At 32.5% G+C, this 144179-nt stretch overlaps 1 protein-coding gene across 2 annotated transcripts; it reads right to left on the bottom strand.

Moving 5' to 3' along the window:
- Nucleotides 1-25388: 25388 nt before the first annotated feature.
- Nucleotides 25389-104581, bottom strand: LOC118192631 (5-hydroxytryptamine receptor-like). Of its 2 annotated transcripts, none has more exons than XM_035363622.2 (3): nucleotides 104410-104581; nucleotides 32835-32903; nucleotides 25389-26644 (listed from the first exon to the last, which is right to left on the bottom strand). In XM_035363622.2, exons 2-3 carry the CDS (start codon nucleotides 32879-32881, stop codon nucleotides 25489-25491), a joined length of 1203 nt encoding a protein of 400 aa, XP_035219513.1. In that variant the 5' UTR covers nucleotides 32882-32903; nucleotides 104410-104581; the 3' UTR covers nucleotides 25389-25488. The 2 variants fall into 2 exon arrangements, with proteins under 2 accessions (XP_035219513.1, XP_035219519.1); XM_035363628.2 differs by having other exon boundaries at nucleotides 104416-104581.
- Between the last annotated feature and the right edge of the window lie 39598 nt (nucleotides 104582-144179).

The raw sequence follows: 144179 nt of genomic DNA, 5'->3' as shown, positions 1-144179 counted from the left end.
TCCTGCGTTTCACCTACCGTAGTTGCAGACAGTAATTTGCAAGTGTCTGCCCATTTAGAAAAAAAAAGTTACAGCTAGTAATAAGAATCATGTCCACCATGTCATTTACAGAGCTAAAAATCCGTAAACTATGATCGGTAATTCCCAAAGAAGCTTCCCTTGACTCTCTCCCAAAGGTACTGAGGAAATGATATACGCATTTGTCAACTAACAGGACAAAAAGGCCAATATTGTGTACAGAAAATTCCTGAAATAACAACCAATTACTCGATACTCATACTTTGAGCTTATAACATACTATTCCGATTCCAAGTGGCAGGCCGAAATATGGTTATTTATTGGACTAACTATAAGGTCAGGAAAATACTGCCAGTCCTGAGGTCTTTAAAGTTTTGCACTCAAAAAGTTCAAGCAACAGTATTGGAGGACTATTATGTATTTACTATCGTGATATACTGGTGTTCTTCTCACTTATTTCTATCTACTTTGACTGTAACAATCGACTTCAAAATTTGTATCGGTATCTGTTTTTTAATAAATTTACAGCAGCAAATTAGTTCCATCTTTTCTCCTTATAAAATATTTAAAACTTCAGTCCTTAAATATAACTTAGCGTAATCTCATATGACATGAAAAACACCCTTATTACATTATCTGTAAAACTTTATCTGCCACCTGTAATAAAGACCACACTGTCACATTGTCCTTAAGTTTCACACTGAAAGCTATCCTTAAACTACACTTTTACATAGCCTTCAAGCTTTACCATTACTCTTGTCTATTGTAATACTATCATAAATTTTTTTAAATAGTTTTAAACATATTCTAAAACTGAAGGTAATAATAATAAAAGACAATTTGGCTGTTAAGTCTAAATATTAACTAATAAAATATTAAAATTACGTATACTAACTAAAACACTTTGGCTTTCACAGTTAGAGTTCAGTGTTAAACTATAGGAACTCGGCGTGATAAATGAAGAAGAGTTAAAATGTAAAATTATTTCATTGTATAAAAGTAGAAACAACACAGAATAAAAAAAATGGTTTTTCTATTAAATCGCCTCTGTAAAACCGATTGAATATTTCAGAATAATAATATGAATCAAAGTTACATTTCACCAATTATAAAGCTTCAAGTTTCCAACAAATCTTATTAACTAGCTAGATATTGATTAAGCTGAATTACTTTCGGAGAAATACAAAATCCGAAAGCTGAATTTGAAATTAGTATGTCATTCTGTCAATATCAGTCACTTTCATCAGGGAAAAACTAGTAATCGGTTTTCGTTAATTGAAATCTCGGTGTCAAATATATCAATGCTGTAAAAATCAGTGTTACGTTCAACTTACAATTTAAGCCGACGCTAGTTTTATTGTACAGCTTCTGCTTATCGTAAAGATTATTGCTTTCACTTCTGTTGAGCTTGATCAGTCGTAATTCGAAATGATTAGAAAATATGAAAGATATTTGGGTTTATAGAAATATTCAGTATTAAAATGAGAGTGAGATGAAATAAATAATAAAGTAAATAAGTCAGACTTTTGATAAAAAATAAAGGCTGCTAATCAGATAATGAATTTTCCTATCTAAGCAAAGCTATTATATGCTGTTATCAAAACCAGGGGTTATTCATTTAAACATTTTCAACTGTTAATGGTTAAATATAACACAACAGTTGCTGTTAGGAGAATTTGCGTCACTGAATGGATTATAGTATAGTTATGTGAAACGTAAAAGGAACTAAAATCATCACAACTGAGTTGCGTGTACACTTTACACACACAGATACACCATCACAAACAAAAGAACAGATGCGTATCTCCCGTTCTATTGGGCCGATTGACGAAATTTAATTTGCGGTTTTCATGTCTCGAAAGCGCAATTTAGGATATATATTATATTTCCATATAGCCTTGTTCTAACATAGATATTTTGATGCAAAATCGGGCTTTTTCGGAAATGACATACTGATTTTTTCTATATTTCGATTCTACCACACAAATTATACTACACAAATTATTGACGTTTGTAAAATTTGATAAAATCCTTACCGAGAAATTTAAAAAAAATTATCTCGGCTAATTTTTTCAGTTTGCACGAAGCACAATGCACTTGGAGAAATTCTTAATTTATGGTAACCTATTCTCTTTTACTGTGCATAAGCAGGAAAAAAGGTGCATCATTCATTCTTTCAAATAATTTTAACAAAATGCGTAAACCATATTTATATGAGTTAAGAATAAAAAAACTGCAATTTTTTGAAGGTATGCCTAGAAATACATCTATTTTTAAGGTGATGGTAAAAGTTTTATAGGTATACTTTAAGGTGATGGTAAAAAATTTATAAAAATTACTAAAAAATGCAAACTTTAAAAATAAATCGGAAAATACATTTGCAAATTTGGTTTGGTTTAAACCTGAATTTCGAAGGAATCAAGTACGTATAATAAAAAAAAAGAATATATTAATAAATATATACCAAATACACTTCACAATGAAGAGCTAAAATTTTGAAAGCTAATTTTTTAAAAACTACTCATGCGACTTTTACGGAACTTAGCACTTTGTCATAACTGGAGTCGTAGAATCGAAATATGGAAAAAACTCGGTATGTCAGAAAAAGTCGGATTTTGTGGCAAAATACCTATGTTAACACAATGCTGCATATATAGCTAATACGTATCATAAATAGGGCTTTCCGGACATTTAAAAAAAGAAAAAAAACGCAAGTTAAATTTCTTCAATCGGTCCACCACGATGGGAGATGTAGAACTATCCCCCCCCTTTATTTTTGTGCATAGTATATATGAAGAGCAAAACTATGCCCCTGCGTATCACAAGCATTTAAGAATGTGAATCTTTTAAGACTGTTTAGTTTCACTCTATTGGTCCAAAGAGAAAATTATCATTTTTACCTTCGTTTTTACGTACGAAAATATGCTTAGTCTTTCTTCTAGGTAATGCAGTGAATGCGTTTAATGCGAATCTTTTAAGATTATAAGGTTAAGCAAAACTGGCCCATTAGAAATTTCATGAGGAGGAAGAACGAAGAGTAGATACGTTATTACCTATAGATTTTAATTCATGAAGATCTGAAACCTCAAGAACAAAGGCAGAAAAGCTTTTGCAAAATTATCATATGCATAATATTTGTTGTGGGAAATTACAACAGATCATTTTAGGTATAACATCATCTTGAATGTCTTTCTTTGGTGAACTACTTCATATCTGCAAAAGCTCTAACCACTGGCTGTGGTTAAAGCAGCGAAAAACTAGCGTTCACCTTGGTCCTATTATTTATGGTTGAATGGCATAAACGTTGTATATTTTCTCATATTTAACTCGAATATGGGCCACGTTTCCTTAGACATTCCTTTATGAAGACATCTATCCTCATAAGCAGATGATCCTTATGTTCCTTGGCATACTTAAGCAATTCAATCGTATAATTATGTGCAGAAAATTCTGCCGAATCAATAATATAGCTGGCTGCTTTTCCCCACTGGAAATTGAATTTTGAAAAAAAAAAAAAAAAAAAAAAACAGGGCTCGTGCGTGTAACATAATAACAGTAGCTGGCAGAAAAATGAACTTTTAGAACGCAGAGGGGGGGGAGACTGAGCATAAATAGATATACACCTGTTAATATGTCCAAAGGTATGTGATAACGAATCAAAGTTGTCCATAAAGGGGCCCACCAGCGGCCGAGCGGTAAAGTCGCTGAACACTGGTAGTTCGAATCCCGCGAACGGGCCGGTTGCATGGGCGTTTTCGCGGTTTTCCCTATGTATATCGTGTATACGAGTCAGTTTCCCTTAGAAAGTCCTCCACGAAGGCATCCCTTCCCTTAGGCAGATAGCCCTAGTGTGCTTTGCCATAATTCAATAAACCAACCAAAACCTGTCCATAAAGGAGTGTGGACAAAAGTCAGATTTAGGAGGAGGAATGAGCGAAACGAAGTCTTGCTTTTGTTTCAGTTGACTGTTTTTGTTTGTTTAAATCGACTTCTGGGGCCCACCAGCGGCCGAGCGATAAAAGTTGCTGAACACTGGTAGTTCGGTCCGGGGTTCGAGCCCTGGCGAACGGGCTGGCTGCATGGGCGTCTTTGTGGTTTTCCCCATGTGCAACGGGGATACCAGCCAGTTTCCCTTAAAAAACCTCAACGGGCCATCCCTCCCTTTTTGCGTAGTGCCTAAGGGCGGGGCACGTAATAAGTAAAAATCGACTTCAAGAACAAACCAAGTATTTTTTTAGTTTAAATTGATTATATGATAATGGGCATTCATTTTTAAGTTCTTCTAACTGTTAACAGAACCCAAGTCAGAACTAATAGTGTTCAGCCGTAAAAAAGTTGAACTCTTTCTTTCCCTCACCTCTCAAGTATTCGCTCAGACTAAAGGTTATGCGAATCTAAGTCACGCGTAAAATCGTTAAATCTAGGTAAAGGTTAAGTGAAACATATACTGTTTTACAGCAAGAGCTTTCCACCCGTTGGTATTCGATCTCGGCATTTCCACCTAGTTTGATATAAAGAAACTCTGTTTGGCTTAGTCATGTACAAAGTTCATTACTATAATTTTATGTAACTACATTGCTTATTCATTTCTTTAATGTAACTCGTTTACTTATTTTTTCTATTTCGTATCTATCTGTTTATCTATTTATTGATTTCACTCATTCATGCATTTACTTATTTAATTCTGTTGTATTTGCTCATCCGGCCTTTCATCCATTACGTGATAGAAATTTGTTTCTGCCTTCGACAGTTGGAGTATACATGCATTCGGCAAAGACTCTTCTAAGTATGCGCATCCTAGGTATTGTGATACAGATAATTAACAAAATTGGGGCTTCCCGGCCGATATACGAAAACCCTGGTGGTTGGGCTACCCTTCTGTTGGAGAAAAGAAAAGTCATGTACAAAGTAAATTGGATAGGAACTTGATAAGAATTTAAATGTAACCATGCATCCGAATATAACATCACGCAACATGACACTTTACCGCATAGTGTTAATCTAAAGTCTTAATTCTAAAAAATCCGTTGCATTAACTAACTTCTATAGCATTATTATTATATATATATTATATATATATATTTGTTTATATATTATGTATCGTCTGTATATGTACCATGTATATAATGCTTATAAATCCAATGATTACTGCGTGCCTAATAATTGTGTATACGTGTTTTAGTATGTATATAACTGAATCCATGGCTCTGCGCATATCATCCTGTAGCATGGCACTGTACCACACAGCATCAAACTAGGATCTTACACTAAAACTAACAGCACCAATGAATTGTTCCAGCATTGTACTAATCTTATGTATTATGTACGTATATGCATAGTGCATCTAATAATTATGTATCCTATGTAATTATGCACCTAATATTTGCATATTTTTATATATATAGTATTAACAAGTAGAAATATTACTGTATTCATGCGTCAGTATTTAACACTGTGTAACATGAAGCCGTTTTGCATAGTGTTAAACTAGAATCTTACTATAAGATTAACTGCATTTATTACTTTCTATAGCACTGTATTATGAACCATCTGTTTATGTATATGTATATGTATACTATGTACCTAATGTCTGAGAATCTAGTGATTATTATGTGCCTAAAAGTTGTGTATATGTATATTAGTATATATATTAGTTTATCTAGCCAATCGCCTACAGCATCATGTTACATGTAAAAATAACAGCACCAATTACTTGCCCTAGCATTGTATTAAGAAACTAATATATGAATATGTATATGTATTATGCGCCTAATGTATATGTACCCAATGACAATTATGCACCTTATAATTGCGTATAAATGCATTATTTCTAAAATCCTATAAAATTAATTGCATCAATTATCCTCAACGGCACTCTACAATGTACCATCTGCTCATGTATATAAATATGCCATGTACCTATTGATTATGAAATCGAATGATATAAGCATTGTAAATAGGTATAGCATTGTAAATAGGAAAACAGTATAGTATTGTAAATAGGAAGCTGTACCCATGCACCCGCATACATTTCTACGTAACGTGACACAGTAAGGCAAAATATCAACCTAGTGTCCTATTATGAAATTAATAAGCACCTATTACTAGTTATAACATTATTTTATGGATCTAGAGTTTAAGTATATGAAGTAAGTACCAAATGTTTATATGTCACCAATGACTATTATGTACCAAATATAAGCGTATATACGCTTTTGTCTATATGTAATTGTGTATGTCCTTGTTTATATGTAATTGTACCCATGTATCTACTAGTGTTATCACATATCTTGGCACTGTATAGTTAATATACATCTATTACGCACTGAATAATCATGTACCTAATGTGTCTGTACACAAAATGTCTGTATATAAGTATATGAATTTATGTTCTGTATATATGATAATGTAACTATGCATCTGCACATTTTATCCTGTAACACGGCACCGTATCGCAAAGAACTAACTAGAGCCCCACTCTAAAATTAATTGCACCAATTATCTGTTCAGCATTGTATTCAGTACCTATTGTTAATGCATGTTAAAGTAGCACTTACCTAACGCTTGGGTATCCACTAATTACTGTGTACCTAATACGCGTGTTTTAACATCGTACACGTGTTTTGTACATCGGTTAATGTACTTAGGAAACAGTACAAATAATTCAGTAGCAAGACACTGTACCACACAAAACTAATCTAGGGTCTAACTTTTAATTCACTGTACTAATTACTTATTCCAGCATAACATTGCGCACTTAATATTTCAGTATGTACATGTCTTCTGTAATCTAATGATAATGCTTCAAAGGATCATAGTGTACTCAACATATGAGTACACACGTTATGTATATATGCTACCGTATCCATGCTTTTGCATACACCTTGTAACATGGCAATGTATTATCCAGTGTCTAACATTAATTAGCATTAACGCCACTGTATGAAGTACCAAATTTGTATGTATGTTTATATATTAGTATATTAGCACAATGAACACGTATGGTTATCTAGATAAAGGTGGACGTGGCGCTATACCGATTAACCGTATTGGTAGAGGGGTGGTGCCCACGTCCTCCGTCGCATGTCGCATGTCGCATAAGAATTTAAATGCCATTCAAAAGGCAGCTTTAGTTGACAATCCCAGTTTTTCCTCGGGAATTCCAAGAAAATAAAGCACCAGATCGCGTGCGATTTTTTACCTAAAAGCACCTGCAGCTTTTAAGTTGTTACGTTGCCTCTGCAAAAAAAAAGGGACATCTGGTGAAGGATGCGATGCTTCGGGTTTAGGTTTATGCGATTATGGCAAAGCCGCAAAGGCTATCTGCCTAAAGAAAGGGATGCTTTTATGTAGGACTTTATAAGGGAAACAGGCTCGTAAACACTTTACACATGGGGAAAATCATGAAAACGCCCATGTAGCCAGCCTGTTCGTGGGAGTCGAACCTCGGACCGAACTACCAGTATTCAGCGATTTTACCGCTCGGCCGCTGGTTGGCCGCGTGATCCTTCAAGATTCGACGTCTAAGTGAGGCAGAAAGAATTGTAACGGTATCAGAAAATATTTATCTTTTAGAATCATACCAGGCCTAAGAAAGTATTTACTTGTTGGTTTTCTGGTGCATTAGAGGTATACGTTACCGTTTAACGAAAGCATTTTGATTGGAATAATATCGCCTCTTGTTACACGGACTGTTCTCGAGACGATGCTAGCGATGGTTTCCGCAGCTTTCGCGGACGTCAGCTAGAAATCATCATGGACCTTATAAGACATAGACCAACCCAAATGGGTTTTCTCCCTTGTCCTGGCGCATTCCCGGCTGTCACCTTGACCACATCCGGAGGAGTAGGGACGACTTGCAGAAACTTAACAATGTTTGGCAGCGCGTATAATTTTCAAGAAAAAGCTGGTGACAGCGCCTCATTTCACAAATTAGAATGTTTAGATATTTTTATTTTTGAAACTGAGATTGATTTTTAGCATGTTTATTTATCAAGCATAATTAATGTTTTTTTAGCTATTCTTATGCTGTAAGGAAATTTGTATCTATTTCTTTTAAAAAATAATATTTTAAATCTGAACCAATAGAAAAATTCAAACAAACAATTTTCTCTTACAATTTTTATGCTTTTTATTGGTGTAAATAAGTTAAAAATACTAAAATCCAAAAAATGGATTTTTGACAGTTTTTGTTTAAAATTCTTAATTGTACTGCTTTTTTAAAATTATAGGCGAATATTATAGCATAATATTCTACAAAAGGATTTTACTTCAATAATATTTCATAATACATCATAGTGATAAACAATTTTAACACTTTAATAATTTTTATGCATTTATTCTAATGTTAAAAATTGTATTTAACTATAATAATTAATTGTGCTAGTATTTTATAGTGATTATTTTTTAAATTTATTTCTAGTTCTGCATAAGTTTTCTTATTTGTTGTGAATTTATTTTATTATCCCAAAGCGGCGGCAGCTCAGAAAAGCTATTAGTTTCGAAACAGCATTTTGCTTTGTTTCACTTTGCAAACTGTTACCACCAAATATTATCGCCCTGTATTATATTTAAAGAAATTATATAATGAAAAATCTGCATGAATGCATGTATGTTTCTCGCATTGTGAAAAAACGACGGAATTTAGAGCCATCAAATTTTGACTAACGCAATCCTCCATCCGAACATGGGCACCTGGACGGCCTAATTTCCAATTTTTGTAACTTTAACGAAGTTTTGATTAACAAACTCAACGAGTTCAAAGAGAACAAGGGCAACCCTGTACAGAAAATAACATTTTTATCTCCAGCGCAGAAATTCTAGAGATATGCCATTTTCAAATATTTTGTGATATTGCTCTTGAATTGAATTTTATGTCGTTTACTTCCCAAGAACATGATGTTTAATAAATAAAGGTAACACGCAAAACGCTACAAAAATGCTCCTTTGAGCGTAATATAAAATCAAATCTGAGTGCTTCCAGAGTTTATCTTTTTTTCCTCATTACAGTCAGAAAAGTTTATGCTCCGAATTTTATAAACTACTAAAGTAAATAATCATCTTGTAATATTAATAATTAATGATCATCTTGTTATGTTATAATAATTTAAAACCCACTGCCTGAAAATGCTCATAAAATCAAAGAAAATTATCAGATCTTGTTTAATTTTATCTTATTTGTTTCAAAGCATCATGTGCTATCAATATTATTTAATTTTACTCGTACTTTATTTGTACACAAAAATAAGTTCATAAGTTTTGCGTTTAGAATTTTTACCTTTTTACTAAAGTAAAGAAATTTATATGAGAATTACGCTTAAAAAATGCGCAAAATGCAGTAAAAAGTGCTTTAATGAGATATATTAAATCTTTTTTTGCAAAATCTGTGACTTTAATCACTTATACAACGTATCACATTTAATAATTAAAAACAGTTATGTGATATAAACGCCATAGGTTTCCGCGTTAAAGTAAGCCAGATCGTCCCTACTCCTTGCGGACATGTGGGTAACGCACGCTCCGCCCACTGGGTTAGTCTATCTCTTATAAGGTCCGTGGAAATCATTGAATGTTGTGGTGGATGGTCTTAGGTGTTGACTTAACGGAAGCACATTTCTGAACTGTTATAGTGTGAGACTGTGCATCTGTGCCGACGTAATGGAAGCATACTCAAAGGTCCTGAAATATATGTGAAATGTTTGCCTCAGAGGCCGATGCATCTCGCTTACAACAAGAAGCCACGAACTACAAGAATAAGAGAGTTATCATAAAGGTTTAAGAATCATCGAGTTCCAGTGATTCTGAGTCATATTTACTCTGAGGTACGTGGGCAGACGTTGGACTAATTTGTCCTAGGGTACGTAATTATGTTTATAATATTATGATCGTGTTTTACATGTAGAGAAATTATAAAAACTTAAAACTTAAATTTTCTGGTTAACTGAAATTTCTTCAACTGAATTTGGTAAATTGTTTAAATTGTGTATTATCGTCTCTTTCGAAATTTAAGAATCGAAATTTTTGCTTTTTCTGAAATATGACCACTCTGTCGGGAGATATTTATATTATAATTTATTTAGGTACTTTTTTATCATTGAATCTTTTGTAATGTGCACCTTAGATTCTGCTAAGTTTTAAAGAGACTTCCAGGATCCTTGAAATTTTAAGTATTTTCTGAGAAAAGGAAGCCATTTGTTTATTCGATTATGGCAAAGTACTCAAAGGTTGTATCCATAAGAAGAGGGATGTCTATCTAAGGGAAACTGGCTGGTATACACGTTACACATGGGGAAAACCATGAAAACACCCATGCAGCTAGTCCTTTCGCGGGATTCGAACCTCGGATAGAATTACCAGTGTTTAGCAACTTTACCGCTCTGCCGCTTGTGAACAAAAGGAAGCCATGATTGTAATGCTTATTATAATGTTGGTATTAAAATTGAATTGCGTGATTATGTCACGCTAAGACGATACTGGTGGTGGGTTGAGTTAATAATTAATGAAATTTTTGTAAAGGAAGAGTGCTCCGTTATCTAAAAATATGATTAATCCATATATATGTTTAATAAAGTTGTTGTGTGATAATTGTTGCGTTTCTCTTTTCTGACTCCAGTTCGTACGAGGTTCGTATGGATTTGGAGTGAATAACGACGACACTTGATGAAGTATCAAAACACACTTTATTATTTATCAATATTAATCAGGACAGCTCCGAAACACTTTTTCAAAGATCTATTTTTTTCGATCTCTGTCTTTAATCTCGTTAGATATTTCAGCCATCATTTCTGGATCTTTCTCAGACAGTTCATTAGCTACTTCCTTTATTTCTTCATCCTTTGATTCTTCAGATGCCACTTGTCTCATTTACACATCGTCTTTTATGCCTCCAATTTCTCCCGTAAGCTCCACTTTCACCTGTTGGATTTGCTCTCGTACCTTTTCTTGGCAGCCATTTATTTCTCGTCGAGCTTTCTTCTCTTCCAGTCCGGCTTTCAACTGTTTCAGTCCGTCTTTCATCTCAGCTGTCATCTCTTTATATCCAGCTTTTATCTCATTATATACGGCTTTTATCTCGGCTAAGAAGTCCATCAAAGTCTTCGTTTCCTTCGCCATGGCTTTAATCTGCAGGCGGGTCGCTGGCATTCACTCAAATCCCACTTCTGACACCAGTTGTTGCGTTTTTCTTTTCTGACACCAGTTCGTACGGGGTTCGTATGGATTTGGAGTGAATAACGACGACACTTGATGAAGTATCAAAATCCACTTTATTATTTACCAATATTAATCAGGACAGCTCCTAAACACTTTTACAGTCGTCAAAGATCTACAATAAATACGCTGGAACAATCAGCGCACAGCCTTCAGGTTATCAGGCTATAACGGTCAAGACAGCTTCACTGCAAAGCACCAGAGTATAGCTCCCAACTCTGCTCGGTCGTTCTCGGAAGTCCATGTATTCTCGAGACTCTCCACGCTACAACTCGCGGTGCACTCGACGATACACAAGAGTATAGCTCTCGACTCAGCATAGTATAAGACAAAACTCGACGATGCACTAATTCGCGATACACTAAAAGATTCTCTCGATGCACTCGACGACCAACTCGGTGCTAGACTTTGAGATATTCGCTCAATGACTAACTATAACTATCAGCTCGCTAGACGAGGCACACACTCGATACTAACTAACTCTCCGCGTACCAGCAGGGTTTATATAGCTTTTGGCTGGTGTTCGAGAACATTCTGTGCTAAACCGGTGAGAATTCGTTCCAGAAGGTTCTCCATCCGTCCATGGCATATCGCCAAGTGTGTCGCCAAACATCTCCAAATGGGCGATTTATCGCCAAATGTGGAAACCCTGCCCTATCTTGCCATTTTATGGCAACCCTAAAACTGCTTTGCGGGGAAGCTATCTCACCGTACCTGTACATTTCCTAAAAATACGTTTAATAAAGTCGTCGTTGTGTGATAAGCAGTATATTTGAGGTTTTGTGATCTATTAAAATTCGCCCATTATATAAACTTGGGTACTTACGTATTAGTGCACACCCCTTAGCACGATTTAGCGTTTTTTTATAGAAGAAAAAGGTGATTTGGTGAATTTTTGGATTGCAACTTACAATGGATATGGAATTGTTATGCGCATGGTTGCCATGTTTGGTGACTTCTGAAAGTTTGGCGATTTCTGCTAATGTGGTTCCGATAATACGTAAGTACCTAAACTGGTAGGCTTTTCGGAAAATATAGTATAATATACAGATGAGAGTATATTTAGTCTTTTCGTTTCAGATAGCAGTACTAAAGACCATTTCTTTAACCCTTTGTGGCACAGTGTGTCCGGTCTGGACACACCTAAAAATTTCCTTCTGTACGCACAGAAAAATTGAATGAAAAAGGATTTATAGGTTACTATAGTTTACTCTGAACATTCTTTATTTATAGTAGATGGTAGCTCAACACAAACCAGTCCATATATTTTAGCCATGTTTAGTTTTTTAAGACCCTCATTTTTCAAAGAAATCTTCCAGATTTTTCTAGGGTATAAAAGGAATTGTTTTAAAAGAAATTTCTATGTTATTTTTTTGGCTGTATGCTAATCTCCTTATTCTATATTAGTTTTAAATTTTTACCTTGAAATCTTGCCTAAAATCAAACGGCGAACCCTAGGTGTGCCCAGACAGGGCTCACCGATAATCTAGGACAACTGAGAGTCGGTATTATTTGCTTCTCCGCATCTCATCGGTCAGTTCATTGACAACAATGCTCGTTTCAGCACTCTTTTCGAAGCTCTATTCAATCAAAGTGCCCACTTTGGGCACACCCACAAAACTAAACGATAAGTGCTATCTTCACAAAATTTTACTTGTGTACTCCTCTAGGCCTAATTAGACTGCCTACCTTTTTTTTTTTTTTTTTTTTTTTAATCAAAACTCCAATTTTAAAAGGTAGCGTGCCGGAAAGGGTTAAAACCAATGACCGTTTTACTTACAGTTAATAAAACCAAAGACCGTTTTACTTACAGTTAAATACAGAGGAAGTCGTCTTATATTGCAAGGATGCCTCTTATTGCTCACATATATATAAGGCTTAATAGTCTTATGGCTTAACAGTTTTTTAAAGGAAAACTAATGCAAGGGAGTATAATTGCTATTTATTGAATAAATTAAAGTCCAGTGTCCGAAAGCTGGCAGTTCAAAACACTTTAATTTTGCTGTAAGATAGCCATCCTTAGTGTACTACTAGTAATTATACTTTTCTAATCTTCTGATATTAAGTTACCAAAATTTTCTGATATATTCTAGATTAAAGATAATAGATTTCAGTAAAGAAAGAGCTTTAAGCAATTTACTGCCGCTAATACATTCCGCATTTAAAACTAATAACTAGACAATTGAAAAACTTAAGTGTACAAAAATTTCCAATTCTCCTGAAATGTGGTTTATACCGAACGTGTAATCGAAACTAAATGGACCAGAACAGCAAATGAAACAACTTAGTATGTGAAGGAAAGACTTTTCATTGTCGGATCTATTATAAATATACACTCACTTCCAAAAGTTAAGCACGGAGAGGAAAATGCTGATTTCCGGAAGCCAATCATAATTGAAGAGAATGCTGCAGAGGTAGATAGAAGTATGCAAATATGTTAGGTAACAGCCAATCGCGCTTTCATGCCAAGAAATATGCAAAACGAGCAGTCTTATAAGAAGCCAGCTTTATGAAGGGTTACAGAAGTTGATTGTAAATGCTAATAGAATGTGTTTAAAACTTTCGTACAATTTGTTTTCAAAACATACGTGTTTCTATGACTTCCAGAAGACGAATGGAAGATTCTGAGCGCTGGCGTGCTGTGGGGCGCATTGAAGCGGGACAGTCGATCACAGATGTTGCTCTTTTCTTAGGCGTTCATTATTCTGTAATTTCAAGTTTATGGAAACAATTCCAAACCACACAGACAGTTGTCCGAAGGCCCGTAGCCGGTCGCCCAAGGGTTACAACCCCGGCGGAAGATCGATATATTACTATTGTAGTCAAGCGGAATCCCAGAGCAACCTCCACACGTGTGACATCTATGGTTACAGCGTCCATTGGTAAGGCGATACCTGCAGCTACTGTACGCCGAAGATTACATATGAGTGGACTGTACGCCCGGGTACCTCGAGTTTGTGTTCCTCTATCCGTCCAATCAAGAGGGGCACGATTACAGTGGTGCCGTTAACATGTCAATTGGAATGTGTCTGACTGGGGCAATGTCATGTTTACTGATGAGTCAAGATTTGCTCTGGAGCCAGATGATAAGCGTATAAGGATATGGCGTGAACAACGAACACGCAATCAGTCCCAAAACATCACCGAATATCACGCATTCCGAGGCGGAAGCATTTTGGTGTGGGCAGGGATTTCATTAGGATACCGCACCGACCTGCACATCTTTAAACGTGGTTCTTTGACGGCTGTCTGGTATCGAGATGAAGTCCTAGAACCCATTGTGAGATTGTACGCTGCAGCAATTGGCCCTACTTTTGTTTTAATGCACATCCCCATAGAGCTGACATCGTCGATGACTACCTGGAGAGTGAAGGGGTTGCGCGTATGGCGTGGCCAGCATATTCGCCCGACCTTAATCCCATTGAAAATCTTTGAGATCCTCTCTGCCGTGCTGTATCTTCACGTTTCCCACCTTCAGTCACTCTTATTGAGCTGGAAACTGCTCTACAAGAAGAATGGCGATTGCTTAATTCTACGGTGGTTGATAACCTAATTGCAAGCATGGTCACAAGGAACTTTGTATACAGATGAGGGGGGATGACATACCCTATTAATGTCCTTTTTTCATTTTATGCTGTTTATTTTCGCTTTATACATAATTCTGTTAAGTCTCCAGTATGTCATTATCTGATAATAACTTACAAAAATTTAATATTGTTTTCATTTCTGTATATAATTATTGATTTTGTTTTATGCATAAATATATATGCTACTTTTCTGCCGAATTTTGTGTAAATCAAAGCAGTATTTATTGATTTTTTCGCATTTTACATCTTCGTGCTTAACATTTGGAAGTGAGTGTATTATAAAAGTCAATGATTTGCGTACTAAATACTACAAATTTATGTAACCAATTGAAAATCCTAAATGTGCTTTTCAGTTTTCAATTCATATTTTCTGTCCTAAAATGTTATGTCTGTTGTTATTAAAATATTACTTCCCTTTTTATCAATAAATAATCTTATTAGGAAATTAAAGTTAAACTTTTGTTGAATTTTGTCCAAGTATTTCTTTCATCCCTGTACTTCTCTTTGTATATCAGAAGTTTGCTGTAAAAATGAAAAAAAAAAAAAAAAATAGTAAAGATCTATTTTCGAAAACATACAAAAAAGGAAGTTTTTTGATGATAAATTATGTTGAATTTGATAAGACAAAGAATGCAAGTAATTAGAATTTGATAAAATCTTAACTACAAGAATTCTCATCATTTAGATATTCTTATTGAAACTGGGTTCTTAGGTAATGTTTCCTTTTCAGTGGCATGAAACTGCATACTAAAACTATTAAATGTACCCAAACATCCCAATGTTTTGATTAATAACAGTTTTCATTTCTTTTCTATCTGCTGATCAAATATGAAAATAAAAATCCGATTAAGGCTGAAGCTTCAATTAAGCATATATTTTGAACCGATGGTAAATCAATTTAGATAGCTTGGGAAAAGAAATGATTGAGAACTTGTAAGATGTAGAAGCTCGAGGGAAATGTGCTGAAAGATGTTTAAGAAAACATTTTTATGTAAAATGTAAAGAAATATGAGATGCTATTTATAACGAAAGGTTGATGAGTTTATAATGACAAAGTTCCCCCTTCACAGTCAAAACAATCCCCGAAGTGTAAATCAAAACAGTAGCGAAATCACCAGAGAAAACTAGTGGCATGTAACCTGTCGGTAGGATTCAAAATTATTAAAGACCTTTCTAAACTTAAACATTAGTTCTCAGTAAATTTACTTGAATAACCTTGTTATTTGCTGCTGATGAAAATAATATTCTTAAAACTACATATCTCTTTTGATACAGATTTTGATAAATGTATCATACTTTGAATTCACCATTTGAGTTACTAGTTTTTTATATTAAACTTTCCCTTACGTTGTATTTTTCCTCAATCACTAACTGTTTCCATTTTTTAAACACTTATGTATTTTTTCTCCTCAATCCAAATGACTGCTTTTAACCTTAATTTTTTTTTCAGGCAAAGTAAGTAATTTAAATGAATTTAACCTTCAAGTATATTGAGGGCATATTAGATCTTAAAAGGTGACATACACGTTTCTTTTAACGTGAAAAACTGGAAGTACTTAGGCATCTAACAGAGCCACCATGTATGTTTCAAATTTTAACTTATAGGTTATCCACAAACTCTTTAAACAACTTTACCCTATTATTGTGAGCAACCTGTAAGAGGTAGTGCTGTAAACGTCTGTGGTATTATTACATGTATATCAAAGTTTTTTCCCAACAGTTTTTTTGATTTAATACACACATTATATGAGGATTTCAAGTTCCGAAAATCCTCATGTCACAATAAAGTTGAAGCGATACGGCCTTGCATTGAACCTTGCTTGTGAAACTGTAGTCAGCACCAAAGGTTTTAGATACTCCATTTCTAAGCAAAAAAGTTATTAATTAAATTTGTTTAGGGACTTTATGGATACCCCATAAATTACTTTTTTGTTCCACAATTCGCAAACAAAACCCAAGTACGATGTATTATGATCTTTGAATGGGAAACAATGAATCTTCCAAAATATATCAAATATATACGGAAAGAAATGAAATTTTAGTGACAAGTTCCCGTGCCTACTCATATTCTGATTATATCCAACTAATGGTAATGGAATCTAAAAATTCTGATTACAAACTTTTCTGTGCATTTTGTACGGGTTTATCCACTATTCTTTGCTTGTTTCCTTGAAATGTTCAAAACTATGTTGTTATTTCTTTCACATCTTTAATTGGATGGCAAAGATGATGTCAATGAATGTGAAAAGTATTTATATCTGCCTACAATTTCTGTATAATGAGAATGAGCAACAAATTCTGAAGTCAAACAGCGTGGATGACGAATTTGAAAACACGATTACAATTCAGGAAATTTTAAGTCTGTACTCGCTGTTAATTTCTAGGTAAAAATGTTTAGATCTGGGTCATTTTTTTTTCTCTGATGTGACAAATGTGCGGTAGTTTAGAATAAAAAAATTAAGATTTTAAGATTTCTTAAAATTAAGATTCAAATTTTCTTCATGTCATCCTAGAAAGTGTATTTATCGATTAAATTGATAATTAATTAATATACAAATCTGCAAACAAAATTTTGAGGTGGTTTATTAAATTTTTCTTAGAAAACAGTAATTAGAATTATTTTTAAATATTAAATATACTATAAATCTTAAAAAGATGTTTAACAGGAGTGAAGAGATAAGATGTCATTGTATTTTTCTGTGCCTGGTGTAATTAGTTAGCACGGAGAGCAAGCAACTGGAAGGTACATGGTTCGACGCCCGGCGAGGGCTTCCTTTGATTGATTTGCATTTTTCAAAAAATCAATGGTCTCTATCCAAGCTTGTATAGATATTAAAGAAACATCTTTTATAACATTCATAATTGATTTTTCCTGCACTGAGCTCATATTACTATACGCATTAAATGCGGGAGATAAATAATCACATTATAACGGTTTTATAACTGCAGTGTTTCCCATTTGTTATTCAACTAATACTGCAGTTGAAATTGGAAATCATGACATTTTAGTTTGATCTTATTATTGATGCTACTGATAATAGGCGTACATCGAGCATAATGCCAAACATTATGTATGCTGCTGCTTTGGTGTATTAAGAACTGCTTTGCTTGCAAAGGGTTGAATCAAACAATGCCTGCTTTCTTACCCAACTCTAACCCATTCTGCGTAATATAGAGAATTTTCATTTTAATGAATGACGCGGAAACATGACTGGAAGTTTGAGTCTTCCAAAAATGAAGTGGCTAACTTAATCTTTGGCTTTCTCTAACATTCAGTTCTTTTTATTAATATTTTCAGATGGATTGATTTTACTATGGTGGTATCTTCTTTCTTTCGAAATTAGATGAGATCCATATACAGGGTGATTCAGAATTCATCATCAATATATATTCAGAATTCATCATCAATATCATAGGAAAAGAAGGAGATTTCACATAGGAAAATATGGGCCCAGACAAACGCATGGTGGTGTAGAGGGCGCTGTGTATACACAACTTCTATACATAAGCACAGCTGTTTGACGTGTGCAGCCAGTCGTCATTCGACTAGGTGACTTTGCAGAAGTAACATGAATCGGTATACGTGGAATGAACTTGCAGATATGCATGCAAATGCCAGGCATATTCCAGAAGGTCCGGTTGTTTATGCAACGCCGTTGTGAGTCATGCATTCTAGCACATGGTCAGCAGTTCGAGCATCTCTTGTAAGTCCGTAAAAACCGATGCAAAGAAATGTTCCTTACTACTTCCTTTTTATGTGTTATTTCCATCATTGAACTGGGGTCATTTTGCCCTACTACATGGCATATGCGCCCATGCATTCCTATGTGAAATCTCTTTCTTTTCCCATTCCCTACCTTCCCACCAAATATTGATGAAAATCCTGAATCTCTAGATATATATGCATTTATATACCTTGCTTTAGGCATTTACCTTAGAGTCATAAACTTTCTAAAAAATAATTATATGCTTCTGTGTTTGTTTAAAAAATCTTTCCATGCAAAATTATATTGATTTCTACGATCAATAATTAGCTAAACAAGTGGTTGAGGGGGCTGAATCCAACTACATATTCATAGTTTTCTTATGGGTCTTCTTGGCTGCGCCGCTGAGCAGTTGTGAGAGTGTTTTCTCTTATTCTAGTAAAAGGTCATCAGTGGAAGATTATTGAACTCTAGTAGTTAGGTCCAAGTTCGAATACCGGCTGAATGCGTGGATGTTTTCATGAATTTCTGCAGACATAACATGAGTTTCGATTTGGAAGTCCTCCACGAAGGCAGGCAGATTTCCTTTAGCACACAGTCCTTGCGTGCTTTGCTGCAATTGACTACTCACAGCAAAATAATAGAAAAAACAAATTCCTCGCCTAATCAGTTTTGAAAATGAATTAACGGATATTTCGTCAAATAATGAATCCGATTGATGGAAACCAAAGATTTAACCATATATTACAAGAAGGAAAAAATAGGTATAATTATGGCGTAATATAAGACTAAAAATAATGTAACTTGCAATATGCCCAAAATAAATTTAGGCAGGTAAAAAATTTGCTGTATGTTTATTTCTGGGGAAGGGAGCTTCAAAAGGTGGTAGAAAGAAATTATCTTAAAAATAAATTTGAAAATAAATGACTAGTATTCATGTTACCTATGAGGATATCCATCAGACGTTCCCTACAGGCAATCTATTCATTGTGATTTGAACCCACTAGGAACTATATGTGGTCATCGGTTTTATTACTCGGCCTCCGAAAGTTTTGCAGTTTTAAAACTTATATTTCAATTTTTTTTCTAATTGAAACTGGTGTAAAATAGATTACTTCTACGATCATTACTTACTACATCTCCGTAGTCAGTGCAGGTATTATTACGTAAAGTGTGTATTGCATGTATTGAGCTAAAATAACGACATTATAAGACTTCTTTCAGCAGCAAAATGATTTCTAGAATTTCTTGTATTCTGACTTAAAATTTCAAAGAAAAAAATTTCATCACTTCTGTTTAACTTTTACGACGCCGTTCGTTTACAGCCAAAATATACGCTTATAATATTTTCATTCATTATTTTTTACTTTTGCTGCAAGAGTCGATCACTTCAGATTTCCAAAACTGAATTTTTTAAAATTTTAGATGTCGCCTAATAGCACTGTTTCGCCAAATCACGCTTTTTACAATATTTTAACTTTCTTCCTATAGAATATTAGCAAATAATTATTTTAATATGATGTACATCTAGATGAGCAGATTTATATATATATATATATTTCAGAGAAATTGAGAATTCAAGATTGGAAGACATTCCTTGTTAGAGCTAGAGGTGCCTTAGTGCATTAAGTAACCTAATCGCATATAGTGCTTTTTTATGCAATTAATGATTTAGTTTGCAAAATGTTTTGTATATTGTGGAATTGCCAGAACTCTCATGTCTTAACTCAGCAATAACAGAACCACGGATTTTTCACTTTAATCAATCATAAAAAATGGCTTTTAAACGTATGCTTACTAGTCTGTATCGTTTTAAATTGAAATGTATTACTTCCTGATATCGAAATTGTTAAGATTAGATAGCATTTGGGTAAATATTTGCTTAAATTTACAAAAGTATTCTTTTAAAATTTATTAGCCTCCAGTCATGTGATTTATAAAATATTTCTATTTATCATTTTTTAAATACTTTAGCGTAACACTTTTACTTCCCCATACTGACCATGCAAATTTTAAAAAAAGGATATTAGCGTTAAGGATAAAATAAAATATGATACGAGTAATTATAAAATTGTGAATAGAAATAAATCCATAATTGGTTTGACATCGCAAGTGGAGATTGCTACCTAGAAGAGATTTGCCTTCTTGGAGGACATTTTAGGATAACTGGTTTGTAATTTCTTTATATAAGCAAGAAACTGACTAAAATTACATGAACTAATTAGACAACATTCACACTTGAGTAGACTAATATAGTGGCTCAATGTGAAGTTTAATTTTATATCAAAGAAAGATAGCCATCGCTTTGTGGGAAAAAAAACTTAAAATTACTAAATAATGTACATTAGGCTTTTGTAAAACTTGAAAAAAAATTTTCTTAGACAGAAATCTTTTTTTTAGTTAAAAATTGCTGCACAGTCTAGAATTTTATGGAATAACATATTTTAAAAATGATTAGAAAAAGAAAATCCCAAGCCTTAGCTCAGAAAAATATAATAAATAAAGATAAGAGTAGTAAAAGTATTGGGAAAAGTTTTCTCCTTATGAATAAGAGGAGTGTATATTTAAGAAGCGTCAAACATTAAACAATATCGACCCATCACGTGTTTATGTTGCAAAACTAAGATCCGGTGAAGAAAAAGAAAAATAAGAGCTTCCCCTTATATGTGAGCAATAAGTAGATGGATTCTTAAGTGGGGGTTTGGATATCAGTCTTCAAAATATATAGTGTTATTTTTCTTTCGAGAGCAGCCACTGAGATGATGGAATCTTTCATGTTAAAGATTCAGTCCATAAATGGTAAATAAAATCGCGAAAAATGCATTTAAATTTGATGAGCAACAAACCAGCCCATTATGCGTGAGAGGCTTTAGGCCTTTAAAATATTTTCGTCAATGGCTTCCGGAAATGCATGAATATATTCAATACCTGTTAGAATAAATACGAAGTGGTTAACAAAAACATTTAAGAGTGAAACTGAATAAAAAATTATTTGTAAGGTTAAATGTGTTTTTCCATTATTAAGTAATTTAACACAGGGCTATAGAGTTTTTAATTAAATGTTCACTAAGTCTCTGAAAGAATATACCTTCTAACATTTTTAAAAAGTAAAATTATTAACTCCCTGTTTCTGGCACGAGTGATAGCAGAGTGCTAAAGTAATAAAACTTATATACTTCTCACGGGCTATTTGAACAGATTGCCTGTATGAGGTTTTCGGGGTTTTCGTCATATGTATCATAAATATAGAATAATTTCCTTATTAAATCCACAAATGCCACGAAAGCATCCTTTTTCACACACACAGTCTTAATCGGCATTATTATAATTAAATTTAGAGTATTCAACCCTGTTTTGCAACTGAAGGAAATAATTATATTTTGGTAATGCTGATTACTTTTATGCAGGTAGAGCCTATAAGCTAATTAAACTATTTAAATATAACTGCTGCATTATTTACTGAAAATATGTTATTTGCGATATTTTATCTAATAACATAAAAGTATCGTTTAACAAACCCATTCGTTTAAGGAGCAAGTTTTTCAATGCTTCTTTTGAATGTTATCGTGATAAGTTACGCCATATGAATCAGAATTTTAACGAAATGATTCTAAATTGATGAACAGTATAACACAAGATTAGAATGATTTCTCTAAAACTCCGATTGCTGTGATTACAGAAGGCACGTTTGAAAGGAACAAACGAATTCTCGAACAGAGATAAACAAATCGAAAGTTGCAGTTATCTCAATTTATCTCGGCAGAACAATGAACTTGTATTTGTGGTTACTATTTGGCTTCTTGACACATGATATTTGTTTTCTAATGATGGAACAATAAAGAAAAATTGCCTTGCAGTGAAATTTCTATTTTTATCGCTGTCTCATCTTCTCGAAAGTTTCTCACCATTGCAGTCTACATATGCCAGTTGCCTGTTCAGAAGAGATTCTTTATTATATTAAAATAACGAGTTTGTGTACAAATAGTTACTTTAAATTGCAGAATATTTACAAAGCTGTTTCGGCATAATTGGGAAATTTGTTCAGCATTTTGTAAAAAGTTAGGCAGTCAAAGTGAAAAGGCTTTAAACTAAGCCAATCAGCCAGTGTAGTGATTTTCTTTCAGGAAAAGCTACTGCACTAGGAAAAATTTGCCCAAATGGAGCAACTAAATCTATGAGCGTAAAACATCATCAAAAGAACACCTGAAAATTCTGAAAATATGAGCTTCCCTTTCACTAAACAATACGATAGGAATTACTTGGGCGTTCATTAAGGCAAAATATAAACGAATATGACCCGCGCACTTTAGAAACAAATTTTATAACACAAGTAATTGTAAAATAAACGAGAAATTTCTGTTATATTAAAAATTAGGAATTATTTCTAGATAATAAATTCGATCAGCAATTGCATCTTGTTAAAAAATTATGTAAGGATCTTTGCGAATAATTCTTGATAAGGCGCAAGACAGAGAACTATAAAAAACAATGAAAGATATTTTGACGCTATATGAAACCATAATATGCAAACAAGTCTTTGAAATTCCGCATACAATATACGAATTTTAAGGTATGACCGTTTATGACATTGTAAGCCCACCAAGTAAGGCCGAGAGGTAAAGTCGCTAAACGCTGGTAGCTAGATTCGGGGTTCGAATCCCAGCGAATGGGCTGGCAGCATGTGCGTTTTTGTGGTTTTCCCCACGTGTATGGTGTATACGAGCCAGTTTCTCTTAGAAAGTCCTTCAAGAGGGCATTTCTTCCCTTAGGTTCAAATGAACCCAGCAATTGTAAAATCATCTGCTTCGCGGTTCAGTAGTTTAGAATAATCTAAAATTTAAACGACAATATTAGGTTATATTCTGAAATTTAAGTAAATATAGGCTGTTCTTGGGAAATTATTTGTATTTTGTGTTTTGATTAACGATGTAGCACTAAAACATTAAGAATGCTATTTTATAATTTTTTAGTACACGTCAGAATATGGTAATATTACGTAACGTGGTAGCATTAAAACTAAATTTCTTGTCTCTAAATATTTTTTCTTGTACTTACGTATTTTCGCAACCACCTTGGCGCAGTTTGGCAAATTTTACAGAAAACAAAGAACAGTTACTTTTATTTAAAAAAATATATATTATATATATATGTATTATTACGTATATATTTTACGTTTCAGTTGTATATTTATTCTAAAAGGCAGTCAGTAAACCTAGTTACAACGAATTTTTTTTTTTTGGGGGGGGGGTTGTGGAAATTTCGTAGCGATCGCTTTGAGAAAGAATTCGAAGCATTTTTCTTTTAGCGATTTTGCAGCAAAATAATTTATTTTTGCAGAAATTTCACTCCTCTTACTTCTATTATAGGAAAATCCTATAAGCAAAAAATTTTAAAATCGAGTTTAAGACAAAAGTTAATCAAAATTTTTTACAAAAGCCCTTGGATTTTGGAATACAAGAAAACGTATACGGAAATGGTGACGTTTTGGAAACTGAATATTTGTCATACTCATGGGTTACCTGAATAATTGTTATGCGCTTGGTTATCGATGTAGTCTGAAGCTTCTACGATTTTTGCTAAGATGATTGCAATAATACATAAGTAGCTTTTTCCATTGTTATGAGCCATGGACGTATAGTGTGGAGCTCAATGTAATGTAGAAAAAAGGACAGGAATAACACAATTTGATAAAAATTATTATTAAATAATGCTAATTTCATAATATTTTATAATTATTATTATTAAATAAGTCATAGGAAGCTTTAAGAAATGCCTACTCCTTAATCATTAAATAAGGTGCAGGTTTCTTGCATTTGAAAATTAAGCAAAATTTTAAACTCCATTATCTCAATACTTCACTTTTCGAGCTGTTCCAGCATTACAACCCATGAGCGTTTTAGTTAAAAGAGGTACTCCTCTTTTCTAGATGTTTTTCATCTAAGCTGTAAATACAAATTTATGTGTACTCATATACTCTTAAATATGTGCCAAAAACAAGGTCCAATGCAAAATCGAAACATTTTCATTAGTTATTTGACTTCAGAAGCAAAATTATTAGTTATTCAGATACTTTTATTCATGTACCAAACAAAAAGTAATACTTATTCCTAGAGAAAGTTAAATTAGTAATTGTTTAGAAGTCAGCTTAATGATCTATGAGTGCCTTGATAGAGTAAAAAAAATTCTGGCAATTTTGCATCCAAATGAGTGGGAAGTTTACATTGAGACTCATTACAATATAAGAAATTCTTTGCAAAAATTATTACATACAGATAAATTACTTATATCTTCAACATAAAAATCCTAGTGTATGCTGCTTACTAGCGGCGTGATTTTCGCCCATGTGTAACATGTACACGAACAAGTCGACTTAAAAATTTCTCCACGACGGCAACAGTCCTTGAGCGCCTTGCTATAATAAAATAAACCAAATAAAACCTGGTCTATGTTGTTAATGTTTAATCTAAGAACCATTCTGAATGAAAGTATATGAAATTTGAATTTTTTTCCAGTATATGCTCATTAGTTGTGTTTGCATGCAAAAGGGCCGTTGGCGATAAACTGAAGTTCTTTATGAATATTACATATTTCTTTGTTTTAGCTAGTTAAAATATATTTTAATGTTACCCCCGAAAGTGGTAGGATTGATAAGTTCGTAATTTTACAGATAAAATGAACAAAATTTTATCATAGCCATAAACAAACAAACAAAAACAACTGCTCATAACAGCCCTCTCTTAAAATGTGCATGTTAAAAAATTACAAATGAAAGCTTGGTTGTGTTTTATTACATCGAGATTTTTTTAAACACATAAAATAGAAACAGTTACTGAGACTCAAAAAAAGACAAAAATAAATTTTCAGAGGCAGTGAGTTAAATGTGTTTATTTGATGACTTGGTGATTGTGCACACAACAAATTATATATTTGTACTTCAATCACAGTGAGGATAGGCCACGGGGTGCATTACATTAAAAGCGACAAGCGTGCCAGTATATTTGCTTGAAAGCCATTCGAAAGTCAGGACTGAAAACTGTGTAAATAACTGGGTTGAGCATTGAATTTGCGTAACCCAGCCAAAGTGCAAAACTGAAGAGCTCATTACTAGGTTGACATTCCTCACATAGTGGCATAAGTAACGCCATGGTAAAGAAAGGAAGCCAACAAATGACAAAGACACCTGTTATGACAGTTAGCGTTTTGGCTGCTTTTCTCTCTCTTTTGATCCTTAGATTGACCTTCCGACGCTTTCTCAGTACGTGCTCTTTCGTCGGATAAAGCAAGAAATCGTCAGAGCTTGGATGCGAAGAGGAGGTAGTAGTAGTAGTAGTGGAGATAACAGTCATCTCGGTGACTAAAGAAGCCAGAACTGTAGCTGAGACCAAACGTGACTCGGTACATGATCCGGGCTTGTGGCGAATCCGTTTCTGAGCCACTCGAAAAATTCTCCAGTAGAGCAGCAATATAACCACAAGAGGAACATAAAAGGTTGCACAAGTTGCGAAAAGCTGATATCCAGGATCTTGGCTAATTAAACAACGTTTTTCGCTAAGTAGCCGTTCCTCATGCATATCATCTTTCCACCCCACAAGAGGTGCAATTGATACTGAAAGGGCAACTAACCACACCAATACTATTGTAAGTCCGACATGCCAAGACTGTCTTTGGCGAACATAGTCAATATTAGTAACTGCCCAGTATCTGTCCGCAGCTATAGCTACCAAGTGCAGAATAGATGCGGTGCAACAAAGAACGTCACAAGATGTCCAGATATCACAGAGCTCAGGACCTAGATTCCACTCTCTATGAACTTCATATACAGCACCCAGCGGCATTACCAGGCATGCTACTAGGAGGTCTGCAACAGCAAGTGATAAAACTAAACAGTTTCCTTTTGTTTGAAGGTTCTTCTCACGCGTTACAGCAATTATCACAGATATGTTTCCTATGATTGTAAACAGAATGAGAAGGACAAGTACAGTAGAAAGAGCTGCTGCAGATGCATAATTCGATGGTTCATTCAAACTCCAGCTGTTGTTAGTACCATTTGACAATAGAACGGTTTCAAACGTTAAGTTGTCGTATAGCTCGCTAATATTCATTGTCAAAGCTTGTCCTTGAGAAACCCTTAAAGTAAAAAAGAATATTACAATTTTATAAACGAATTTCATCAAATAACTACTAGACTTAAAATTAGCATTTTACACAATTCTTATAATATAAAACTGAGTGGTTATTAAAACCTGTAAACTTAATTCTATTTACCTTAATTGCATAAAATAAAACAGTAATTCTCCAGGCTTTACAGTATTATAAAGTGACATGAATATTATTTGAAAACTTTCTAAGCCGAAAAGAAAACTCGTATTTTATAAGCAGTCTTTATCATTGTCATATTTTCAATGATTCCGATTCCTCATTTATTTTTAAGGAATATAAACGAGTTTAATTAGCACTCCCCTTTTTGTGTCAAAAGAAATATTTTAGGATTTTTTACTTGATTTCCAGTTAAATGCAAATGTATTAAGATTCCATTTATTTTTCTAATAGCTATGGATTTTGGATTGTTCATTTCCTTCAAGGCATATTGATAAGTATGCAAATTATATTTTTATAAAAGGAGGGATGGAGACTGCAAAATTTATGATTTGTTTTTACAAGAGCAACAAATACACTTCTCGACATTGAAAATGCAACCCCAAGAAGGAGTGGTCAGAAACGTATGCGAATTTTAGAGTAGACGCACGTCACTGAGTAATACGAATGATGTGAAATGCGCAGCTCTTCGACGCACGTGAAGTAAGATATAAGGGAAGAAACGTCGTGTTCTCAGAGGAGTCACGCTTCTGTTTATCCAGTGACAGTCGCCGCATATGTGTGTGTGTGGCGTCGACGTGAGACAGATCTAATCCGGCAGTAACAGTGAAACGCCCCACCGCGCGACAACGTGGCATAATGGTTTGGGGCGCTATTGTCTACGATTCCAGGTCACCTCTAGTTTGTATTCAGGGCACTATGACGGCCCAACGATACTTCGATAATGTACTGCGGCCGGTGGCGATTCCCTACCTTCAAGGGCTGCCTAATGCAAGTTTTCAGCAGGATAACGCCTGACCATACAGTGCTCGCATCTGCCAACATGCTCTGCGAGGTATACAGATGCTTCCCTGGTCACCGTACTCTCCTGACCTGTCACCAATCGAACATGTGTGGGATGTGATTGAACGCCGTTTGCTGACTCTGCCCCTGCCTCGTTCAGAAGACGAACTGTGGCAAATGTTTGAAAGAGAATGGAGAGCCATCCCTCAGGACACCATCCGCACTCTTATTGACTCTATGCCTAGACGTGTTTCTTCGTGCGTCGCTGTCCGCGGTGGTCCTACATCCTACAGAGCCGACGCCGCTCTAGCTCTGTATTCTGACTATCATTTTGAAATAAAGATCATTGATTGCTGCTTGCTGTCTCTTTTTTCTAAATCTCATCACTTTCTGACCACTCCTTCTTGGTGTTGCATTTTCAATGTGGAGCAGTGTAGTTACTAGAGTAGACAACTGCTACACATTGTTGAAGAAACATCTTCAGCTGAGATGCCTACGTTGATGTCTTAATTTGAGAATGTGAGTGCTTGAACATGTAGCGGAACTACTAAATTTTTGCTCTATAACTTTTAAGCTTTAGTAACTTTTAAGTTATAAATTTGAAGTAGGATTTTGGCTGGTAGACATTTTTTACCTAGAAACAAAGTTACTCTGTGCTTGCAAAAAGTTGCTACACTGTAAATGTTAGCAAAGTCTATAATTGAAATTAAATTGTATTTCTAGTGCATTTACACTCAAGTCCAGTAACAAAGAACTTCAGTTCTGCTTTCATATTTCTGTTTATAACTAACTACAAATGCTTTATTTTGCATTCAGTGATTTCCAAAACAAATTGCGTTTTGTAGGTAAAATCTCGATAACTATACACGTAATGTATTTTCCTTAGAAAAATTCTCCGTGAGGTAACCCTGGCGTTTTTTACCCAAAATCTACTAAATAAGAAAACTACAAGTCTATCTAACATGGCATACACTACTGGCGTATTCTGTGCAGATGGTTAGTCATAAGAACGACATCAGCATGGTAATTAAATTTTTACCGTTCTTACTCTGGCTTTTTCCTTTAGTGTTTTCGCAGCAATAAAACTGCAGCTTTTAAATCATGCAAGCTTTTGAAAAGATGGTACTGTTTCTAAAGTTCTTAGTTACGCAATATGTTTTACTCAATGTGTTTTCATCTACTGATAAAGGAAAATGTTACATGGCTTAAGATTCGGTGGTCTAGACAGCCAGTTATAGAGTATGTCATCGAATCCACTTGTCGAAAAAGTGCTTCGCAATAGAGGGGGGGGGAGTAAAATAGAAAACAAGGAAAAATTAGCCAAGAAAATGCAAATAATACTGTAAAACTTGAAGAACTCCTTCTTCGTTTAAAATGTATATCATTTACGTTACTTGTGAAATAAGTCTGCATAAACTGACTTCTGCTGTTAATTTTGTTTCTTTTAGGAAACTGTATCTTATTACTCTATTTAAATAATCTTACTAATATAAACATTTATCAACATTATCCAAAATTTCAGGTCATCAGTTCTTGAAGCTATTCATATTTTGTTTTCAAGTGGCCTTAAGTATCTTCAACTAAAAAAAATTTGTAATTTTTTTTATTAAATCAGGTCAAGGTTACAAAGAAAGATTTTATAGATGAAGCGAAAGAACTAAATGAGCTGAAAAATGAAATTTAATTTAAATAGAAAGTATAATTTTTGTATTCTCGTTACCCTAGTTTAGATACTAATTACTCAGTGTTTTAAATTGCTCATTAACTTTGTAGAAAACTTAAAAAGATGAAAAGAGGGTATTCAAGCCCCAAATGACCTTTTTTCCCCCTCACTTTATTAACTTTTGGAACGTTCATTGCTCCAAGACATAATTATAATTTTATATTGCTGAATGTTGACAAAAAATGTAACTTTTAAGTACTGCATATTTTTAAAAGCTATCAAAATTATTTTGTAGCTTCGCATTTAATTGCTGTTCAGCATGATGAGAAAATACTTATTTCGATATCGATCGCATTCTTAACTGAATCAAAATTCGTACGTAACAGATGCGTAAAGTAATCCCACGAATGCAGGCTTAAAGTTTTGCTTTGTTAATTAATTCATTAGACTGGGCTAGGACTACAGTTAGTAAGTTTCGTAAGAAATAAAAAATCAAATTAATTAAAACATTTAAGCACGTTTTGCAATGAAAAATTTATATGAAAAATGAAAATTTAGAGGATTATATGATATGTTTTGTTCACCACATGCTGCTACATCATCATGGAAATGTTTCAGCGTTAAGTCGATAACATTAGTTAAATTATTAAAATTTTCTTTTAATCATTAAATATCTTCATATAATATGAATGAATGGCTTACATGGATGTCAAAACTATGATTCTTCTTGTAGGAAATAATTTGATCTGAAAATAGAATTCTAGACTTTGAGATGAATTTTCTTTGAGCATAAGGTTTGTGTGGAACAAAAACTTTAATTTCTTGGAATTGGAACCTTCATTTCTTGGAATTTTCATCTACAACATATTACGATATTAACTTTTAAATATTGTGTCGCAAAGACGGTATAGTGGTTAGGGAAGCCTGACTGCGATACCGAAGGGCCTGGGTTCGAATTCCGGAGAAGGCATGGTTGTAACTGTCCTTGCCTTCCTAGGAGGCAATGGTGGCCCACCTATTAGGTGCCTCCATAATAAAGAGACCACCACATCTGGCCTTGTATAGATTAATGGACTGTGTTACACTGTAACTGTTCACAATCTGCCATTGGGGGGGAAACTTTTAAATATTGTATGTCTGTTTAGGAAATAAAAAAGTTGTTTGAAAAACAAACCTGAAATTGATTAATTTTCACCGCAAATTTAAGGAGGTTCACTACCGTGATTACTTTGTTTTCCTGCATTTTTGACAAAACAGAAAAATTCTTTCAATTACTTCGTTTTGCAATTTGATCACTAAAAGTTATAGAGTGCACAGATTTAAAAAATTGGGCTCGAATATGCTTCCTTTCCCTTGCATAATGTTTTATCTATTACTTTGAGAAACATGTTATAAAAGTATTATTATATTTTATACTTATTTATTTTTGAAGCAGCTTTAATTTCATGATACACGTATTTTCACAGAATTGAAATTTGTAACATTTTCTCAATTTTTTTTAATCTAACATTAAATAATTTAGACAGTTTCTCAACAGTGATATGCGAAGAAAATTCCTAGAAATTTGTCATTTTTCAGATATAAGGTGGTAAAATTTAAGTAAAACTAAAACAAGAGGATGTTATTCTACTTGAAATGCTGAATTCTAATTTCTAACTAAATTACTGCACGGTCTTGAAACAAACGAAACCAAAATTTCATCTCATTTGTATGTGATTAAACTCACGGTACGTGACAAGCCTTTCTGTCAAGCCGTGTCATTCCTTCGGACGTATTACGCATAAGATCCAAAAGCTTCACCGATTATATTCTTATTTTTTTATAATGAAGGAAGAAAGCAATTTTACTTGAAAATCCTGATAGGCGAATTGAACTAATAAACTGTAATTATCTGATATAAGACATGGAAGTTGTTATTAACAAGAACTAGTATTTACTGAAATGGATGAAAAATTACCATTGAAGCAAATTTTAAATTTATTTACTTAACACCATTATTTTGCAGAAGAAAATGATCTAATCCATGAAATGAATGAAGATATGAAACATTGAGAAGACTACGAGTCCGGTAAGTGAACCTCTTGAAATGTTTTCCATCATATGCGATATGCGACGGGGAACGTGGTTACCATCCCTTTACTATTGTGGTTAATAGGTGTAGCGCCACATCCACCTGTATCTTAAGTCGTACACACTGCAGAATTACAGAGTACATACGTGGAATAGTTGGTGTACATGATGTTCTATACAAAATATTAAATACAGATTGATAAATACAAATTCAGTACAGATTCAATACATAAGAAGAGATACTACTTATGAGCTAGGATAATTACATATTTGTGTTAACCAATCAATACTTGGAGGTTGCTCATTTCTAGGTAGGCTAGGATGGTAATACACATTTCATAATTATAGAATACTTACTTGCATAGGGCAGTTTGTATACATGAAGTACAATACAGCAGAATAAATATGGGAGAATAAATACAGAAGAATAGACAAATTTAGTACAAAATACAAATTCAATGCGGAAGAATAATTACTACTTATGTGGTAGAATAAATGCGTATTGTGAACACTTAATAATACTTGGAGGTTGCTCACTGTTAGGTAGGCGTGGATGGTGATGCACATTGCACAATTATAGAATACTTACAGAGGGCAGTTGGTATACGTGATGTTTAGTAAAATAGAATAAATATGGTAGAATTAAATATAGAAATACTAATTCCGTACAGGCTAGAAATTCAGTGCGGAAGAATAATTACTACTTAAGTGCTGGAATAAACACCTATTTATAAACACTTCATAATACTTTGTAGTTGCGCACTGCTAGGCAGGCTAGGATGGTCATACACACTGCACAGTTACGGAATACATAGACAGGACAGTTGGTATATACAGTGTTCAATATAGAATACTAAATACAGAAGAATAAATGCAAATTCAGTACTAATTACAGAATCTATACAGTAGATTAAATATTACTTATGTGAGGGAATAAGTACATGTGTTCACTAAATCGATACCGACGTGTTTGTGAACACCAGATAAGTACTTAGTGATCTTATATAGACTATTACTTGGTGTTCACTTGATGTTCACTTCTTGAATACATCTGATCTAGCAAAAGATTCAAAAACTCGAATCTTCGAGCTTTCTACCATCATTCGAATCTGAGTACAGCCGTTGATCATTTTAACTCAAAATTTTGAGAAGATTAATTTTATTAATATTCAATTGAAGCATTTCTTAAAAATGGCGGCGAGGTTTACAGTTTCAGTTTAACTTGTATCATGAAAATTAATGTTGCGTGTTAAAAAATACAAATTTTCATTTAAGGTTCCTGCTTTTCAAAATTTTTAAAAGTGTTCAGCTACACATGCAGTCACTTAAGAAAATTCTGGAAGAATGTAAAACACTTGACCTGTTGTTCAAGTGTTTTTTAAAATCAAATTATGGTAAAACATTGTTCATCAGATATTCCAAGATTTCAATTTGACATAAATGATGCTAATAAAATAAAAAAAGCTTTGTTATGAAGTTACATACCTGTCGTAAAAAGGAGCGATTTCAGCAACAAAATAGTCCATACTCATTGATTTTCTTCATGTTTACAAACTGAAATGATATTTAAAAAAAAAAAAAAAGACTATTTATATGTTTAGTAAAGCTACATATTGTAAATTATTTCTTTTATAAATTATAGTCATAAATGCTACATCCTAATGCAAATTTGGCTCTTTTGGAGAATCTAGGGGCCCTCACCCTAAATCGGTCACGCTACGTCTGAATACCTAACTTCCTGGCTTGTTATGCTAATCCCTGCGCTACAGGTAAAAATGGGATTAATGCCTTTAATTCGTTACATTTCCCTAAAGGTTTAGGCAGTTCGGATTTCCTTTACAGCTAAGACGCTTTAAGAAAATAGTCTAGAAACTTAATTTTAAGGAGCCAAGACTGTTTAAAATAGTTAAGCCAAAACACTGAGGTAGCTTTCCAACTATGAGAAAACTTTGTTAAGTTTCCCAGTAGGATTTAGATACATCATCAGTACAGCAAGAAAAGGAAATGTTAACTAAGAATAAAAATGAATATGCAAATGGAATCTCTTGCTTCAGTATTTGATAGTAGTTACGGAAATTCAGATTCTGAATCCCAGTGAGAGCAACTTAGCTTACAGAATTCATTCTTCAAGCCATCTTCTTTCAAAATCTAAGAGGATAAGCTACTAAAAAGAGTCTTAAAAGAACTGTTTGAAGTGAAAGCACCTCAAAGCAAAGTGCCACTTATTTAAGTTCTTTATCACGTAAAGAATAAGAAAGAAAAAACTCTTTCTGCGGCACTTTTAGCGCTATAAAATTTGTCCCCAATGAGTTTTTATCTTTTCAAATTTAAAATAACGCTGAGCGAACAAATATCGGAGAAGGTATAGGAAAGTTTTCGGATAAACTAAAGGTTAATTCCGGAGTCTGCGCACTGAAGTTTTTAGAGGATTAAAAGTGAGAAACTGCAGCGTATTAAAGTGAAAGAGGATTAGTTTAAAAATGTGCAGTTGTCGAGTAAAATTCACATGTTGTTATGTTTGGAATAAAGTTATTGTTTTTGCTGTTATTGAGGTAGAGTTTAATCTCAGTTGTGAAAAATGACCCGCAACTTATTTGGCTTAAAGACTGCAAGATGAGTAAGTCTGGTAGATTCCACGATTCAGTGAACTCCTTCGGTTGCCACTCCTAGTGCATTTGTTTCGGAAATTTCTCAGTTAACAGTTTTTAGTTTTGGTGAACGTCAGATTTGGTTTAGATAAATTTATGATAACATTTTGTAGAGACATTAGGGTTTTTTGGAAGCAGGCAAGATGAAAAATGAGCAATCGCCTTCGCCGGGAATCGAACCACGGCCCTCTGGAATACCGGCACAGCGTGCAGAACCACTACACCACGAAGGCATGCTAGGAAAGCGAGAGAAATACCTTATAATTTAATATATAATACCTTATAATTTATAATTAAATTTATATAAAATTTAATAATTAATGTTTAATTGCGTTATCTCAAAAAAGAGAAGAAGGATGCAGATTTAATTGACTGTAATTTATTAACATGTAACTTTACATAAACTCTAGTGAATACATGATTTTCACTAGAGTTTCTGTAACGCTTCTACTAAAGAGAACTAGCTCCAATTGAACAGTTCCGATTCAATTTCTTAGTTTGATTCAATGACCGAAAACTTGCTTTAAGGCATTTTTCGGGAATGGCCGAATTTATCCGCTATTTAGCAGTTTCTTATGGACAGCGTTGCTTAAGGTGAATTACAAGGAGTTACACCAGTACTCCACCAGCGAGAAGGAGTGTCCACCGAAAATATCGTTGCAACAACATCCCGGAAGAAAACGTCATGGAGAAAACAACGCAAGGCGAAAACGTCGTGGCGCAAAATATAGTGGAAGAAAAGAAAGCAAAGAGAAAACATCGCAGTTCTAAAACATCGTGGTCGAAAATAAAGCGGTTCAAAAATTTCGCAGTTTAAAAACACCGTCGTCGAAAATATCGTGGTGAAAAATAAAGTACCTACGAATCATCGCATGACGATAATATCGCACGCATGCGTTTTCAGATTTTAAAAGTTGTAAATGCATGTTCGCACAGTGATTCGGGAGCGTAAGAAGGAAAGACGGTTTCTTTTGCTTCTATATTTCATATTTTTGAATGAACTAATAAGTTTTTTTCTGAAAAAATAAGAAGGAAACTACTTTGTTAGTTTACATACTTAACTAACAAAGGTCACTAATAAATTAACATTTTTTATAAAGTTTTAATAATAATTTTTAATGAAAAATACAGTCTAAAATGCCTAGGAAAAGGAAGATAAATAACTGCATGAGGTTATCTCTACAAAAATTTCTTAGTTAATTATAAATTTATTTTCCTTCACATTTATTAATCTGATGTTGTTTTAGTGAAAATTATATTTTGTTTTGTTTCCATTTATTCTTTAAGTGTCGTTAACATTTTCATGTATAGTGTGCAATCAATTTTTTGAATGTTGATTTGTTAGCTATGACGAAAGTAAGTTACATAATATGTCAGTATGTAATTTTAAAAGCGCATGTGTGTGACATTATCGTCATACGCTGACTTGTAGGTACTTTATTTTTTACCATGATATTTTCACGACGATGTTTTTAAACTGCGAAGATTTTGACCCGCTTTATTTTCGACCACGATATTTTGTACCACGACTTTTTCTCTTTGTGCTTTTTCGCCCTCTCTCAGGATGTTTTGTACCACGACGTTTTAGCCTTTCGTTGTTTTCTCCTTGTCGTTTTCGTCCGCGATGTTTTTGCCGCGATGCTTTCGGCTGTAACTGAACCGCAAGAAGGATGTGGCATATAGCCAAGCCATAAGCGAATGTCAAAACACCTTTTTGTTTCAGGTTAACAATTAGCTTTCTCTAAACATTTTAGCGTTTAGGGTAGCATCGAATCAAATATTCGTAACAGAATCTATCTCATTTAAAAAAACTGATGACATGTTAATTGTTAATCAGAGTCAGTTTTCTTAAAAACACATCATGATCTATTTTGCAAATATTCTGCAAAAGAAATACTAAAAATGCATAGCTATAGATTGAATTAAGGCGAAAAGGGTACTGCTGGAAGATTGTTTTTACGTTCTTAAAATAAAGTTGTTTCTGTCCCCGTTTTCTGGATACGTTTCAGGTAATTCCTCGAATTTTTATTATAGCCTTTTTATAATCGATTGAAATAATAGACTGTTATGTACATGAATATATTTGTAAAGGATTTGAAAAGAAACCGCGGTGCCTTAAAACATAATGGTGTTAAATCGATGTTTTAGTAATGACTGTTATTTTATATGCAGTGAAAATACACCATGTTGCCTTAAAAATCATTTTGCGTGCTTTACAAAATTAATTTTAATACAATGATCCCAAATTACAAAGGATTACTTTGTTTCGCAAATGATTATAAAATATTTAGTCGAGTATTTACGACAATACTTTCCGTGATTTAACCCTAGCACAAACCGTAATTACGAAATTATATAGAAAATAGTATTTGTAATCAAAATTTGTAAATTTAGTTTTTTCTTTCCCGCATATATATTGACTTCTAAAGTGGAACCATTTTTACATTAAATAAATAAATGTAAATAGGCAGAATTGCTTAATTTACTATAATTTTTTATTTTTTCTCCGAGAGAATATGGACGATTAGAAAATTTCATTAGTAGTTTAAATATTTCAAATTGTTACCTAAGAGTTAAACCAGGCTAAATTTTACATAACGAACTATACAAATTACTTAAATGAAAGTCTGAAGAATCAGTGAAGCTGTATAAGAGTTAAATGCATTTATAGAAAACTTTAGATTAATTAAGCTTTAAAGCACTCGGGAAAGATACTAGTCTTTCGAAAGAATAGCGGAAGTATAAGTCTTTCCCAACGTTATATTTTTGCATCGTGATTCTAAAAAGCGAAACATTGCATTCCAAGAAAATACGATTTTCGTATTTCCTTTTGAATTCCGAGGAAAGAGGAAATGCACAATATGAAAATATTTATAAGTGTGCTCTCAGCTACAAAAATACATATGGATACATAAGTATTCATATACATATCTATATGTATCGATACATAGATACAGTAAATACACATATATGGGATGTTCTAGAAAGCCGGATACGCGCTTTGTATTCTTAAAAGTGAACTTAGACTTGAAATACAAAAGTTCTTAATATAAAATAAATAATTTTATAGAAATAGGTTTGAACATGGTGAATAGAAAAGTTCTGTAAAAACAAAATCTACCTTTTACATAATCTTCGCAGACTAGAAGTCTAACTGACTACAACAGGAGAATATTCATTATGTTTTTGAGTTCAAAAGGCTTCATAGCTTTATTGGCAAAATTCCTCGCATTGCTCGGGCACGAATTTACTGAATAAGGTCACTTTTTATGGACATGTCTGAGGCGAGTTTTGACTATCGAGTATAAAATTAAAAGAGTGGGTGTAAAACAAAAATGCTTCATTTTTTTGCTATTAATTTAACTTGAGAAAATGTTTATTTACCCTATCTTTCAAATACATCGATTAATATTCAGGTTCAAGAAATTAAAGAATGATTGGCATATATAGGATATAATGAAAGATGAATTCCTAAGCGTCAGTTACCTACTCGAAGTCCTTCTAATTTGGAACATGCATTCAACAAAAGTGGATGAATGTACTATAGAAACTGTTTGATATCTCATTTTTCAATACCGCACTGATATGTTTTGGTTATAAAAATTTACAGTAATCATTTACCTGTCTGGAGATAGCTTTTGTTTGATGTTTTCTTTTGCAAAATTTCATGAGACATCTACGTTAAGTTGGTAATACTATGTGTAAGTGTGTTTCCTACATGTTTTACCTTTGCGACCATCGTGATCTGATATTGTGATTTATCACGCCTCACATGCATGCGGTTACACTGAAAAAAGATGGAAAAAAAGGAATTCTAAAATAAAATAAAAGAATAATCGTATACTAATAAATGATTCTATGTATTTGCTAACAACTAATTACTAATTATAAATTAAGTAACAGTCTGCTAAGTTTCTAAAGGAAAGATTGAAGTTAAATTACCCTCAAAACTGAACAGGTAATAGTTTTAATACAAAACTAATATAATAAGTTTAAGCTCTTAGAAAAGCAGTTAATTATTTTACAATATTGTAGCACTTTGAATTTCTTTTTGCGTACCAATAAGGAAGTTTAATTAAAAATTATCATGGAAGTTATTCATGCTAGTAATGTTAGCGAAACAAAGACATTAATTAAAATTACACGCAGGAATCTATCCCAGCCGCCATAAAACAAAGTTCGCATTCCTTTGTCTGATTTCCAGACCAGAGCTAGATTGCTCGTAGCGCAACGGCCAGCGAAATTATGGGCCACTAAAATTCCAACCTCGAAATTCCTACATCTCTTTCCCCGACGCCTATCCTAGGGGTGTTAAAATCTGCCTAATCAGCTTCAACAGCATCTCCTTCCTCGCTGAGAACATAAAATAGAGAGAAGGAGCAATGTGCTCATGAGGGTCATTTATCTGAAAAGAACAAAAAAATCCTTCTTTTTTACGTGTTTGCTCTTAGCTCGCAGCCTTGTTACTCAGAGGAAGTTAATAACTCTGGTATTGTGAAGCTATAAAATGGATATCCGTTTCCCAGAAATCTCCGTCAGACTCTTGTCAAATTCTTATCTCTGTAACCTTTTTTTTTTTAAAGCGGGAGCGGAAGTAATCATCACTAGTTCATTTTCGTCCCCCTTCTTTTTTTTTTCCAAGGAGTTCAAGGGAGATAAAAAATTTATTCCGGGGGGGGGGACCCTGTTTTCGACGTTCCTTACTTATAGAAGTGAGAGAAAGAAGCCACAAAGGGGACTAATTGCTTTTGAGCAAAGCAGGAGTCAGTGACGTCATATAGTATAATAACCTTGGAAACTGCTACAGCCAAAAAAGAATTGAAAGTAAACCGACAGACATGTATGACTCTAAATTCCATAATACTGTGTGAAACCATGAAGTATATGCTACTGATATTGAATGAAAGGTTATTACAGAACCAGAAGCTGATGCAACAGCTGACAACTTGGTTTGGTTTGGTTTATTTAATTATGGCAAAGCACACGAGGGCTGTCTGTCTAAGGGGAGGGATGTCTTCTTGGAGGACTTTCTACGGAAAAGTGACTCGTATACACTTTACACATGGGGAAAACCACGAAAACGCCCATGCAGCCAGCCCGTTCGCGGGATTCGATCCTCGGACCGAACTACCAGTGTTCAGCGACTTTACTGCTCGGCCGCTGATGGGTCTTGCTGACAATTTTGTCCAAATGAGCTAGGTAGTATTTTTTAATAAAAATGAAAAATAGTTTAAAACTGAGATGGTAAAGCTTAGAGCTATATTAATGAGATATTTCTGTGTAACATATGCAGACTTCATATTTTCAGCTATATCATTAGAACAAGGTATGTTTTTTATTTAAACTGTAATATGCATTAAAAGAAGACTGCCTACTTTTAATTAATAGAGTGTTTACATTGCATTATAAGAATCAAGCTAAACTGACATTAGTGAAACATCTGCCAGTATACAAAAGTGTTATCCGTGATGTGTTGAGATAAAATGCTTAAATCTACAATGTTTTATATTGTATGTATAGCAGAAAACTTGTTGAAAATAATGAAATAATTCATACATAGTATAAAAACTAAAGGTTCCACCATTTGCAGAATGGTTAAGATAGCTGAATGCTAGTAATTCGTCTTGCGTTCCAATTCATGCGAACGGGCTTGCTGCATGGCTGATTTTATAGTTTATCACCATGAATAACGTAAATAAGAGTCTGTTCACCTTAGAAAGTCCTCCACGAAAGCAGATAGTCCTCATGACCTTTGCAATATTATAATTTAACTTAACCTATAAAAACAAATCTTAGTTTAATACAATTTTTATATGTTGCAGTTATTTGAATAAAAATATTGCTTTTCGTCGGGGGCGGGGTAACTAACAAAATTTACTTTTTCTTTTCTCTTTTAAAATTAAAAAAGAGTAACCATTTTGCTCAGCAGAAGAAATTCTGATAGAATTTTCCGTTCAGTATATACGTGGTATAAAGTAAAATGAAAGTAGAATTAGTAATAAAAATTGTTAAAATATCATAAGAGTTAAATATATAAATGTATAAAGCTTCAGAGAAGCTTTGCTTAAAAATTGTAGCTCAGAACATAGTTACAAAATTTTGCAACTTGAAATATGTTTAAGTTTCAGATTTTAATATGCAGTTAGGATCAGTCAAGAGCTAGTGGTTTCGGGATAACATTAGACTAATATAAAATCGTAGACATTTTTACATTAATATACACAACATTTTCTTTGTGTTCTCCTTTCTTATTAAAAGTTTCAAAACAAGAATTAAGGAGAATGAGATATATTTAGAGTAATATACTTTTCATGGATTTCTAACAAATTCAGATATTTTCTTAATGACTTTATAAATCAAAAAATATTTTTATTAACCATTACATTTATTATTCTAATTCTGCTTAACCATTTTTTTTATCATTTTTACAATTTTTGATCATATTCAAAATGTTTGCAGTTTTTGTTATTTATTCTTTCTTTTATAACTTTCCATTTAATTTATACTTTAAAGTCTCACAATAGTTCACATGTACTAAATTAAAAAATCATTACGTTGATTCATTGAAGAAATCCTTCAAAAGTGACAAGACTAAGTTTTATTAAATAAGTTCTCGATAATTCGAATTCAGATGTTTTTTTATTGGTCATTTTCGTTTTTAAATTCTTAAAATTAATAATTCGTTCGAAATATTTATTTGAATTGTTATTTTCAAATCTCATTGAGTAGCATTTTTTATATTTAACGACGGTCTCAAAATTAACTTTTTTTTTAATAAATTTTTGAGTACTTACATATTATCCCGTCGACCGTAAAAAGATCGCCAAGCAGCGCGATTTAGCGCTAATTATGAAGACGAGACGTACTAACACATTCATAACATTTGCACTTTCGTTTGATGCAACCTCGATTGATTATAGATACACAACCTTTTGCTTTTATGAACTATTATGTAAATTTACTATTATTGCTACACTTTTTTTTCTTGCATTTTGAAAAAAAAAAAAAAAAAAAAAAAAAATAGCATTTAGAGCTTCCCTTCTTCAGAACAAAAAGAAGTGAATTATTTTCAAAGTTATGATATCTTACCATAAAAAAAGTGTGTATTCATGGACACAATATGACGGCCGACAAAACAGAACATAGATTGGAAAAATTGCCTCGTAAAATTTTGTACTCATAGCGAAGCTTCCCGTAAAATCGGCGGGCCTGACAAAATAGCAGAAATCGATGACAGCCTTTTTACGAAGCCTAGATTATTTCCAATATTATGCATTTTACACCGATATGATTAAAAATAAATTATATCTCTTATAACACAACATACCCCACGTTTCTTTACACTATTTCGTAACACTTTCTTTTGAACAACGGTTATTTAAGTCCGCTTACAGTCCAACGTAAGTAAGAGAATTCTTCGAATTACCGTAATTTAGCAGTTCAGAGTAATTTTAAAAGTCTGCACTCCAATTACTCTCTTTCTAAACATGGAGTAACTTTATTGGACTGCTGGAAGATTTTTCATCTCTACTTAAAATCTTACGAAGCAAACTGATAACAACAAATGCATGAAAAACTCAAATTTTTATTCCTGCTTTAGATCCATAGTGCAACTGAGAGGATTTACAAAATTGAACTTTTGCTGCTTACAGTCAGAGAATGCACAGTACGTGCTCAAATTATTTACAAATCAAATAATAAAATATAAACAACCTGGTTATTAGGCTTATGCGCGTTGTTGTTGTGTTGTAAACTTATATCACTTGTCTGACAGTAACATCAGAACAAGCCCACGAAATTCAACGTGGCAAGGAGTGCAAGATTGCGCCTGTCGTTGACAAAAGCCTGGATACAGTTGACAGTACGACTTTGCTTAGTTGCATCCCCAATTTTGACTGAGAGCATCCCGGGGGGGGACGGGTACGAGGGTCTCCCACCTCTCTTCCTCTACCACCAATCTCTTCAGAGGACTTCCGGCTCGCCACATATCTAGAGTGCTTCTATGCCGCACAGGCACTATACCTTTATAAACATCCACGCCTTCTCCGGAATTCGAACCCTCGGTACGGCAGTCATCGTCGCTAACCACTATCCCGGTTGGGCGGCGGTGATGCGCCTGATGTTATTGCAAATGAAAAGCTGACCAACAAACAATACAGTATTCCAGCAGGAAGAACCAGAATCATCAGGCTATGGGCCTAAGTTGCTGAAGTGCTGTCTGTAAACATTGTAATATTTAAATAAATTTAATACTTGCTCAGTATTTAAACTCATTTAATTTGAATTTTCTGATAGAATAGATAAAGCAGTAAAATTGCAGGAAATACTTAACTTAAGAAATAACGTGTTTATTAAAATAAATTTTATAATGAAAGTTCTGAAATCTTCCTTTTATTATTAATAAATTTAATATTGTTTTCAAATCAGTAATTAAGAAAAGTATAAAATGTGTTGCTGTTTGAAATGACTGGATACCTGCATATTAATGCATTCTTTGGGAATGGCTAATAACCAGCTGTCATTTAGCAATCTCACATCGAAAACGTTATACAGGATGCATCACAGAGGTTACTGAATTACACCCGTGTGAGAAGGGAAGGTGAGGGATGTTATGTCTCAGTCTTGATAGAAAACACCCCAGAGGACGGATCTAAGAGTCTCCGACTCCTCCTCCTCTACCACCAAACCTCGCAATGGGACTCTCGCCTCGTCAGTATCTATGTACCCCATACCGCACAGATGTTATACACTAACAGCATCCAAGCTTTTTCCAGGATTTAAAGCGCGATCACCGATAAAGCAGTAGAATTGCTAACCTCTATGCTATGAAGACGGGAACTTAAATTGCTAAACTAGTCTAAATTAGAAATAAAATCGCGAAACGTCAACAATAGCTATAAAATTATAGTTGCGATTTCATTTTCTCGAAAGTCCCTAAACTACGAATAAACAAGAATGAATTTTAAGTTAATCTCCTTCCACCAGTAGTTGTACTGTTAAGGATTTCTGAATATTTAACTGTTCACCGAAATCCAGATGAATGGGCTAGATTAATGGTAGGTTTTGCGGTTTTTCCATTGTATGACGTGAGTATGAGCCAATTTTCCTTTTTAAGTTCTCCGCGAAGGCCTTCCTCGTTCTAAACAGGTAGCAATTTTGCGTATAGTCATAGTCATGTAGACAAACCCTTTAATTTAAACTTCAAGATGCCCCTTTCTCTAGTTTATTATAAAGATAACTTATTGTTTTCTCTATTGATAATTGCCATTAGTTTATAATTGCTATTGTTGTTGTTACATATTTCTGAACGTTCAAGAAATTGGCCATGAGTTGAACGCTGGCTTTTATAAAAGAAATATCTTTAATTTCTCTTTTGAAGCACTGGGTGTTATTGTTTTTCCCATTGAAAACGTTATAAATGATGCACCTCAGAAGCGACTGAATTACAAGCGTTGTAAGTTGTTTTCCTCATCGATAAGAATCGTGAGTAGATGCATAATAATCTATCAACTATTGCATTTTACTCATTAAGGCAATAAACCGAAAGAACGTTTGGTTTTAAAAAACAAATATCTCTAATTTAATTTTCAAAAAAACTGGATGATGTTATTAGCAAAATACTTTTCTCTGAGTGTTGCATTTACCTGCGGGAGAAAGAAAATGTACTTGGGATTTTAAAGAATGCTTTGGGCATTCTTTTGGCCTCATTTGTGCAGAAGAATTAATATACAAAATTAATTCAATTATAAAAAGCATAATATAGTGTATTTATTATAATGTACTTCAGTGAGTTAATCGAGTGAAATTTTGATGTTTACATATTTAGGTCATGTGGAATTCACAAAAACTTTTAATCAAATCAAGCGAAAGTGACAGCCAAAGTTTTAAACCCGAAAGACAAATAGTTACTGATAAATTGGAAATTTCCGTAAGCATTCTTTCGCTAAATATCTTTATTTGCAGTAACTGAAATTAAATTCTCGAGTTCGGGTTTTCTTTAAAAGTTCTTGATAAATATATTTAACAAATAGTTTTACTACACATTTCTAAGAAGTTATTTATCTTGTTGGTGGTCAACGTTTACAATTCTGAAAATCATTATTCATGGTGCTGAATTCTTCTTTTCAGGATCGTCAATCCGATCCCCCTCATTGATGATAAATGCGAAGCTTTCTTCGTGCAGATCAATTTTAGTGTGGTTCAAGAATGATGAGAAAAATATATTAAAGAACGCATTTTCTGATGGTCTTAGGTCTGCTCTTTGTTGTAAATTCTTTCTTCAACCACGATACAGTATGAGATTCTTTTCCATGCTTTCATAAAATATATTTCAGGGCTTATTTTCCTTCCCTTTCCACTCATATTTTTTACGTTTATCGATTTTGTGGCAAAACATTTTTCCTGAATATATTTGAAACGGCCCAAGCATCTCAATAAGGGATGAAAAATGTATTGGAAGAAATATTTAAGGTACATTAAAACTTAGTATTGATTTGCTATTATCTAGTAAAAATGCTTTTTTTAATCTATAATTTCTTTTACTCTGAGTAAACCCCAAATTGAACAATTCCTTTCCGAATGAACGAGGTTTCCTTACTAGAAGCGAATTGCATATCTGAAAAGATTTTTTATCAAACTTCTTTAGTTTCAATTGATCATATTAGATCCATTTTACAACGGTTGTCACAAAAGAAATATTGAGTTAGTTCCAATTAGTATGTGTTGTAAATGCTTCTCTAATCGGGAAATAGAAACGTTTATCATTAAGTAGAGGCATTTAGATGTAAGTGAAGCATATTCAATCAGTCTAATCCTCTTAAATGCAAGGTTTTATTCTTATTCATTAGAGATGGGAATTGCATTTTTAATTAAAATTTCACATTCACCATACTTTTAAACATACAATTATGGACAAATGTCAAACCTGTATTTTGAGTATCAATGAACTCTAAAATATTCTTCAGCTACTAACTTTTATTTTATTAATATAGATGTAGTTAGTACATATGACTTAATATATTGGCACTTATGCTCACTCAGGCTACATTTATCTTATTTGTAACCAGAGACTTTCCTTTGCAGCAATTTCTAAAGTTTCGCAATTAATTACATGAATGTATTTTAACAATTATTTATATATCGGCCAACTGCTAAGGTTTTGTCAAAATTTACTACTTGATAGGCAATTTTAATGATCGTCCCCCCCCAAAATTTTAATGCTCCAAAAAGCCAAATGATACGAACGTTTGAAAATGCATATGTTTCTCATTAGCGTCCGTCAGAATTTATCCTGAGGAAAATTCATTAATGTTTCAGGATTCTGGTATCAAAGTGCTAAGAGAGTTGAGCATTATCTATCATTTCTTATGAAGAGAGAAATTAGGATAATTTGGAAGGGGAATATGCTGAAGCGAAAAATTTTGGTTATAATGTAGCAAAGCCTAAATTTATGATTTTAGATAAGGGAGGATTCATACTCGCAACCACCAAACGCCTTATGGAAACAAACACATGGCGATTTTGGCTTCAAATCCACACAAGGAAAGTGAAATCTATGTATAAATCTATTCTATAAAAATATCTCTTCTGCGGAGCAAACTTAGGAATTATGTTTAAAATAGTAAGATAAGGTACCTTGATTCTTTTCAAATTATTTTCATGTTTAACAAAAATATAATTAATCTTCCCAAAAAGGGTGAGGAATCCTATGAACGGTGATTTAGGTGGTTGGCTAATTGAACGAGACAAATCATACGAAGACTATATGCCTAAATGCAGGGATGTCTTTCATGAAGGACTTTCTGTTTGTTTTGGGCAGGGATGCCTTCGTTGAGGACTTTCTAAGGGAAACTGGCTGTTATCCATGTTACACATGAGGAAAACTCCGATAATGCTTATGCAGCCAGCCCTTTCATCTTATATCGAACCCAGGTCGAACTAACAATGTTCAGTGACGTCACCACTCGACCGCTGGTGGGGCTAGGGGAATTTATGAGGATAGATGGCTGATATTCATATTACACATAGGGAAAAATCCTAGAAATGTGCATGCACTGAGCCTGTTTTCCGGGATATGAAACGCAGTCCAAATACCATGTTCAGAGATCTTAGCTCTCAAATATTGGTGGGTTGTAGTCAGCAGATAGTTGTTGACTTTAAATATTTGAATCATATTATAGAGATTTAAGTATTTAATTTGAAGAATATATTTTACTTGCCTAAGAATACTTGAAGAAAAAAATTTTAAGGTCAAGTTTAATATAATAACGGATTTAAACGAATAATTAAATGAATAGATAATAAGATAAAACGAATAAATAATACAATACGAATAAATAATAAGTCGAAAAATTAAAGCTCGATTATCCCGGTTGATAAGAACTTAATTGCCATCTGTAACATCTTTCCGTTCTATAGCGTAAAAAATTATTCTCGGACTATAGCAGCTTAATTAAATACTCAAATCTGGTACAAAATATTGCTGTATTGTCCATATTTTAAAAGAGAAATGTTAACACAATTTTATTAGAGTGATACGCATACAGAATAAAATATAGAATGCATCTTTCCAGTATAATACCTTTTATTTAAGAGAATAAACATTTAAAATAATTTAAATCGAAAAATGTATAGAAGTAATAACTCATGCAAATTGGAAAATGTGTTGTTCAGATAATTAACTGGAAATTAATTTTCTCCACCTTGAAATTGCGCTAAAAAATAATGTACGTGAAAGAATTATAGATGCTTAACGTTGCCAAATTGTTTAAATTTTCGAAACATTCCGAGCTGCCAAAACTAAAATATTTCTGGTTGATTAACATATTGTTTTAATCTGCACTGTAAGCAACGATTGATTTTTTAGCCATGTTTGCTTACCTTGCAGATTTAAAAGGTACGGTTGTTTACAGTGCATATTAAACAGTACAGATTAAAGCACTAAAATCAGTAGTCTAACTGTAAGTCTTAATCACACTTTTAGTTAAACTACGGATTTTAGTGACATAAATGGGAAACTAACACTGACTGAAAGTAAAACAAATATAAAATCCTAGGCGAATATATAAAACTAATATAAAGTTTTAAGAAAATTGAAGTTATTATTAGTCATATGATATTAGTCATTTGATATCTGCAATTATTCTGAATATTCAACTGTACGATAATTGACTGTCTAGTATAAATGACTGTAAAGCATAACTATTGGATTGCATAGGCTAATTCCCAGCACGGCTCAGTTCTATTTTCTTTCTTTCCTAAAATATGAAAAAAGAATGCATTAGAAGAAACACCAGCTGACCGTTATTTTCAAAATTATTGAATTAAACCTTACTAAAAGTCAAAATTATTATTAATGATTAATAATAAACTAATGCATTTTAAGGATTTAAAAAAATTATATAGAAAAGGGGAGAATTTGTCTTACTGCTAGCTTCAAAATATAGGTAATTCTTTTGAGAATGCATATTACGCCATTTTTGTGAGTATGTATTTTTCAATTAACGTCAGTAACGCATTTAAATGAGGGAATACATAATGAATAATGACTAGATTAATTCCTTAGCACTTTCTTTAAAATAATTTACATTTCGACAAACATTTTGGAATTTTATAACTTCCATAAAGTGAGTCTGGATCTCATTCGCTCTGTCTATAGAAACCAATCCATTTGCTCTGCTTTTAATACCTTTTTCAGGAATTGGTATGCGTCTCTTTATGTATTGATAATCCATTCCCATGAGCGCCAAAAAAGCAAAGGAATGACACAATACTGCAGCCATGTATCCAAAGATATTCTTTCTATTGGAACCCATATTTCACATTTTCCCGCTCCTTCTCTGCAGATAACAGAAGCAATCTGTAAGGATCACTTTGATGAGTTTTTTCAGTACAATAAAGAGGATGATGAAAACTTTTATGAGCAGCCTTCCTGTGGCGTGCAAACATTATAAGGATATAAGACAAGACGCTATGCAGATAGCTATAGACTCTATGCGGTTACCTTAGCAGTATTCGTCTATAGTACAGCTTCTCGAGCACTTCATAACGACAAAACTAATAATAATAAAGAAAATAACTGCGTAATTAGTTAATTTTAGTAATTAATTGGGAATAGTTCTATCAAAAAATTTGGAAGGATTGGTTAAAGTTTTGGAAGTAAAAATTGGCTTGAGATAGTAAACCATAAAACATTTATCTTTCATTACACCGATTCCTTGGGATGGATTCTGAACTATTATTATCAGTCACTGATCCGAAATACGCAATTTTTGAAGAAAAGGATTACGACTCGTTGGAATAACATATACCTAAACAGGACTTCAGCCTGATACTTCTTTATATAAGGCATTACATCGATAAATACTCGCACACGTGGTTTAATATGGGTTCAGAACCAACGTAAGTTGAGAAGTCAGCTAGGTGCTTCCGCGCTGTAATCAAGGACACAATAAAAGAAGCAAAATATCTATAGGTCAGGGGACAGAAAAAGTGAGTTTGATTCTAGCAGATAAAGAAGTGTGTTATAAGAGTGACTAGATAGATAATTACTTCAAATAGAACATACAGGGTATTTGAATAGACGTGGAATATTTTTAAGGGAATTGTCTTAAACAAATAGTAAGCTTGCCAAAACTGAGAAAATGACAGTGCACTAGCTCATTATGCAACTAGAAAGTTAACTCTAGTCGAAATCGCCAGCATCTAGTTGTTTTAGTTGCGTTATGTTTCCTTTCAAATTGTACAAAATCCCCCCATAGATAGTAAAGCTGTACACATTTCAAAAGTCACTGACATGAATTTCTTCTTCAAGAAGTAGCAGGCGGATTTCTGTATGTGTAACGTGAATACGAGCCAGTTTCCCAGTTCCAGTCCTCCACGAACGCATCCTTCGTTTAACACCGATAGCTCTTACGCGATTTGCCATAATCCAAATATTCCAAATCATTTCAGTCTTAGAAGCAGTAGACTGCATTACGTTTTAAACTGTTTCTTAAAATCAAATACGGAGGGACTTTTGTTGTCATCTGTGGAACAAATCTAAAGGTAAAGGACACAAGAGAGGTGGAGCTCAGAATAGAAAATTAACAGAATTCTCTAACACGACAGTTTCAGTATATATATATAAAACTAGTTGCAGTTACCAACAAATTTTATCTAGCTTTAAAACTTAAGCTGGAGCCCTTCTCTTACATCCCGTGATACTAGACAGGTTTGGAGGAGGCGGTACTTTACTGTCTGGATAGATGCTTTGCCGTACTAGACTTTTTAAATTTATATTGCTAAACTGCAACTGAATAACGTCGTACTAGGTGTAAAATAATAAATATAAGATAGGATGAACTGATTGAAAGATAACGAGAAGTCTGCAGCTATAAAATTGATATAAGATAGAAATTTCGGTTTAAACAAGTATTTCCTGTTACCATAAAAATGGTTTCTTTGAAACTTCATAGGAAATGTCAGAGGAATGTCTTTTATGGACTTCAAGATGGATCTGAATTTAAAGCTACTCTTATATCGACGGTTTCATTTATTCTATGAAATAAAAGTTATCGAGCAAAAGAAAAGAAAAACAAGGTCCTTTGAAAAAGAAAACTCTGACGCAAAATAAAATAACAGGCAATTTCTATGTCAATTCCAGAGAAAAAAGAAAACAGTCTTAAAAGAAATGAATATATTTCTTAAAGGTGAAAGTGGCGTTGTTCGAGTTTGTAAAAATTATCTTTGCCTTCAACATTGCAAAAAGACATAATCGCTTGTTCAAATGTACCAAAATATTATTTCAGTGTTTTGGGGAAAATGACACTTCTCTCCTTTCTTTATAATATTTCACAAAAGTTAGAAATATTTTCTTTTTGTAAGTTACTAGCTACCACTGCTGCATTACGAGGCTATGAAATTTCAGGTCCGTATACTACATTATTCAGAAAACTTCGTAAACAACATAATGACGCATCGTACGGAAAAGTACTTTATTTAGTTCTCTTCTTATGTCAACATTTTATCCACAAACAGGGAGTAAAAATGTAAAAATTGGATTTATGTACTTACTTACTCTATGCAACTTCTTTTCTCAGATATCAAACAAGAGAAAAATAAATATTTGAAGTACGCCGGAAATTTATTGCTGCTTTACATCCGTCTTTGCGACAAACAGCTCATTTACGTAACAAATAAAACAAATTGGCAAGCTCATTTAGTCTGCAGAGAAGGATTGGAACAAACGTTTACTAAATCAATAACGAAAGTAATTTAGTGTGTATTTTTTAATTATTACCTACCGAATTACCAGTTTTTATCAATGGTTGATCTTTTTTTCATTTATTTGGGGGTGAAGAAAATTTGGGTAGTTTTTTTTCTTCTGATTCTTTGCCGCGTATGTAAGTTAATTCTAAATAATCGTAACAGATTTCTTTTTAGTTGGTTGCATTATTTATTCTCAGTAAGCTGTTTAAAGCCTTGTGGTTTATTTTCTTTCTGTGGAAAAGAGGGTAAGAAAGTTTATTTGTTTTAAAAAAGCGGAGTAGAACAATTAAGCAAGTTTTGGAACTTCATTTATTCGTATTACTTGTTTCTGGCTAAGCATAAAAAAGATTGCCCTAAAGTTCATTTATGCAACGTCAGAAAGTATACCCAGTATATTTTTACTTTTAAACCGTTTCGTAACTTCGTAAGAGAAAATAATTTCCTTGTCAAAATTTTAATTTTTGCACAACTCGAACTATTCAGATTCTGGTGTAAACTTCTTTTTATGGATTTGTTTAAGAAAAAGGAAAAGTTTATATATAACTTTTTTTCATACGAGGATTGTTATTTTTGCATTTATTTAGTTAAATGACATAGAAACTATACGCTGTATGCTTTTATTTTTGATTTGTTTTTTAACTTCCTGTTACTTAATTTTCCTGAGAAAGACTAAGGTATATATACTTTTATTTTCCCCTAGTTTTGTAACTTAACTGTACGCTGTTTACTTTTATAATATCTGCATTAATTAAATTTTATTTCAATAGAAATACGTTATTCGTTTTATATAAATAAAAACACTGTTTAAATTTAGTATAGTTAAAATGGAAATAAGATTATGCCTTTAATTTTTGGTTTTATGTAAGTAAAAATTGATTTCATTGCTTTATTTTATTTGAAAGGAGCACTGTTTTCTGGCAAACAAAATATAATTATGTTCCTTAACTTTGTATAAAAACGTATGCCTTGTATTTTCTTTTGAGAAAAAATGCGTTTTTAACTGTGCTATATTCTCACTTAATTCTTTGCTTCATAATCTGTTGTTTTTATTATACACAGAAAAGAAAAGATTCTTATAAAGTAAGTCTTAAAGTACTATTAAATGATGTATGATTTAACTGCGATGGCGCCACAGTAACACTATTTTCCTTTAGCTATGCAGCTCCATCTTGTAGCGGTTGAAACAGCTATTTGTCTCAGTCATATTCGTGATGCGAAGGTAGTTTTATCAGATGACAAATTATTCACAACTAAGTTTGGCTTTAAAACCAATTAGTAAAGAAGGGAACACATACACAAAAAAAAAAAAAAAAAAAAAAAAAAAAAAAAAAAAAAACACCATTTGGACAAAATTAAAAATTTTAAGCCATTTTTTATATTAGTTATTGAAGTTTATTTTCATTAAATTCATATTTTTGAAAGTCATCTATAACTGTAACGGCAATAAAAACTAGTTAGATGTGTAGTTAAAATGAAATTATTTTAAGAATTGATTAAAATGGATATTGCATGTTACGCCCAATGCATTTTGAAAAGGATTTTTATTTTCGTTTAATCATAGTCGTATTCTTGTACGCTTTGTCATTCATTACACAGCTAAAATAAGAAATGATTGTTCGTCCCTTAACTGATAAAATCATTAACAACAGTTTTCTACCTAAGAACTAATTTGTAATAATGTTTCTAATTCTTGTGCCATAGGTCAGTTTCACAGGTTTCCAGTAAGCGATTGGCCGGTATACCATCTTCGTTCACTGTTATTTACTAATTGGTTTATTGATCATTGTAACAAGGATATCCTAGTAGCACACTCATGTACTTATCAAGGGTTTTTAATATAAAAATAGTAACTGCAAAATTCAAAAATAGCTTCAGCTTGATACTATAGGTGAAAATCATGTTCATAAAAGTTATAATTAGTATGCTCTAAATATGGTTTTTTTTTTAATTCTAGGTTTATTTTAAAATATTCTGCTAATCAGAAGCTTAGAAAATCTGTTATATTAGATTATTCATAACTTTAATATTTTATTTACGTATGGATCGGGTATTACAATTTTTACCATAATTTTTTATTGCATTATTTTTAATAGCTTTTAGATGATTATATCCCATACGATGTTTTTACCTTTAGCATTTTTATTTAATCCTGTACTTGTACTCACATTATAAAATTCTACACTCTCTAGCAGTTAGTAATAACAATCGAATTTCAATAACTGCCTTTCTGCGCGACAGATACTTTCAGTACTGTTTTGATGATTAAACGGTCCTTCCAGTGTTAATATAAACTGAATGACTTTAGTGCAATTATAATAATATGATCTCACCACTACAAAAGAGCGGCTGTTTAAAATTCCGTATTTCATAACTCACATTAATTAATGTTATTCAGAGATGGCTCTAGCAAATTTTCCACGTTCACCGATGTTAACAACGATACTCCATTATATGATAATTAACATGACACATACTCACTAGGGTAAATGTTAAGTATTATATTCAGTAGGACGTGACTGGCATACTCCTGCTTTGGCACGATTTGTCGTTTATTAAGTCGTATATCCAACGAGTTTGTATAGTTACTGTCATATGTAGTTAGTTATGTTAAGCATTCTTATTTGTGATTCTTCGGACTTAACAATAGCTGTGTTCAAAGAGTTGATTTAATAACTTCTCCTATAATCATACTAATATTCACACATTATTACCGGCTGCAGTATCGAATACAGAATTTAGTATTTCTGTATCATTAAGACTTTCCAAAACTTTGAACTTCATATTTATTTTAGTGAGATTTACTATGCAATCTCATCCCCTAGACTAATGTTCTATGTCTTCTGAATAACAGACTACGAAAATTTGACGTGATTATACGTATTGCTGTGCAACGTTTATATAAAAGATACGAAACCAGTACTGAAAGATTTTTAAAAAGAAAATTAAGGTTTTTATATATGTACGACTATTTTTACTCAGATCAGAGACACAGTTTCCAACTTATATTGCTATCTTAGTCGTAAATCTCAGACATTTATATAATAGGTTTCTAGCGGAAGCATAAAGCGGCTAAGAGGTAAAGTCGCTGAACACTTGTAGTTTGGTCCGGGGCTCGAATCTCGCGAGCGAGCTGGCTGCATGGCCGATTTCGTTGTTTTCTCCACGCGCAAAGTGGAAAAAAGATCAATTTCTCTTGGAAATCCATCCAAAAAAGCATCTCTTCCCTTAGGTAGATTTCTCTCGAGTGTTTTTGCCATAATCAAAATAAACCAAACATATCGGAAGATAACTAACTGCTCTAACAGCTTTATATTTTCATATTGTGTATGCCTTAAAAGGTGTTATCTAGAAATAGCCACTTTGTTGTAGATTTACGGAATATTATCAAGTTACGTAAAATATTGTGAAGATGATATGAACAAGTATATGGAAGCTTTGATAATGAATTAGTAAAACAGTACAACAAAATTAGATCAAAAGACAGTGGTTATTAGGAAGCTACTTTTTGCACATTCGCCTTATTCGATGAAATAAACTGATAACGATTTTCGTCATGATAGGCTGTATATTTTCCGTCTATACAATGTAATAGCTGCTGTTAAAAATTAAACCTATAATAACATACTAAAATATTCTTTATGATATATAACTGACTCTTAAGCTAAAATACAATGCTGATCTTCATAATTGTACTATTGTAACAACTAATGTACACTGGGGGGGGAAGGGCAGTTTTATATCTCCCGTTCTACTGGCCGATTGACGAAATTCAACTTGCGTTTTTCATGTCTCGAAAGCGCGACTTAGGATATGTATTAGATTTATATATAGCAGGGGTGGCCAAAGTGCGGCTCGCGAGCCTAATGCGGCTCTCACAGGCAATTAGTGCGGCTCATGCATATAAAACATATGTATGAAATGGTAACCTAAAACTTTTCAGTGTCCAAAAAGAAGTAATTAATTAGTTTAGTCTCATTTTACAAAGTCATCAGGGATTTTTTTTCTATTTAAAACCTCCTCCACTACTTATATAATGATGTAACTATGAACTTGTGCCTTTTAGAAAATCTAGATGCGGCTCTCGAACATTCCTGAATTCAAACGTGCGGCTCTTACTGACATGAAGTTTGGCCAACTCTGATATATAACATTGATTTAATATAGGTATTTTGACACAAAATCGGGACTTTTTCTGAAATGACATGCCAATTGTTTTCCATACTTCGATTCTACGACTCAAATTATGCCAAACTGCGAAGTTCTGTAAAAATCGCACAAGTACTTTACTAAAAATTAGCTCTCAAAATAATAGCTCCTCAACGTTAGTTGAATTTTATATATATTTATTAATATCTCTTTTTTTATTAAACTTACTTGATTAGTTACTTATTCGTTCGTAAGGTTAACATATTGTAATGCATAGTTACTTATTCGTTCGTAAGGTTAATATATTACAAAGTATTGCTACTATTGTATGACTAATGTACTGTTTTGTATCTCAAATGTATTGTATTATGTGATTAAAGAAATGTAGTTTATGGGCAATGTATTGTAAGACCAGAGTTAAGACACTCCCATGGACTGAGCCATTCAGGCTGATATGAACATAAACCTGTAGTGGACTAGTTGTCCCGTCAATAATTAAAGGTACGAAAGTTGATTTTTTACGTTTTTCACATTTTCGAAAAATCTGATAATCTCTACAAGATTTGCTCTTAGTCAGGTTTGTGGAATGATGACTAGGTGAATTTGTGTTGCTGCCCTCCACCACGTTATGGCTCATTCTGTAACACACATATTTATTTTTTTTATTTTTGAAACGCCTTTTTGAGCGGCGATAAATCTCAGATCAATGAAACCGCAGATATTAAATCAGCGGCGCGATAGTCCTAAGAATAATTCTTTTGTATCTCGTGTACATAAATGAATAAAGATAAGTTTTATATAAACTTCAAAGAGCATTGTGTTGAGGAACGAAGAGTCTCACCAACGGCCGAGTGGCTAAAACTGTTGGATACTAAGCATTTGAGCCGGGCTCGAGCCCAGACAAACGGGTTCTCTGCATGGTTTTCCCCATCTATAACGTGAATATGAGTCAGTTTTCTTGAGTTCTCCACGAAGGAATTTAGTCCCAAGAATTTAGTAATGTATTTGTATTATGCTGTGAAGCCCTGCCTATATCGATCGTATTTATGTTTATTTTTTTAGGAAAGTAACCTTAACATTTAACTTAAAAAAATTTCCCATAAACTGTTTTAGAGATTTTTATCTACAAAGAAAACTATGCGAAATGTTTTAGAATGTGACAAAATGTCTTCTGTTGTTTACAGTTTTAATGTTTTACTGTAATTTAAAATTTAGCGTTATTTGAAAACTTTGCTTGAACTTTCAGGATCGCTTACTTGCCATCGGAGTGGTTCATGATTTGATCTACCATTCAACCGATCCGATGAAGTTAAAAGGCTCGTAAACAATGAAGGAAGTAGCTATAGTGATTTGGTTACTAGGCCCTCTCTCTTTAAGTTTAAAGTTAAAATGTAATAGAGAAGTGATAAAAGTAATCGAAAGACATTCAGTTTTGACTGTTAGGATAAGAGAGGTTCTAGCGATTTTGTATTAATATGTTTCATAAATTTTGTAAACATTTTTAAGTATTGTTCTTTTTTGCTTTTTTAAGTGTGCGTTAAAAGCAATGTTCGATACGAAAACAAGGCATTCACATTATCCGAAATTTCTTCTTCAGTAAATAGGAGCCATTTTAAATACATATTTGCTTTATGTTCAAATTAATGCTTTATGTAAGATTTTAATTATGATCAGTTGGGAAAACTACTTGCTGGAATTCTTCACGTTAGTCTGCTTAAATGGATATCCAGTGTTCTTAAAATGATGTTTCCATGTACCCTAATTCCTTGATATGAGTTTTGGTGTAGGGAATGATGAACGAATAAAAATTATAGAGGAGTAATATCTGCAAACTGACAGGAGGATTATTTCAATGCCATTTCGGCAGAAGACTAAGTATGCATTAAAAGAAAGCGTAAATAGCAGTTATTTAAAGTGCGGAATACCAGAACAAGCCTCGGGGAAGCGCATATTTAGTTGAAAGAGCAAGGAAAAATATTTAACAGTTTAAATTTTATATGTTACAAGGGAACGTGACACAAACGTACCTTACGGCAAAAGTAACCAATCAAATTCAAAGTAAGTGCTCGTGTTCCAAATCCTTGAAGTGAAATGTTCTATACATTTTAAGAAACATATTTATATCTTAAGACCTTATGTGTTTTGTAAAGGAATGTTTTGTCATAATCGATAGAATATCAACGAATTTAACAGGATATATCAAATTTGCATTCCTAATATTAATTTTAAAGGCAAAGTGCATTGCATTATCGAAACGTAAGCAACAGTCTAAGGAAATTAAATGTATTCGTTTACTTCCAGAAAATTGTGAAGTTAAACTGTTATTTACATAGCAAGAAAATACAAACAGCAGAGAGCTTTTTATTAAAACAGGGTCACTTTACAAATGGTGTTTGAAATATTAAACGCCAAAGCATCTGAATTCTAAATTTGAAATTCTAAAGTGGTTTTTGCTCGTTTTTTCTTATAGCTCAGGATTAAACAGTTCAAAAACGAAAATACCTTTTATCTCGTAGTCTATTGACTCACTTTCCTACTATTATAATTTTCGTCAGATTGCACGCTTGCTAAAAAACATCCTTTATGGCGGAAGGAACGTATCATAACAATGTTATTGCGAAAGTACCGTATTTGCTTGAAATTAAGATGTCCTTACTTAAAAGATGACACTGCATTTCTGAAGGCATTTCTAAAGAAGCTTTTGAATGCGAGGCAGCCTCACATACACTGGTGTGCAAAAAATTAAGGACGAAGTCGAAAAATTAGCATATCAGCTGAACGAAGAGGCAGAGCGGACAGAAAGACCAATCAGGAGATTAAGTAAGGTGATGTACGGTAGCACATGCGCAGATATGCAGGTAGACGTAATGGAGGAGTGTCTGAGTAGTATAAAGCATGTTGTCGGTGTAAGATCAGTATTTCTGGAAAAGAAATTGCACGCCGTATAGCAGTTAAATCACACCGAGTTGCTGCCTCAGCGAGAAATGGCGAATAATCAATCTGTTAGACGACATCTGGATGCTTTTACCCGAGGTCGAATCATTGGGAAGTTGGAGGAAGGCCGCAGTGTGACAAGTGTGGCTGCAGAGTTCGGAATTGCTCACAGCATCGTTTCACGACTTTGGAGACAATTTCAAACTACAGGAACGGCTATCCGGGGGTTTAGTAGTGATCGTCCACGAGGAACCACACCCGCAGATGACCGGTATATTGCCTTACAGGCCAGAAGAAACAGGCGGCAGACAGCGGGAGAAATCGCTAGACACACGACACAGGCAACTGGACGACCGATATCGCGTTTTACCGTGGCCAGAAGACTGCACAGTGGTGATCTGTTTGCACGACGTCCTGTACGGTGTGTACCTCTAACGCCTGCCCATCGGAGAAGGCGTTCTCTGTGGTGCCGGAAACACCGGAATTGGAGAGACAATGAATGGGGACGAGTACTCTTTACAGATGAGAGCAGATTCAGTCTGAGTAGCGATTCTCATCGCATACTCATATGGAGAGAGCGGGGAAGCCGCAATCATCCCTCGAACATCATTGAAAGGGACAGATATGGAGGTGGCGGTGTTCTCGTTTGGGGAGGCATCATGCTTGGTAGTCGTACAGATCTTCACATCTTCGACGCAGGTTCAGCCAACGGGACCCGTTATTGTAACGAGATTCTTCTTCCATATGTGCGTCTTTTTAGAGGCGCTATGGGTCAGCAGTTCCTTTTCATGGACGACAATGCACCATGTCATCGCACAGTAGCTGCCGAACAGCTCTTAGAGATTGAGGATATTGAACGTATGGATTGGCCGGCACGATCTCCGGATCTCAATCCCATCGAGCATGTATGGGATTTTCTAGGCAGACGCTTGGCAAGCTCGTACCTTACCACCAGTAACGATTCCGGAGCTTCGATTGGCGCTGCAAGACGAATGGGCAGCAATACCTCAACAACTCATTGACACCCTCATTCTCAGCATGGGCAGACGCTGTAAAACCTGCCTAGCAGTCAGGGGAGATCATATCCCCTATTAAAGACCGGATGTTTCTTGCTGGACACCCATCACAGGGATGTTTCGGCCTTCAGTCGCATTGCGCTCCATGCTACTTCTTCAATAAAGCTTCTTTTTATCCCTCTCATTTCTCTTTTAGTAAGTGTTGCTTACATTACTCATGTCCTTACGTATTGGGGATCTTACGGTATTAAATGTGTTGATTTGGAAAGCTTTTGTACAAAGTTATATTGAAGAAACCGTCTCGTCCTTAATTTTTGCACACCAGTGTATATAAATTTGAATTTTTGAAGGTTCAAAGCTCATTTTAATTAATATGCTACTTCTTATGTTTAATCATTCCCGCACATCTGTGCTTCCATCTACTCCACCAGAAATGCAAATTGAGTTTAAATAACGAGCCAGAATTAAATTAAGAGAAAGAATATTGGTATTTTCAATAATCAGTTCTATAACTCTCAGTTGCTACCTGTCACAATGATGCGAGAATTCTTTGTGAGTTTTCGCTTTTCACTCTTATTGTAGTTACGGTAAGAGGCGCGTTAACGCAGCAGCTATGTTCTTTAGTGTAATACTTCTGTAAATTATTGAATTGCTGTTGTGTTATAATTCCGCAAGAAGTTGATGTTAAGTTTGAAGCAGGGAAAAAGAAAAATCAACTAAAAAACAAAACAAAACAAAACAACAACAACAAAAAAAAAAAAAAAAAAAAAAAAAAAAAAGCCCTTCCTAGGATTTTAACTTTGGATATTCCGATGTTAGTCGGATGTCATACCACTTGAGCACACTGTGAGAATGGATAAATTTGATATAAGTTTCTGCTAACATTTTAGTTTTTTAATTCATTAATTTCATTAAGTTTATTTTCGTTAATTTTAATTTAAGTCGAAATGCAAATAACTGTTTTAGTTGACTTAACAGTTCTCTGTTATTATCTTGTGTTATTGGTAGCTATGTGTAAGTCTGTGTACACAAACAGAGAATAGTTGGCTCAAACTTAATATGTGACTAGCCTAATAATGAGAATAACACAACGCCGAAGATATACTGCTCTAAAGAAATTCAGTTAGCAAACGTGGCCTTCAGCAAGCGAAACACTCTCTGATTCTACACTCTTAAACCTTCCCTTTAAATATTATCTCCTTTCTACCTCATTTGAATACGCGCGAACTAGAAATTAGCATTCTGACAGGAAAATGGAATGCGAGAAAGACAGTATAAAGGAAATTAACATAAAATAACTTGTTAGAAAAGTAAATACTTACAAAATTAAGCTTTTAATAGACCAAAACTATGATTCCAAAACTCCCAAATTTCACAAAGCTACTATAGGAAAGAGGTAGTTTTTCTTAATACCAAAATGCCTTTAGTAATTTTTACCTGGATTTGTTTTGAATATATTGTCCTAATTTCTTGATCAACTAAAACAACTATTTTAAGATGTACGCATATACTATTTGAATTTAAAGGCATTAAAAATTATTCTAGGACACAAATATACCACCTGATCGGCTGGATAGTTTTAAATGTAATTAAAGCGCAACCTTAGAAAGGCTCTCTACAAGAAGAGGTAACTGTGTGCTCTAAACACGTTAGTTTGAGCTAAAACCAAATATATATGTTTCTTTTAAAGTAAAATTTAGAAAATAAATGATAAAACACCGTAATGCATATTTTAAATGTTATGCTTAGCATAGGCGAGGCAGTGATTTTAAAAGTGGATTCCAGGAGAATAATATATCTCATAAAATGTGAAGTATAACATATCGTAAAAAATGCTCAGGTCTTTAAATTCTTCCATTGAACAAGAGGAAGTTCAACGTTTTCTCTGTTTATCGTTTTCATAGACGAAAGTAATCTTTCATAGAGCCTTAGAGTTCCGAAACGTAAGCATTTTAACTGGATATGGAAATGAACGTTATTATTTTAATAAAGATTTAACCTGTTACTCTCACCGAAACTTACATTCGAGTAGAAAGTTCTAGCATAATTTAATAAATCTTCAGAACTAATGCTATTTCTTTACAAAGTCTAGGGAGAATTATTTTCAAAAAAATGTGTTTTTTTTTTGCTCTGAATTACTTTCAGAATCTTGCTGCATTTATATTGAATTTATGTCTCTCCCTTATATACGAGCAGGTGTTACTTGAAAAAAAAAACTGTATAATCAGTACTTTAATGTGAAGGAAAAAAATACTCTTCCGTGGACGCAACAGAATTTTTTCGCTCATTTGAGACGAAGGTTTCATTCCGCTCAAATTGTCAATTTATCAAAATTCAAAACGAATGGAAGGGTAGAAAACGTATTTACAGGTATTAATGGTTAATACCAGTTTTTTCTATACTTGATAGTTTGATTAATAGCTTACTTTAGCTGAGCTCTCCGAAAAGAAAAGCATTTTGTGAATTTCCCTGCACCTTTCAAAACATATGTAAATCTTTTTTATTTTTATTAGCAATGTCGAGAGTGTGGAACTGACATTCATTGATACTTCTAAGTATCATGGTTTAAATTTTACGGCTAGCAGGAAAAGTAAGCGTATTTATCATAATTTTTTTCTGTGTGGGACATAATCGGTTATAAAGCTGAATTTCAGAAAGCATGTATGAGTTCCATTAAATCTCAGCGGAGCTAAAAGGAATCCTTTCTTTTGTGAAATGCTTGAAGAAAGTAATTTATTTAATTTTGGTTAGTGATTTATTTGTAATTAACAGTTATTATTTGTAATTATTGGTTATTTGTAATTAATGGTTGTAGTAATAGTAATTTATTTGATATTATTATTTTAATATTTTGATTTTTGTTTTAAAAAAACTATTTTCCACAAAAATAAAACGTATAAAATAAAACGTTTTGTAAGATTAATTTTAATTAACATGTTATTACTTATGATTATTCTGTTCTGCACTTCTAGAGTTTCGTCAACTCCACTAGAAAATTCAAACAAGAGAGTTTAAATAACGAGTGAAAAATTTAAGTTTACGCAGAGATTTTTGGCAACCCAGGCTTATTCTTCCAAGTTGCTTAAGTACTGTTCTTATTTGGGATTTCTCTAGTTACGTAAATAGTTGACGGGATACGAAGACACCTTCAATCTAGGAAGAGGTTAGGTGGTATTATTTCGCGTCTCCACTTACCTAGCAAAGGAGGTAACATCAAATAACATTGTTAGATATCGTAGCCGTTGTGGCTCAGGACATAATTACATAATTATTACATAATTTTAGATACTCAAAAATACTTTACAAACCCAACACTTTACAGACTTTACAGAAATTTAGAAACGTACATTGCACGAAATCCAAATACAGTAGTAAACAGGCATATTAACGCAGGAAACCAGATCCTTTGGCTTTAGTATTTGACTCGTAAATGTAATTTGTGTTACCAGGCTATTTACAGCCTGGTAATATATACAAATTGAGGTTTCTTAATCCCTCTACATATAGCTTCCAGTTATTCATTTCTTGTTATCAATTTTTGTTGTAGTGCTCTAAGTTAAGAAGGGATAAAAAGGCGCCTGTTGGTCTAGCAAAATTATTCAATCCATATTAAATGCAACTGGAATGCATCTTGTATCTTTTAGTTCATTTATTAATGCGATATATTGTATAGGAAAAAGTAAAAATCTTGCATAACATTCTCTGATCACGTATGTTAAAGGATTTGTTAATACTATTTTTAGGTGGCAGATTTAAAAATTGCTGATTAAGCGCTAAAGTTTATTTTAAGACCTAATTAATTTAAGTATTTGTTATATGTGTAAGACTATTTATATTAATTATTTATAATTAAGATACAGAAAAAGATGAGTTAATTAATGGAATTCAATGAACGTATCGCTAAAATCTACGAAGAGGATTTTTTTCTTCTTAAACTGATATTATAAATGCAACTGATACATGAATGTAGTTGTTTTTCTCACTTTTAAAATTATAACGCAATCATTGAATAATTGTCAATAGTTTTTCTGATCAATTTACTTATGAGTGTTAAACTGACCAGGAAAGTAGAGTAGTCTGAACCGTAGATAACAGTACCATAAAACTTAGCTAAATGTCGTAATAAGATGCCATGTAAACTATAACTGTTGTTGTTAAGAAACGCCTATTGAGGGCGCTGTACCCCGCCTGTTTCTTCAGTGTAAGTTTGGAATTTGTAATAATGAGATGTGCTTAACTATGAGTAAGAATGTTTGTAAGGGAGTCGCTGGCTCTAATAGTTAACAGCACAATTAATACTACACTTTATTTCAGTAATCATGTAAATAAATTAATTTGTTGTTGTGTTTTAAACTGAGCCTTTCATCGCCTATTACATATAAACTGAACCACCAAGATAGTTAAAAGTTTTGGATTAGTAAAAATGCCACAGTTGAATTGTAAATGTATCACTCTTGCGGAAAATCAATGTTTTTTTTTGGGAAACTGATAGCGACATGAAGAAAAGTTTTTTTCCTGCTATATTCCATCTAGAAAGTTCACATATCATTGACGATCTGCAAGAATGAAAGTTATCGCAATACATGGCAAATAAAAATTTATATTCAATCAATTTTTCGAAGTGGCATACCTGAAATTCTAAATGAAGAACTGTAAACTGTTTTGTCAGCTTTCTTGGAGCGAATTTAATTCAATTCAAACTATAGTAATACTAACCGTTTTAGAAAACTATTAAAAAATGGTAGAATTTTATACCAATACGATATTGGCTGCACTGCTAGAGAACTGTTCTTGATATCCATTGAAACTGGGCTTGACGAATTATTCATTCATTTTCACAGGCAGAATTTTTATATCCAGAATATATGTCATAATTTTATAGGCAGAATTTTCATTATGGCTATAAATTCATGTGTTAATTGCTTTGGATATTAAACAATGGCCTAGTTTTGAAAATATTCCATAGATTTTAAAATTATTCCATAGGTAAAGGTGTTAACTTTTATGCAGTAATTCAAACATTGCTTACACATGAGATTTTTGCTGCCCAACCGGTATAGTGGTTGGCATTGCTGACTACCGTGCCGAAGGGCCCGGTTTCGAATCCCGGAGAAGGCATGAATGTTTCTAAATGTGTCCGCAACATGGGGGCCTTCTAAATACACAGCAAGTCTCATGAGGTTAATTGTAGGGGAAGAGGGGTGGGAGACCTTCAGATCCGTCCCCCCAGAGTGCTCACCTTCAAAATTGAGGGAGGAACTGAGCTAAATCGCACTGTCACCTGTAAGGTGCTCAAGGCTGTTGCCAACAACAGTCGTAAAGCTGAGTATAGGTCAGATAAGCGAGATTAGCAGCAACAACATGAGTTTTTTACGTTAATAATTAAACTTTTGTTTTCTTAATTTTTTTTAATTGTATAAATACAAGCAATTCGTATCATTTCGTTCATCTTATCATTTCGTGTGATATACATAAATAAGTAAAGCATATAAAATGGATTTTGATAAATAATTAGACATGAGCACAAACTTGTATAACTGTTAAAGAAATAAACGTAGTAGTTTTCGTTTTGGAAAGCCTTTAAATTGATAGTATCGAATGATGGTATGAGGATTGGTAAAATCATACGATAAAATTTTGTTGCGCAAAATTTGCACTAAAGTTTCAAATTATTTGCTGAATCCTTTCAAGAGCTGTAAGACTACTAGGATTTTGCTACCAGATACAAATTTTAGTTACTTTCTTTTCTATCCATCTTTTACTTCAAAGACTTTTGTTTATTCCTTAAGTACGCAAATTAGGGGATAGTAAAAAGAGGGAAGAACATAAAAGAGCAGTATTGTTTTGCTACTGAGAGTGACATTTAGATCTTTAAAGGCGGTTTATCATTTTAATCTGGCCTAGCTGTATGTATGATTATTGTAGTTGCTGACATTTTACAAAAATAAGTTAATGCATATTATAGGGAAGATGTTGCTTGCTAAGCGTATCTCATTGTGAACGCGTGCAGAGCTCAAAACCAGTTTTTAATTTGTATTTAGTTCAGTTATAAATTGGTTCTGTTATAACAGAGAGTAAATAAATCAGTTTGTGATTTTCTACATTCTTGTGCTTATTTTGAAGTTTTAAAATTTTTGAGCAGCATGACCGGTAAAAATAAGAAAGGAAATCTTTGAATCCTTATCCTTCAGAGTGGTGAAACTCTGCTTGAATTTGGTAAAAGTTTTGTCTTTTTCCAGCGTTCTTGTAAATGTTCATTAAGCTTAATCTAAAATTAAACAGATATCGGAATTCTTCAATAAGGAAAAGGACAAAACTCAGAAAATACTTAAAGAATTACATCCCGAAGAAGTTTGCAATTCACGTTGGATAAAACAGATAGTCGGATTATTCTCCGAGGATCAGCTGTAATAGTCTAGATAAGAAATTGCGGCAAGCGTTAACAAATAAGTGCATTTGTGATTAAACACTTAAATACGCTATTTTTCGGCAGTTGTTCTTCCCACTCAGTCAGAAGTGAAGCTGTTTCAAAAAAGTGTTCATTAATCCAGGACCAGTCCCTTGTGACTTTAGAGAATTCCACATTTTAATTATTCTCTTGAATTATATAATGCCATCGGATGATTAAATGCCTTCGATCCTACATTCATCGTCAAGTTAGAAGTGGGCGCTCATTTGGTGAAGAGCTCATTAATCCAGTTCTGATCTCAAGTGTCTCCAGAAGATTATAATTTAAAAAATAAAATTCCGGTATTTAATCTCGGGGAGAGCGTGTCCAAAAAGAAGAACGTGATAAACCAGAAGAAAAACGGACTGGAAGATTATCTTTTTTCTGCTTAATTCCGTTATGATATGAACTGATATTTATTCCGACGTGATCTAAGCAGGGTTTTGCAATCTCTGAACTTCTGGAGAACTTTTTTCGCGGACATTCATCCATCACTGCGTCACCAGCCCACGTGCAATCCTTTTCCGAAAACGAACTGGGATTTTATTTTTAAGTGCCTCCGATGGTATTGAATTTCATTTCAACAAAATGGACGCAGAACAAATAAATGTATGTGAAGATGGTTTTTTTTCAGACGATAGAACTTTAAAATACTCTTTTTCCCCTTTTCCCCACCAGATATGAAGGAAAAAGACTGAAATATGCTTTGGGTAAAATCTACTAATCTTATAATCCCAGGCTGAGAGCGACACAAAGGAGACAGACTGAAACTTAAGAAATATGTTCGTTTTAATCTTTAAATTTTGCAGACATGATCCCTTGTATTCTCTTGCTCGTGGAGAAGCGTATAAGAATTCAAAGCATTTAAAACTATTTTCTCAAATACTGGATCTAATTTTTATCAACGGTGAGCTTAACTTGCGCAACAATTAGGAAGGATATTGAGCTTTGAATGCGGTGCTTAATCTGACAATACTATTCTCTAGAAAAACATCTAGAAATTCTTATTTTTGGTATAAGAGGAGTTTCCAAGCAATGAAGAAATTTCTTTCTACTTCAGAAGTTTAATTTTGAAGTAAAATCATAATATAAGGTTTCTGTATGGCTTCTGTCAGGAAAATTAGTAACCGACAATAAAAACTTGAGAACAGTTTGCTATGAAATATGAAAGCCTATTGTCAAGACTTTGATCTGGCGTTGGATGGTTTCCTTCAAACTTTGCAGAATGAACCTTTGAAAAGTTAACTTTTAAGTTTTATATCTCCGACAGCATCCCACTCTCAGATTCGAAACCTTTTCAGTAAAATTCTCTAACTTTAAGAAACTTTGTAATGAAAGGGATTTGACAAGTTTGGATGTTTAAAGAAATAGGCTTACTGAAATAAGCTGTTTAATACCCAATTCCTCCAGTGCTAAAATAATTATTAAATCTTGAGATAATGTTATCGCTAAAAAAATAAAGTATAATTAATGAAAGATCCAAAACTAAAGCAGAAAGATCAAAACAAAGACAATAGTTTTGTCTGGAGAGAGAATAAATTAATTTCACGTGGTTGACGAATTCTATCATAAATTGCTCGAAGTTACTTCAAACGTGGTTTCGCATCTATACAACATTAGATGCTGAAAACATCTACAACATTAGCATCTGCATTACACATCTGCAACATTAGAAGCTGAAAAAAAGCATCTAATATTGTAGGATTTTATGTTAATTGACCAGTTACTATGATTTGAATCTTTACTTTAACTTCTTTCGATAATCTCACCAGAATGCACGTTAACTATTATATATTCAAGCCGAAGGTTTGAATATTTTAGAGTTAAAACTTCTGGCAGCCTCTGACTGCAGTTGCGTATTACCGAAGCTCACCTTAAGTTTTAATCCGACTTTAGAAATCTTGCTAGCCGACGTTTAGATACGCGTCAGTAATTACTTGAGGTAATAGTTTAAGAAGTCTATTTTGTGTGCAGTCTCAGAATACTTTACCTAAATTTGAATTTACTTCATCTTCCATAATATTAAATACTCACAAGTGAGGGAATTTCTTCTGTAGCACAAGTAGCGACTTCTGTTAAAGAGTTAGATAGAAACATTACTTTAATCTTCTTACGACTCTGTTGTAATTTGCTTTAGACTAAAGTGGTGACTCGCTTTTCACTCTAGTAGGGTCTCATGGACTTTGTAGGATTATTATTTGAAACTAACCAGTTATTTTGATTTCGATCCGTACTTTAACTTCTCCTTTCCCCTTCCTCACCAGAATGTAAACAAGATTGATAGCATTTAAACTGAGATTTTTGGATTTTAAGACAAGCGTGTTTCTGCCTTCGCGTGCACTCTATGTTTAGTTTCTGCCTGTTAGGATAGTTGTAATTATTCGTCTTTGTGTTATTTCGATGTCGACAAATTGATTTTGACGCTCCAGTTAGATTTACTGAGCTTGTTTAGAGTATATTTATATAGTGTATTCTTTGACTACTAGTCCTCTTTTTAACTTGAATTTTACTGTTCTGTTTAGTTACATCAACAAGCGTTGGTATTGTTAGTACAAGAAAAAGCATTTATGTTATAAATTCTATTTAATTAAAAAGATTGTTTAAACATTTGCAAACTTCGTAGCTATTCAGAACATAGCAATAATACCTTTTATGTTTGATGGGTTTTGGGACTAATTACCAGTTCCAGATCAAATAAAAATTCATAATCTTGGAGTTAATCTTTTAGAAAGAGCCAAACCCTATAAGTTATTAGCATTTAAAATGCTACTAGTCTGATCAGACAACATGGATGCTTATGGTCTAATATCAGGCAAGATGTAAAAACATTGTTTCTTGCCCGAACTCAAGCCATTCATCTCCCACATGCTAGTTGGTCATGCTAATTACTTCCACCATGAGAGAACGCACGGATGATGACATTCTCTTCTACTCAAAGGGTGAGTAGGGAGAGGCACGAGATCCAGTAGACCAAATTCAGGTTGTGGCGAATTATCGTTCACCACATTTAAATTCATGTCTCAACGTAGACAGCATTAGTTCAGTTTAGTTGACGATGAATGGGGATACCAATAGTTAACAGGTAACAGGTGTTGTCAAACACCCATCATTAACTAGATTTATTTTTTAAAATTATTATAACAATGCTTATATTTTTCATATTTCAATACATAATATAAATATATAAATTTTGAAATATATGTATGTGAAAAAGGAATAAAATCTAAAATTAAAATAAAATGCAGTTGCATTAAAAGTAAAGTTCATAGTTCATGGAGTCCATAAAGTTCGATCAAATATTCGTAAAATCAAACATCATATAAAAAGGTGATAATCTCTTAATTTAACCTTTACACCATACGCTCATAAAAGAAAATTACTAGATATGGGCTTAGAAATCAAATTATTAATTTTTTAAAAATCAAATGAATGAAATTTTAAAAGAAATACTAAATGTACTAACAAATTTATATTTTTAAACTGGTTTTAAAATCTTTCCCAATGCGGAAAGTAGATTTTTAATTTTACAAATTTTAAGAACATGGTGCCATTGTTTAATAAAAAATCCTTTGAAAGAAAGAACATTATTTGTTGAGAATTTTATGTGGTATTGTTTTGTTAAGGAAAGAGTATAATAATATTATTATTTTTAGAGAAAGTAACTTGAAAAATCAACCGTATCCTCATCGGAATTCAAAAGGAGGATTTTCCAACTGCCAGCTGGAAACCCTAGCCACTTACACCACAACAGCATGCAAGGGAATAAGAAAGTTCCTTGTATGGTAATGCATGCGTAACGTGTATACGAGCCAGTTCCCTGAGAAAGGTCTTGCACGAAAGCAATCCTTTCCTTAGGCAGATAGCCCTCAAGTTTTTAAATAAACCTTGTAATGTAATAAGGAACATACATTTTGTTTATTCATCAGGAATAGTTTTCTATTAGGGTTGGTTTCCAGACGTCCAAGTTAATTTTTTATTCTGGAATGTTAAAATAATTTCAGAGAATATCCTGTGAACTTTATAATGCTTTCTATTTGAACTTTAAAATAACAGAAATTTAAGTTCTTTTTGAAGAAGCAGAATTTAGTATTTTATCAAAATTGGTAGTTGTACAAATGAAACAAAAAATTATCCGTTTCGCTGTGATACTGTGATAACGAAATATAATCCTTACAGGCGAAATGTAAGTGAAAAGGGATTCTGTGTATTAGATCAACTGCAGATTGATTTCGTGTTTTAAATTCGCAGAATGTTATGAATAAGACGATTTCTGTACATGCACAGGAACACTAAAAGAAGTTCAACTAAATTTGTTTGTTCAAAATTAATCACTGTGTTGTTTAGAAGCATGGTTATACTGTTAATCTTCCCTACTGTAGGAAAATTTATACGTATAGGCAAATTTATATATGCACCTATAGAATATGTAACTGCATATGGTCAACACTAATATACAGAAGATTTTATCTTTCATGTTAGGGCTGTAAAGGATGCTACATGGCATAATTCTTTATTTCATAAACGCTTTTATTTCATTTGTGTTAATGTGCATTCTAGCTTTTTTCTGTTTTTTAAATTGTCTAATTCTTTTAAACATATAAGCACATGTAACCGATTCTCTAATTTTTGGATTTTTTCGGACATATCTTGAAAGCAATTTAACTTCCTGGAAAAGTTACGCATAATACGGAGGAGAGAATATTTGATAACACTTATTTTATCTGTCTATCTTTACCTGTTATTGTACTATTAAAGCATTTTGCTTCCTTATATTTCTTTATATTGCGTGTTGATTCTTTTTAGTTTTATGTATCGACTGAGAAATAATTACATACATTATCAGTATTTCATTCAACCTTTGGATAACGCTAGGGTTAGCGGGTGTCGATTCAACCGACGGCGAAATCCAACTTAGAATATACTCGTATTAACAGCCTATTGCGAATCGAACTTAAACTGTGCTTTGCCGTAATTTAAAATATCTTACCTGATTCTAATTTTACCGCGAATTTGTTAGAAGAATATCAATAGGATGAGAGCCTACTGTACTGAAAATAAATCCTTAGGTTTTTCAGATTACTCATGTTTCGTAGAGGGACTAAATAATATATATATATATTTATTGAAATTTTACAGCATTAGATCGTGTTAAATAAATAAATGAAAATAAAAGAAACAGAAAGTTAACACATAAAAATGATGAGTGGGAAAAATGCAAATGTATTTTCTCTCTCAAAATTTATTTTAAAGGTTAAAATAAGACGAAAAGAATTCTAAATATTTACTTGAGTTCGCATGTTTGCACCTTTTTTGCCTTAACGGAATAGCGAAAGCTCAAATCGAATCAAGAATCGATTTTTATTTTAGCATCGCTTAGAAATAGTGCGAAATGGTTTCTTTCGATTGATGTTTCACTCTAGTTAATTTAAAAAGCGAAAAACTTTGGGTGTATTCTCGAGCTTCACAGCTGATATGACGTTAAAAGGCTTTCCACTGTCTACAAATTGTTTTACCTCCATTTCATTTCATTTAATGCTGTGTAATGTTATAATTTTCGTCGAGTTGCATATATATTAATAGTATTTCAGAGATATAATAGTCGTAAAGTTTAATGCTGAAGTTTCATTTGCTTGTAATTGCTTTAAATGTCATTAAATTGTTTTCAGTTTCCTAAAATTATAATCAATGTTTGTAGTCACCGCTATACTCATTTTCCTTTAAATATTGTTGTTGCGTGCTTACGGCTTCGTACGCAGAACGCACGCAGAACCGGTGGTAGTTTGACAAAATTTATTTTTACGAAAGCAAACACTTTACAATTCTGGAACTTTCCACAAAATACTCGAACAACTCTTCACAGTATAACAAAGTACGTAATCAGTAGTCAGAATGAGAACCTGAGCGATTTAATTCATAAAGAATCATCACCGTACATAATCACAGAGCACGCAATCGGTAGTTACGTTTAAAACTACAAAGAGCGTTAAACACAACGCAATGCAAAGTGCATCGAAAGAGCGAAGCTAACGTGGACATATCTCAATACGCGGAACTCACGCTGAACTAAACAACTACTCCGAAACTCTCTCGAGTCTTATATATAGTTCCCCACCCCGGCCGCCAAGAGATCTCTAGTATCTTCCACTTCTCGAAATTACTGGAAGGCATATGCGGGCTGGCTATGGTTGCAGTTACATATAGGATCAACTACAGTACCTATTACAGTTATACAGGAGCGCACCAAAATGTGGCCAAATGGTTGCCAATTTTGGCTATTTCTCGTCAAATTTAGCAACAAAAATTTGTCTCCAACTATGGCGACCGACTTGGTGATATCTCGCCAATTCAGCAAGATAGCCATTTCATCAATGCAAGATTGCCCTGTATTCTTATTTTTCTACCAAAGCTTCGCCTCTTCAGATTTTCATATTACATTATGAAAAAAATGCTACAATTTTAAACGTAACTTCACCAAAATTATTTGCATTTATATAAAAATTTATAAATTCTTAGCAATATAGTATCGCTTTTTTTTGCGTTAATCCGAACTTTAAATGAAATTTGTTATGCTAATTTCCCCCCCCCCTCTTGGGATTTTTTGTGGGAAATATAACAGAGATTTGTGCTTTAGATGTATTTCAAATCAGTCCGATTTTAAGTTGAAAATAATGAACTAACTCCTGCAAGGAAAATACGTAAGATTTATATTAACATATGCCTTTAAATTAGCATAAGTCATAAATATAGAATAGCATGGAAGAAGAAGATTGTTGAAAGGGGACTTAAAAGCATATGGGATAAAAAGAAGTAGATTATACTTTTTCTAAACAAAGATTTCGCTATATTATGCTTATGCTTTCACGATTGTGAAAAGTGATTAAGTGGTGATTAAGTGGACATAGGCACTGAACAATGTTGGTTCAGCGTGACGTCGTATTTTGGCGAACAAGTTGTCTGTATTAGGCGTTTCCTTGTTTTACCCTATATATAACATATATATAAAATAATTCCCTTTAGAAAGTCCTCCACGAAGACTTGCCTACACTTAGGAAAACAGATTTCGAGTGCTTTGACGTCGTCAATTGTAATAAAATAATCTCTTAAAATGTTCATCTAATGTTAAAATTTTTTTTCAAAATATATATGTTAATGTTTCAGGTTCTTTTTCATATTCCAGTGGCTCAAACGTTATACTGATGCTATTAATTATTATTAAATTTTATGGCTTAAAATTTGTACGCTAATACTTTTGCTTTATAATGTTCAACATTTGCTTCAAAGATTTTATTTTATTGTTTTACAGACAAATTTTCTCTCTGAAGGCACATTATGGCTATTCTGAATAATTTGGATAATGTTAACGCCGAAATTAGTCTTAAAATTAAAAGATGAGCAACAGTATTTGAGAAGCAATTCAAATTTCAGGACAATAATTGCTCTTTTAAGGAGAAACGCACTATGTGAAAGAATATTTTGTAAATCGATTACAAATCTGTTATTAAAATCCATTTCACAAATACCATAAAATACAGAATTCTTATGAAGTAGGGGAAAAAAAAAAGAAATTGGGAAAAATTTTAGTGTAAATATTATTCTCACGTTAATCAATGACTCATGACAGAACTGAAACTATTATATAATTCGGAAAATTGGAGATTTTTAATTCGTTCATCTAAAGCAATGTTAGAAGGCTTTTTAATATGAATGAATTTCTTGAAAATTTTCAAATTGTAAACGCGAAAGAGATTTACGGTAATATTTGAATAGTACTTCGAACTATGCACTACGAAGAACACAAGTGAAACCGAAACGATTGCTTACCTAATAGGACTACAATTAAGCTTTATCATTTATTGTTATTTTTTATGAAAACGGAGTAGGGAGAAAAAAACAGTATGCCATAAAAAGATGTGACAAGTGAAAACTGCATTTAAAAATACTATACTTTTGAGCGAAATGTGACACGGGAAGCTTTAGTGCAGAAGAAAGATATTTATTTATTTCAATTTTATATAAAATGGGTTGATCTTATTAAACAATTTCTTAAAGCTATGGTAAAGAACGAATTGGATTCTGTTATTGGAGATAGAAATCTTCTAGTATAAATTAAAAAAATAATTTTTATCGAAAGAAAAATCGGATAACAATTTGGAATTTTAACATCCAGAATATCTTAAATGAAATAGAAAAAGAGCTTGGATGCATTCTACAAGGACTGTATCCACTTTCCGGAAAATATGAAATCTGGAAATTATGAGGATTTCGAGGAGAAATTGCTTTCATCCTACGGAGATTTGGAGTGCAATATCATACTAAAGTTGCATTTCCTCATTTCCGTTTGAAGATTTTTTTCCTGTTCTTTCCTGAAAATATAGAAACCATTTTAGGTGCGCATGAGGAAATATTTCATCAAGATGTTGCTCATATTGGAAAAAAACCGCAGCGGGAAGTGGAATACATGCATGATGACTGGGGAATGTTTGGACGAGAGAAGTGAGTTGGCATTGCAGAAGACATAAGCTAAAACAAACGTACTAATTTCTGTAAAGTCGGCTTATATATACTTCAGATAATTGAGTTAAGTTAAATTTCATATATGAAGTGTTTTTTCTGGTCAAATTTGAATAATACTCTAATCGTAAAAATATTTTTAGCTTGTTATATTTTTTGTTTCCTTTAAGTTGATGGTAGAGAGTAGAAAATAAATATTAATTGGTATTTAGCAGCACGAAAACTATAGGAAAATCTATAAACGTTTCTGGGAAGTTGCATTTTAAAAGAAAGATTAGTTATTTATTTAAAAAATATTTGTTTTCAACTGTTAAATAAAACGAAAATAGAGTTAAAACACTAATACCTATCAATTAATAGAATTAGCAAAATTCTGATTTTATTCTCGAATAAAAATGAACTGTTAAAATGCATGATATGTATTATTCTAATATACATATCATGCATATTCTATGAATGATAATCCAAAAATCCTTAAGGGCTGCGAATATAAAATGAGTAAAAGGCATTAAAACTGTGAATTTAACATGGATCTTTCTGTTGCGTTAACAGGAAGATACTCTGATGATTTTAAAATACCAAAACTCTATTTACGCCTTCTTGAGTTTTCATGTTCAAAGAAGAGTATGTTAAAATCAGGTATGAAATTTCAATAACTTTACAGTGCTGATAAGGGTGCTGTGTCAGCTACCAGAAAAAGATCTATTTACGTTTCTCTAAAATCGTATGTTTTCAAGTGACACCAGAACATCTCTGATATTTCTCTTTCCATTAGTTTCAAACTAGAAAATATCATTCTACATATAATGTAGAAGTATCTGATATTGCGATGTATCTGATATTTCAATAACATCTGAATTTTTATAAATGACCAAAACTGGCATTTTTTCGTAAATAATATGAGTTTAAATAGATTCCATTTCTCAAAATATTTAAAATTCTTTTAGTCCTTTGAAGAAAACATGTCTTTGTATCCAAACTGAAGCAAAGGCTATATTTTTTTAAAAGCCAGTTTCTTAGTGAGTGTGTTACAGCTAGCAAGAGTTTTCCAAGCTTAGCTACAAATAATAATATGTAACTCCAGCTGTGTAATTCACTTCTTTTCAAGACAAAATAAACCTGTTGACTATCATCATTTTAAAGCATTGCGAAGACATCCTTGAATAGTAACTTAAGCAAAAAGATTCCGAAATTATTTACTTTTTTATCCTTCAGAAAAGCAATGATTAGGGAGAAAACCGCATACAATACTCTACGAAGTAAAATGCATTTTGAAAGTTAATATTTTCGTAAAATCTTCAGGAGTAATATATCATAGATCTGTAGGATTTTGAAAGCTAATCCATTTTTAAGCGGGAGAATTTCCCAACTGCTGGAATTTCGAATAAAGAATTGATGAAAGACTATATGCTTCAAGTGTTAGAATTTAGCTTTATTGCCGCGAAAAACTTTTCCGTTCCTTTATTTAATACAAATTTTTAGAAAGGACTTCAGGGAAAATGTGCCAATAAATTCTAGGTAAGGAATTGCAAAATGTAATTTCTTCTTTATTTCAAACCAAGAAAGATACAATGTACATGCATGATATAAGAAGGAGAATGTTTTAGTAGATTCTCGAAGATGGCTTTTATTTAATGGAATACTATAGCATAAACCAATGACTGTCTAACGCTTTCGAATTCAAGACAAAATTTTCAGAAATTGAATTTAAAAAAACTGGAAGCCTTCTTGACTAGAATGGTTTCAACAAGAGCGAAGGTTATCTAAAGGAACTTCAAGCCCATTTTGTTATATTGATGATCCCATTCTCAATCTTTCTATTTAGAAAATGAAATAGTTTGAAGAATGTAAAAAGCTTGCTCAATGAAGGTTTGGTTAAGTTAGTTTATCTGAATATGGCAAATGCCAAAGGACACGAGGGCTAATCTCCCTAAGGGTAGGAATGCCTGCATGAAGGACGTTTTGAGGGAATAAGGCTCGAATTTAAGTTACACATCAATAAACGTTAAACACATAAACTATATGAATCTAAATTTGAGTCCGAATCGAACTACCAGTGTTCAGGAGTTTTAACTACTCAGCGGCTAAGAGATCGCTTTTACAATAGAATGATTATGCGGAAAACAGTTTTAGTACTGATAAGAAGGTTAATGAGTCTAATGCAAATAACTTGTGACGCAAAGGCTAACGGACACACAGACAAATATTTATTTCCATTTATATGAATCTTATTAAATGTAACACCCAGCTATGCCAGACGCCAGGTGAAATAATGCTTATATATTTAAACAAAAATCAAAGTACGAATAGGTATTTTGTAGCACATTTTAAATGCTAACAGTAGGTAAGTAGCATATGTGATACTGAAAGATTACACCTGATACGATATGTGATAGCATGTCTGATGCAATATGTTAAGCAAACGTTTATTACCTAGAGCTTTCTTTAGGGTCATTAGTGTATTAATATTTAGGTATTAACAGAGGACTTATTCAAAATTTCTTAATTCTTCATTTCGGAACCCGCATGCTGATATTTTTTCAGCTTTTTGGTTGTCCTTGTTTTTAAATCTTTTTTGAATCCCATTTTGTTTTGATAATTAAGAGAGATAATTTAGAATAATAATTTATGTGTAAACGTGATAACGACGTTTGATATCATTTGCGAAAGAACGAAAACGTAAAATGGAATGATATGAAACATTTTAACAAGCTAGTGGAGAAAAGCACCTGTAATTAAGCAAGCTCATTTATGTTCTGAAATTAACCGTATGGCTTTTTTAAATTATATACAGAGTGAAAATTTGAAGTTTTCTAAGTAATTTCCTTTGGGGTTTGTTCCTAACTTTTCAAACGTACTAAGAAGATAGTTTGCTCCGCTATTATTTTTGAATTCAATTTGCAACACACTTCTTTGTTTTTTTAATGAATCTGTTAATGGCAAAAGAGTCTTTACGTGCTGATTATTTTATTACATTTAATTAAGTGATTTAGTAACATGGGAATTTCTCGTATAAGCATCCTTGCATATGAATTTTGTAGAATATATGATTTAATGGCTTTGAAGCAGAAAATGTTTCATCTAAATTATAGAGTCTCCGTGTTCTTTTTGGAAGCATACAACGTAGACTCTACATAGAAGACGAAGTATTCTTTAACAACATAGTGAATTCTATGCGTTTAAAGAATAAATACTGTAGAAGAAGGTTTTAAATAACCTTTATATTCGAACTAAAATAAAGAAATGCATGCACTTGGTGCTCACAATTCACCAACACTTGTGGATGAATTTAACGGAAAATAAGAATGTAATAAATCATTAATAAATTTGAATGGCTAACGACTGGCTCCTTAGTTTAACTAAACGCTTAATCGGCTGCACGCAGCAAAGCCGAGCCTAGAAACATCAGTATAAACTGAATGGTTTCAAACACCGACTACAGATCTAAATTCAAACACGTAAGCATAAACTCGGAACTCCGCTATTACTCCTCACGAACTTTTAAAACGCATCTTAAATACTGCTTCTGAAACACGTTTAGATTAGCATACGACATCATTTAAAAATTTACATTCCAGCAGGAAACTGAAATCAGGAGGAAAAGAAAAGTAAAACTAAAAATAATTGGTTAGAATAAATTAAAATCCTTACAAACATACATCATCCAACACATACACTGAATTTAATCAAATTATTTTGAAGCACCAAATAGAAAATTGAAATTAACTTTCTTAAATGATGATTCATATTTTATAAACATATACTAGAAATTGTGTTTTTACAAGTCATTTATTCTTAATTAATGGATGTTATAAATCCCACCTGAAATAAATTTGCAGTGAAATCTTACGAATTTGCAGATAGGGTGCTTAGTCTTCATAGGGGCGAACAGAGCACGTGCCTGCACATTCAAGGAACTTCAGGACCACTTGAAAGTTAATTATTAACGATCCAATATAGCTACTCTGGAATCAGAGTCATTCCACAGTAATTAGTTTGTTTTGGACTGGACATTTTCAATAATTTTTTCTTTCTTTTTTTAGCTAAAAAAATTAAGAATATTGTGGATTTTTAAGAGAGATATTAGGAAAGGATAAGCTAATAAAAATAGTAATTATTAATACATAAACTAATGTAGTATAACAAAAAAATAAAACTGTTGTACAGGGGATCTGAAAATTTAATTTCATTAAGCAATCATTTTCAACAAAAAGTTTTCTGTGAGGAATTTTAGTTTGCTAATGCCTTTTTACCTGAATTAGTGATTGTTTAATTACAAAGAAAGAAAGTACAAAGAAGAACTGCAGTGTTTGCGTTTAGTATTATAGATTGTTAAATTATGATTTACAATGAACAAGATCACATGCTTTTTGAAGCAACGCTAAAATTAATTTTGATGATGAACAGGATCTAACTACTACAGGAAAATTTAGAAGTCGAACAACAAAGAAAATCTGGTTATATTTGCAAATTTTCATAGGACTAGTTTCGATGGTTTTACCGAACATTTTATCATTTCAAACATCTCAAATCAAACAATCATTTCTAAACCGGATATTATTATTTCAAAGGCCGACAAAGGTGGTCAGTTAGTCGTCATGGACAAGAACATTTACATCGATGGTGTCACTAAACTCTTAAACGAAGGACCATATAATCCGATCCCTAAAGATCTTTCACCTTCGGACCTCTCAAAAGTAAAAACTGCGATCAAAACTTCACAAATCCTTTCGACCATCTTAAAGTAGTCGCTTATCCCATCTGTTGCGAATTAGGCCAGATTATATGCTCTTCCCAAAATTCATAAAAGTGGTATTCCTTTCCGCCCTATTGTATCAAATTTAGGCACTGCCTCGTACCCGTTAGCTAAATTTAATTTCTAGATTTTCAGCTCTATTAGATAACAACATTTACCCCATAAAAATTTCAATAGAGTTTGTAAAAAAAGTTAAAAGCATTTCTCCTAGAAATTTACTCATGGTTTCTTTTGATGCAAAATCATTATTCAACAGTGCTCCAGTGGAGGGTGCATTAAGATGTCTGGAAACCAGACTTCGCGAATTTCATTTCTGTTGCATCGAAATTAATGACCTAATTTCCGTCTCTTAACTCTATTTGAAACAAATTCATTTTGTTTTCCAAAATAAGTATTATAAGCAAATTGAGGGATTAGCCATGGAAAGCCTCCTCAGTCCCATCCTGGCTAATATCTACATGGATTTAAATATTTGAAACTTTAAACTTCCTGGTATGGTTCCGCTACGTAGACGATACTTTTACCCTGATTGACGGTAATAAAGGTGATAATAAAGTTCTTTCAACAATGAATTCCATTGATCTTGCTATTCAATTCACTTTTGAAATTGAGACATGCAGTTTTCTTCCGTTCCTCGACATTTTGGTCACACGTAACACATCCAACTTCAGTTTACAGTAAGCCTTCATCAGTTTGCCTTCCTCCACACTTCAAATCATGTCATCCGATTAAACAAAAGTTAGCTCCATTTTATTCCTATGTTTTCCGTGCACTTCAAGTTTGCTCCTCCAAACTGGCTCTTGATCAAGAACTAAATTATTTAGAAGCCTTAGTTATTGACAGGGGCTTTTCATCCAACATTATTAACCAAGCAATTAAAAAATTCCATCTCAACACACCAAAAGCCACACTCTTGCTGTAGGAGATTATAAGAATTTTGTTGTCATTCCTTTCTTTCCATCATTTAGCTATAAACTGCACGTATTTTACAGAAATTTATTTTTTGAGTCATTTATTCTCCTATCAATAAAATTCCAAGTTCCATACTCAACAACCCCATTCCGGGTATGAATTCCTGGGGTATTTATAGCATTCCTTGCCAGTGTGGTTTAATTTACATTGGTCAAAGTAAGACATCCTTAAAATTTTGAACAGGGAGCATATATTAGAAAAAAGAAAACACAGAAGTCCTCTGTTGCCCAGCATTGTTGGTCCGATAATCACACTTTCAATTTTTCTGCAACCAAAATTATTCAAAAAATATCATCCGTTGGTGAATTAGATTTTCTAGAGGCATTTCACATAAAAAAATGTTTCTTTTTTAGTTAACGACCCTAATTCCAATCCATCTTTGCCTTCAGCATTTAAGGAAATTATGTTTTAGTCCTCATTTTACCAACAGGTGGCGTCAGTAACTTTATCAGGTTCAATGTTCCGTCTTACTTTCTTTGGGAACATGCACAGACCTGACTCGGAACAGGGAGCTTACTAAAGCTATGTTCAATAAATGTGGGAAGTAGACAAGATACACAGGAAGGGTATACGGAACCCTTTATTTTTCACTCTTTACATTAATTTCCGTACTTCGGAATACAGAGACCAACTACTTGTGGTCTGAACGTAAGAATATAAAAATATTTAACTAAACTCTAACTTAACTTTGGAATAATAAACAAGGGCCTACGTGGAAGCCGTATGTAGTACAGAGAACTGTTAACACTACAATACGTTTAAAAATTATCACGAGGATTAAACCTCTGGCCTGGAAGGCAACCAGCAACTGAGTAAAACTGCTAAGGTAAGCGGCCTGCTTCGACTAACTCCTTCCTCTCTCTCGCTTGGCAAAAAGCCACAACTTAAGTACTTGGCGTTCGCCAGACAAATTTTGCATAAATAAGTTAACGCTTTTAATTCTGGCCGGAAGTAGAAAATAAGAAGTGATAGTAAAGATTTAAAATAAAATAAACGTTAGTAAAACTTAAGATCCTTACAGCTTAACGTCTGTACAGCCATTCTTATCTTATCTAATTGCTATATCTTATCCCGTTCATTTGCGTTTTGATAGCTGAGGATGATTGTTCGGTAAAACCATCGAAACTAGTCCTGTGAAAATTTGTAAATATAACGCGGATTTTTGTTGGTTGACTTCTAATTTATTACTTGTTCAGTCTGTTATTTTATCTTAATTACAGAGTAACCGATAAGAAAAAATGATTTTTTACCTATTTGAGAGAAACTGAATTGTTGAATTCTACATTTTATTCATATACTTATTTATATAACTGAAAAATTAATGAATTGCATTAATTTGGTCATATTTTTAGAAATCGGTCATGATTTCAGTAAAATTAATAAAATTCTCTAGGCTTTTCCATTTTTTTTTTTTTTTTTGCAGTTTATTTGAGGGAAAAAAACAAGAGCCTGCCTTAAAGCGTATGAGTTTACGAACAAAACGTAAAAAATGGTGAAATATATTTTTTGTTCAACTAACTTTGAATGCAAAATGTTGAATCTTTTGGTGATGACATTAAATCTGTTGGTGGTGTTGAATCTTTGGTTATTTTTTGAAATACTTTGTATAAAATATACTTTATACGAAGTAAAATTTAGACATATAATAAGTTGAAAAATTTTAGCGATGGAGGGTTGCGTAACAGATTATGCCTAGGCCACCCGTTTTTTAAATTGGCTTGTGATTGCAAACTTTATTCATATTTATTACATTAGATTGAGGTCTTAAAAGGTCGAATAAAGTGCATGTCTATAATGAGCCATATTTTTGTACCAGACAAGAGCTAAACAATTCAAAAAGGATAGTAAAACTGCACAGAGAGAAAGTAATTAATTCTCTGATGCTGAATGACAGCACAAAAGAAAAGTAATTTTCCTCTCTCAAACTTTAAAGACAGTATTTGCTCAAAAAGGAATTCTAATTAAAGAGATAAATAACAGTGTATTAGAAAAATGCTACTTTCCGGTTTCCTGATTTAAAACTGAACATTTTTGATTTACGGCTGAGTAACATTCGTGTGCCAAAAAGTTTTAACTTTTCTCGTCGCTTAATTTCTAATCTATCATTAATATTTGAAGTATTTATGCAAAACTCAGAATTGTAAAGGATCTAATACAGTATTCTGCTACCCATACAATATTTTGATACGCTTTTCGGAATATGCTGTATGTTCTGGAACAAGTCAGACCATGAAGTTGATGTTTGAACAATATCGGAACATGGTTAATCATAACCAAGCTATCTTTGAATTTAAGATTCTTAAATGTGTATTTTTACAAATGAAATATCTGGTTGTTAAAACAGTACTATAAATACTTTTAAATATATTTTTCGTAAGTATCCTTTGGCTGTTCTTGGGTGAAAGAATAATTGAGAATTTGTTTGTAACCATTTCTGGAAAATTCTTCGTACTGAATATTAAAACTATATTCAAAGTGAACTCGTTCAACGGAACACGTTTGCTCTCCCTCAAAATTTATTAGAAAAGTTGAATTTAATCAGGATAAGTAATCGAATTGTGGAAAGTGATAAATTCGTTTATCAAAATGTTCTTAAAATTTCTCTAAAAGGCAGAGACATAATAAATTCCTTTTTCCTCCTTATTGTTCTAAAATGTGTTACGTTTTATCTCAAATAATAAAAAATAGCTGCTAATTCTTTCTTGTAATTTGTGTATTCAGCTTCGTACTTATTACATAACATCCATAATTCGAATTCAGCTTTAATACGCTCAGCTATACAGTAGAATAGGCAAAGCTAGAGTATGAAAGAAGTAGAGCCATATTTTTGACGATTTGTGTTAAAAAATATCGTTTGTAATATTTTTGGCAATTTTCTTGAGGGGCGAAATCTATTTTTAGAGGATATATGATTTGAAAATTCATTCCATGATACTAAAGCCATCTTGTACTACTATAATGAAGGGTTGTTACATAGTCAGCGTTTGTTTCTTACCAAAATTCCCTTAAGAATACGCTTTGAATATTATATATATGAAACAGATCATAGGATTTTACTGATATGCTTTCAGAATCAATAATAATTTGATCAGCCGCCATGTATCCTGAAGTATAAATGACGTTAATGTTTTGTTATTCCACCTCGGAATTTGAAATTGTATAACTGATGTCAAAGTGCAAACCGTACTAATTTTAACTGCAAACCGTGTATCGAAGTGAGTAATTGATTTAAGAGATAAGCAAGTAGCCTCTCTTCGAAACTCATTTCTTTTCTTTCACTCTAAAATTGTCATATAGGAAATCAGTTGTTACTTTTGATGATAATTTTGTAGTTGATGTTTGATGATACTTTTTACGGGCTGAAGAACTCATGTGCTGAAATAAAAAAACATCTACCTTCCTTTACTCTAGAAAATTCTTTACTGCTTTCTTAAATTGCACAGTGATTCAGTTTTTTCCCTTTTGATAACTGTAATTCCCATTTTTAATATTTCTAAGAACTTGCAACTTTGTTTGTTTGAGCATTTAAGGGCGATGGGAGATAATCTGTTAAAAAATAACAACAGTAAAAATTGTGTAGTACTTAACAATGTTTAACTTGAACCTAAATTTATAATTTTTGTATTATCTATTATCTTATGTGTATAAAAAAAGCATCGAGAAACTTGAAATATTGGGAGAGGGGACAGTGCTCTGACAACTGTGAGCAGGTGGTTATTTCTTTATCTCACTAGATGTCGCTGTTTGCTATTCATGAATGCTGTCTCGGAGTTCATATTATTTCTAATAATGCGCATACACTTAGACTGGACAGACGAGGTTAGAATAAATAGAGTAAACCTGAAGTCACAAAAATGAAGCCATGGAAATATCAGCAACGTGACGTCAAGACTCTTATCACGGGCGCCATACAGCTTACGGGTAAAACTATGAAACATATTGTGAAATAAAATTACAATGAATTTGAAAGCAAATATCAACATCCGTAGGCTCAGAAAAGTATCTTTAGGCAATGTTTGCATAAAATCCTATCGAAATTTCCACTGATCTTCCAGCTTTTACTATGTAATACAATGGTGTTACAGTAGTTACCATTTACGCATTTGCATGTATCTAGATTTTACTAAATTTGAAATAGTTATTTTCATTCCTTGGGATTTTTCTATGTACGGAGTAAAATTCTTTTATATTAAGTATTAAAATTAGAACGGGAGACTTAAGTTTAGTAATGAATAGTAGACAACGCTGATTAGAATGTAAACAAAACCAACCAAAAGTCCGTATATGGCAGCGGCCATGATGAGTTGTGACATCATACCGTTACATTTCCTGGCTCCATATTTATTGCACAGGACATACGGAGAAGGCTTACATCAAACCAACCAAAAGTCCGTATCTGGCAGCTGCCATGATGAATTGTGACTTCATACTGTGACGTTTCATGGCTTCATGTTCATTGCACAGGACATACGGAGAAGGCTTACTTCGTGTATTCTAACCTCCATGGACTGGAAAAATAGACGTGGTAAAATAAATAATAAATCATAAGATGTAAATAAACTATTCTTTAAAATATATCTAATTTTATAATTGTTTTTATGGTTTGATTTGTGGAGCTGAAAACTTGAAAGATTAGAAATTTAATTGGACCACGATGTTGTTCAAATGGGCGCAATTGTTCATTAGATTGTTGATATTCACGTTGATTTGTTTAAATGTAGGACAACCTCACCCTTCCCGCAATGCAGGATGCCTAGTCACTTTATGTTACGAATATAGGTTTTCTAAAAATTATTTGCGATTTGTCACAAACCTTATTAGTAAGTAGTATGCGTGCATTAAAATGGAGAAGAAAATTATTCACCACCAAATATGTAGTTTGAGTGCGCCCTTTATATATACAACAACAAAAAAAAAAAAAAAAAAAAAAAAAAGGGGGGGGAACATCCAAGCGTTTTAGCTAAAATATATTGTTTTCCTTATAAAAGGCAATATCGTGAGATGAAAACACCAGATTATAGGCTGACTTGCAGTTAGAGAAATAAATATATTCACACTTTAGTTAGTAATGTTAATATGTTGTAACTTGTTGATAATTAACTCAGAGTTAAGAACTACTTACGTGACTAGTATGGTAATATAGGCACCCTAAATAAAAACCAGTGGAGGTTTATTGCTTCAAACTATATATTTTAACTTGATCACCATAATATTTCTGTTACGCGCATACACTTAAAATCTTTATTAATTTAAACTGATCCTTCGCAGTTTAGTTATTCTTAATCAGAATCACTCAGTTTCCCTTGAAATCCGAAATAAACTTGATTTATATTTTTAAATACGCTAAATAATCTTTTTTTCTAACCATTTTGGTTATGTTTCCACATTTTTAAGCCTTGAGGATATGTTGCTCATCAACAATTGAACGTCTTTTGAATCGTTAAGTAGTTTTTATTATTATCATTTAATTGGATCATTCCCAAAGTCTAAAAACAATAATGCTCGAATAAATATTTCACAAGTATAGGTAATTTAATTCATTTTCTCGCATCACGAATTTTAATTATTCTGATTTCATTTTCTAGCAGAAGGCTGATTGGATAAATCAATTAATGAGAGCTTCTGGGTCAGCACATTCCCACGAGAAAAGAACCGCGGCATTGATTCAATTACGATCCAGTTTTGGGGAGCTATATAACAGCAAATAACAATTTCTACGGTATCTCTGAAAAGTCAACCAGCGTCTCTAAAATCAAACTTCGATTAGGTAAAACTATCGTAACTTAACTATCTTTTTCTAAATCACATATCTCAGTTATTTTGCTTCACATTATTTTAATTTCAGTTCATTACTTGAGCAAATATTTTGAAATTCTTTCATTAAAATTTTGGTTTTGGGTTATAACAAATACGAAACTTCCTTTTCCTATAATCCATGAACTTTCGATACCTATTTCCAACAGAAACTGTTTAAATTTATTACCATATATCATTCAAGTTTTAAGTGTACACATAAAAGATTTGATTTAAGCTAGCAGTGCTCGCAAACTAAAAAATCTTGAGATTAGTTTGAATAAATTCAAATGTACAGATAAATAACTGAAAGAAGTTTAAGAATAAAACTATTCAAGGAGAAGTAGCGCTCGTTCCTATCTGTATTCCCACTTAATTAACTGAAAAATCAATAAATTAATTACCGGGTTTGAGGGATGATTAAGGAGATTTTGAGTTATTTTTCTCAAAGTTACTGTCCTCACACCCATAAATAAAATGCGCGAGCATAAAACCGGCGACATGTTAAGCGTAACAAAAACATTTCTTTGATTAGTAATTCAAGGATCTACTAGTCAACTGAAATTTCAGAAATCTGGGATCGAATTTTGAACGTTCAAGTTTTTTAAACATGATTTGGTTGTTTGGATACGACTAATCATATGAAGGTTATCAACCTACGGAAACAAATGTCTTACTGGAAGTTTTTTTAAGAGAAACTAGATAATATATACATCAGGCGTGGGAAATATAAGAAAACCAGGCCCACCAGAAGTAAAGTTGCTGAACACTGGTGGTTTGACCTGGATTTGATTCCAGACGAATGGGCTGGGTCACATGATTTTTCCATGTGTAACGTAGGTGAAGCCAGTTCCAATTACAACGTTCTCCACGAAATTCTTCAACATCAAAGAAGTTGCCTTTTAGGTTGTTAACTCTGGAAAAGTACCGCCTTATATATGTCAAGCAATTATTAAAATCCTGTTTTATCTGGAATTTTGATTTAGACGTTTTCTTGGGTCGTGCACTATGTTTCCTTAGAGGAACATTTTTAACTGATCTACATTAGACGAGATAATCTAAAAGCAAGGGTGTAACTTTCTTTAAACTGCCATAACAGATATAGGTGGACAATTTCGGACATAAAAAATTACTTTCACAGCTTTCTCTAATAGAAATAACTTAAAAACCCTTTAAAATTTCATTACTACGTTGTTTAGAATGTGAAGCTAGTCAACATGAATAGCAAGAAACTGAAAATTTCTTAAGCAATAATATTCAACCTTCGGGTCGTCTGCTAGCAGTGTTAGATGCATTGAATCCTTCAGTTGTGATTTTGAATGTCATGTTATTGATGAAAAATTTCTTTCTTTGTCTATGAAGAAAGCAAAAATTAATTTGTTTATATAAAGTTGGTAATGAATTTATTCGACTGGAAAGATGCAAGTTTAAACTCCCTCGTTGAAAATTTTTCGCAGTGCTAACAGAAATATATAATTTCTTCAAGCTAACCATCCAGCCATATTCATGATACCATAGAATGAATGCTGTAGAAGAGTTGTTTAAAATGTACATTAAAGAGAGGAATCTATATGGGCGCCATATTTGAATACGACCGAATACTTGAATACGAATATTCGTAAATGATAAATCATATAATCGAGGGCTAAATAATCATGGTGACAGAAAAGAGATTTTTTTAAGCAAACTTTATTGCAAATTATAATGGTAGAAGATCATGTGAGATGCTATGTGAGCGTATATGAGCTTAAGCGTATGTGAGATGACAAACTGTGGTTTAAATTACATCAGTGGCAAAGTCTGAATTTTATATTTCTAAGCCAGTATTTTTACATTAAGCTATTATTTTTGTCATTATTCTAACTTGAAGTATTCTAAAAATTAAACCAGTATTTTTACTATTCTATCCTCTCGGTGATAAAAGATACCTCCTCAAGCAAGTAATTTCTGAATAAAAACAGATATAAAAGTGAAGTATTGGTTGTAGTATATTGGCCAAGTGCTATCAAACGAAACTGAAAGCAGAATCTAACGATACAATTTAGAAGTTAACATTAATATTTTAAAAGTTGTAAGGGATACCGAAAAATGTAAGCTAGGAAATTATATAGTGTTAATTGATTAACAAAAACGAAATCTTTCAGAAATAAATAATGTTAACAGAAGGTTATGAACGCTTACCGTTGGAAGTCTAGTTTAATATATAAATTGAGTCTATTTATTATGTCTCACATTTGCATGTGCTGGTGGCAGAAATTGGGTTTTAAAACTTTAATTGCAGCATTCAGTTTGGGAAGATATGGTTTATTAAGTAATATTGCGATACTATGCAGGTTTCAATTAAAACAATTTTTGTTTTCCTTATAACTTCTGAGAAATAATGCTATTTTAGAAATTTTGGCACTAAGGCACATTTCGGCCAATCTAATCTGGCAGCGATTTTGTCGTTTTACTAATTCAATACGCTTTTCTCTTAATTAATACTTCCACACATCTAGCTATCTTCATTCAAAGATTATTTCGAGCCCCTTATATACGTATGTGCTTAAAGTACCTGTTTTAGATTTGTAAAATAGCTTGAGGACTACAATAACTTTATAAAGCGTAATAAAGATTTGAAGTTCTTACATTTACTTTAGAAGGAACATTTGTGTTAGATGTCAGTTATGAGTTTTTCTAAAATGTCACTTTATTTTCTATCGAAATGTTATCTTGTTAGTTTGTCGTGTCGTGATTTATGAAATATCACAAATAAAACTATTTTGATGAGAATCTGACTTTAAAAAATTACGTAAAGGAGAATGAGACCAAAAAAATTGGCGTTGAATATTATGATACTGGCTTTTGAGGCCTTTAACCTTTCAAAACAAGGGACAACGAACTCAAGACTATTTTTACCTATTATAGACTTTCTCGAAAGAAAACTGTTATGTAAGTTTCTGTCTATCATTCTAACGTCTATCCAGAATATCACAGCAATAAAAGTGGCTTCTCTTCAAACAGCGCATCGACGTTACATTCTGAACTGGAGCAATGGAGCACACTAACTCGAATCTTGTAACGTGACTGGAAATTTAATCTTCTTTACTGGAGGTTTGTTTTTTGAGATTTAACCTTGAAAGAAATAACGCGGGCACTTCAATGAAAGATTTGTACAACTAAAAATAAAATTGATAGGTCGCAGTGAATTACGATTAACTAAAAATAAAAGGATTTGCTCACATCGAATTGCTAGTAACTGTAGGAAAACTGTAATTCTTTTAAAAATGCCAAAAGGAAATTCAGAGAATAGTTCGACATCATTCGCCTCCGTTTTTATTTGCTTTTGGAAACATGTGCATAACTAAATGTGTGCAAAAACAGAAGCATGTGAGTATACGTTTACATATGTATCATTAAATTATACTGTCATTTTTGATCAGAATCAAATACCCTTTTTCAAACGTGTCTGAGTAAGTTCCCAACGAGTAATTAAAGATATTTTACTGCCAGTTTAGATTTATTGAGAATTTTACACAATGATCCGCAAAATTAATTCAATACGCTTTTAAAATTTCAGAATGCAAATGAAAGTAGGTTTTTGTTTTTCCTTAGGAATTTGAGAATTTCGATAGAACAACAGTTTCACGTAATGATTTGCTTCATTTTTTTTGAAGAATTAAATCTTTATGTGCATGAATGCGTAAAATAATCGATTAGTGATTAAGTCTCATGTTCATATCTTATCTTACATTTGATTTTCGGTAATAGAATGTGTTCGAAATCTACGCGAACCTGAAATGCTGTTTTGCCTACCTTTAAATTTTACATTGAGATAGTTTTCTTCAAGTTAGAATAGAAGAGGTGTTTCCCTGTAAGAAACAGTGTTCTTAAGACTTTGGTGGCACATTCTTATTCATTTAGATAATCTTCGAGTGCTTTATAGGTATAATACACAGGTACGAAAACGTCTGAAAGGGTTTTTATTGTATGTTCGACTCACTAATAGTTTAGTGACTAAAGCCGAGGAAAGCTGGAGGTTTAATTTTTTTTTTATGATAAAACGGATTTGTTTTTTCCTAACGCTATGAACGTTAACAAGAGGCACTTGGGAAAGTTTATATATATAGTTTGTATATAGTTTTACATAATTAAATTATCCGAACAGCTGTAACAACAATGCACCGAAAGTACCATTTCATTTGTATTAGAAAACTATTGTATTTTCATTACCTGTTTGAGTGAGAGATCACTCTAACGTTGTCATTCAAGAATCCCTCTGTAACGTACCCATCTCTTGACGCAGAATATATATAATTGATTATTTAAGGCCGTTTTGTACGGTCAATGAATCGAGCTTATGATTTGGTTTTTAACCTAAAAGCAGCGAACCTTCGGCACCTGTTGATTGGGAAGTCACTTTGAATATTTCTGTTATACGGAGATGAAAGTATTTGAACTGCAGCTAATTTGAAAATGCAGGATATACCGTAATAAAATAGAGCTATAAAGTTGCTTATTTTCGGATTTTAAGAAATTCTAGGAATAATATTTAAATTGTTTATAAAGGTTAGGAAATGTAAGTTTGATTATTTTAACATCGTAACACGACAAATAATGAAGTATCCATTTATATACAGAAAGATTTAATTTGTCAGAAAATGAAATAAATCTTTAACTGTGATGAGTTTATATATTAAGATTCTTGAACTTTATCATGAACCAGACAAACCAGACAAATGTGAAGCAGACAAATCTGCATTATATTCTGGACAGAACAATGTGCCACTTTCAGAATGTCTACAGTTTTTTTCATTTAATAATGCCTAGTTAATCATGACTATATTAGCTTATTGTGTCTTAATTAATAATGCCTGTTCCCTCTTCGTCTTGCTTTACGACTTCAGAAAAGGACAAGTTATTTTTTTCTATCCCAGTTATGTTTCGCACACAGAAAAGCAGAAATTGGCATTACATGTAATAATCCAGACATTGCTGATTTTGGGGAAATTTTCTGTTTCCCTGCACAGTTCCTGTTATTGTTGAAAAGACAGCTTTAGAAATTTGCCATTCCTTTACCTTATTTTAACGAAAGATTTCTCATCAAACATATAACGTCCTCTATACTATTTAACACTTGTTGGAGTGCTGTGCAACCAAATGTTGCGTTACAAAACTATTACACTAACAGTTATAGAATGCGACGAATGTAGAACATGCCAATTTAAAATTTAAGACCTTGTAACTTAAACTTTATTTAACTCTGCTCTTAAAACATGCTGAAAATTAGCTGAAAATAACAATTTCACCTGTATGATACAAAATACCAGAAGCATTTTAAATGAAGGGAATATTTACGCATATATTTTAACGTCAAATGATGTACACATCATTATAGACATACTTAGGAGTTGCATTTTCTAAGTGATACGAACATGAATATATTAGCTAGTGTCAGAAACATCGATTGATGGCTTAATAATGTGCGGTAATTTTAGAATTTTTCTGGTCAATTTCAGCTAAAAGCGGAGGGAATGAAGTGAGACATTTTATCCCGTTGGGACATTCTTAAGTCTTAGTAATGGAACGCCTAGCAGAAATACATGGTTTACTGGTGATACGAACGTCAAACGAAATTATACTCCCCGAATGGGCTTCTGTCTGGATTTATTGGGAACTGCATGCACTGCACCAACTAAGCTACCGAAAACTGTGTTTCTATTCGTGCTGACAAGGTTTTCTGAACATGATAAAGACATCAAGCAGTAAGTGCACTTATATCTGTCACTAGTTTGAACAGCAAGGGAGTTAGTTCTGTTATTGATTTGGATGTACAATAATAGTGCAGCGTCACACTATAACATATGTTCAGGCATTTAAGTCTGTTTTATGCAAAATTTATAGACACTTCAAAAAAAGAATTCTATGTTCTCTATTTTGCTCAATTTCACAAACACTTAATTATGCAAGCTTTTATGTAAAGGCTTTAATCGGTTGTTTATGTTATATGCATTGGAGTATATTAACCAGATAATGGTATAGAAATAGTAGTGCATCTAATTCTGTTTCTTCACGACAGAACGTTTCCTGAAAAAGAAAACAAAAAAATGAAAATATAAAGAAAACACTCTGCATATGAAAACACAGAAGGTGGTTTTTTGATCGAAAAATTCTGGAATAGAAAATAAATAGTTTTCGAACAAAACACATCAAAACCTTTACTTACCATATTTGCTTGCGTAATTTACGCGCATTTGTACCATAATTTTGCAGTCAAAAATGAGGGGTGCGGAACTTAGACGAGGACAAATGATTACATCATTAAATAAATTTTTAAGCGTAGGCTACTCATATTATCGCTATTCAACATTGCAGAAATTTGGTATATTTTAGCAATATCAGTATCAGTCACTTCATTGAGAAAATTTTAGGAATAACAAATGTGTGAAATAATCAATGACATATATTTGTTTAATTTCGTTTTAAAATAACAGGTGCGCCAGTTATGCCAGTAATTACCAATAAGTCTTATTTTCTTTTACTCATTTTAATATGCTTTTATTCTACAGAGATATACGAACATAAGTTAATTAAATTATTCTTTGTAAAGAAATATGTTATAATATTTTCCCATAAAATTTAACTTTCATATAATTAGATTTTATTCGTTTCCATTTCTTGAACACTTTTTTCTGCCACCGAAATCGCATCTGTACACATTTTGCATGGATGCATTCCCGTACCCTAATTAAACAATTTTTACTCCATTTTCCCGTTCATCTTCAACTTTATTTTTCTGAATACTTTCGTAATGATAGATTAAAGTTATGTTATTATTAAAAAAAGAAATTCGATTGATTTTATGTTATGAAGTGTAGAAAGATTCTTAGGGAATTTCTGCTAATATAGTTTTTATTTTGGGAGTATTAATACATAGAATGCTTATTTTCAATTTCAGAATTATTTCAGTTAGTTCGCATCCTTACAGTAACAAATTTTAAGAACCAGTGTTTACGAAGTATTCTCAGAAGTAGATCTTTAATGAAAAGGTAACTGAATTTTTTTTCTAAATAGTATTAAATCAAAGTCATTAAAAATTAGTCTTGAAACATAATTTAGTATCCTGCTTGAGAACTGGCCTTGAGAGCTACTTCAGAAAGTGTTTGTATGAAGTCTCCAGCTATAGTCGAAAGAATAACATCAAGTGTGGATCCTTATGAGGGTTAATTGTCGTTACCGATTTGATAGTACACCTGCCATGCCTTATGATGCAACGGGCTAATTATAATTGGTTGTTACTTAATAAGCCAGAGCACTAGTCTCATGTCAAATATTTTCTCTTAGGTGGAGAATCGAACATTTGATATCAAATTGTACAGACGAATGTTTTAAATTAATATCCCAAATCATGAACTCTAAACTGCTAAAGTTATTCAGTGTTCTTTCTTTTAATGCTCTTTCTCTTCTAATGGATCGAGTGTACTGAAAGACACTATTATTCTCAAATCACATAAAAAACCCTAGTGAAACTTCTATTAAGAAAGCATCGGTAGTAAAAGAAAAGTAATCAGCATATGATGATTAACTAGCATGTACATATTAATGGTATTAGTAGCAGCATTAGAGTAGCATCAATTTCACAATCACCTTAGAGACTAATATTCTCTCCCGCAAAGTTCACACCATTCGTCAACTTATAAGGTATTTCTCCCATCTTCTTGGCGTGCCTTCGTGGTTTAGTGGTTCGCATACTAGGTCGGTATTCCAGAAGTCCGTGGTTCGATTCCCGACGAAGGCGTTTCAACTTTCTTGCTTCTAAAATACCTAATGTCTCTACAGTGGCGCCCGAACTAAAAAGGTGTTGTATGATGATTCTCCTCACCCAGGATTTGGGGATTGGGTCCCCTTAAAACCCCCAGTGGCCCTTTAAAAGGGGGAGTATATAAAGTATTTCTCCCACCTTCTTGGTGTGCCTTCGTGGTGTAGTGGTTTGCACACTGGGTCGTATTCCAAAGTCCGTGTTTCGATTCCCGGCGAAGACGTTGTTAATATTTCATCTTTCCTGCTTCCAAAATACTTAATGTCTCTACAAACTTACCAGATAACCCTTGACTTTCTATAAGTTTTCCCTCTGCAAAGACAGTCTGCTGGGGACATGACCTAAGGTGATAAGTTATTGTTAGAATCGTTGACAGGATTTGAATGGTCCGACGATATTTTACCAGTTTTCCTACCGTCGGAGAAAAGAAATGGCCTCAGAAGGATTACTGAATGCTGAGAGGAAATCAGTTCGTTATTTTGCAAAAAATGTCTCGAGATTATGACAACCAAAGTCTAAAAAATGCCTGTCTTTCATTTCACGACCTCGTTCATTATACCTTCACTAGAAACCAAAGCTTAAGTTTAATATTGTTTCAGATGTTCAGTCGATTCTTACCAATATAATAGCTCAAAAATGTCGAACATGTAACTAGCATTGTGTCACACAGCAACTCTAATTTTGGTTTATTGTTAACAATACCGAATAAACGTTTGTTATAAGATATTAGTAGAATTAAAACTGGATGGTTTATAGCTCTCAGATTAAATGAAGCTTATTTAGTTAGACAGCTCTCAAAGAGTAGTTAAAAATATTTCATTGTCTATGTTTAGATGTAATTTTTTAAGAATTATCTTAAAAATCTTTGACAGAAAACCTTCCTTTATAGAATTAGGTAGAACACTGAACCGTTAACAAATACAGCTGAGAACGTTTTCTTAACGGATTTTTAATTTAAAAATCAAAGGTCGCTAAATTCCTACATAATTTTTATAACTCTCAATCTGTCACTTAATTCATCTAGTTAGGAATATTATCATTGAGCAGAAAACCTAGGACAATCTGGACTCTTAGCGTGAAGTAAGAATAAACATCAATTCTTGAAAGGGAACTAAGTCTTTCATTCATTAAAACGCACCCCTTATGGTAGAGTTTCTTAGGCCACTGATTATATTATGTGTCAGAAGGAACATAGAAATTACTGTGAAGACATTATCTATTATATCGTCAAAAATCATTTAGGAGGAAAAAAAAAACGATTTTCTAAACACCATGTATCACTTAAAAAGAAAATGTTAATGAGATATAAAAGGTTATGCCGATAACAGTGTTGTTAGAGAAGGTAGCTTTCTGCAAGTCGAAGAAGAGAACTAAGCTATGTGAATAAGTAAATCTGTCTTGGAACTGTAAAAATGTGACAGTAATAGGTGAAGGCTTAAAAATATCTTTCTGCAATATAGTTGAAAAACCTTCCAAAGAAAATACATTCTACCCATTCTTCGTAGGTTATACAGCAATAAAAATGCAAAAGATATAAATCAAAAAACAGTATCCAGTTTATGCTCCTGGATTTTAAATTGGGGATGGACTGCTAAAATGCAATAAAATAATTTCAACGCCACAAAATCATTTTGACGTGACAAAATGATTTACCTATCTAACGTAATTAACTGCAGACAGTTTCTAAATCGAGAATTGTTTTTTCTAGAAGAATTATCACTGGAAGGGAATAAATGGTTTTTATCCTCATAAATTAAATTTATGAGGAGACAGTTATTCTTCGAAAAATTTAACTCAAGCTGTCCACCAAGTTGACTGATTCATATGCAGTCACGATATCGTATTAATAATCTTTTTAGGCTTTCGAAGGATATATCTTCGCTCCAATTTGGAAGCTTTTTCGAAGGCAGAAAGTTTGCCTCTGAAACTAAATGAAATGGAATTACATGCTGTGTCTTATGCTGCTGCTTGAAAAAAAAAGGCGAGTTTTTGTCTTTGTACCTTTTTCTTGCCAGTTAAGATTATGATTTATTATTCTAAATAGCAGCTTCGTTTCTAAAATATTTTTCCAAGTTACAAAACTAGCTTTGCATGAGTTTGGATTTGTTTTCCACCTCTGTATCTCTAATCTAATTTTTGTTTCGATATACGCCATCTTTCATCAATATTTAAAGGGAGTGAATATTGCCAAATTTATTGTGTGAAATAGATGCCTAGTGAAAATAGATGCTATGAAACTGTATGTATGGCAAGCATGTAATATTATTTCCTTTAACATTTTAAATACAGTGTTTTGTTTTAAATTCAGATTTATAAAGTCCTAGTTCTAACGTTTCTGTCAAATTTAATGTAAAGTGCTGATATTTTAGTAATCAGTAGCATCAACAATAGCTCCCAATCGAAGGTATCTGCTTAGAGCGAAAAATGCTTTCACTAAGTAAGGGAAACTGGTCCGTATTCACAAAAGGCAAAATAATGAAATTGATTAAAAGTGGTAAGTAATAATACACCAAAAAGAGCTTAGTCTAAGAAATCCAGTGATAACTTGTAATAAGGCCATTCATTTTTAGCTTCCTTAGAATCATATAAATAGTTAAAATATTTCTGATATTATTATTACAGATCATTGAACTGTTAAGCTTTGAAAAATGTAGAATGCAATGCGTTAAGTACTAAATCCAGACAGAGCATACAGTTGAAGACATTGAAGACATACCATTAGAATATGTTAAAATTTGCTGATTTATGCAAGTGACTGTGTAAAGGAAAAAAATCCAGTTTGTTATCTGACTGCACCTGCTTAACTTTACTTTGACAAATTTCCGTGCCTTCGCAAATAAACAGAAATCTTAACTAAAATTCAATAATATAGACAAGATGCAAAACGTAACTGAAAAAATTCTTTAAAACTACATGTTGTAGTGCAACTTAAAATTAAAAAGTAATGGTCTTCGCTAGATGCAAACCTAGATCAAGTTTTCTAATTCTTCAACCTTCAAGAACTCAAGTATTTAAAGCAGTAAAACACGAAATTTAACTTTCATCTATTAAATTCAGCTTCAGCAAAGGGGAAACTAATTCTCCGTTCTACCAGAAAGGAAACTTCCTTTACCAATCCACAGGTGGGTTAGATGGCCGATACTTCGTCTTTAAGCAGATATACTGAGTGGTTGCCATAGCACTCTGGGGTGTAAGTTACAAAGACGCTCACTACTCAGATTCAATATGTGTTTCCTGAAATAAACCTTGCAAGTGTTGATGAAATGTTAAAAAATTGCCGTAATTCAAGCAGTAAGTTTAAAAAGAAGGAAGTTGCTAGGAAAGAAATGAAAAAAAAAGACCGTAGGAAAGAAAAAGTACCATAAGTTTGTAACACCAAAGCGAAAGAGTAAAAATAATGCTTACAAATGTGTGCAAGTGATTCAATAGCTGATATTTGTTTTTGCGAAAATTTGAGCGAACATAATTGTGCTTTTCATATAAAGAAGAGCTTGCACGTTTTTGATAGGTACAGGTAAAATTTAGGGGTATACCAGCGATGTAGCATGGGCCAACTGGAATGCCTTCCTATAATAACTCTTAAAATAATTGCCAATTTTATAAGAGTTTACATAGAAAGTTTGAGGAAATGAGCAATCGAAGCTTTCCAAAAGATCTAGAGTTTACCTGTTATAAACGTTTTTAATAGATATAATCTGGTGTGCTACACATTTATGTGTGGTTTACGTTTAAGTAGGGTGCGTACAAGCAGACCTTTCCAAAAATTCTGGTTCGTGCACTAATAGCAATTCTAAAACTATTTTTTATTCTTATTTAATTCCAAGCTAAATCTTGATTTTTTTATTGTACTTGTTATTACATTCTGGAAAGTTAAAGATCTGCTGCTTAAACTTCATTATAGAGCAATGAGTAGTCTTTCATTGAAAATTATTAATTCATTGAATTTTTTCTGAAAGACAAGATCTGTTAATTTTCATGTTTTAGAACTGCTATTCTACTATGTTTCCACCTTAATTATCTGCTATAGTCATCTGAGAATTACTATAATCTATACTAGTTCTTTTGAAGTTGTGTGTGTTTTTCGTGAACCTCAAAGAATCGCAAGCAATCCTCTTATAAGGTTTTAACTGCTACCATTGTTACGAATATCTCGAAATTATTCTTAGAAATTTTTGATTTTTAGATTGTATTACGCGAGTATAACCAAGAGGTATAAATATGATTTCGAGGTAATAATATCTAAACCGCGATGGAAGAATACAGTTCACTCAGATAAAGCATCTAATCTCGTTTCTCAATTCCGAATGCTGGTGTAGCCAATAGGATAAAGAAAGTAAAATATAGCAGTTCTTGTGCGGATTAATCCCGGGTGAGACTGAATTAGACAGGTACTTAATTCCTTGCCTTTCTGTTAGCACTGTATAGAAATATTCATTTTCGCTTAGAAAGTCCAAGCAATTACTTTTACAGGTAGATATTTCTAATAACTTGAAATTAAATAACCTAAAAAAATTCACTGTTGAATATTGTTAACGAACTGTATATCTTTGTGAAATAGCAAAAACAGAATAGTAGTTACGCACACGCTTGTCTAGGAGCTGTGGCTTGCTTCTGCGAGGGAAAGGGCAAATGGCTGAATGTGGTGTTATTATTTCGTAAGATTTGCTTACCCGAATTGATTCATACAATTTTCAAACTACTGTTTAAATACGGCTAATTAATAAGGGTATTGTTTAAATCGGGCCAACTAAGTCAAATACGAATCTTTTATCATCAAATTTGCTTGGATATTCACCGAGTTCATCGAAACGATGAGTTTACTGCAATCCAGCTCGAAAATAGGGACACGGGTTATCTGTGAAAAGTAAGTAAATAAAATAAAATAAAATTAAATTAAATTAAAACTGCAGATACGCGCTTTTTTTAAAGCAGTTAGAAGTTACTTAAATATAAATCTCAAAAGAAATTAATACATCAAACCAAAATTATACATAGTTTCAACTTAAAAACATCAGCACGTATAGACATAGGTAGAAATCCAATAATGCATTTTTATTGGAAGAGTTCCAAGAGAAGCACTCTTCTATTTCCCAAACAGAATAAAGAATAACAAAAAAGACGAATAAACTCTTTTCAAGCCGGAACATTTTAATTGCTTGCTCCTTGGCGGGGTCGCAGTTATGATGATGAGTGCATTAAGCATAATTCATTTCGTATTTACGTTAGGAAATTGGGCATATGTAATTTAAAGATTCAGATGAATTAGCTTTTCGTGCACAATTTGCAGAAATTTCTTAGATTTCTTTGAATCAGCAGAGTGCACTTTTTGCGCATTTTTATTGCGGTTTTAAGCACATAGCTATTCAGAAAATGAATAAGCACAGAGCAGTACTTGGGGATTTAAAAAAAGCTCCTTACATGGGTGGAAATTTTATGAAAGCTCCCCAGGGGTGAAGCGGATAAAAATCATAGATTATTCAGTATTGAATAAGGTTGATTTCTGAATTACGCGAGGACTATTGTGGGTGATATAATCTCATGCAATTTCAAATAAGAGTCTAATTTTAGACTTCCCTCAAACTTAACTGTTAATAGCCTGCTATTGAATGAAGTCTTTATCAGTAACCTCAAGTACTAGCTTCAAATGTATTTTATATTCTCTGTGTACTGCGAGCTGTATTCTCAGTTCAATAGCAAAAATTAAAGACAGGCAGACATGACAAATATCATATGGGGCTCTTTGCAATGCTAGAAGCGAAAGACTGTTGTTTAATCTATTACGTTAGTATAGGAAAAACAACATTAGTATAGTGAAAAATTATTACAACAGCATAACATGTACTACAGTTAATTTCATGAAAATGTGTTATAACTTAATGTTTTTACATTTACTTCACGAGGGCCTGTATTCTAACATTTTGAAAAGTTCTATTGTTTCAAAAACAGTGCGCATTGTATGGAGATAAATGATAAACTACTACTGACATACCTAACTATTTTAAGCACTTTTAACACGTTTGTTTATCTTTAATCTTCGCAAATTTCCGAAAATTTCCCCCCAAAAAAAGTTTGTAAAAAAATTTGTGTTTAAGCGCACCTGAGCATTTCAAGCCCATTTACTTCAAAGGTCAGTTGCATGTCAATCAGACATTATGGTTTACGAGGTAAGTTTCAGTTGCATTCCACAAAATACCTGAAGCAAAAGCAAAATTAGTTAAGCTTCACCACTGAAAAAGATAATGTCAGACAGCAACAAAGATTTCCTTAAACAGATATTTATCTTTTCTGCGTCTCGTAAGTCTTTTCATTGCGTATAATGCAGCCATATTTAGGAATGACGGAAAACACTTTTAAAATTCGCTTTCAAGACACGTTTTTGCTAATACTACACGATTCTCACTTTATGAAAATTTAATGTAAATATAAATTAAATTTAAGCTCTGTGCTACAACATTAACTCCAAACCAGTCCAATATATTTTATAAAGAATGAGACTTTTCCACAAAATTTTAACTCTTATGATAGACCATTACATCTTGAAAAGGATCTAATGCTTCAGCAAAAAGCAATAAAATCTAAAAAGTCTCCACCGAAAGATCGCGTTAACTTCAGTAGCGAATGTGGCATTAAAACTGGTATGATTAATACGTGTTTAAACAAATGCGGTTAGCGATACTGTTCACGATCGCGGCCGTAATTATATGACTTTTGATAGTACATTAAATCTGTCGGAGAAAATAAAATAACTCAAAAGGGAATGTATCTTTCTGAAACCCCAGATTACATCCTTAGATTCTTTTTTTTTATTTCAAATATGTCGTTATATCATTTAAGCCTAACTGAAAGGCTTTAGTATCTAGCCACGGAACTCTATAAAATGAAGTTAAATATATACCAACGTGTCATTTCCCGTCCTATTTATTAATGAGTGAGGAGATAAAGCCCTGCCTTTAAGTCTGGTTCATGAGATTAAGTTAATTTAGGAAAGAATGAAAGAGGAGAAAAGAGGATTAACTCAAAATGCCGCTTTACTACAGGATTAAAATGGCGCTTTGGAACGTGCGGAGGAATCACCATATTAGTCAAGATCGGTAAGTTGGTTGTAATAGCAGTATTGTTTCTTCAAACATGTGCGAACGTTTTGTATACCGACGTGGAAAAGATAAATAATTTAATTTAAATGCGAGGACTTTTATGAAAGCATTAAAACTGTATTTTAAAAGAAAATTCAATACATTTCATAGCTTTTGGTTTACATATTGTAGACGGTGTTTCCTTCTTATAACGTGGTAGGAAGCGATGTGAATTAGATCCACATTATGCTGAAAGTAAATCGTCTCTGAAAAGAAAAGATAAAGAATTTTTACCCTGCATATAATACTTCGCACATATGTATTTTAAGTAGTGAGATTAAAAAACTTTTCTTGCATTCCGTTCAAGAAATAATGTAAGTGAAAAGTAACAAAAATGCAAAGTATGATATCTACGTAGTAAATATTCTCTCTCTCTCTCTCTATATATATAAAGTTAAATTACGTGTACATCTCATATACATTTTTATTTAATTTAATAATTGTGTTAAGTAATACATATGTTTTTTAGAATAAGTTTTCTAATAAAATATATGTGCTTTATAAAACAATCTTAAAGGTAATATATATTTTTTTCAAAATAATAGTTTCTAACTAAATTCCGAACTTTTAGCCGTTTGTTTGCTCATTATATATTTCTGTAAAGTTAAAGGAATGGAGTTAGGTTTGCTGAAGTTGGTTTTAAGTTAGTTTGTAGAGACATTAGGTAATTTTTGGAAGCAGAAGAGATGAAAAATTAGCAACGCCTTCGCCGGGAATCGAACCACGGACCTCTGAAATACCGGCTCATTGTGCTGGCCACTACACCAAGAAGGCACGCTAGGAAGGCAGGAGAAATACCTTACAAGTTCACAGTAAAGTTCCTTTCTAAGTCATTGATTATTAGGAGAAAGAAGCGTTACTCAGAGTGCACATTCTTGATAGAAGAAGACATTAATCTTTGTAGAATTATTATCCGATTGCTAAAGATATTTTTCCGGAACTGTGTCATTTAACGTGTGGTTTTAGGAAACAGCCGCACAATATCCAAAACTGTGGTATATAGAGCACTTATATTAAGGGGAGAACTACATTAATATTTTCCGGCTCTCATACACTTTAGACTGCCCCGTTGTTGTATACAAATTAACTGGGCATTAATATTTAATCAAATGATAAAAAAAAATAAGAAATCGAAGCATTTAAAAATTTCTTCGCTAACAAACTATGTGTTTAAACCGAATCTTCATGAAAAACAAATCAGTAAATACAAAGTTCATCTTTTTATACAATCTTAATGGTAAATTATTTGCTTTATATAGAAGGGTGACTGGGTAAAATAATAAGAGGGTCAAAGGTGATCACAAACCTCTAAAGGGATTTAAAGTAACAGGCTGCGCAGTATTCAAAACCATAGTTCATTGAGTAAACGGAACAATGTAGTTATAACTTCGTTTTCATGTTACTTTAATCGATGTTCTGCTTTAAATGTCACTCGTATCATGAGGGTTAGTTTTATCCAACTAACATAAGAAATCAAATGGTTTTGTTCTAATTTTTTTTTTACTTTCAAAACATATCCTTAAAAAGAATCTCTGTAAAGAATTAATCGATATTTACTGATTTTCCTATCTGCATAGAATTTAAGAGTGAAATTTGTTTCAGCCAGTCCGTAGGCAAAGTTTGTGCATGCTCTGTCCATCATACAGAAAATAATATTGCTAGCGAATTTCCATATTGTACCATAAGACTGAAATAAAAAAATCATAAAAGTTCATAAAATCTAACTTACACCAACAGTTGATTGATTATTATATTTAACATTTAATCTTTATGTTACTTAATCTGAGAGAAAGAAAACTCCATTTTCCAGCCAAACAGTTAGCAAGAAAATGAAAGAACGTACCATCTAAAAATTAGTTTTACCGATGATGTATGAATTTCTAATTTTAAATTCATATTCAAAAGTTTTCAGTCATGGATAGCTGTTTAGCATAATTTCCTATTTCATTTAATAAATAGCAATTGATTATGTGCATTTATATACTGTAAATAAACAACAATGTCATACTTTCTTAAAATATTTCTGATCTTCTTAATCAAATGACAAACAGTTTAAACGTGAGTGTAGTTCTTCGAAAATTTTATATTACATATATCTATATATATATACACACACAAAATTCGTTAATAACAAATTTGGTAGAATTGCTTATCCATCTGAATATCCATTTTAAAATTTTCAGAATTTCTTTTTTGCGTCTGTAAAAGATTAAGTATATTTTTTTCACAATGATATTGCCTTCAAAACCATTAACTACATCAGTTAGCATTCAATTTATGAGCAATCAACTTCATATGTCTCCGTTGAGAACTTCACTTTCTTAAAAACTTTAAAGAAATTATTTTCATCGCACACATAAATCCAGTTATACGTTTAATTTGCATATATCTAAAGCTATAAATATATCATTGGAGTTATTCCTCCAAATCTATATGTTTCCGTAAATCCATGAGTTTTCTGAACCAGTCGAACCCATTTATTAACAGCATAAATGAGAAAACTTTCAGTGCAGACATTATATGAGAATTTCTCTGATCAAGTTTTGGACAATTATTTCTGAATTTCCGAACTATGTAATTAGTAAAACAGTTCTTTTAAAGTTACGTAAGGGAATTTTAATTGTTATATATCTTTTGATTAAATTATCATATTTTGATGAATACGTAAGGAATCAAATAGTTTTGTTATGGTGATTGATCAATAGATTTGGAGAACGATCAGACGATTCACTTAATTTTAAATTTTGCATTATCTTTTTTCTCTTTCTGAATATAACTTTTAGTGGTAAAGATATGAAGTCGGCTTTTTATTTTTGCATATGAAGAATTGTTTTCTTATGTACATTTACTTCTGTCCTTAATTTCCCTTAATTTTCGAATGGACACTTTAAATACTTCGATTTCTTCTCCAGATTTAAGCTTTGATTCCTCAAGACAATTTAAAATTAGGACAATAAGCAGCGTTATTTTGGTGTAAATTTTGTACAAAACTCAATCGATTTCGAAGACGATCAGATATCTAAAATCTATGCTAATATAAAATTGCTTTTCCGCTTAATTTTAAACTCAGCAGTATCCTTTTTCACTTTCTGGAGATAACCTTTAGTAGTAAAGATATAACTTCATATCATTATTCTGAATATGAAGAAATGTTTTCTTATGAACATTTACGTTTGTCCTTAATTTCAGTCATTATCATTCTCCATGATACATGACTTTACTCTCAATGCCGCTGCAATTATGCAAATAAAATGCAATTTCGGTGCATTTATAGAATAGAAAGATGACTCAAGGCGAGTTAAAACGTTCCATTTTGTATTGCACTTATGACACAAAAGCAAAACTTCTAGACCACAGAAATAAAATATTTTAGAAAAGATGAGCGAACTCGAAATTAATTTTAATTACCTCATTAATATTACTGTTACCGTTATTTTAAATCCACGAGTTAGAATGAAATATTCAAACCTCTGTATATTAAAGTAAATAATATAGGTAGGTTAAAAGTAAATAATGCCATTGTTCCTTATTCTTAAAAGGATGGCACATTCTTTAAAAGATCCATGACAAGCATCGAAAGAAAAAAAAGTTCCAAATGCTGTTTTGGATTTTGATGCAAACAAATTAGCATAAGTCCAAAAACCTAGCCTTTCACAGAAAGAGTCAGTGTTTTAACAGAAACACTTCCCTGCAGGAATACGAAAATAAAACCACACCTTAAACCGAGCGAAAGTGCGAGAACAAATATTATTTATACCAAACAATGACATAGATTAAAAGTTTTATAACTACCTTCAAAACTAATAGCATGCAATTTCAGGACGTTTGATCGTAGTAAATATCTTCAGAAAATGTACTTGCCTGTTTGTATAGAGTTTAGAATTTATAATAAAATGTTTAATGTCAGTATGATTACGAATGCTTGCTAACAGAAATGGTTAATCATAAATTCAATGATTATTTGCAGTTTTATTCAGTCTTGGCCTATTGTAACAGAATGTAACTTTTTATTTTACCTTGAAAGGAAGAAATGCAAGAATATTTCTCTGGAGCAGTCGTCTAGTCTGTGATGTCCAGGAAGAAAGTACACTACACCTTCGATTCTCCTAACTTTTCGGTGACAGTCCCAAACTAAACGTAAAGTTAACAAAAGAAACTGAACAACAGCGCGAGCGAGCGCAAAAGATATGTTACATCCTTTTCTGTGATCAGATGACATCAAAAAAGTTTCAAAAGTTACGTATTGGTGGTAAATGATAAACATTTTGAATAATATACAGCAATAAGATGAAGTTTAAGGTGTACTTCAAATTTCTACCCCCTGAGTTTTCATTTTTATTCAGAAAAGAGTTTTAACTTTTCAAAGATCATTTTCAATTTCAAAATTTTAGTAAAACTCTCACTGCAAATTAAAATTTTACGTAAAATATTCTCATTTCATTCTAAGAAATTAAATTTCTAACTGTAATAAAATTTAAAATTATCTAAAATTTAAAAAAAAGAAACAATCAATCATGAGACAAAGATCAACTAAAATCAAACACATACTTATACACAAAACACACACATACATACATACATATATATATTATATATATATATATATATATATATATATGTATATATTACACATATACGAAGTTAGCAAAGTACGAACTTTTACCAATGGGACACTTTCCTGAGACTGGAATTCTTGCAACTGAAACTTTTACCGTCAAAATTTCTTTTTCTTCAAAATCGTGCAGTTCGTGAGTTCTGTCGGGATGATCAGGCGGTGCGAAGTCCTCGAAAAATACGAGAAGTCAGAAGTATTGTCTTCTCTTCGCGGTGTCGCGAGACGCTCTGTCGTGGATCGATGCAACAAGCTTTTACGTCACTCAACAGATGCTGCCGGGATACCTGGGACGAGTCCCGCTTTCCCACACTACTGAGCATCGCAATTTTTGGAAAGTCAAGAAAAAAATGCAAAGCAATGTTCCTGTCAATTTTGTTTTTATTACAATGTTCTGTAGTCTTTACATTTCGTAAATGAAGCAAAGCTGGAGAATTTAGGAAAAAAACAAGAGTAAAGGCGACATATTTCCACCTGTAGGTTTATTTTTTAATTAAAAAAGGGCATTTTGTAATATATAGAAGTTTTATATTTTAAGGAAATTCCAGAAATACGTTTTTGCTTTTAAAACATAGGAAAGGTTTGGTCTTTTTCTTTGCGTGCGAATCCGATACGTTAATAAAATGCCGTAATGTGAAGCCAATAAAATATTTCATGCCCTAACTGCCGATGTAAAGTCTTCGAGAGCTGACGTAAAAAGTGAGTTATATCAATGCTCATTTTCTAAAATTATAATAACAAATGCAGATACGTCGCCCCACTTTAATCCAGTTGTGTGGAAAGAGCGAAAGGCCTGACTTCTCCTCTTCTCATTTTGCTTCTGAAGGAAAATCGAGATTCGATTGTTGTCAGTGGTAGTTATAATATTTAATACTAGTGTTTTAAATGCTCAAGAAAGCATTTCTGTCTACGAGACAAAAAGAGGTTAATATGTAAGAATATTAAGGAAAACAATGAAATAAACGTAAAAGGAAAGGTCGAAAGATAATTTGTTGTAAAAGTGTAAGAAAGATCTCCCAAAGTGCTCTCTTAATTCCTTGATTTTTAAAGTAACAAATTTATTTTGAAGATCATTATCTCTTATTTTAACTAAATGCAACAAATAATTTAAAATTATTATTTACGAAAGAAATGATCAAGTCCAGTTAAACTGTTTAAGACCTTAGACTGTTACATCTAAAAGAGGAAAATTCTAATATGGAGTAAATATTACACTCATTACGCTTAACGTAATATTCCGTTCATTACGCTTCAATTGATTGCTGAGTTCTTTGGCTCATTATGCCTTCGGTTCATTCAAAATGATAGTTTGGAATGATAATTTAATTTGAATAAAATGTTGAGGTGAAAATAATGTTTCCTGTCATTCGGAGCCTTTTAGAAAGTTCATGTCGATACTGCTTTAAATGAAACATCAGTTTATCACTTTTTACATCGGGCTGTAACTCAAATTCAAAATTTTCTGTTTGTTCGTTTGTCACATTCAGTGAAACGGAATAAAAAGCATAGTTAGAAAACACGAACCACAAACTTGCATTTTTTTATCAAAGTTACTGTAAGAAAAAATTTGTGAGGATGATCTGATGAATAGTCATCTGTTTCAAATGTACATTTGCTTAAAGTAATTTAAAAGGCTTGGCGTTAAACTTATCAGCAGCTGTTGTTCAGTTGATTTAGTTCCACACCGGAAACTACATTTCTACAGCTAACTTATATTAAAAAATTAGCAATTTTAGCAGCAATATCTTCAAATGAACTTTTTTACGCTTCAGTAAATATAAATTTTTGCATAAACTTGTTGATGCTATTTCTTACAGCATGTGGGTTTTTTGCTTGTTTCTACCAATAATGTGTACCAACAAAAATTTATGATGCATTTGTTTTGAATTTAAACTCTTCAAACCATATATTATGTTAAATTTTATATTAATACAAAAGTTAAAATACAAGAAATAAGATAAGGAAACTTATAAAAAAAGTAGGATAGGAAACATAAAAAAAAGTTCAGTATGATAAAAGAAATATAAATAATACTAGGAATATGTTATTTATATTTCTTTTATCATACCAAACTTTTTTTTTATTAGAAGCGTCCTCTTGAAAGAGCGGAAACTGTTTTAGAAAAACTCTAACAAAAGTGTTAAAACGTATTTCTTTTGAGAATAACTGGAAAATGCCTGTATGTTAATAACGGGTCTCCATAGATCTGCAAAAGAGCCGACGATAGCAATAATGTTATAACTACTATTCTAAGTTGATGGAATCTGTATGCATTGATACACTCTATATTCAAGTATAGTTATATGTATATGTGTATATAACTAAATTCTTCTTGAAATGTAAAACTTGTTTGTTCTCTGTAAGGTGTAGATATTGCCTTTATTTTGAATGTAGGCATAAGAATGGTTTAATGTAATGTTTTTATAATTCCCTATTGAATCACTTTTCTGCTGTTGCAAGAATTTGCTGTCTCCTATTACTGAATGCTTAAGTTAGGAAAAAGAAGATTTGATTGAAATGAAAAGTGAAAGCACAAATTCTTTAGAAATTCTTGCAAGATGTAATGCATAAAAATAGCTGCTATATTGTCTGAAGAAATGTGTCCTTGTGCAATCCTTGATATTATTTCCAGAAGAATTTCATTCAAGAGAGTCGAATTGCATTTTCGACTACTGGCTATCGAATGTTGAGATCTACAGTGTCTAATCTATAAAAAAGGAGTAAATGATCTAGATATAACTCCAAGAAACAAATGTTTCATGCAGTATGCTGATACGAATCAAAATTCTGCTGAAGCACTTTTAAAATTTATTATTTTCTGAAGATACTTCCTAACATTTGTTTCCTAAGAATCTGAAGGTAAATACACCATGAAAGAATTAATGTATTCTTTTCTGTTCAGCTAAACTGAAAATGCCAGAACACATTGACGATAAGAAGTAATAAAATACTTAACGCTTCCTTCTTAAACAGTTTCACTAACCTGATGAATATTTCTGAGTTTATTCATAAAATATAAATTTTACATAAAACACCGAGAAAGAAATATTTAGCAAGGTATTTTATAAATAGTTCCGAAATACTTATATTTGTTTATTATTACATTTATACGCTGATTATGTATAGATAGATATATAATAAAATATTGTTTCATTAAAAACTAATTAGTAAATTTAAATAATTCTCTTTCTCCAGAGCTGCAAGGAATGAAATAAAAATTTAAAAAATAAATTATTATAATCTCATTTATATAAAGTAAATTAAAATTTTAAATGTAAATTCAATTGCAAACAAAATAAATTGTGTTAATTATTGTTGCGAACCAATTATATATATGTCATGTTATATATGATTTGGAACTTGGTGGTGGCGTAATAGATGCCTAGCGAAGAAACTTCAAAAGGTAGACATTACAGGATTCAAGATAATTTTATTATTGAGGAAAGCAAGTTGGGATTCGTAATATTTGGTTAACATACGGACGGGCGTCTTATGCGCCTAGATTTTTGTTAACTCAGCACATATTCCTTGAAGAAAAAAGGTAGCCCCCAAAGCGTCTGGCTAGGGGGAAAGCTTAAGCGAAAGTGTTGCAGCAATTCAAAGGAAGAAGGGAGGGAGTCAAAAGTTTCAGTTCGAGTTAAAAAGCTTTTGTTTACAATTTATTGATTGGGCAAGAGTAATCTGCCTTAAGCGTTACGTAGGATCGCATGATTAATTTTAATGACACAGTTTAGACTTATAGCTCTATTTTTAAGATAGAGACAGGAAGTCTCCAAATTAAATAAAAAATGAAAGAGGCTATGCCAATTAAAACTAGAAGTTTGTAAGATATAACAAAATACGATGGCTGCTTTAAGAAATGATTGGCAACCTCAAAATTAACTATTCTAGATTTTATGTTGTCCCCCTTAAATTCATCTCTTCTCCCAAATTCGAGATATTTCCATGTTACATAACAACCTAAAATTAATCAATCATAGCTTAGAGTACTTTATGCATATACTCGCTATAAATATCGCTCGCAAATAACTACGTCATCTTCCTTTCCCTAACATCTGCTGTGCCAACATCGCGCTGCTTTGCCTTGCTAAAATGCCTATGTCATACCCTTAAAAACCAGTGTACATAACAATTATTGCATTTAACTATGGTGGGATAAAAGGCTTTGTCTACCAAAAGACAGTTGGTGAGTATTATCATGGAATAACGTTGTGTTTGGAAACGGGCACGTCTGAAAGTTACTGGTTTATGCATTCTTCTAACTAACTGAGCATCGAAAATCTATATATATATATATATGTAATTAGACTGTGCCATTATTGTAATTAAATGACTTGGTAGAAAGTAAGTTGCAACGGATTGGCGGTGGCTCTGTGCATCATAACGTAAAGACTTTACTGCTTAGTTAGAAAGATGACACTCGAAGAACAGACGTGACGGGTAAATTATACAAATAATTTTATTCCTTAATAATGCACATCATCACTGTGGGAGCGCTATGCCCACCCAATTCTGTACAGCTTATATTTCTTAAACAATGGAAGAAAATTGGAAAAGTAAATTCTGCGTGGCTAGCGACAAGCGAAATGAAGCAGAAGAGAAGATGAAGGAGGCGGAGTTACGACGCAATTACCTTTTTATACCGAATTCTATTTCAGATCACATGACAGATTAATGTCCAGTTGCTGGGATCCAGTTGCTTAAGATTTCCTCGATACGTGCGCATCAAAATATAAATTCTGATGAGATTTTAGAGCCCTGTTCAAATTTTGGCCCCAAAAGTCCTTGTGTTTTAGAGTCCACATAATTAGATTTTTTTCAGGGAAGGCTTTGCAAAGCTTTACACACAATATCACAGTTGTAAAAATTTTGCAGACACATTACTTATACTGAATAATCACAGCAAATTTCAAAATTTTCAAAATATAACTAACTTTCCATATTATAACTTATATTTTAATATCATAAATTTTATAATTAGTATTACAAAAATTATAGTTTTTACTGTTATAGTTGCATTTCTAATTTTCTTACTTTACACAAAACTAGAACACCACACAGCTTTCTTAAATACAAACAGGAGATTCATCTATGGTTATGAAACTGACTTAGTTTTTTTTTTTTTTTTTTTTTTCTATTTTCTTTACCAGTCACAATCCTCTGACCATAGCTTAGCACAGAAGTGCTACCACAAACATACATACACACAAACAAATACATTTTACATAATATTTCCTTTCTTTCTTATTGTTATTGGGTAATATTAAATTATATTTTGGCAAAATTTAAGACTTTAAGTTGATTATACGAGTGATTTGTCTTAAATTTCAGTCTTAATTTCGTTTAATGTATTTTTATTAATTAATATGAAAGATTTTTGAAAGAAAAATTTTTGACAATTGTACAGTGGCAAAAACCACTTATCTTTTTCTAAGGAACGGAGTTTTCTTGGTATATTGTACTTAAGCATCCCCCAACCATCGGCAAGCTGGCACGCTGATTTTGTTGGAGAGGACATGGCAAATAATCGTCAATTTACTATTATGTTATTCAGTATTGCATCATATAAATATGTTTTTATATTGATTTTTCTATTGTATTAAATATGGGTATCCACAATAAGAAGAACTTGTTCTGTTAATCATAAATATTTTGTTATATTTCCACATGAAAGTTGGTAGATCTATGGAAAAGTTTTCATCAAGAAAAAATTGAAGGACTTTTATTGAACATTTACTTTGAGGAACTATTTTCGTCAAGAAACTTTGCAAAAATTTTCATTGGACATTTTTTCAAAGAACTTGAGGACTTTAAAAATTATATTTGCGTTAATTTATTATTCAGTTTTATTTAGAGATTATATAGTTGTTGTAATAGTTGTAAATTATATGTTTAAGTATTTCATAATCTACATATAAGAAAGTTCATGAACAGTGACAGGGCATAGGAAAACCTGTAGGCTATGCCCTTGATGCTTCTTCATGTCTTTTATGATACACGTTCTCTTGCTTTTTTTCCACCATGCTGTCCCAACCTTTCTTTTGAAGGAGGGGAGGGGTATGTAAGATATAATAAAATAAGATGGATATGCATCCAAATAACTGACAACCTCAAAAATGACTATTCTAAAGTTGGTGTTCTCCCCCCTAAGTTCATCCTTTCTTCCAAGTTCGAGATCTTTCCAAATTACATAACGCTGCTGGCAGAAAGGAACTAAAGCTACATTTAACAAATCGCAGTTTAGTTATACTTATGCACCTACTTAGTATATATACTGCTTCACAAGAAACTACGTCATTCCATTTCCTGACTTTGGCCATGGAAACAACTGTGCGCCGTTATATTTCCTGTCTAAAATGCTTACGTCGTACTTTTAAAACCCTAGTATATAAAAATCATTGTATTCAACTATGATCGAAAAGTATATTGTCTGTAAAGAAATGATTTCGATGTGTCTAAAAATAAAGATGGGGATTCGCCGAAATAAGTTTTGTCAACGCCTTTTTCCTGCCTTTTTCCACTCAGACATCATGGCTACGCCTTAAAATATGACATATATATATATACGCCTATATATATATATATATATATATATATATGTAAGATAAAAATGTATGAATCAGAATTATAATATAACTATAAACATTAATTCTTCCTCTCTATTCTAAAATCGTAATATCTTATCTGCATTGCGTCATTCAAATTAATCATGCGATCTTACGTAACCGTTAATACCAGATGCCTCTTGACGACCAATCACCGAATTGTAAACCAAAACTTTTCTCTTCGCGTGCTTCCATTTATCATAACTACGCACTTCAGCTTTTGCTCTCTACTGTGCTAAGATGTAATTTCGCTGGCTTGCTTTCTATCGCAACAATATAAAAAATGTAAATCTTCTGTGGAAAGGCACGACTAGAGTGCCAAGTGATTGTGGCCACAAATATCAATTGGAAATAAAAATGGAATTAAAACTGCCTCGACTGCCAAGTTCTTTAAATACTACGCAATCAAAATTCTTCTTCAATATGGATCTAAGCACGCATCGACACTGCTCCGGCTCTTCCTTGTGCTTTTAATATGACATATATATATAGGCGTATAAATATAACGCTGCATACGTACAGTTAGTTCAAAGTTTCAGAAAATTATTTTTCATTCTATTATGTTGTATTTCATATAACATTACTTTGAAGTGTTCGATAAATAAAAAACAGTACTTATCGATTCACTTATGCTCTGAAGAAACATTCTGGAAAACAATCTAACTAATACATCACAATAGCCATAAAAATTAATTATAGTCCTGGAACTATTGATTTAAGAATTAATGTAAATATACAATATGCTTACTTATTTACTGTTATGTTGACAAACATTCAATTTGAAGTTATGTTATCTTTATAAATAATTTACTTGTAAATTTTTATTAAAACATTAAAATATGTTTTTATTGATTTTGATGAGGAATTAAACGCTAGTAGAATCTTTTAATGAGAATAACTATTTATCTCATTAATTTATTATATTTAAGCCTGTAGAATGAACTGAAATGTAAGTTGCACAAGTTCAAAACATTCTTGAATTAAATCAAACTGACATTTATACTCAAGAATGAACGGACATTGCAATAACTGAAGATAAAGCCTAGAAATACAAAAGTTTAAGGAGATTTTCCATAAAATTAATATAAATAAAAAAGCTTTTAAAACGTAATACATATAAAAATTATTCCCAAATATTTTCACGTGTAAGGCTAGTTTCTATATTTCAGGACGAAAAAAAGTTTAGGTATAAATTCCATGTAAAGTAGGTTAAGGTAATCCTCTCATCATCTTTCCTTTGAGTTTTTCTTCCACTTTTAAAAATGAAGTTTTTCAGATTTCAGAGAAAATCTTCAACTTCGGAGAAATGAGACCGCACCTCCCCAATTCTTGTTGGACGCAATGCTAAGAACAACATTTTGTTGCGCAAGTTACTTTTCAATTCAATTTTCCAGCCGCCTGCACTTAAAGGAAAATTTCATTTTTCATCTCATTCTGAAGGAGGTTTACATAATGCAGTTTTTATTTTAAACTTGTTATCTCTTAAAAGAAGCATTTTTTTAGGTTCTTGCTTGCAAAAATAATAAGATAAAAGTCTCTGGCATCCGAGAGTCTTATATTTCAAAATTAAAAAGCTTTGTAAAAATTTAAATTTCAGTTTTATCGAATATATTCTGCTGCAAAACCTTGTGTATGAAACTGATAGGTATTCTCTACAATTTAGACCTCTTATAAATCCCAAACTATTTTTATTATCAAATGATGTATCAACTACAACTTTTGATAAATAAATTGTTTTATTAGGGAATGAATTTTTTTAGAGGAAAAAGCTCTACTTTTGAAATAAAATTTTATGTCACAGGTCAGTAGTAAAGTATAGATTTATAATTTGTAATCCAAACGCCATTAAATGCAGGGCTTATAAAACTTATAATAACTACGAGAGAAAATATCATTGTTATGACCGTTAAGAATTAAAGACTGAACGTAACTTGCCATATAACTCGGAAAGGTAGAGATTATTCATGAGTTATTTCAAAATAAGTGTGTAATTTTTCCTTTTTTATGTTTATAAATTTTTATGTATTCTAGCAGCTTTTGTTACAAGCGTGAAAGAGACTTGTATGATGCAATTCGAGCATTAGTGAAATCTCATTGCTGATTACACCATTAGTGGCTGTCATGGACATCATTAGTGGCTTTGTCATTCATTACACTAAGACCGTTAGTGGTTATGGCGTTATTGATAGGCTGCGAGTAATATCTCTCAATTAGCATTGCTTTCTGTGCGAAGAGTTAGCTCAACAAGCGACAACCAGGCGACATTGACACGAAAATACTGTATTTGCTCAGAGGCCTTAGTAGGCAATAGAAAATTTCTTTATATAAAATTGGTTGTATTTTATGTTAAAGCTATGAACGTAGAGTATGACGGATTTTCTTATGAAAAAATAGTTTTTCTAATGCAAGTGGGTCTAATACGCAAAAGAAAAATTGTTTGAACCTCAAATTTTACAACTTTATAGAACCCCAAATTCAAGGTTCTTTGAAAAACCTTAAATAAAACAGACGAAGATAGTCGGATGCATTTAAGAAGTTTTCGGTAACTTCTGGTAAAAAAATATTTAAAAACTGTATAATTATATTATTAACTTGTATAATCAAGTGAATATTTAAATATTTGTAATAAAATTATTTCTGACACATGTTTTCTAAGTTTTTTTTATTCCTCACTTTCTTCTCACAATTATTCTGTTTACCCTATAGATCAGCATCATCCCTCCGCGTCCCCTTAAATCTCTCAGTTTCCACATTGAGAAGCTATGCTATAGTTTTTAGCATGCCTGGTTGTAACAAAACTGTGATAATTAAGCATAAAACATAATTGCAGAAATAGATCCCATACGGAAAAACCAGTGTAATTTGCTAATATTATACAAAATTTCACTCATGCACTTCTAGGAATACATTTTTTTTTGTTGTAGTATAGCTGACAGTAAATCCAACTGGTAGTTGAAAAAGTTAGACCCAATTCCTGGTATTGTTGAATTTGCAAAATTTTTTGCTCCGTGAAATCTCTCGTAGAATTCATTTAAATTAAATTTCAAATTTTGAATTGGTTTTGATGTGCAAGATTAAAAATAAAGAAATGTTCTAATTCTGAATAATTATTTTCTACCCTAAAATTACTGAATGAAAGTGCACTATCAAAAAGCCATTTTTGGAATGAGGCGTAAAATTTTGTTAGAAAGAAAGAATCAAAACAATTACAGAGAAGGAGAATGTTCGTAAATACGGAACAGTATGATCAGATTTAAACAGTGATAAGGAATAAGTTTGATCACTTTTAAATCTGAGGACCTTATCTGTAGGTAAAATATTTTGAAGTTTACGATAATGTTTTAAGAAGTATTTATCGAGATACGTCATTTCGATGATATGGTATATCGAATCATTTCTCAAATCCTGTTAGCTTTTACCTTGTACGAGTTTCAGTTCTTCTAATATGTAGAAAGTAAAAAATCTTCTGCTGTTGTGGCTCTTGATATATTAATGTGTGTAATCTCAATATGGTGGTTCAGAAAGCCTACTAGTGTCTTAGCTGTTGGGACTGCTGAACATTGGTAGATCCACCCGCATTCGGATCTCTACGGGCAGGAAACCTGCATGAGTGTTTCGTATATTTTCTCGGATATTAGGTGAATATGAGCCAGTTTCCATTAGAAATCTACGTTTCGTATCCAAATAACCTAATCCAGGCTTAGGAGAAAAAAATGTTTTTCCATTTGCGTCTGGGAGACTTCTTTTTTTCAATAGTACATTAACCGCCCCTGAATTGATTGATTTGCTGAAATAAAAGGCATATGTAAATATTTCCATCCAGGATCAATAAAATAAACTTTTTAATGTTGTGTTCGTGTATACGATTCTTTCATCTTTTCTAGAGTATGATTTCATACTTTTACAGTCTCGCACCAGAAGAATACGCAAGGAAAATTTCCGAGTAATTCTGTTTCTCTTGAGGATTAAAGCTTGTGAAGAGCATCACATGTGGAGAGATTTCGTGAGTAAAGATACTGATGCTATCGATACCTTTAGGCTAGAGCTGTAAACAATGCGAGCTGTCAGCAGCCTATAAATGATTTATTCAACTTTAATTAATCTTCAAGTTATACGCATTCAAGAAAATTTGTTCGTGCATGAAAAATGCTAACAAAATTTTACCTCACACTGTATTCAGTTCTTTTAGCAGTACGGATATAAATTCATAACCAAGAGCTTCTATTTATGCATATGAAATTGTTAGTGCTGCAAATTTATTTAATTTATAGATCTAGGTCCAATCGCCATAGCCAAACTTTGATGCCGCAGTTTTGTAACTAGTTTTTAACTTTTGCAATCTTCACATTTCATTCATCCACACATCCACCTTTGATGTATTTTATATTTGTAAGATCATCATGAATACCTTTTGTCCAAATTTTGCAATACTCGCTTTTCCGGTGCCACTTTACATTATGTTAATATTTTCCTTTAGACATTAGTTCCATATCTCGTACGCATTCGTTGTTATATGTAGCTTTCATCTAATTTATTTCTCAGTCGCTTCGCATCAATGCTGCTTAACGTACGCTTCTCTGAAATGAATTTACAACCCGAAAATAATTTTGTTTGCCCATAAGAGTCATGTATCTTCCTCAAAAATTAATAGCTTCGCCTATTGTGATATCCTATGGATTATCCGAAATTTTGGGTATCTTAATATTATCAGGAGAATTTAATTTTCTCTTTAGCATATGTCTATATAATTTATAAAGAAGAAAAGTTTATTTCCGCAGCATAATTTCTACCTGCTACTGGTAGGTTCGGGCAGAGCTGAATACCCAAAGTCATAGAATCCATATTCATTAGATTGAACCGGCACTTCTTAATACCTTGAATCAACTGGAATGCATGGTTTGATAGATAAACAGTCTGAATTTCGAATCTCGGAAACAAGATATTCTTTTCAATGTATTCATTTCTGCATTTTGGAATAGAGTGGAGTTTTCTGAAACGCATGAATATTTAATGAGAACTTAACTATTATACAACGATCAATGGGCATTCATTTCCAGTCTTTGTAAATAAGAATCTCCGTGCGTGTTAGTTGAAATAGCTTAACTCAAAAACATACGTGCTTCAGATAATCTAGAAATAATTCTTCCCAGTGATGCGGATTTGTAACTGTCTAGCTCAAGGTACATTACGAAACGACGCATTAACGAAACTGGTTAAATAATAAATATATAAATTAAATCAGGTATCACGCAAGATCTAAATTTGGGGTACAGTAAAACTCAGTATTAAGCAGCTCCGCATTCTCTTAACTCACATTTCATTTATATACGAAAATTCCGATATTAAGGTAAAGCTTTAAAGGTGGGTAGTTATTTCCAAATATAAGAATTATAAATCTTAATGTTAAATTTACAAAATAAGATTATCATATCTGTCATCGAAGAGTAATTATATCCTTCCCGCCTGTATAGTTACTCTGTCACAAACTTGAAATTTCCCAATCCAATTAAGATGAGAGATTTGAGGATAATTAAGAATAATTTCACATTCTTTGCATTGTGTGAGTCTTTTAATGCAAAATTCTTAAAATAATTAGTTTTATAAATGAAATTCCGAAATGCTAACTAGTTTTTAAATTAGCATATGCTCTACCTTCTTTGCAATATCGATAGACAGTTTCTTATTTTTAACTGTGTAACATGAATATCAATCGATTTTTTTTTAAAAAAAAGGTCCTCCACGAAGGCATCCCCTTTCTTAGGCAGCCAAAATGGATTAAACAAACTAAAAACACACTAAGGGTTTAGAAAGAAATAAAGATTTAGTTACTTTGTTACGTTTATAGAGAAACCTGTAAGAACTAAAATATAAGGAAAATTTCAGATTAGATCCAGATCCCTGAAGATTTAGAGATCTGGGTTCATAAAAATAAAGGGCTATGATGCATGAAGAGAATGTATAACCACATTTTCAGTGCAGTTACCTTTTTCACGTCTCAAAAGGGAACTAGGAAAGGATTAATACAATATATGTATACTGTCTGAAAAGGATTACTACAATATATGAATTCATAATATTGTGAAATAAAATTATTTCAAATTAGCTTTGAATAAAGAAGTAAAAAAATAAAAAATGAAAGATTCCTTTTATACAATGAGAAAATAACTCATGTATAAAAAATAAAAAGATTGAACAATACCATTTATTAAATGAGTGAGTTCATTCAAGTGAATTATTTAAATGATATTTATTTCGTATCTCCTTGAAAGTTTCCCGGTATTATTGTAGTACAATGTGATTGTATTTCTTCACCCATCTAGACAGATAGCTTTTGCTTTTTAAATCTACATATGCAACCTAACCGGTATAGAAGTTAGCGTCACTGACTGCTGTGCCGAAGGGCCCGGGTTCGAATCCCAGAGAAGGCATGGATATTTATAAAAGTATAGTGTCGGTGCTGCATGCGGCACTCTAAATATGAGGCGAGACGAAAGTCCTCTCGTGTGGTTTGGTGGAAGGGGACCGGGTTGGAAGATCCTCGGACCCGTTCTTCCCCAGGGTGCTCTCCATCAAAATTGGGGGCGGAAATGAGACAAATCGCACTGTCACCTGTTAGGTGCTCAAGGCTATTGCCAACGACAGGCGTAATCTAGTGCTCCTCCTTGCTACGAGGAATTTTGTGGGCTTAGGCTACGTCAGACAAATGAGCATAAGCAACAACAACAGCAAATTTACATATCCAAAGCTTGATATGTAAAGTTCAATCAAACAATAAACTTCAACATGAATTGATATTATATAGGGAATTACTTAAGGTCTTGCTATTTCTAAACGCTCGGGAATGGAATCTGTACCGTATTCAAATTCGACGGATATACTCGTACATTAGTGAGTTTGTGACATTTCATTTCAGTTTAGTTAACAGTCATAATTTGAGTCTTTCCTTTATTATTTGTTTCGTCCTTTACTTGCTCAGTTCAGAGGTTTATTCGAATTTTAGGCAAGGGGCTTAGTATAAATTGAGATGAAGAATCGTAACTGGCATGATCTTGCAGCAGAGACCTTAGTTGTTCTGCTTTTCGCCGTCTTGCCTTGCCTAGAGAAACCTCTGCTAAATTAAAAATGAACGCCGGACATTCAGCTTGGTTTTGGTAAGTGTGGAATTTGGAAGTTGGTTATCCGATACAGTTGATAACAGTTTGAGAAGAATCATTGGTATTGTAGTCAGTTAAAATGTCTTATTTTCCTCCAGTAGCTCTAAGTCAAGGATGCTTAAATTTTATATTTTTATTATTTTAAATGGAGAGGAAATAAAATTAAGTTAATATCTCACATTTTGTGTGTCTATTGTTTTTACAGTGAGTATAACCCAAGGAAGATAACTCGCCATCACAGTAAACGTAAAATCTGAGAGTGAGTGGTTGGTAGAGATGCTTAATTAGCTAGAAACCCATTCCTGAAATTATGTAAATTACCCCAAATAGTATTTTTTAGGTTATATATTTAGTATGAAAATGTAAAATAATTTAAACCCAGAACAACTACTTAATTATATTAATTATTCAGGGTAGATAAGTAAACATTCTCCAGCTTGAATGAAAAGGAACTATGCAATGCAGTCTCGTTTATCCTAAATAAACCTCCCTCTTGGATAACGTTCTCCGGATTAACCATGGCAGCTATTTTCTGTAGTTAAAAATAAAAAAGCATGGGAAAAATATTGAAATCTTTGCCCAGGATACATCAAAACTTTTATCCTAGACAGAAATCAGTATTTCGGAAAGAAATATAAAATTTGAAAATTACCGAGTTACGAGCTCTTCAATTCGGGTTATTTTGCTCGCAGTTTTGGTCAAGTATATTTCTGTTACGAGGAACTTAAATTCAGTGTTCATAGTAACAAAAGCAATTTTGCTAGGTGAAAGTTCAAAATTATATAACCAGGTTTCTAAAAAATCAGTTTTATAAGTAAAAGGAACGATACAGCTTGAAAAAAATTACTAAACGTTCAATTATCGACCAACTATCTTTACAAGGGTGCCCCAATTTCTTTTCCTTTCTTTCTTTCTTTTTTCTTAATCATGTAAAATCAAAGATTTGGCGTATTTGAACACGGTTTGCTTACAAGCATGGATTACTATACAGACATATTTCTTTAAAGCTTAAGATACACTTTCATTCAAATTATCATCGGTAGATGGTATTTTATAGTTAACATCCCCAAAATACAAAAAATGCAAAAAATTCAAATACATTTCTTCAAAAGAAGAAATGTAAGTGAGAGCTTAAGTTTTTGCTTTAATTTTACTTGTGTCTGCAATTGTTTTATCCAAAAAATTGTCAATGGAAATGGCGAATGAAATATGAATATTGTGTTTGTCAGTTCTATAGTTTTCATATAGAATTCTATAGTTTCAAATAGAAACCATATTTTCAAATAGGTACTAAAATGTTATATTTTTCAAATAGAAAAATACGCCGTAAGTATGAATCTATGTACGTAAGTCACATTGAACCACTGGGGTTTCAAATGTTAGTTATGGCTACGTGACTAATTTAGGGGAGAAGCAGACTACTGACAGATCTATTGCTAATTAGGCTGTTCTTAAAAATTAATGGCTTTTCATAAATGTCCCAAGATGAAATATCTGAAGTGTAATAAGACTTCACGCGTATTACTGAGGGTCTAAAGTCTTGTTATACAGGATAATTTATGGTTTTCCCCACATGTAATGTAAATATGAATCTGTTGTTATTAGCCTGACAGAGATGTTTTAGAAATATCCCTCTTAAGGCAATTAACTCTCAAAATTGCTGAAGCAATAATAAATTGAGTTAAAACAGATGATTATTTGAATTCGTTTCACTATTTAATTAATCAAGACACTAAAGCTTAAAGTAATCTTTCATCTTCTAAAGGTGACCACAGTTTTGTGTAAATTTCTTTCGGTATTTTCGTATTATCCTTTATTATTTTACAAATTCTACATTTAATGTTTCTTTAACGTATTTATGTTATATTTAATTCTTTTGTATAAGAAAAATAAGATAAAACTACTACTATTAATAATAATAATACAAACTAAACATTAGAGTAATAGTGTTTTCATTGGATGTAAGCGACCTACTCAGAGATAACGGATCCCGTATGTTAGGACTAACGTAAATAATAGTTATATTGAAAAGCATCACGAAAATCTTCTCTTCATAGGAAAAAGAAAATTGTTGACAGATTACCGAGTTAGTTCCGATAAATTGTTGTCTAAACACTTCCTGGCAGTGTCTTGACAATAGCTTCTCCTTAATTTGAGCGCTGCCAAAGAAAATTCCGTTCGACAAAGCCTCGCCTCGAGATATTCTCAAAGAATGTTTTTTAGATTGAACCCTCATATTGTTTTCCGATAGGCTTTCATATTATTTTCTTTAGAGGTGTTGCTTAGGAAGCTTAAGCATTCCACGAAGAAAACAATAGCAGCAGATATCGGAATATGACACTGATAACGCAGCCGTGGGATATATGCTTATATCAATAATATGTGTTTAAGCAAGAAACTAAAGGTGATATGAGATTTATTGTGAATATCAATATTATTGGTGTACGCATGCATATAACAGTGGTGCCAAACTTGTGGCAAATTATTTTGAAATTTTCATGTTTTGAGAAAATGCATGCTTACTTTCTATAAGCTATGTTTCACTAAACGAAAATACCCGTACATCAGTTGAAAAGTAATTTAATAGAGAATTCAATAATAAAAAAAAACGAAATTTTGGTATTCTAGTATAAAAAAGTGTTATAAGAGCAAAATCAACGTACTATGAATGTATGTTGGAAGCATTTCAGAACACTGATGGAAAAGGTAATTTGGAAAATTCTCCAAGTTGCTACCGTTTTCATAGCTCAAGAACTAGTTTGACCCATTGAGCAGAAACAACGGTAAATTGTGTTGAACTGCCTCTAGGAATAAAGAAGCCTAAGGACCGTCACACACATTGATGCTGATGACAATAAAATGGCAGAAGCTGCAACAGATCATGTTTCAAGTTGTGGTACAATGTCCCTCGCTCCTCTGTCTATGATAAAATATCATGGAGCCCAGTGAACTAAGTAGCGACTTATCGCTGAGTTCAAAACTTACAAAATAGACTCAAGAAGGATTAAAATAATCTTTTATTCACTCAAAGAATGATAACAAACAGCCCCTTGTCGGGATTACAGGAAAGCCTCCACTAGGGCTTTTAAATTAGAATAAGAAAACAAGAAACTAAATTAATATTAATTAAAATATTAGCCAAAGCTAGACAAAAATATCTAACGGAGTTGGCCCTTAATTTAAACTAGCCGACGATTATCAACAGGCACGTACAATACGGCCTAACGTAATAGATTCAAGAATGAAATAGCCACAAGGCAACTATTAAAATTCAGCACTCTTTAATCGCTTAGCCAAATGTGGGACAATTGCAGATGATGGCTTTAGTTCCAGTGAATGTGATGTCTTTGTGCAGGTAAGACAACAATGTATATGCTATATGTGAATGCTTTTTCAGGCTCGAACAGTGGCCGAGATGGGAAGACCGCTGATTTCTGGTAGTTCAACCTGGTTTCGAGCCAACGAGCAGGCTGAGAGCATGGTTGGTTTTCACGGTTTTTCCCATGTGTACCAATACCAGCCTGCCTCTCTTAGAAAGTCCTCCATGAAAACATATCTAACTCTAGGCAAATAACATTCGTGTGTTTTGCCATTTCAAATAACCTAACCCTCTACTTTAGTAGCAGGTCAAGGAAGCTGCATTCGGTGTCACCTTTTATTAGCAAGCATATATGATCTCGTAAACTGAATTTTTACTACTGTGGAGGGAGTAAGAAAAGATATATTGGAATAAGATAGCATGATACTGATTATCATCTGAACGTTCTTTATGTTAATAACACATACTTTTAATATATTGCTTGACACTCTGTTTTCCTAAATTCTAAACATAAAGCTACCGGAATTCGGGCCATTTATTCTGTATAACAGATTATATTAATAAAAAAAATTAAAAAAAACCTTTATAATCGAAATGAGAATTGAAAGAAAAATAAAAAGGTGGTAAACTCCGAACATATGTTGGCTAGATCTAGGAAAATAGTAACAGGCTGCGTGAAAGCACGTGACGTTTATTCATTTTTGATCACCTCAGTATTCAGCATATTATCGCTATTACTTTATGTCATCGTTACCACATTCTTTCATAGCCTAATCTCGTCTTATAGTAGAACTCTGCATAATACTAAAATTTCAGAAAAGTATTTATTTGAAAATTTCATAAGCTTTTATACTGAATTTTTTACAGATGTTATTTCAAATTCTGGAGTTGGAGAAATAGCCAGTTTCTCATGGGAACCAACGCAATCTGTCAAAGTGAACCATCGTTTTTCGTTTTTCCCATCTTACCCATTTTTATCCTCTTTGCCTCGTAAGTGTGGAGGTAGATGTCGGAACTTTAAGACATTTATGACATTGAAAGATGCCTTACACTTGAGGAAAATCTATATTTACGAGGCTTTCTAACTTACAAGTTAGAAGGAAGTTCTTTTCTCCAGAGTAATATCACTAAGTAACTACAATGTCCAAGCAATCAACCAGTTACAAATTCACGATTGCAGATTTTATTATTTAAATGTTAACAGTGTCTTATAAGACCGTGACAGTAACTTCTGATCTAATATTTTATGCAGGATATATTGAGGACTAAGAAACTATTAAGTGGTTCTGCCTGCGTTGTGCTTTACTGGTGTGATGATTTCGTGTAACCCGTCTGAACGGTTATTAATAGCAGGATTATTGATATTGATATTACAGCTTTTAATTATTAAGGGCAATAATAAAAGTAGCGGTAACAACAACAATAATAATAGTAATCATAGCAGTTCTTAGTATTTATAATAGTAATAGTTATATCATTATTACTAATCTAAATTTATACGAGCATGAAAATTCTGCGTTCAGTTCTTCTCTGAATTTTACTTTTATAAATAATATACTGTTAATCTCTTGATGTTTCATGCTCTACTATTTACTGAATGTTTTTAAATCAAGAGACTAAAAATATTTTGGTCTTTCAGAAGTCCAGTGGATCGATTATTTAGTTAAGCAAAACGCATGAAGGCTATCCTCCTGAAATCCATCTAGATTTTGAGAGAAAGCATACCGCAGCATGTAATGAAGTGGTGTCGTAACCCTTCTTCTTCAGCCGACAAATTTTCAACAAGCTTTTTACATCGGCAGATGTTAAGTACCTCCGTGTATGTAATCACAAACGTCACGCCTTATCAGGCACAGAAAATTCAACCCAAACCCTCGGTAGGGGACAATCACCGCTAACCACCATAAGCCTCTTTTGAAAGAAAAAATACTTTCTTCTGAATCTAACGAAAAGGACAAACACTGTTTTCTCCCCATAAGTATCCGACCGAAAGGAAATATTTCTTTCGCTTATTTCTTTCATTTTAAAATTTTTTTCTTTCGAGAAACACAACAAAAAACTGCTTACTATTATTTTCAAGAATTAAATTATTCCTTGATATTATTGGATAAGCTTATCTTTCATTCATTCCCCAAAAGCTGTCTAGCTTCACTCATTCTTTTCTCTGTAACTTTCATAAAAACAAACAGAAGGAAACCTTCAGGCGTTAACATTTATATTACTTAAAATAGAGAAGAGGCTATGATGAAACATACCATCCGGGACCAAATATGCTCTCTTAGTTCAAAAGAAGTTAAAACTAGAAGAAAAGGTAATTTAAAGAAGAAACATGTTGTGTAGTTTTCGGTAGGCATGGAATTTTTATTAAAGTTTTTTGTGACACATATTTTTTTTAACAAATTTACGGTTTCTGTTCGTTTTTATAAGTTACAGCACGAGATAAGTTTGTGACAACTATGTCCTTAAAAGTTGTAAATTGTGTTAAAACAATTCGAAATTTTAATTCGGAAATGCTGACCATCGTGTAATTTTAATTTATTTATTTCATATTTCTATTTAAAACTACGATATTTATAATGAGTTTTTATTTTCATTAAGGGATAACTGCTAAAGCTGACAGCCATGGGCGTAACCAGTTAAGAAAAGAATCACATTCTCCAAAATTTGAATTTTATTTATGAGGGGGTAATTTTTTCCATAATTTTCGAAGAAAAAGGTTAACTGTTCATGTTTTTTTATCTCTTCGAAAGAAAAGTATGCATTTCATTATGATTTTTCGTAAACATTTATTTTGATTAGTACCATTGTAATTTTTTATTTCCCCAGTAGTTACTACACGGTGTCCGGGAAAGAGGTGATGAAAAAGACCGACACATATATTGGAAATCGACGCGTTCATTACATCGTGGTTAATACAGCTGGAAAGAAGATTTCAAAAAGGTTTGTTCCTAGGGAAAATTGGCGTGGAATAGATTTTTAGCCTTTACGTTTTCTCCCGTGGTGTTCACCGGACTTAACCCCTTGAGATTTCTTTCTGTGGGGGTTTTGTGAAGAGAAGAGTGTATTGAATTGGAAGAGTGTATTGTAGCCGATATTGTAAATCTGTGTGCCTGAATAACAGAAGCGATAGGACGACAGGACTATTCTCACTAGCGATGCTTTCGAATATGTGGAATGAGACAAAATATCGCTTAGACAAAGCCAGAGCTATGAATGCCGCCATAACAAAATTTGAGTAATCATTTTTCCAGCTATGTAAGCCATAATGCAATAAGCGCATTAACTTCGGATATGTATGCCATTCTTTCTTATCACTTTTTTCCTGGATTTCTTGCCTCTATACTTACAAAAATTTAATGTCTAGATTTGCAATTTCCCCAGTGATGTAGTTTATGCAATATATGCATAAACTAAATCACTGATGCAGTTTATGCACTTAACATGTAATTTTCATGCAATTTTATACAGCATACGAGTATGATAGCTTATTTATTTTGATTAGTACCAATGTAAGTGATTTTTCTCTTTCCAATTACACCACAGAATCTCTTACTTTAGGGGATTCCGTGGTGGGTGTAAGTGGAAGCACGTATGGCTAACATCAGGAGGTTCGGAAATATAATCCCAATGAGAACATTTCAAATTTTTATGCCTCTCTGCTGTAAGAAATAATATCATTCTACAAGTGTGGTCAGAGCTAAAATATGTTAGATGATAATTCGTTACCACCTGGATTTAGAGACTGGATCCCCGCCTCCCCTATTGTTACGCAGAGAGTTTGGCTTCAGGGCTAATTATAAATGTTGTGCGATTCCTTCAGAGGAAATCCAATAATTTAGATTCAGACGCCGACAAAACTAAACAATTAGAATTTGAATAAGAATCCTTTTTGTCTTCTGTGTCTGCTGCAGAGAGACAGAGTATGCTTTCTGTTGCCTTAATCAGGAAAGCAGTCAGGAAAGCTTACGGAAACTGGTGTTCGCTTTTAAAAGTCTTTCTAATGTGAATCTAATAGTGAAATGGAGAAAGGCCTTTCGTTAAAGGAGGTAAACGGATGCGGCAGCTTTGAAAAAAAAAATGCTTGTGAAGAAAACGCAAGGGTGGGCAAACTCCTACTAGATGGATTATTGTCTAGAGCAAGGGTTCTCAACCAGTTACGCAAGAGAAAAATTGGTGGTATACAAAGAAGCAAAATATTTTTAACTACTGAATTCAAAATTAAAAAGCCAACATCGTGATTGAGGGTTTCGTAGTTTTAACTCATAACTCGTATTTTTAACTCGTAAATTTATGCGATCTTAGCTTTGTTCAAAAGTGGTGCTGGTAGTAGTATTTTGTAGTGGCGGTACTTGAGGTTTTAAATTTTTGTTAATCAAAAGGTATAGAATCGCTGGTCTACAGAGATTTTTTTATTATTTTTATTTGAAAACATACAGACTCCCCGTGCACCACAGATGTACAACATGGGACTTACAGAAGTAAGTTAATTAAAACATTAAAAGTTACATTCATAAATAAAACGAACAAAAGTAGAGAACAACAGTCTGGACTTAACGAAAACAGATAAGTTCACTGGCCAAGTCACTCCGAACTCTAGAGAGATATTGTGTTCGTATTTAAAAATAGTAGGAGACCTGCCCTGGCGAATGAGTTTGGGAAAAATACCTTACTAGTCTTTCTTTGGGAAATGTAAAAAATATATGTGCCACCTAAGTTTAATTGCTGCATGACTCTAACAGGTTCAAAAACGTTTGCGTTAACGGAAATTGGCCAATTAAGTTCAAATAGTTCAGGTGAGGCTGGTTGCATCATAAGACGGCTTTTAATTAATAATTGCATCAGGAGTTAAATAGGAAGGGAGATTATCGAAAAAAGGGCTTTTTTTGGATATTTGGCTTTTAGCTTTTGCTTTGAGTTAGATAAGAATTTAGCAATATGAAGAAGAAAGGAAAAAAAAGGAGGGAAGAAATTTGCGAATAATGATTAGCAGAAGGGTACGAAAATGGAGGAGAGAGATCAGAGGGATGCTGTGATGATTCTCGTTCAATTGGGAGATAAAAGAGAAATTACTGAAGACGAACCAGCCTTGTAGAAGATCATTAGCTATATTAAATGATTAAGTGTATGGTGAAGGAGAAGGACAACGAATTTATAAATCCCATGAGAAGAAAATGTCACGATATGTGTAATGCGAAGAAATACCGAATTTATGACTCCAAAAGTGATGATCAACCGAACCTCTCTTCGAGACTTCCTTAATGAATGAAGCAAATAAAAGGATGCGTGAGCATTCTAATACTTCTAGTTACTAGTTACTTAAAATACCGGCTTCTGGCTCCGACTGATGATGTGCAAAGATCCGGGCGTTGTGTTCCGGTTTACGAAGAGTTACAAAATGACTGTTCCGGACTGATATTCTGGTAGCCACTAGGATATCGGCTTCCGACTAATGGATATGCGAAGATCCTGTCTACGAAGTATAATAAAGAGACTGTTTCTAATTAATATTTAGCGCGATGGGAAATAACTGCTCTACACTGCGAACAATAACGAATAGTGCCAAAGATTATAATGACTAAATTAAGAATCGTTTCGTAGTACAGAATAGGTTCGGTCATTTATTTTCAGTCTGTCTCTTAGATGGTTGTCCCTCAGCATTGCGTAGTTTTTATCCCAAAGGACGCTAGTCCAGAAGGGGTATTAATTTCGTTTTGGTATTTTGCGACGGAAACTTTGAATGCCACTAAATATTATTGCCCTGTGTTATATTTAAAGAAATTAAATAATGAAGAATCTGCATAAATGTGTGTTTCTCGCATTCTGATAAAACAACGGTATCTAAAGCCATCAAATTTTAAATAACGTAATCCTCCACCGAAAATGGGCATCTGGAAGCCCTAAATTAAAATTATTTGGAATTTGTTTTATTATCGATTTTATATTTTGTAACACATTAACGAATTTTTAATTAACAAACTCAACGATTTCAAATCGAGCAATGGCAGCACTGTACGAAAAAAAAAAAAAAAAAAAAAACACATTTTTATCTTCAGCGCACGAGACTGTGTGTCGGAAATTCTAAAGATATGCTTAGCTTAAAATTATTTTGAGATATTGCTGTTGAATTGAATTTTATGGTTTAAGTGCGACGAACATGATATTTAATAAACAAAGGTAACACACAAAACGTTAAAAAACGGCCCTTTGAGTGTAATGTAAAACCTGAAAGATTTCAGATTTTTTAGTCGAAAGGGGCAATTTGCCCTGAAGGACTATTATTTTCGTTTTCGCATTTTGCGTTGGTTCACTGTAAATGTCCGATTCACTTTTCAAATTGTTTCCACCAAATATTACCTCCCTGTAGAATATTTAAAGAAATGAAATAATGAAGAATCGGCATAAATGTATGTATGTTTCTCGCATTGTGATAAAACAACGGTACCTAGAGCCATCCAATTTTGAATAACGTACGTTTCCACCAGAATAGAAGCATCAAAATTTGGAATTTGTTTTATTATCTATTTCATATTTTGTAAAACTTTAATGAATTTTCGATTAACAAACTCAACGATTTAAAAGCGAGCAATGGCAACACTCTACAGGGGAAAAAAACCTTTTTATCTTCAGCGCGCGGAAATGTGTATCGGAAATTCTGAGGATATGCTCATTTTAAAATTATTTTGCGTAGTGCTGTTGAACTGAATTTTATGGTTTAAGTGCGAAGAACACAATATTTAATAAATAAAGGTAACACACAAACCGTTAAAAAAACGCCCCTTTGGACGTAATGTGTTTAATGTCTTTGGACTGTGTTTTGTTATCCGAAAAAAATCATCCAGCGTTATATAGATTTAGATGCCCTGTTACAAGATTTCGCGAAAAACATAAACAAAAATTGCGTTTATATTTAATCATTACATATGACAGAGACAACAAAACCTGCCCCATCCTAAGCCATTCTTCGCCAATCAAAATTTCCGTAATATTCAATTTCGACAATCAGTGACTTGATTTATCGCGTAGCTGACCCTCTAATTTAATTTGAAACAAAAAATAATTTTTACTTGTCACACATATTTATCATTTTATGAATGTAGTTCTCACGATACGCAATTTAAAAAAAAAACATATAATTAGGGTTTAACAACGGTACTAAACTGTTTAGGTTACATGTAATTCTTAGCTGTACAGTAGTGCGGTTTAGACTTCAGAAAAAATATATATAATTAAGCGCAGTTGCAGAGGAAATTAAAAAAGGTAGCAATTTATATAAAAATTCTTTAAACCTTTTTATACTTTCCGTTGTCCAGGAGTACTATATATAATAATCATAAACAAGGCTTGAAATTATGAAAGTGTGAATAACACAAATAAATTTTGAATTAAAAAAAACAGAAATTTAAATGCAGTCGTCAAAACTGCAACACTATTTAAGCTAATAAGCTGCTAAAACCTCGAACGGAAAGTTTCTGCCTTGAATCCGATCGCATTGATATACGTAGATTTTGTGTCATAAAAAAAAAGTTTTTGAAAATTGACTCAAAATATGGTTTACTTCGAAACTAAAGGTTTAAATATTAATTTGTTTAAGTTACATATTTTTACACGCTTTACCAGTTTAGAATTGGATAAGTATTATATTTTTAGCTTGTATTATACTTTCTGCAACTAATGTTATAAGGTACTTTCTCCCTCCTTTCTGCATTCATTCGAACGGTAGCACACTCAATGCGTATTCGAGAGGTCCAGGGTTCGAGTCTCGACGAGGGCATTGTTGATTTCTTCAGTTTCCTGACATCTAAAAATTTCTAAATGACTCTATAGTGTCGCCCGAAATACAATGTAGTGGAGGATCATTCTTCACCACCAAGGATTTGGCGATTGGGTCCTTAATCCACAGCTCCTTTTAAAGGGGAGAATATATAAGGTATTTTCTCCCTCCTTTCTGCATGCCTTCGTAGTGTAACGGTAGCATACTCGGGGCGTATTCTAGAGGTCCAGGTTCGAGTTCCGGTGAGGGCATTTCTCATTTTTCACATCTCCAGCATCAAAATAGCTTAATGACTCTACAGTGGCGCCCGATTTAAAAAGGTGGTGAACAATAATTCGACCCCACCATGATTTGGTGACTGGGTCCCCTAATTCCCAGTCCCCCATTAAAAAGGAGAGTGTATAAAGTGTTTTCTTCCTTCTTTCTGGATAACTTCGTAGTTTAACGGTAGCACACTCGGTGCGTATTCGAGAAGTCTAGGTTCTAGCCCCGGAGAGGACATTGCTCATTTTTCAAATCTCGCGCTTTAAAAAGTCCTAATGACTCTACAATATTATTATTGCCTTTAGAAAGCTTCTTAACTTATTTAAGCTTTGCACATTTGCACTTTTGTTCAGTTTAAAATTGGCCTTGTTTTTTGGTTTTACATATTGGATTCCATATTTTAGTGTCTAAATGGTGCATTAAGCAAATACTTTTTATTATTATTTTTACTACTTTCGAAGTTCATTACAGCTGCGGGGATGGGTCTAATGACATATATTCAATTGAAATTAATTATTAAAATTTACTGGAATGACTAATAACATGCATTGAATTATAATTAGTTACCAGAATTATTAGACATCTCATAGATTACAGAAATGTTGGATTAGATGTATTGGATTTTCTATATTGGAACGTGATTAATTATACTGAATTTGGCCATACCCATGATTAATGAATGGATTTAAGACAATAACATTTCGTTCCAAGTTTTAGTTTATTAATTTAAGTCCCTTCGCAGTTTTTACAATTGCACATGAATTCCTTTTTTTAAATTAAAAACTTAATTATATTATTCTTCCTTTGTATAATTTCAAATCTTGTTTATGATAAATATATGTACTTCTGGGATTAATGGAAATTATGAAAACTTTTAAGTATGTATAATTCACATAATTGCAGTCATAAAGCTTTTAGAATGAATTACCCCTTTCTGTTTTGTTGGAAAGATTAAAATGATTTGTTTTGAAGTCTAGAGACTTATATTACTAATTTAATTTCACTTTCTATTTAGGGATAAGTTGCGATGACAAATTAAATATAAAACTCTTTTCAAAATATTTAAATAATTTTGAGAAGAGTTTGGAGAACTTTATGGTTTTTCCTGTGTTAATTTAGAAAAACACTTCTTACCACATTGCTCTTCTAGCACTAACAGCAAACAAAATTTGATCCCGGGTTCGCTGGTTCGCTTTCCGTAGATTTGATTTCATGTGTGGGATTTGCATGACTTTCCACATGAATGAATATGATGAATGCTGCTCAATGTTCCTCAGAAACTTTTCTCCGATGGCGTCCTTTCTAAGGCATGTAACCTTCATGTGCTTTCTCGTAATCAATTTACCGACCAGCGTTCTTTTTCTGTCTACATGCATGGAGTTTTAACAATAAGAAAGAAATTTGTAAACTATTTAATAAACGAGTTTTTACTTAAGTGTTAAAAACTTACTGATAAATCTTGCTTAAATAAATATTTAAGTTTACTTTAATTAACGCCTTATTTCCTATATTGAATTTTTTCCTACAATTCTGGTTTTTCGACTACTCCACACTAAAATTCAGATTAAGTGAGATTAAATAAGAGCAAAAATCCAAGTTAGCTCCGGAGAATGGCAGTTATCTTTCTTTCCGCTGAGTTCTGTATTGATTGCTTTTCAGTTGCTATTCACTTATATTTACGACAGAAGGCACTTTCGCATAACAATGAGATCCTTAGTCTTTAATGAGTTACGATTGTATTATCAGGCTGCAAGCAGTGGAAAATAAGTCTTATTCTCCTTATTTTTAACTTCAGTCTGAAGTACTAATAAATATTTTAGTTGTTTTATATGTTTGTTTTTGTCAGTTTGTGGACTCTAAGATTCAGGACTCTAAGATATGAGGGACGAGAAGTCATCCGCTAATCTAGAAAAGTTAATCAGTATTTAAGTTAAGTGCAATTAGAATGTAACGTAAAAATATAAATGATTTCTTTACAGTTATTTACATATTCTTTAACGTGGGGTTCAAACTAAACTACAAAAACACTCTTCAAGAAACGTTTGAGAGCACAAGAGCACATAACAATCTGTGTAAAAAGGAAGCAGCCTTTCTACCTTACTTGTCGTAGTGCTTGATGTAAATTTTCTTAGTTTTAATGCAATATCACGAGTTTAAGAAATAATAATTTAAAAGCCAAAGAGTTATGAGCATTGGAACGGACTGTATTACGTTCGACAGTTTACATAAAATATGGTGGATAGAGGAGGCTGACTGATTGCCATACTGATGAATTTAGTTGAAATACCGTATAGGGCATGGAGGCTTGTAATTATAATGTCTTTGTTAAAAGGACAGACTCAGAATCTTTTCGTTCGAAAGTCCTATGCAGGGGTGGTAGGGAAGAGTGAATCGAGACTGATTAGAATTCCGTCTTCCTAGGTTGATGTCAATCAAATCTGCGATCACCGTAAAATATATAGCCCTCAAACTTTTGCTTTAATCAAATGAAGAGGAGTGGGAGATCCTTGGACCTGTTCCCCCCTTCCCGGGCGGGGCTCTCCATCAAAACTGGGACGGAACTGAGCCAAATCGCATTGTCACCTGTTAGGTGTTACCAAAGACAGGAGTAATCTAGCGCTCCTTGTCACGAGGAATTTCGTGGGCTTATCGTGACTACGTTAGCCAAGTCAGCATAAGCAACAACAACAACATACTGACTTTAATAAAAAAAATATTGCAATATTTCTTGTATATATATAAGTGTGCTTATCTTATATATACAGAGATATTTCCGTTTTGTCAATCCTTCTTATAAATGCATTTTGTCTCACAAAATGCTTGAAAGTATAGACTACATAATTCACTTCTTATTCCAAAATAAATTTTTTAAATAAAAGGAAAATAAACTCTTTTATAGAAATTGTACTTCTTATAAATGAAATAATACTTTTATTTCTTATAGCCGTGGGCTGTAAAATGATTTCAAAAACTAATAATCTTCAAGAATTATTTCGTAAGGTAAATATGACGAAAAAACAAGTCATTCGAAAAGGAGTCAAAGGAATCTTAAAAAGGTCAACTTGAAATAGACTTAACAGGTGCATGTGAGCAATTCAGCTTTGAAAGAAAGCTAGAGTAAACAATTTACATCGTCTTGAAGCTTCTAGGAATATATGTTATTTATATTTGAATGTCTTTTCCTTTTTCTTTTTTTTTCTGTTTGACTATATTGGGTGACAAAGTAAAAGCGCACGTTCTCTTTCCTCTGTGAAATCGAATTTTCTTTCGTATTGTTTTTCTATGAAAAGAATCCCTGTAGCAAATTCCAATGTAAGAACGTCGCTGTTGTAGCATAAGTAATATAAAAAAAATTAAGGTATTTCTAGCGCTCTTCTTAGTTGTTATTTCTATATTTCCCAAAAGACTGAATATTTCTGAATTTTTAAACGTAGTTCTGAAATTTTATTGCGCATTATATTGACCAGTTATGCAATGTAGTAATATCACTTGTACGTCAGGCTAAGTTTCTTCTTAACTGAAGCTTTTAACATACGATAAACTTATTAATAACATCTCTATAGACGCACTTACAAGTTTTCACAGTGAGATGAAAGAGAGCTGAGCGTTTAATAAAAAGAATATATCTGGAATAGAAATTTCCAGTTTAATTTTTCTGCAATTAGTGCACCCTATTGTAAAATTTCATGCTTATCTGTGAGAAGTAATAAGAAGGAATTGAAGCTGCAGAATCAGATGCGGTATGCTTCCCTTCATAAGCAGAGTCTAATATGAGCAGAGAGATAAGATCTTGCTGCAAAACTTTAAACAAAATTGGAAAACCGTGAATAACCAAATTTAAAACTGCTATGAAAATCCAAACATATAAATCTGGAATAAAAGTTTCAAATAATTTTTCTTTAGGTTAGCTAAATATTTTTGACAAGTTGAAGATGAGTGCAAAGTCTTCAGCCATTCTTAAAAAAGAAGGGCTAGAAACGACTTCCGATTATTGACAAAAATGTTTGCATTAGCGCTGTTGTGGAAGGAATGAAGTATGATATTGTTCTACAAAGCAGATGATGACGATGTTAATGAGGAAATGAAGGGCGATACCATTCACCAATAATTTACCGTACCAGAGAGAATAATAATTGAAATAATTTTAATTATTTCAAGTATTAACATTTTTTATTATTCATTTTTTTTTGTGCTAGGCTTATTTGTAAATAATTCTAAACTCATATCGTAGGCTGACTACAGAATTCCAGTAGCAAATTCTTTGCAGAATTGTTTTGGATTTTATGCAGGAATATACGGTAATCGCAGGGCCGACGGCAGAAGCCCTACAACTGGTGCGATTGCAATGGGCGACAGAATTTAAGGACGGCAAATAGAATTTGAAAAGACATCCGTAGAATATGGAAGTCACAGAGATTGTACAGGCAGAAAATTGGCTAGCGTCAGTTCTGGGTAATCGCCACAGGTTAGTCTGTCCCCAAGACTAACATCATCCTTCACAAATGGATCAGGACCGGCAGTGAAATGCGGGTTAGCTTAAATGCCGGGTTCAGTTACTAGGAAACAAAAGCCTCCCGTGTGTGAACGTAATTTCTACAAAATTTCACTTATACGGATTAAATGGAACTACAGCCTATCAGGATAGTCAGAAAAATCTGGATAATCGTTTTATCATTTTTATGCAGGTCAGATATGTATTAATGAATATTTTGTTTCACTCTTACGATAATTACTTTTACAATAATTATTTTTACTATTACTCTCTCAGCCACAATAACACTAGTAAGACACATTGCATCTCACAGTCGAGAAGGCCACACCACTTTATATAGTATTTTAAGATGCCTAACTTCCTAACTAACTGATTTTGCCAGCATATGACTCTTAGATTTTACCTCTGTGTGTGGGCAAGTTATCTCCTTTGCTTAACCTGCCTGTGGAAACAAGGTACCACACAAAATATAAAAGTTAACTAAAAACTTTATTTTCCATCGCTGGTTGAGATTAACTTAAACTAGTGCAACGCAAAATTTAAGTTTCTTTGACTACAGCTGCTCTATAGTTATGGTTATATACTAGTTTTACTGTATATTAATTGATTGCAACTCTAGCGACTTTAAGCGAAGTTGCTACACCAACTGGAATGTACAGTAAAATTCAACTAATGATTAACACTTACCAAATCGTGCCAAATGTCAGGCGTCCATTTCTTTTTCTGGTTAACTGCAAGCAAGCAACAGCATTGACAATGACCAAGTCTCTACTGCAGCTCATGCTGGTTATTCCTTTTCCGAGTTTAAAATATGGAGCTTGATTTAAAACCTGGACGAGTGACGAAAATAGGCATGAAGGAAAGAACCAAAGTAAATCTTAATTGTTTATAAAACTTAAATGAAATGCCACGCAAGAATCAGAAATCTCACTCAAAAATCTATGCGACGTATGGTTTATGAAAATTAACGAGTTACTGTTACATTATATACAATGAAGACAAAAACTGCATTCTTACAATAAAGTTATGTAAAATGAAATAACGTAAAATCATCAATACCGTTTAGTTAATTTTTAGAAAAAAAGGCTCTTGTGTGGTTAAATAGTGATTGTGGCTTTAAATATAGCATTTCTCTTCTATATTTTCGGGATATTTTGGAAAGCAAAACGTGTATGAATGAAGACGTGAAAGGAAGATAGAAGATATACATTTTTCCATATGAAACTAAATAAATCTGCAAAATAAATGCCTTTACGTGATAGTAAAGAATGTAAACGATGAGAACTTTATTATTGTTGATGCTCCAACATGAATCAAATTGCCTTTATCTCAAGATATGACAGAATGATGAAAGAACGAAAGTTCTGGGCCAACAGTTGGAAATATTGCATGCTTGTGTACATTCGTGACCTTACATGCAGGATTCCACTCCTCCCCCCATACTGGTCGATCGGAAAATGCCTCTGTCACGTGACAATAAAACGGTGTTTCTTGAACTATTTTTTTTTAAATTGCTGAGAAAGATAGCTTTAAGAGTTTTAAAAAATTGACTATTACTAGGATTTGAGAGTAGAGTTCAATAAATAAACCTGAAAACTTAGAGATTTCACATTTATATCCTGGATATATAAAGACAAATTAATTCTTCATCTGATCACATCGAAATTGATTTTCTTTCTGGTTACATATAAAAATGATGCCTGAAACATTAAAACGTTGTAAACGAGGAACACAGAAGAAAATCTCCAATAGGGTTTGTAACCTGATGTATGTAAAAATATGCATGACGTTTTCTAATGAAAAATGTCATTTAAAGCGTAAAACATTAAATTTTTCAGGAAAATAATCAGTTCTTCTTCTTAATCTAATTTCACTTTGGTAAATCAAATAAAACGCAATGAAGTTTGAACAAAAATATCCCATTTATTGTGTTATTTAGTGTACTTAAGAGGATTCTTAACGGAATTCGGGGAAAACTTCATATTCAGTTCGTGTGCATACTAAGGAATACATTTTATTATAAAGTTCTGAAATCCAGAATTAGAAGGAAACGTAATTAAGGTATCAAAATATAATCTTTCCTTGCCTATAAAAGAATATTTATTTTTATTCAAAAGAAAAGGTGAACGTGTTTGGTATTATTTTCTTTCTCCTCGTCAATTTAAAACGTACTCTGATTAGAAAGTTGCTGACATAAAGCTGTTAAAAATTTAGTTTAAAGTAATTTGATAGAGTTGCAAATTTTAAGAAGTTTCATCGAATTATTTCAAAACAGAGGTTATGTCTTTTGCTGAAAATGTGAGAGCAGCCGTTTCAATATAAATCTTTTCAAACATGTTGTAAAGTTTATTGTAACTAAAAGATTGTCTCTTCCGTGCAATCTACACTGCTACATTTTCGTCGTTTTTTTGCCAGCAATGATTTTTTTTAATTTTAAATAAACAGCAAGAATCTAAGTTTTGAGAGAGAGTTTTTCTACTTAAATCGAGAGTTCTGTAATTCTGATTCAATCTGTAAGTATTCTGTGGCAGTTTCCCTTAAAATATCCTCCACGAAGGCTTTCCTTCCCTAAGAAAAGTAGCGTTCGTGTGATTTTCCCATAATCTACAAGTAAAATACAGTTTAGTATAGACTTGCTGCATGGAGACACCTTATACATTTTGAAGCTCAAAATTAAACATTGACTATATTTAAAGGTTTAGATGATTAAGGACAGTAAAAATCATATTAGACCTGGATTATCTAAAAATATGTTTTCACAATTTTTGTTATATAAACTATTGGTTAACTTTTAAATGTCATTGATATTTGTAATTGACAGACGCAGCCGAAATTGCAGGTTTTAATACTAAGAAAGAATCAAAACTCGAAACAAATTCAGTTTCATCAACAATAAACAGCCTCATATTCGAGAATCAAGGCCACATTAATATTTTATCAACATATAAAATTATTAGAACCATTCGTCCGAGTGCTACTTGGTGTACATATACAAATTTATATCCTCACCTAATAATTTAATTGGGTACTGAGATTATCAACGTCTCATAACCCAATTAGAAGTGAAGACTGGCGTTATTAATTCCTTTACATATACCGAAAATATTTCGGAATGGTATATTAAATTTGAAATGAAAGTCCTGTAAAGAGACTATCCTAATTGCGTAGTCTCGAAATATTCAAAATGTGAAGTGGAAACATTCCTTCGAATTCGATGCTCCTGATGTTATGGAAGTGTATTTCGACAAACATATTTAATTCTTTATCATGTAAAAATAACCTTGGGATGCAGTTTCACGGGTATCATTAATGTCGCTCTAAGGCATATTTGTACTTAACTGAAAGAGTTCCGGTTTGTAGTTTTATGATAGAATAAGAAATTTTGTGATTTACGAAATATGCGGTAACAAAATTCTAATTAACCTAATTTTATTTTCCTTTTTCTTATACTTTATAGAATGGTCTTTAATAGTCATTTACTACACAGCCATTTACTATTTTTCAGCCGAAGTATAAATGGCAAGCTGCGGATTGCCAAAGTACATGCAATTGATTTTTAAGCATCGATGGCGTAAACAGCTCGGTTCTTCTTATACGCGTATTATTTCAGTAAATATAGCACTAAATGTTTGAAATTTGTAACATATTTGAAAAATTTGATGATGAACCGCATTGCTCGAAAATATTAAAAAAACGTGCATATATTATGTTTAAAATATAGATAGGTATGAGTACATTTTACCGCTTATTATTATTATAAAATACATAAATATGTAAGGTGTCAAACTGTGAAGAAAAATGTATTACCAAATTAAACTTAATTAGAACGGTCATTTAAATTCTTAATTTTATTGTAATACGTCCCATCTTCAAGACTCAATATACACTAAATTACATCACGCTTTCCCTGCAGTAACCGCAAAGCGAAATATTTAGCCGAATCTCTGCTCAAGATTAAAACAAACCTTTCCGAGCTTATAAATATAAATAGTACTGCAACTTTTAGCCTTCGCACCTTCTTTCGCCACTTCGCCTTGCAGCTGGCAACGTGTCGCTTAGCCATTGTTAGCTATTCTTTGTTATTTGAGCTATAATTACGCATCTAAAATTGTAGGATGCGTTTAGCGCCCCTAGTGTTCTATCAACTAAGGAGATATATGCTAAAAAATTCATTATCTAGAAATAAATTATGCTTAATTGCCAAGCAGGTCCTTCTTCTTCTACAATTCCGCCAGTCTGTCCACTACATTGCAATTTCTTGTCAAGTACACAGCAGTTACGTTTCTGCCGCGATTAAAAACTAAACTGGTGATTTCCCTAATCAAGCTCTTCGAATATTCAGTTATATGCAACAAAATAAATCTTCATTCATATATATATATATATGTAATGATTTCAAATGCGTAGATGAAAGCAGTGGACAGTGGAACTCCCAACAGCTTACGATACTGCGTAGATGACCGAGAAGACCGTAGTGGCTTGATTGGGAATTCAGATGAATAGTTACCTTTTTATTTTATCCATTCGTTAAACGATGTGAGATTAGTTGAAATAAACTGCACTGAAGTTCCACGCCTGTAGGGTCGAAAATCGGCTGCGCCATATTATTGTAATGAAACTGTGGTTTGAAGGTGGCAGTGTGGAAAGCATGATGACGCAATTTAGCAGAACATATCTTGAAAAATCACAATCTTTATTTTTTCCATGCATATCAAATACTCCTTTTTCAGACAAGATACTTCTTAATAATATTTGAATAGAATAATTCCCATTTTGAAGTACGACGTCATCTTAAGCAAGTAAGCGGCAGCAGCATGGATCAAATGCGTCTTACCAGCAGGAGAGCTAACGCGGAAAAAAGGGCAAGGTTATATATAGTACTTTCATAGTAAGAAGGCTGGGAGTGGGAAAGTTTCAGTTCACATTGATTGGACAAGAGGCATCTGCATTAAAATGTTACATAAGATAGAAAAGTCTGGAACCTGTCAGAAGAGATGAATTTAGGGGCAGATTACCAAATTTAGAATGTTAATTTTGAGGTCGTCAATTATTTTTTTGAAACAGCTATCATATTTTATTATATCTTACATATCCCCCCCTTCAAAAGAAAAGTTGGGTGAGCAGGGTGGAAGAACAAGCAGAGCAGCAAAATGGGAAAGATATAATTATGAAAATACAAACATATTAACTTTTATATTTTGAATCAATTTTGACATTTCACTGAATGTCATAAAATTTTGAATTCAATAATAATTTTAGACACTGTATTATTTTTAAACAATTGCACATTTTAGTGTTCTGAGATAAGAATGTCCAATGAAATTTTGTTTAGTGTTCTGAGATAAGAATGTCCAATGAAATTTTGTACAGTTCTTGATAGTTCCACATGGTAGCAGTTCAAATTATTTCACAAACTAAATGTTCAAATAAAATTCTTTAAAATTTTTGTTGATGAAAATATTTCTATTATATTACAAATTAAGATGCCAATTTTCATATTATTTAATTATGTTTTTCAAGGAAGGCATTTAAAAATTTTGTAAAACATCATTCATAAACACAATTTCAAATTTTCCACTATTATTAAGACATTTAAAATTTACTTATTCTTTACAAAACTTGAAGACTCCACAACTTTATCTAAATACTAGCATTTACATCATATTGGTTTATCCAGTTGAGCAAACTGGTGTTTAATATTCTTCACCAGTGGCCAAAAGATTTGCCAAATTAGCAGTTACTGTAGAAAAGACCTCCGTTCCTTCTGTAGAGGCAACTGGCCTTTTTCGAACTGCTGTCATTCCATATGAATATTAAAAACACACTCCATTTTATGAAAAAATAAAAATACTTAGATTAAAAAATGTATTTTTTTTCACAAGGTGAGAGCCTTCAACGTTTATCAAAAAAACATTAAAGAAATTCCTAGAATTTAAAATTTTCAAACAATAATTTCATTCTTAAAATACAGTAAAAATTTAAAAAAAAATTAAACAATAGTACAAAAATATTATTCGCATTAGAAACCTTCCCTAAAAAAATATTCCTAATTTTTACCAAATTCAATAATTTCTTTTTCCCAATTCAAAAATACAAAACTACATTTTAAATAAATCATAAAACAACGCAGTTACTTATAAATGCAAAATTAATTATAATGCAAAGTCATTCAGAAACACAATTTACTCCATTTGGAACTTAATACCCACTTCAATATCACATTAATAACTTTTGATAATATTACATTTTTTGAATAAGAGCACTGAAAAACGCAAAATGTGCACAAAACACTCTTTCCCTCATGAGGTTGCTGCTCTTAAAGCACTTAGGATGTTTTTCTTTTTACGCGATGATCGGAAATGCATAAACATTACGAATACTCGAAGCGAGCAAGAAACATTAACCATATTTCACTATATTGGAGGCACTGACCTTGATTCGATATACTTTTCACTTTTGAACTCAGAGATACTTGATGATTTTAAAGCACTTTTAAAATATGCCGTTAAATCACACACCGGAAATGAATTTGATGATTCACTGGTAGTTTGAGGCAGCAGAGTTCGAAATCCATTTGGGAAAACTTTCACCAGGTTAATCCTGTTCTGATATATATATATATATATAAACTTAAATCATCTAAATAAATTAGTAAATTGGAATTCCTCCATAATAAGGCAATTCCTCCATAATATAATAATTGCAACCTAGTATAAGAAGTTTAACGCAATAATCAAAACTAATCCAATTAAAGAGAGATTTCGTAGTAGAACAATCTCGAAAAATAAATTTGCGAAAGGGAAAATATCCAAAAATTACACAAATAAAAATTAATCTCCTTTTATTGAAACTAAAATTCAGAACACATCAAGGAAAAATGAATTAAAGTTTCATAAAAGTCAATTAATATGTTTCGTTCTCCTTGTCCATTTGAGATCAAAAACCGTAAAAAGATTTCATCAAATTTTTATTCAAGACTTTAGAATTCATATAAAACCGAAAACTCGAATCTCAAGTGTACCAGAACTTTCCCTACACATTTTAGCCTTCTAGCAGGAAAACGGAAAGGCAGAATGAAAGTAAGGATACTTAACATGAAATAACTGGTTAGATAAAATAAATAAATACTTTATAAATGATTAAAGTTCTTGTCTATTTTGCCTTCCAAGTATTAATTGATGACTGTAGTTAATGTATAAGGTATTTTCTATCTCCTTTTTGCATGCCTTCGTGGTGTAACAGTAGCACACTCGGCGCGTATTCGAGAGGTTCAAATTCGAGTCCCGGTGAGGGTATTGTTCATTTTTCATGCCTCCGGCTTGAAAATAACCTAACGCCTCTACAGTGGCGCCCGAACTAAAAGGTGGTAGATGATAATTCTTCACCACCAGGATTTGGCGTCTGGGTCCTTTAATCCCCAGTCGCCCTTTAAAAGGGGAAGAATATAAGGTATGTGTTCCCCTCTTCCAGCATGCCTTCCTGATGTAACGGTAACACACTCGGCATGTATTCGAGAGGTCCAAGTTTGAGTCCTGGCGAATGCACTGCTCGTTTTTCACCTCTTTAGCATAAAAAAACTCTAATGTCTCTACAAATGCATTTACTATGGCGGTCTAGAAATACATTATATGATGATAATTGTTATTTAATCTTTTCTCCAAATTAAACAGCTTTTAGTTAATCCCTTTTTAAGAATTGTCGCATTCTTTTAGAAAGAATGAGATGAATTACTTTAGCGATGGTAATTACTACCCGTCTTTAGATATTATCATTTTAATTCATCTAAATCATCATCTAATGAACTGCGATCATTTTGTATCAAAGAAAAAATGTTTTATGCCACAGAGAGAAGCTCAAGAAGAAATACGATTTCTAACAATGACAAGAGATAAAATGTTCTGTAATTTTCATTTAAATAATAAGAAGAGTTTGGTATGAATTGGAAAATCGATATATGGCAAAGTCACTTCACAAATGTTTCTATAATTCCATAGCCACTAATTTGTTTGCAGTTTCATCATGCCAAGTATTGCATCAAATTGTTAATTGAGTCTAACATATGAAATCAAAGTATCTTCTATACACTAGAAGTTATGTTTTCAGGAGGTTTCTTTTAATTTAGACTGCGTGCACATGCAAATATTTCATTCGCTTTCTAGCTCATTTATTCCTACATTGCCATTGTACATATACATTTATTAATAAAATGATTTGTTTCGAAGCACAAAATTCAAATACGGATGCCATTAACACTGTGGTAATTGATTTAAAGTATAAAAATTTAAACCCGTAATGCATCCGCGTGTAAGAATCTATGGCCCGGACGATGGAAAATGCGTAGTTGAAATGTTCAAATAAATGCCTCTACGGTTTTGTCAGAGCATTTGGAGCACAGAGTTAATGATGCTAGCTAATCGTTGTAAATGTTGTTGATGTTCATAGAACCTTTGCTACTCTTACTGTAATGAGTATTAAATTATTTTACTTGAACACGATTAAATATTAGAACGAATTTCGTGAAAGATATGCTATATTTCCCTAAAACGCAAGTCTAATAGTCGATTTAATTGAGCACTTCTAATTTCGAAGAATAATTTCTTAATTAAGCTTTTAAGGAAAGGGAATTAGGGAAGGATACTTTTAAAAATATTTATAACCATTTTGTTAAAAATTGCACTTGATGTTAAGCAAGAAATTATTTCAGAAATTATAAATCATTCATGAAAGATTACTAGGAATAGCAATCCCTCTCAAAATCGGATGCTATATTTTTTACGTATGTTAAGCATATACTAATTAAATCTCCATGAATGGACACAAAATTGTATTATTTAATTCATCTTTGTCTTGCGATAAAGGTACGTTTGACATAATATAATATCTAAACATAAAGAAGAAACCAAAAAACAAAAAAATTCATCAAAGAATGCGATGATAGAAATAAAATATAAGTCTCAATTTGCAAAACAATGAAGAAATAAAAAAACAAAAATTTAAGCCTTAAATTCTGCATTGTCAAAAAATATAAGTTTCTTTGAATGCAGCCTTTGGAAAAAGTGTATAAAAATACAAACAATATATCAAACCATCATTGTTACATAAATAATAAAATACATCCTAGAGTTTCGGCAAATATATTAAGCCAGTACTGAAATCGTATATATTATATATATGAATATAACATATAATATATTATATATATGAATCATATATATATGTGTGTGTGTGTGTATGTGTATGTGAAAAGTATGAATATTTATTAATCTTCTCAAGACATCAAGTATTATTTAATTTACTTTATTCTTTACTCCAAAAAAAAGCGAAGACATTTTGATGCATTAATGAAATGATCACTAATTTATTAAACATCTCTTCCAGCCACAATTTTAATGAGACTAATGAGAGTAATGCAGATAAAACATTAACTGAAATCAATAATTAAGTAAAGTTAATTAACAATTACATCTAGACTCAAAATAGTTTTTTTTTAATCCCCGCATGTCAGATTTCTTAAACAATGGTGGGCGTATTATTTATTCATAGCGTACATTTGGTAATATTTATTCCTAATATTCTCTTACAAATTACTTGATTCTGCCGAAAGCATCGGAGTTTGAATTGTAATGATATTCAGGTCTTGTCACGAAAGCCATTTAATGCAATGTAAACGGATAGAATTATTTAAAGTGGAAACGCTTACTACGTTGGAAAGCTGCATCATATTTAATCGAAATAATAGTAAGCCATGCATTTGAAAATGCTTGTAAACCTACAGTTTTGATTATAGCATATAAATGTATTACGAATTCAAACGAAACAAATATAAAGAAAAATATTTACTTGTTATCCAAACCAGAGATGGACGAAATTAAACAGTCGATAAATTCCTATTTTCTAACGACTTAATTTTACACAATTTGATAGTTTGGCCTTTTAATTTTACTTGTTATACAGCAGGTAAATAACCGTGATTTTGTGTTATTTTTTAATTATGTTAATTATATCTTATTAATCATATTAATTCTATTTTATTAATTATGTTGTTATGTTTTGCTAATTATGCTGTAGTTATTATGCTTTATTTTAATTATGTTACTTATATTAAACTAATGTCACCTGTCAATATTACACTAATGTTTGTGAAAATTGCAACACCATGAAGGAATTATGCAAACTGAACCAAACTTACAGGAAATATAAAGTGAGATAA

This window comes from Stegodyphus dumicola, chromosome X2 (genome assembly GCF_044657685.1).
Source record: "Stegodyphus dumicola isolate Sdum_Otavi_A_Nest chromosome X2, ASM4465768v1".
Lineage (NCBI taxonomy): Eukaryota > Metazoa > Arthropoda > Arachnida > Araneae > Eresidae > Stegodyphus > Stegodyphus dumicola.
This window is presented reverse-complemented; position numbering and strand designations above follow the sequence as displayed.

Coding starts and splice junctions, on each gene's coding strand:
- LOC118192631 (XM_035363622.2), bottom strand. CDS start 32,881: ATGAGTATGGACTATTTTGTTGCTGAAATCGCTCCTTTTTACGACAG. Junction 26,645..32,834: donor ATCGCTCCTTTTTACGACAG/GTATGTAACTTC, acceptor TTTTACTTTAAG/GGTTTCTCAAGGACAAGCTT.